General features: G+C 39.0%; 1 long non-coding RNA gene across 1 annotated transcript; it reads right to left on the bottom strand.

The window, feature by feature from the left end:
* Positions 1-7,486: 7,486 nt before the first annotated feature.
* Gm15555 (predicted gene 15555) lies at positions 7,487-41,305 on the bottom strand. Its single transcript, NR_155447.1, has 4 exons — positions 41,253-41,305; positions 40,741-40,774; positions 32,348-32,478; positions 7,487-7,981 (listed from the first exon to the last, which is right to left on the bottom strand). It is a non-coding gene; the product is annotated as a predicted gene 15555 (long non-coding RNA).
* Between the last annotated feature and the right edge of the window lie 83,766 nt (positions 41,306-125,071).

Raw genomic sequence — 125,071 nt, 5'->3', positions numbered from 1 at the left:
CCGTAGAGTGCTGGCTGCTCAAACATGATGATCTGACTTTTGATTCCCCACTTCCTGTGCAGAAAGCTGGGCACGATGGCACATGACTATCACTTCTGTGCTGGACGGTTGGTGCTTAGTATGCAGAGAAAGAAAAGCACACCTGGAGTTCGCTGGCTTAGCTGTTTCGTGAGAAAACTCTTATCCCAGAAAAGAAATGTCTAAATTGCCAGAAAGCAAGAAAAGAGGTTCAAGTATTGCAAACATATCACCAGAACAAGGAAATTAAACACCAGCAATACCACGTCCCACACAAGGAGTGTGTTACATAGTAATGTCAACATGAACTAAAGACAGTGAGAAGTAAAAGACAGAAATGGAAATAGTAGCTTCCACTAACCAAGAAGTACAACTGTCTCCAGCTGTATATCTAAAACAGAGGATGGCCTTGTCAGGCATCAATGGAAGGATAGGGTCCTTGGTCCAATGAAGGCTTGATAGATGCCCTAGTGTAGGGAAATTGAGGGAGGGGAGGTAGGAGTGGGTGTGTGTGTGGAGGAACACCCTCATAGAAGCAGGGGGAGAGGGGATGGGATAGGGGGCATCCAGGAGGGGGGAACTGGGAAAGGGGATAACATTTGAAATGTAATTAAAGAAAATATCAGTTATATATAGTGGCTCCCTCAGTTAGAAGGTGGAGAAGGTCCTAGCTGGAAGGGTGTATATGAGAACCTTTTGTGGTACTGAGTGTCTTGGGTATATAAGCAAGGTTTTTGCAGTATGGATGTGTCTATGTATAAAAAGATACTGAACAATATTGAATATTTATTAGAAATAGATTACATCTCACCTCAATTAAAGAAATTGGCAAGGATTTAATGAATCTACAAGTCTACAAGGAAAATCTGTCTTCTTTGGGGTGTGGGCTAGCCACTTTCAGCACTTGCTTTAGGGTCCAGTGCTTCTCTTCTACAGCACACACTGGTAGTGTCGGCCTTTTGTGGCATAGGCAGACTAGGCTAGTCTATGATATCGAACCATAGAGACCTTGCCAGTGCTGTAGAGGAATCAACAAACAACAGACTTGGTTCAGACAATTCTATAAAAATAGGACTGCATCAGCATTATCATACAAGAGCAATGGATGGTGCTCTCTGGGGAACTTAGATGTGAAAGCAAATACAAATTCAGGAAGAAGACTGTTGGCTACTTTGCAGCACATTGACATATAAACAGTGAATTGTGCATGTGTACGTATGTGTGTGTGTGTGTGTGTGTGTGTGTGTGTGTGTGTGTGTGTGTGTGTTTATATGCATGTGAGCACTTGTTTGCTTATTCATGTTGAGGCCAGAGGCTAAGACTGGGTGTCTTTGATAAAGACTCCAAGCCACTCTTTGCTTTATCTTTTAAAACAGGGTCTCTACCAAAACCAGGTCTTCCCTCATTGCTTCTAGGCGAGCAGTGAGACCCTGGGGTCCCCATTCTCTACCTTCTCAATACTACAAGGTGCACTTCCATACTGGGCCTTCGTGTGAATAGTGCGCACCCAAGCTCGTGTCCCTCTGCACACTTTGCTGATGGAGCCACATCATCACCACTGGCAGCTATATTTTTCAACCGAATTTCCACTATGCCAAAGCAAAGAACAATTGACAGGCTGCAGCATGCAGTCACCACTGTGACTTCTTATTAAGAAACAGTGTTTCAGTTTCAGTACAGGAAAGTGCAGATTTTTTTTTTCATCTTATTTAACCATTTACAGTTCTCACTTAAAGAATCATCTACTCAAACTCTTGGCTCATTTTTAATTAATCTCACCTTTTAAACTGATTTATTGATGATGTGTTGCGAGTTCCTTACAGCAGTAGGATTTAATCTTTTTTCACATACATGTTTTCCATTATTTCTCTTGTTCTGTACATTGCTTCTTCATGCTAGATTGTTTTCATTAAGGTTGGCAAAATCCTTTTTTTTTTCTTTTTTTTTTTCTACCTTTGCTTCTGTTGCCTGTGGAAACTGCTACTTAAAAAGTTAATTTTCTGTAGTGACCTTGGATGGATCCACCTGTGCTTGCTTTCCAGACTCTCACTTGCAGACATTTACTTTAGGCCCTTAGTGTATTTTTAATTGACATTTTTAGATGGTGAGAGGTAAGTGCCAGGCTTTAGTCTTTTGTGCATGGATGCTGTTTCCCTGGTATTATTAACTGAAGAGGGGTTCTTTGTTTCAATGTATGTTCTTTTACAACTCTTGTCCAGAACCATCTGGTCACAGATGTGAGGATACATTTCTGGACTCTATTCTGCTCCACTGGTCTGTGTGTCACTTTCTATGTCAGTGTCCTGTTATCTGGTCACTAGAGCCCTGTGTCAGGTTTTGAAGTCAGCTTGATTCCTTTTGTTCCAGACTGCTTTCTTTGTATCATCTTCATTTCTTTAACCAGTGCTTTGTGATTTCATGGTAGGGGACACTCCCTTCCTCGTCTGTGTTGATATCTTGAGTAATTGTTTTGTAGATGTAAACTGAAGCTACTCTTATTTCTTTAACTTTCAGAATGTGAGTATTGTTTACTTTAGGCAATAGTCCCAAGACTCAGCAGGACAAGTATCAAGGACAAGACTTTCTCTACAGTTAAGCACCAACCGTAGTTGTAAATGACTTCTTTTGTTGTTTTATGACTGGACATATCCTTGGTATGCTATTAATTTTTCTACATTGACTTTGTTTCCTGTAATTTTGTTGGATTCATTTATTTTTAATAACTTAGGTTTTTTTTTATATAGAATTATATTGTGGGCAAATACAGGGATTTTCACTTTCTCCCTTTCTATTTCATGTGTTTTTCTTTCTCTTGCTTATTTCTTATTGGTAATATTCCTAATATTTTATTGAACACACATGGAAACAATCAACACAATTGTACCTATCATTCCAGTTGTCATAGGCAATGCTATCTAGTTTCACCCATAAACAGAATACTGGATATGAGTTCATTATATACAGCATACTATGTTAAAGTACACTCTTTACATAACCAATTTTGTTTTCTTACAGCAAGAGGATACTGAGTTTTATCAAATGATTTTCTGCATCTCTTTAAATGAATATGATTTTATCCTATAATTAATTGATGCAGTATATTACAATTACTGCTTTGCATATTCTTCCATCTCTAAAAGAAATCCAGTTAATGATGATGAATGATTTGTTACTAGTCAGAGTTGGTTTTGTTTCTATGGTGATGGTTATGGTGATGGTGGTAGTGGTGGTGGTGGTGGTGGTGTGTGTGTGTCTATGTGTGTGTGTGTGTGTGTGTGTGTGTGTTTGGTGTGTTTGGGATCGCACATATATGCCCTGGTACCTGTTGGGTAGAAAGAGCAGTTCTTTATGGAGTCAATTCTTTTCTTTTGCCATTCTTGGGTTTTAGGAATCAAGATCATATTCCCAGGCTTGCCTGTCCAGCACCTTTGCCCACTGATCAATTCATTGATTTTTGTTTTGATGTGCTGTTAGATTCAATTTGACAGCATTTTGATGAGAATTTTTCCATCTATGCCCATCAGAAATACCACTCCATAATTCCACTTTTGTAGTCTTTCTCTACTTTTGGTGAGAAGTATTGATGCCAGCTGCTCGTTACCAGTTCAGGAGAACCAGCAGGAAATGTATCTGCCTTTTCCTTTGGAGACCTTCTATTACTGATTCAGTATATTGCTTGTTTCTGAGTTCAATTTTTTCTTTGTCTTCATGGGCCAAGTATGGTAGATTATAGATGCAAATCATCTCTTAATTATTTAATATCACATTATTTGCCCAATTCTGCTTTACTTGCAAGAATACTAAAAACATTTACTAGGATTAAGATTTGAAATGCCAGCATTTCAAAAACAACATATTTCTGTAAACCTCAATGAATTCACCTCTCCCAAGCTTTTCTACAGAACAAGTATGAAGGAGGTAAATTACTTCTTGCACCTCACAACAGGTATACAGCTTAAAATTTCTCTGAAACTCTATCTCCCTATGTATGGGATATGTAACACAGGCTATGTTTCTTGTATTATGTAGTCAACACATAAGTGATAGTCTGTTTTGTGACTCACAGCCAAAACACAGCTATTAGTGTGTTCATTATTTATTCTTCTATTTATATTAGTTATGCATCTTGAAATTCATCAACTCATATTTACCCTGTTTGACTGGACTTCAGAGAATGAATGGTTACTTATTTAGCCAAGGCTTTCCCTTTGCAATTATAGGACTGTATGTCCTAGCTTATTCTAATCTAACTACAAAGAGTGCTACCTTGGGACATGGTCTAAGGATTGTTTGTGCTATACTTGCATAAAAAATTCAACTTACCTAAATCTTCCCAATAGTGTACAATTACATGCCAGGAATGCCTAAATGTACATTGCATCCTTAGAAGTTTAGAATAATGGTGTCATGAGTTCCTGTGTATTTATGGAGGTGTATATTGCTGCCTTGTTATTATATAAAATGTTAATAATGACTTACTATGTCTCCTCTGTAGATGAGAACACTGAAGCTGGGTTTTAGAGGCTCCACCATGGAGTTTTGTGGGCCAGTAAGCAGCACAGGATGAACTTTGTGTTTTTGTCTGATTCACTCTGGCCTGACATCATTCTTTGCTTTTTATTGAGACAACAGGCCTTTGTGGCTTCTCTAAAATGTCCTTTAGTGGGAAGGAGTAAGGAAACTAACTCACAATAAGAACTGGTTGGACCTCTGGAAATTAATTTAATTGCAAAGTTATCAATTCATATAAAATACTTCAATATGGGTTTTATCATTACTTTAAAAAATACCAGTGGGAGCAGTGGGCTTTGAGTTTTCAAGAGTCCAGGCCCATTGTCTCTCCCTGCCTGTGGATCAGGATTTCTCAGCTATTTCTCCAGCACCAAGCTGTCATGTCTGCCACCATGCTCCCCACCATGATGATAATGGACCAAGCCTCTGAAACTGTAAGCAAGTCCACAATTGAAAGCTTTCCTCTGTAAGAGTTGCTGTGGTCATGGTGTCACTTCATAGCAATACAACAATGACTAAGACAGCACAAGGTTAATAGTGCAGATAATACCTCCTATGTAAAACCCATGGGTAGTGGAGTAGGCAGTCAGCCTTTTGGGGTATACAATGGATCTCTGAATTGACCTCATTTAGGGATTTGTTCAGCCTAGCTTTAGTGAAAAGAACCTAGGAGATGTTGGCTGCTAGGATTTTTTTTTAAAAATATATCTTATTTATTGACTTAGAGTCAAGGTTTCACTATGTAGCTCTGGCTGGCCTGGAGTTCTCTATGTAGTCCAGTCTGACTCGGAACTCCCTATGTAGACTAGGCTGGCCTGGAACTCACACAGAGCTACCTTCTTATGATTCCTAAATGCTGGGATTAAAGTTGTGGGCCACCACTCTTAGCTTAAAATTTATTTAATTTTTATTCATTTTCCTTTTATAAGCAGAGGCTAATGTTAGTTGATGGGCACAAAGTGGGAAGTCTTGACATCTTCTATAGCTTAAGAGAGCAGGGTCCTGTTGGAGTCAACCTGTAGGAAGAGGAGTCATTTTGAGGTGGAGGGGTGAAAGGTTTAAGATGAGACAAGTAGACCCAATGAGAGAGTCCTTCGAGTTTAGCAGCTGTAGGAGTCACAAGAATTACATTGAAAGGGCCCTGCCATTTAGGAGAGAGAGGTGAGGGCCGATTTATCTGGAGGGGAGAGAAGAACTTGGTCTCCAATGTTGACAGGCATGTGGCTTTGGTAGACGGTGGACAGCAAAGTTCCAAAGGAGAGAATTGTGGGGAGCTGCCCTCACATTCGCCATTACAAGATGGCGCTGACATCCTGTGTTCTAAGTAGTAAACAAATAATCTGCGCATGTGCCTGGGTAGTTCTCCACTCCATGTGCTCTGCCTTCCCTGTGACGACAACTCGGCCAATGGGCTGCAGCCAATCAGGGAGCGACATGTCCTAGGCGGAGGATAATTCTCCTTAAAAGGGACGGGGTTTTGCCATTGTCGCGCTTGCTCCTGAAGTAGTAAGCAATAAAGCTTTTGCCGCAGAAAAAAAAAAATAAAAAAATAAAAAATACCAGTGGAAGTGTTGTCAAAGACTTCACAGGAAGTCTACATATGAATCTGCCTGGATTCAAAGCTTGCTTTCTTACTACAATATCATGACACATTCTTGTTGACAATGTGAAGTCTCCTTACAAAACAGACTGATTCTGTGAAAGAAAGGCATATGTATTCTCAGCATATGAGCAGAGACGAGTGCCAGGATAGGCAATGGGACATTTGTCGTGGCTGTCAGGACCCATTCTCCTCTTCAACTTAATAAGCGATATGATGGCAAATGGGTACCCCGGAGTAATTTGAGCCAAATCACAGATGTTTTACAAAAACAGTGTTTAGATATTTTATTGCTTTTATTGCCTACAACAGACATAAAAGTTAGAAAATTTTCAAGCTAAAAGATAACTGCAGAGAAATAAAGTTTTGGAAAGGTTTAAAAACTTAGATTTGCAAAAGCAGTTTATTTGATGATCACAGCACCTTTTCTTATTTCACATTTCTTATTTCTTACATTGAAATAATGCACAAAGGAAAGCGTGAACAGTAATCTCTGATCCTACATTGGCAAAGTCCTTTACTTTTGTTAGGTATGTATTGCTTTCCTTTCTTTCTTTCTTTCTTTCTTTCTTTCTTTCTTTCTTTCTTTCTTTCTTTCTTTCTTTCTTTCCTTCCTTCCTTCCTTCCTTCCTTCCTTCCTTCCTTCCTTCTTTCTTTCTTTCTTTCTTTCTTTCTTTCTTTCTTTCTTTCTTTCTTTCTCTTTTTTAAAGGCTGGGGTTTTCTTCTCTTTCCATACACTGGTCTGTACTGGTAGGGGATACAAGAACTCTTAAAATAGGGACTGGAGCATCAGAGAGAAGCAAAGATCATAGCACAAGAATTTGGTTTCTCACAAACTGTCAAGATGAGCACATTCATTGAGTGACCAGTGGAATAAGGCTGAGAAGCTGGAAAGTCTTAAAAATACCAGTTGAAGCACATCATGCACAAAGGCTATCACCTCAATGGCATACAAGAGCAATGGAAGTGGCCCTGTTGCCTACTGTACAGACAAACAGGAATTAAACCTGTGAGTTGTTTTCTATTCAGAGGTCCAGCAACTCAAGAAATCAGTATTAACTTCTTTAGGGATGTTGTACATCTCATATTCAATCAGAAGATTGTGTAGGGATGGAAGATGGAGGCAATCAACCACTCCAAGGTATGGTATTGCCCCTTCGCTCAGGTGGTCAGTCCATGTCTGAGCTTTATAGTGTTGCTTCTTTGCTTCTTCTTATCATTGCCTGTCTATAGTAGGGAGAGGCTCAGGGAAGGTGAGGCCAGTGAATTCTGGATGCTTCCTGAACCACAATGAAGATTAACCCAGAGCAAATAAGCAATTATCAGTGGGCATGTATATGTTTTTTTTTTTTCTTACAGACTCAAGTAAAATCAGATCTTATAATATAAAATATTATATCCTTATTGTGCCTCTATCATGATTAAGAAGATGGAAGAGGAAAGGGAGAGGAGGAAACAGGGGACATGTCACTGGATACCATTAAAAAATATCTCACACAGGAACTCAGGTTTGGACACTGTCCTCTTGTCTCTCCTCATTGAACTCTATATCACCTATAGCCCTAGCCAATGAGATACATTTCTACTTTACTGTTATTTATTATCTTACAGTTTCATAATTTGTCAGGTCTCAGAGGATCAAAGTCTCTGCTCCAACACTTGCCATGTTTTGGTGTCAGGGAGGGTCATCTGCAGATTGAGAATGTTCTTTCCAGATGACATCTTATGTTGATCTGGTACAATGATGTCCATTGTCACCTTGTAAATAGTATGGACAAGGGAGCTTGGTGTCACAGGAGCCAGTAGTTGGAATTTTCCATGGGCTTTTTGAGCTGCCTTACAACAGGACACCTGGGAGCCAAGAAGGAGAAAGTGCAAGCTGTTGGTCTTCTAACCCGTGAAAAGCAATGCAGTCTGTGTAGGAAGTGCTGGAGATCTGTTGTGCCACACAGAGACTAGGGCACTAGTGTTTGTTTGCATACTTAAAAATCATTAAGAGAGTAGATCTCAAGTGTTCTTGTCATAAAAAATATAACTGCATGAAATAGTAGTATTTATTTCTCAGTGTATATACTTCTCAAATACCATGTGGTAGATGTCAAATGCACACAGTTTCCACTTGTCTATCATACTTTTTCATACAGCAGGAAAAACAAAACAAAACAAAACAAAACAAAACAAATACAAAGATAAAACAATTTCAGGTTTAGGTGTAACACAATGATATTTCTGTCATACTTAATTACTTCAAGCATCATAATCTCAACCCACATTCAAAGTATTGAAGAAAGAGGCTCTATCTCTTTTAGAGGAGTATAGCATGGGAAGGTTCTTAAAGTTCTCAAGAAATAAAATTTTTAGGTTTGATTGTGGCATTGTGGTTAAGAAAATGTCAAAAAAAAATTTAGAGATCCTAATAGACACGGGAGAATAAAATAACATATTGTGAGTTTGCTTAAAACATAAACGAAGGAAAGAGAAATGATGGAGATAAAATGTTATGCAAAATATGTGCTGCAATGACTTGCTAACTGTTGAATATATGAAAGAACTATATGCAAAGTATGTATTTGAGTGTGTGTAAAACTTCTGACCCTCAGCGTCTTAATATCTACATGTGACATAATATTATACCACTTCTTTCTTAGTCAGGGTTTTCCAGAAGAACAAAACCCAATAGCAAGAATATGTATGGAAATTAGATTGGCTCAGATGATGCTATTAGAATCTTCCTATAGTATTAGATTCACACTGGAGTTCTCCCCTCCCTCAGCTGCAAGAGATGCTAGAATATACAAGAAATGAAACATTACTGAATGGAAAATTCCACAGTGCAGCTTCCATGAAGTCATAATCTACGATGAGGTGGGACTTTGTGTGAAGCAGTGTTCGGAGCATCACCCTCTCTTCTGTAAGTTGTCTGTCACTCATACATTAGCAAGCAGCTAATTGTTGTGCCAAGTTAGACTTTGGTAGCATTACATGTTGGTTTGAGTTTGGTGCCTTGTTGTGGTAAATAGACATTTGTTCATGTTTCTCTAGGAAAGCTTTTGCCACAGAGACTGCTGGGCCAGAAGAGATGAGCAGGCAAAGACAAGGACAAATGCCACCATGTCAAGTATGGTATGTCTATGAGTTGATGACTTGAGTCTTTGCCTTCATCTTCACATCATACGAAAGAGAACACAAGAACATCCTACTATCCTCAATCCCACCTCACCACTCTCCTGCACCATTGATCAGTTTCCATTCACAGACCTAAGCACATACACGAAGAGTTTCCATCCTGAGTAATTGTTCTTTATTATACAGGATGTTCCTTATAATGCAAAACATTTTTCATTGGTAACACTCTAAATTAGAAGTTGCCAATGGAAGTTTCTAAGTATTGATAATAAAGAAAATGGGAAACTTAAGTGGAAAGTCTAGGATCAGTTGAAATGGAAACTTACTTGCAAGACCTAAACTAATATTCATAATCCATTCAGTCTTTAATGGACACTTATGCTGAATCATTTCTTGTGACTATTTTGACAATTTGGTAGTAGTCATGAACACAAATATCTTCATGGTATCCTGACTTCATTTAATTTTGGATATGTTAGCAATAGAATATGTATGCTGAAACAAGTGACATTTTAATGAATTCAAAGTAATTACTTAGACTTTTAAACAAAGAAATGCTGTCACTTGTCACAATGTGGCTGGACCTGGAAGATATAATAATAAATGAAATTAGCCAAGAAAGACAAATGGATATTATTTTACCATGTATATGTAATTTAAAATTTAAAATAACAGGATTAAGATAGTATAATGGTAATCATAGTGAACTGTGGAGAGAAGAGAGTGTATATTGATTAAAGGCTATCAAATTTAATCTAAAAAACTTAGAAAAACTAAGTTCAGGAGAGTAATCTGAAATACACTGCATATATTCTACAATGTATTATGGTAAAAATGTTACTGTTATTAGTCACAAATAAATAATATGTAGATGGAAGAGTATATTTATTAATTAGCTTGATATTTCCATTTTGTCCATGGAAGACAATTGTTCTTTTACCTGGAAATAACCAGGTATATATGTGTGTGTGTGTGTGTGTGTGTGTTACTTTTTCTCATTACTTTGGTCAAATATCTAGCAAGAAGCAAAGAAACTACTTAAGGAAAGAAATTAATTTGGGCTGGCAGTTTGAGAGGCTGTAGTGCACACTGGTGGCAGGGCATGGTGGAGGGACACAGATGTTCTACAGTCTTGAAGCAGATACTGATGAATATTGACGCTAAGCTTGCCTTCTCCTTTTTATTCAGTCCAGGGTCTCTCCATAGAACAGTGCTACCTGCATTTAGGGATGGGTCTTCTTACTGCAGAGAGCCAAGTCTGGAAATTCTCTCACAGACATGCCTAAAGGATTGTCTCCTACATGATTCTAGACTCTGACCATTGGACAATGGATATTGGCAACTCTATATTGCAGAATATATGTGTTTTGTCATTCTGTAAACAACCTAACAACAATTTGCAAAACACGTACATTGGGTTGGGCATTTTAAGTGATATACAGGTTATTTAAATGATATGGGAAGATATGTATAGGTTACATGCAAATACTGCTTCATTTTATATAGGATCAGTATCATCTATAGATATTGACATCTATATAGAATTATGGAACATATTCTACTTAGATATTAAAGATACTATATTTAAAAATACATTTCTCCATTTGTTGATTAGTTTGATTTAGCTTTTCTACATATGTTTTTGATGCATCATATTCTACACAAAAATATTAAAACATGTAATTTTATGTCCTGGGTCCCACAGAGACCAGTCTGTGCAGGTAAGCCTGCAGACTGCAGAGGCAACACATGTAATTTTGTCAATAAAAATATATAGTAAAATTTAAGTTAAATTAAAAAGTAAAGATCTTTTAGAAATACTATGTTATCGTTGGTTTTAAACCTGGCACAACTTAGAATTACTTGGGAAGAGAGTCTCAGGGAGAGATTCTGTATTTTTTTCTATGTGAGAATGTATCTGTTGGGATTTTCTTAATTAATTGATGTGGGAAGACACACCCCAGTATGGGTGGCTCCATTCCCTAGATTTAGGTTTCTGAAAACTATGTATGAGTGGAGAAACTGAGCTGAGCAAAAGCACGTAACTGAGCATGAACTTTTCTTCTACTCCTGTAGGTCAGATACAACTAGGTGCTTCAAAGTCCTGTTGCTCTGATTTCCCCACAATAATGGGCTATAATCTGGAACTATAAGCTAAGACAAACCCTTCCTCCTTTAAGTTACTTTTTGTCAAGATATTTTAGCATGGCAATAAAACAGAAATAAGTATATACTGTATGTTTAGCAAAGTATAAAAATAAAAGGAATAAAGCAAAAGAAAGAATCTCACCCATATGCTCAGGCCAATTGAAGGGTACAGAAACACACACACACATACATACACACACACACACACACACACACACTCAAATTGTTTCCAACATGGATGTGTAGCTTGTTCAAATGAGACAGGTGTGATGTTAACATTTAGTGTTTGAAACGGTCAAGACTTACATAGGCAAACCAATAATTTTAGACTCAGTCCAAATCACATCTGAAAATAACTGAAGACCCCACCAGAGGAGAGGTGGCCGCCTGGGAGGACACTGACCGCTGGAGCAGGTAAGGGAGCCATCTTGTGTCCCGGGTCCCTCAGAGACGAGTCTGCACAGGTGAGAGTGTGAACTACAGAAGCCACACAGTTTCTGGAACAGGCAGAAGCAACACAGCTTCTGGGACAGACATCCAGGCACCTTCCCTGCCAGAGGAGAGGGGTCTGCCTGGGAGGGCTCTGACCACCAGAGTAGGTGAAAGAGCCATTTTATGTCCTGGGTCCCTCAGAGACCAGTCTGTGCAGGTGAGCCTGCAGACTGCAGAGGCAACAAATGTGGGACAGGCCCTTTTTTGGGCCTTCATCTTCAGCCATGAGGTAGGTCTGAACGCCAGACCTCTGTGCATATTCCCTGCAAGAGGAGAGCTTGCCTGCAGAGAGTACTCTGACCACTGAGCCTCAGGAGAGAGCTGGACTCCCAGGACTGTTGACAGAGGCTAACAGAATCACAAGAGGAACAAGCTCCAACCAGAGACATCTATAACAACTAACTCCAGATATTACCAGATGGTGAAAGGCAAATGTAAGAATCTTACTAACAGAAACCAAGACCACTCATCATCATCAGAACCCAGCATTCCCACCTCAGCCAGTCCTGGATAACCCAACACACCTGAAAAGCAAGACTTGGACTTAAAATCATATCTCATGATGCTGGTAGAGGACATCAAGAAGGGCGTTAATAACTCACTTAAAGAAATACAGGAGAACACTACTAAAGAGATAGAAGTCCTTAAAGAATTACAGGAAAACACAACCAAACAGGTGATGGAATTGAACAAAACCATCCAAGACCTAAAAAAGGAAGTATAAACAATATATATAAAAAAAAAACAAACTGAGATAACTCTGGAGATAGAAAACCTAGGAAAGAAATCAGGAACCATAGATATGAGCATCAGCAACAGCATACAAGAGATGGAAGAGAGAATCTCAGGTGCAGAAGATTCCATAGAGAACATGGGTACAACAATCAAAGAAAATGCAAAATGCAAAAAGATCCTAACTCAAAACATCCAGAAAATCCAGGACACAACGAGAAGACCGAAACTACGGATAATAGAAGTAGATGAGAATGAAGATTTTCAACTTAAAGGGCCAGCAAATATCTTCAACCTAATTATAGAAGAAAACTTCCCAAACCTAAAGAAAGAGATGCCCATGAACATACAAGATGCTTACAGAACTCCAAATAGACTGGACCAGAAAAGAAATTCCTCCTGACACATAATAATCAAAACAACAAATTCACTAAATAAAGATAGAATATTAAAAGCAGTAAGGGAAAAGGGTCAAGTAACATATAAAGGCAGGCCTATCAGAATTACACCAGACTTCTCACCAGAGACTATGAATGCCAGTAGATCCTAGACAGATGTATTGCAGACCCTAAGAGAACACAAATGCCAGCCCAGGCTACTATACCCAGCCAAACTCTCAATTACCATAGATGGAGAAACCAAAGTATTCCATGATAAAACCAAATTTACACATTATCTTTCTAGGAATCCAGCCCTTCAAAGGATAATAAAGGGAAAACACCAATACAAGGACAGAAACTACACCCTAGAAAAAGCAAGAAAGTAAACCTTTAACAAACCAAAAGGAAGACAGCTGCAAGAACAGAATCCCAACTTTAATAACAAAAATAACAGGAAGCAACAATTACTTTTCTTTAATTTCTCTTAACATCATTGGACTCAACTCCCCAATAAAAAAGACATAGACTAATTGACTGGCTACACAAACAGGACCCAACATTTTGCTGCTTACAGGAAACCCACCTCAGGGAAAAAGACAGACACTACCTCAGAGTGAAAGGCTGGAAAACAATTTTCCAAGCAAATGGTCTGAAGAACCAAGCTGGAGTAGCCATTCTAATATCGAATAAAATCAACTTCCAACCCAAAGTTATCAAAAAAGATAAGGAGGGACACTTCACACTCATCAAAGGTAAAATCTACCAAGATGAACTGTCAATTCTGAATATCTATGCTCCAAATACAAGGGCAGCCACATTCATTAAAGAAACTTCAGTAAAGCTCAAAGCACACATTGCACCTCACACAATAATAGTGGGAGACTCCAACACCCCACTCTCACCAATGGACAGAACCTGGGATCAGAAACTAAACAGAGACACATGGACACTAACAGAAGTTGTAAAACAAATGGTTTTAATAGATCTCTACAAAACATTTTATCCTAAAACAAAAGGATATACCTTCTTCTCAGCACCACATGATACCTCCTTGAAAACTGACCATATGATTGGTCACAAAACAGGTCTACACAGATACAAAAATATTGAAATTATCCTATGCATCCTATCTGATCACTGCAGACTAAGGCTGATCTTCAATAGCAGCATAAATAATAGAAAGCCAACATTCACATGGAAACTGAACAACAAACACTCTGCTCAATGATTCCTTGGTCATGGATGAAATAAAGAAGAAAATTAAAGACTTTTTAGAGTTTAATAAAAATGAAGCTACAACATACCCAAACTTACAAAACACAATGAAGGCAGTCCTAGGAGGAAAACTCATAGCCCTGAGTGCCTCCAAAAAGAAACTAGAGAGAGCATACACTAGCAGCCTGACAGCACACCTAGAAGCTCTAGAACTAAAGGAAGAAATTCACCTAAGAGGAGTAGAAGGCAGGAAATAATCAAACTCAGGGCTGAAATCAATCAAGTGGAAACAAAAAGAACTATTCAAAGAATCAACCAAACCAGGAGCTGGTTCTTTGAGAAAATAAACAAGATAGATCAACCCTTAGCCAGACTAACTAGAGGGCACAGGGACAGTATCCTAACTAACAAAATCAGAAATGAAAAAGGATACATAACAACAGAACCTGAGGAAATCCAAAACATCATCGGATTCTACTACAAAAGGCTATACTCAACAAAACTAGAAAACTTGGATGAAATGGACATGTTCCTAGACAGATACCAGGTACCAAAGTTAAATCAGGATCAGATTAACGATCCAAACAGTCCCATTTCCCCTAAAGAAATAGAAGCACTCATCAATAGTCTCCCAACCAAAAAAAAAGCCCAGGACCAGATGGGTTTAATGCAGAGTTCTATCGGACCTTCTAAGAAGACATAATTCCAACTCTCCTCAAATTATTCCACAAAATAGAAACAGAAGGTCCTCTACCCAATTTATTCTATGAAGCCACAATTACTCTGATGCCTAAACCACACAAAGATCCAACAAAGAAAGAGAACTTCAGACCAATTTCCCTTATGAATATCAATGCAAAAATACTCAAATACCGAATCTGTTCTTACACATCAAAAACGATCATCCATCGTGACTACGTAGGCTTCATCCCAGTTATGCAGGGATGGTTTAATATGCGGAAATCCATCAACATAATCCACTATATAAACAAATTCATAGACAAAACCCACATGATCATCTCTTTAGATGCTGAGAAAGCATTTGACAAAATCCAACACCCTTTCATAATAAGTCTTAGAAAGATCAGGAATTCAAGGCCCATACCCAAACATAATAAAAGCAATCTACAGCAAACCAGTGGCCAACATCAAACTAAATGGAGAGAAACTGGAAGCAATCACACTAAAATCAGGGAGTAGACAAGGCTACCCTCTTTCTCCCTACCTTTTCAATATAGTACTTGAAGTCCTAGACGGAGCAATTTGACAACAAAAGGAGATCAAGGGGATACACATTGGAAAGGAAGAAGTCAAAATATCACTATTTGCAGATGATATGATAGTATATATAAGTTACCCTAAAAATTCCACCAGAGAACACCTAAATCTGATAAACAGCTTCATTGCAGTAGCTGGATATAAAATTAACTCAAACAAATCAATGGCCTTTCTCTACACAAAGGATAAACTGGCTGAGAAAGAAATTAGGGAAACAACACCCTTCACAATAATAGTCACAAGTAATATAAAATACCTTGGTGTGACTCTAACTAATGAAGTGAAAGATCTGTATGATAAGAACTTCAAGTCTCTGAAAAAAGAAATTAAAGAAGATCTCAGAAGTTGGAAAGATCTCCCATGCTCATGGATTGGCAGGATCAACATTGTAAAAATGACTATCTTGCCAAAAGCAATCTACAGATTCAATGCAATCCCCATCAAAATTCCAACTCAATTCTTTAACGAATTAGAAAGAGCAATCTGCAAATTCATCTGGAATAATAAAAAAAACTAGGATATCAAAAACTCTTCTCAAGGATAAAATAACCTCTGCTGAAATCACCATGCCTGACCTTAAGCTGTATTACCGAGGAATTGTGATAAAAACTGCATGGTACTGGTACAATGACAGACAGGTAGATCAGTGGAATAGAATTGAAGACCCAGAAATGAATCCACACACCTATGGTCACTTGATCTTTGACAAGGGAGCTAATACCATCCAGTGGAAAAATGACAGCATTTTCATCAAATGGTGTTGGCACAAATGGTGATTATCATGTAGAAGAATGGGAATTGATCCATTCTTATCTCATTATACAAAGCTGAAGTCTAAGTGCATCAAAGACCTCCACATAAAATCAGAGACACTGAAATTAATAGAGGAGAGAGTGGGGAAAAGCCTCGAAGATATGGGCACAGGGGAAAAATTCCTAAACAGAACAGCAATGGCTTGTGCTGTAAGATCAAGAACTGACAAATGGAACCTCATAAAATTGCAAAGCTTCTGTAAGGCAAAAGCCACTGTCAATAAGACAAAAAGGCCACCAACATATTAGGAAAGGATTTTTACAAATCATAAATCTGATAGGAGACTAATATCCAATATATACAAAGAGCTTAGTAAGCTGGACTCCAGAAATTCAAATAACCTCATTACAAAATGGGGTACAGAGCTAAACAAAACACTGTGAACTGAGGAATACTGAATGGCAGAGAAGCACCTGAAAAAATGTTCAACATCCTTAATCATCAGGGAAATGCAAATTAAAACAACCTTGAGATTCCACCTCACACCAGTAAGAATGGCTAAGATAAAAAATTCAGGTGACAGCAGATACTGGCGAGGATGTGGAGAAAGAGGAACACTCCTCCATTGTTGGTGGGATTGCAAGCTTGTACAACCACTCTGGAAGTCACTTTGGAGGTTCCTCAGAAAATTGGACATAGTATTACTGGAAGATCCAGTAATACCTCTCCTGGGCATATATCCAGAAGATGCCCCAACTGGTAAGAAGGACACATGCTCCACTATGTTCATAGCAGCCTTATTTATAATAGCCAGAAGCTGGAAAGAACCCAGATGTCCCTCAACAGAGGAATGGATACAGGAAATATGGTACATTTATGCAATGGAGTACTACTCAGCTATTAAAAACAATGAATGTATGAAATTCTTGGGCAAATGGATATATCTGGAGGCTATCATCCTCAGTGAGGTAACAAAGTCACAAAAGAAGTCACTAGACATGCACTCACTGATAACTGGATTTTAACCCAGAAACCTAGAATACTCAAAATACAATTTGCAAAACACTAGAAAATCAAGAAGAAGGAAGACCAACCTGTGGATTCTTCATTCCTCCTTAGAATAGGGAACAAAATACCCATGAAAGGGGCTACAGAGACAAAATTTGGAGCTAAGACGAAAGGATGGACTATCCAGAGACAACCGCACCCTGGGATACATCACATAATCAGCCACCAAACCCAGACACTATTGCATATACTAGCAAGATTTTGCTGAAGCGTCGTCCCTGATATAGCTCTCTTGTCAGGCTATTCCAGTGCTTGGCAAATACAGAAGTGGATGCTCACAGTCATCTATAGGATGGAAAACATGGCCCCCAATGGAGGAGCTTGAGAAAGTACCCAAGGAGCTGAAGGGGTCTGCAACCCTATACGTGGAACAACAATATGAACTAACCATTACCCACACATCTTGTGTCTCTATCTGCATAAGTAGTGTAAGATGGCCTAGTTGGCCATCATTGGGAAGAGAGGCCCCTAGGTCTTGCAAACTTTATATGCCCCAGTACAGGGGAACACCAGGGCCAAGAAGTGGGAGTGGGTGGGTAGGGGAGCAGGATGGGGGGAGGGTATAGGGAACTGTCCGGATAACATTTGAAATGTAAATAAAGAAAATATCTAATAAAATAAAAAAATTAAAAAAGAGAAAATAATGGAAGAAAGATTTAAATATAGGAGCTGGAACTTGAAAATTGATAGAAGGAAAAGTGGAAGGACAGCACCGTAATATTGGGCTTGGCAATGATTTCTTTGATATGACATATAAGGCATGGGTAATAAAGGCACTGTCATCCCAGCTCTGGGTAGTCAGAGATAGGAAGGTCTGTGTGATTACTGGTAGCTGGCCTAGCCTAGTTTATTACCTTCAGGCCAATGAAAGACTCTGCCTCAAAACCAAGGTAGATCGCACTTGAGGAATGACAAGGGAAGTTGATATACGCACATGAGTATGCGTGCTTACACATATATGCACACATATGTGCAAGCATACACACAAACCTAATAAACAAGTGTTTGTATATAAACCTTTCCACGTACATACAATCATGCATGCATAGTGGAATGTGCATCAAAGGATACTCTCACCCAGAATGTAAAACACACACACAAAAAAATGTGAGACAACACTAACAAATCACATGTCAGACATTAATATTCAGAAGATAGTTTCTCCATAACCCAATGACAAAACAATGATTGTATTGACTTGAACCAATATTTCTTCAAAGAAAATATACAAATGACATATAAACACTCCATTTCTTGTCATTTGGCAAATTCACCTCCAAGCCAGGAGGTGCCACTCACCTCTATTAGGATAGAAATCACTAGTATAAAAGTGCAGCCAGAACATAGCAAATGTTGGATAGGAGAGGCGACTAGGAGAAACTGTACCCTGTCTGAAGGTTAATGAGTATATAAAGTGAAATAACTGTGAGAAAAATTAATGCTGGTTCCTTTTTAACACAGAACAATTTTTGATCTAGTAATTTTCCTACTCGATATAGATCCCAAGGAATTGAAAGTAGGAACCTGAACAGGGACACTTACATTTATATTCACAGCAGCACTGTTAACAGATGCTAAAAAGGATGAATGGTTCCCATTCCTAAAAATATCCATGAGTGAATGAAACGTGGCATAAATATGAAATGAAATATCATTCATCCCGTGGGTGAATCAAATTCTGATACGCGAGACAGCAGAGACACATCGAAAACATGCTAAGCAAAACAAGCCAGGACACAAAGGACATTAGCAATATGGAGCGAAGACCCCAAGAGCACAGTGGTTGTCAGGAGCTGGTAGAGGAAGCAATGAGAAGTTGGTATTTAGTGGGTACAAGTTCTGTTAGGGAAGGCGAAATGCTCTGGAATTGCACGGGGTGATGACTGCGCAGAACTGTGAGTGAGCTATCTAATGGGAAAGTTTGAACACCCAACAAAGGCCCACTACTAATACCCGCCTTGTATGTATTTTGCCACCGTAAAATTGCTATTACTTTGTGTCTTATCATCTAGGGGAATAGTTTTTCCTTAACTTATTTTGTGTGGAGATCAGATTTTTTGTAGGGAGGGGTCTGGCCTCCAACAGTTTTTTTTAAAATAACACAAGAGAAAAGAGAAACAGAGGATGAGAGGAACAGTGCCTGGGAGGGGGCTATTATCCCCGACTTTGGGAGGGAAGCGTGTTATTTAACAATGAACAGTGACGTGTTCGTTAGTTGGGGGTTCATTCAGTGAGCTGAACACAAGGTGTTCACCAAGTGCTTTCCTTCCCCGCCTTTGAAATTTGTTTACAGATATCACCGGGGGCCCCAGTCTCTAATTTTATTACTCAGAGTTCTTCATTAACTTTGGAAATTGTTTGTCCAATAAAGACTTATCTCATTTGCTGATGGCTTCAGAATCCCCTGGATTATGGCAGGGATTTGATGTTATAATAATCTCCCATGAGAATTGTCCAAACAGCTGTGAAGGCAAGAAAGAGCTACAGGGACCTTGCAGTGCCTCGTGACAGCAGCAAGGACCAAGCCTGAACAAAATGAATCTTTTCTGTTTCTCGCTGGTGAGTACCTCCTCGGGCCCTGATTTTATTCTCTTATGATGACATTGTGTCAAATAAAGCCAATAAAATTAAGTGTAGTCTAAACTTGAGTGTCATGAGTTTGCATCACAATGAATAAAAATGGTGTGTACGTCCAAGCAGTTGGGCTGACTTGATTGAGATCAGCGTTGTTGTAAGACTACATAGATGAAAGGTAACGGAAACTATGTGTGCTATTACTGACCTGCTTTGGAATCAGTATTGCTTATGTCACGTTGCTGCCTTTCTAAAGTGTAATCTGTGAACATTCCTTTTGAAGAAGCATTTTTGTTTTCTATTTTTTTATAATTATGACAAAAAAAAAAACCCATGAAAATGTGTAGCATTTCATTTACTTGCTTTGCTTTGTGGCCCCAGGCATCCATGGTTTTTGTTGCTGCTGCTGCTGTTGTTTGTTTGTTTGTGTGCTTCCTCTGGTTCTCCTTTTTTTTTTTTCATTACTGAATTGCATTCAGTATCATCTTGGTTAAGCTTCTATTGTGGCAGTGGCCTGAGTTAGATCATGCTTTTATTGCAAGTTACAAGAGATTGAGCCAGGCTTGGAGAGGTGCTCAGGTGAGGTGTGAGCATGTCTGGTTCTCAAATTCTATTGTACATTATTAATTTCAAACAAGCAAACAAACAAACAAACAAACCTGGAGTGGGTCAGTGAAACTTCTCCAGTAGTTACATATCAGGAAGTATTTTATAATTCTATCTTGCAATTGGAATGACTTACCAGTGCTTTTAAATGTTTCAATAATTTTATTCATGTTTCTGTGCTTAAGGCAGGGCATCCTGCAGCCTCTGTGGTATTTCAAGATGTTGATGGGTGAGCCCTATCACTTGGGAAGATGAAATACTCTATCTTTGATGTTTGTTTCCCTTCCAAATTGCAAGGGAGATTAACACAATAGCTAGCAATGGTGCTGACATGAAGCGCAGAACCTGAACAGGAGGTATTTTGAGGCAAGCTAAGGGATTTCATTTCAGAACATCTTGAAAAATAAAATCTGATTGTGACTTGCAGGAGGCTGAATCATCAAGTTTAAGTTGCCTGCATTGTTAAAAATTAACTGCCAGCTCTCAAGTTTTGCCACATGTCATGTAAGTCTGACTGGAGAAAAAAAAAAATCTCATTTCAAGTGATTTAAATGGTATTGCTCATTCTTCTCTGGTTGTTCTGAAAGTATTATATATGTTTTATATGAATATAGTTCCCTGGGAATTAGGTGGTATAGAGCCATAAATGACTCCATTCTGAAATCATTTTGAACGGTAACGTAATCAACTATGCTAATGTCTCTATATCAGGGTTTGGTGCAGTATGGCATATGTTTATAATCTTGACTCTAAAGACACATATGCATCGAATGGAATGAATGTGATTGTCTTTCTTTGTTATATAAGGAGAAGCAGCCCGAACACAACAAACTGCATCAAAGCTCCGGTTTATGGACCCAGCATCATGTTGCTGGGGTTTAGTTTTTAAAGTGGTCCTTAAGGCGCTTCTTGCTTGAATAGCAGACTGAATGACCATGAACAACAAACTATTTTTTTTCCCAGCAGTCCAAGTTTGCATGCCATAAAAATTACTTGCTTTACTAAGAGAGTGTGCAAAGATATTTGAAAAAAAAAACCCTCAGAACCATTCAAGAAAACTATTTACTGTATGTATGCTTAGCTTGTGTGTGGTGACAGTTGACTGAGCTGTTGTGCACTGTAGCTTAACAGCTTTCACCGGGAATTTACGCATAATCCAAAGCATATTTGATCTGTCCTTGTGAACATATGGGAGACTGTATTTAGGAGAAGAGAATAAAATCCAGTGATGTGGTGAAAAAAAGCTCACACAATTAAAAAAAAAAAGGAGGAGGAGTTCTTTAGAAATACACCAATAATGTCTGGAAAGTGGATGGTTTTAAATATTAAACACAGGGACTACCATGGAGAAAAGAGCAGAATGGTTAACTATTCTCCTATTTGAATGTGACAAAAACTTACCCAAGTATCATCTCCATGAATTAACCACAAGGAATGGATATAATAAATAGTACATTCAAGGTGGTTATTCTTAATTAGGATCTATGAACTTGAAATGGAGTATATTTTTTGTATCAGGAGGCAGGAATACCCCTTTAAATATGCTCCTGTGACCCACATTTTTTTTTCATATTGTGATTAGGCTCTGGAAAAAGCTTGCTCATTGGAAGCAAGGTGATCTTGTTGGGCTCATCACACAGTTATTGAGCTTGGTATGACTTTGCAGTGTATGGGGTTCAAATCAATTATCCCCGAATGAACATCTACATGATTTGCAGGGCACCTCTGTCTGTATTTGAGCTCTTGTCTACATCATCACTTTATGCCTCTCCCCTGTTCTTGCACATACCAAGACAACTCTAACGCCAGGAAGACAAGATGCTCACAAAGAATACACTGGCCTTGTCCTTGTAACTTTAAAAAGCTGTTTTTCTCTTACATAACCATCTTGAACTGTTTTGTTTTGTTTTTGTTTGAGACAGCCTGCCTTCCTTCCTTCCTTCCTTCCTTCCTTCCTTCCTTCCTTCCTTCCTTCCTCCCTCCCTCCCTCCCTCCCTCCCCTCCCTCTTTCTCTCTTTCTCTCTTTCTCTCTTTCTCTCTTTTTCTCTCTTTCTCTCTTTCTCTCTCCCCTCCTTTCTTCCTTTTTAAAAAGGACTTGTTTATTATTATATCTAAGTACACTGTAGCTGTCTTCAGACTCACCAGAAGAGGGCATCAGATCTCATTACACATGGTTGTGAGCCACCACGTGGTTGTGGGATTTGAACTTAGGACCTCCTAAAGAGCAGTCAGTGCTCTTATCAGCTGAGCCATCTCTGCAGCCCAAGACAGGCTTTCCTTATGTTGTTCTGGCTGTTCAAACTCAGAGACCTGCCTGCCTCTGCAGTGCTGGGATTAAAGGTATGCACCACCACCACCTGGGGAGTGAACACTTTTCATTAAACAGAGCTTAAATTTACATCATTTTAAGGGACATTGAATGTATCAATGTCCTTTCGCAGATAAAAACACATTGTTTTCATTTACCCAGTTGTTTCCCAAGGCATTTAATGATGTTTGGAAAATATCTTTTTATCAAATGTGGCACATCTACTGTTAACAAGATCACATTTCTTCAAATAAACAAACTTTTTTCAAAGTCTCCAAAATAAAAACTCTGAGAAAACTGGGTGTGGATGCTAAATACTTTGACTGACACCATAAATATTTTTGTTTTGCTTAACTTATTCATAAATACTTAGAGTATTGGTTTTCATATGCTGATTATTGTAAATAACTAGTTTTACTAAATTAAAATGTTTTTCTGGTATCTGTGATTCACTCAGATATTTTCCCATGCAGTTTTTAAAATTTCCTCCATATCCATGCACAATTCTCAATTTTTTTCCTATGGTATTGAGAAAAAAAAAATCTTGTTATTTTCTACTCGCTACAAGTTTTGTAATGGATTTGTTAAAATTCTGAAATATTTTCAAAGAGGTATTGAGGTAAATGTTGGTTTTAATATTTTAATGTACATTTAAGCTGGGTGGTGGTGGCACACACCTTTTATCCCAGCACTGGGGAGGCAGGGGCAGGTGGATTTCTGAGTTCGAGGCCAGCCTGGTCTATAGAGTAAGTTCCAGGACAGCCAGGGCTACACAGAGAAACCCTGTCTTGAAAAAAAAAGATTGAATGTACATTTAAATGTTCAAGCATCATTAAATATATATGAAACATCGACTATTATGATATATATGCATATACACACACTTATACACACATATATGTATATATGTATATTTTAAATATATATATGTGTGTATATACATATACACATATATATATTTAAACACTTATACTAATCCTGGTGACATTTCATATAGGCATGTCTAACCTATGTGCTATGGAATGCAGGCACCTTAGTGAAAATATGAATGTGTCTAAACATCAAAATTGTAAACTTAGTATGAAAACGTTTGGAGGCTTTTATGTGTATGTGATTTAGTTTCCTATCCCAATTGCATAGGTCTCGAGCATGAACTTTGTAGATAACAATTTCTGTCACAATGTCAGAAGGTTGCACATGTCTGACAGAATCTTTAAAAGTACGCTAAAAAAAATTGATCTTGTTTTCCTGCATTGACAAATACATTGCATCACTTTCCTCCCCCGAAATCCCCCCATAGTCCGGTATTTCAGTCTCCATACACGTTCTGCCGATCAGCCTGCTTGTTCAGCCTCCTTTTGTATTACCCTACGTAAAGGGTTCGGCATCTTCTGATTCTCTCCCATAAGAGAGCTAGATCCCATCCAATTTTGGATTACTTGATATAGTTTTCTGTGATTATATTTGACTCCAAGACTATTTGATCTAAGTTTCTATTTGTTTTTTGTTTGTTTGTCTGTTTGTTTGTTTGTTTGTTTTTCTCTCTTACTGGTTAACTTTCTCTTAGCTTTTTCTGGAACAGGTCTTAAAGTTCCATTTCGATGGCTCTCTGTTCATTTTTTTTTTTTCCGGCCCCCTGCTATCTAGTACCAAGAGCTTCTCCAGCTATTGGCGGAAGTTTTTCCTCATGTCTGTTCATAGCAATGTGGGCTGCTATAGCCCTGGGATTGGTCCATGTGAGAACTTGTTTGTATGATTCTGTCCAAGCTTTAATGGCCATCTCATCGACACTCTCAAGCGCTGGATGGAAGCTCGATCAGCCCACAGCTTCAGCATCACATTGTCTTTCTACTAACAACTGCCTTCCCCCCGACACTCTCATAGTTTTTTGAACATCTATTCCTTGTTTAGGTCTTTATGAATTTTCCAACAATTGACTGTATGTTATTCAGAAGCACAATACGAAGCACACCCGCTATACGTTCTAAAAGTAGACTGACTATGCGCTCAACCATTCCTTCAGTAGTACATTAATAAAACACTTTTTGAGACAATGTCTCACTCTGTAGGGATGCCTGCCCTAGAATCCGATAGATACACCTGAGTCTGGGGGTTGGGATTAAAGGCTTGTTCCACCATGCCCAGCAAAATACATTTTAAAGAAGAAATTATTTTCAGTGCTACACTATAATTTCAACCTATATATATATATATATATATAGGTTGAAATTATACATATATATGTATAATTTCATATATATATGTATATATGATATACATATATATATAGCAGAAGTTTGACATATTGAAGAAATAGCTTATATACTTAGAATAAAGTTTACAACTCTCTCCTTTAAGATGGCTTATAAATGATAGGAGAAGTAAACTAGTTCTTTCTTAAAAAAAAAAAAAGCACAGTATGGGAAACTAGATGAAGTCTTCAGTTCCATTTGCTTCCTTGGCAGAGCTGCTAATGGCTTGAAATCCAAACTCATGAAGTTTAAAGTCTCCTAGTAGTTACAGCCTCAAAGCTCTGCCTGTTGCCCTTGGTTCATCTGCCACCCACATCAGGGCTTTGCCATATACTGTTGTCTATGGCTTTACTCCTAACAGTTCCTGAAACGAATGCTCTCAAGTTGAAACAAAGCTGGATCCATATCTTCAAGGCTTTTCCCCACTTTCTCCTCTATAAGTTTCAGTGTCTCTGGTTTTATGTGAAGTTCCTTGATCCACTTAGATTTGACCTTAGTACAAGGAGATAAGTATGGATCGATTCGCATTCTTCTACATGATAACAACCAGTTGTGCCAGCACCAATTGTTGAAAATGCTGTCTTTCTTCCACTGGATGGTTTTAGCTCCCTTGTCGAAGATCAAGTGACCATAGGTGTGTGGGTTCATTTCTGGGTCTTCAATTCTATTCCATTGGTCTACTTGTCTGTCTCTATACCAGTACCATGCAGTTTTTATCACAATTGCCCTGTAGTAAAGCTTTAGGTCAGGCATGGTGATTCCACCAGAGGTTCTTTTATCCTTGAGAAGAGTTTTTGCTATCTTAGGTTTTTTGTTATTCCAGATGAATTTGCAAATTGCTCCTTCTAATTCGTTGAAGAATTGAGTTGGAATTTTGATGGGGATTGCATTGAATCTGTAGATTGCTTTTGGCAAGATAGCCATTTTTACAATGTTGATCCTGCCAATCCATGAGCATGGGAGATCTTTCCATCTTCTGAGATCTTCTTTAATTTCTTTCTTCAGAGACTTGAAGTTTTTATCATACAGATCTTTTACTTCCTTAGTTAGAGTCACGCCGAGATATTTTATATTATTTGTGACTATTGAGAAGGGTGTTGTTTCCCTAATTTCTTTCTCAGCCTGTTTATTCTTTGTGTAGAGAAAGGCCATTGACTTGTTTGAGTTAATTTTATATCCAGCTACTTCACCAAAGCTGTTTATCAGGTTTAGGAGTTCTCTGGTGGAATTTTTAGGGTCACTTATATATACTATCATATCATCTGCAAAAAGTGATATTTTGACTTCCTCTTTTCCAATTTGTATCCCCTTGATCTCCTTTTGTTGTCGAATTGCTCTGGCTAATACTTCAAGTACTATGTTGAAAAGGTAGGGAGAAAGTGGGCAACCTTGTCTAGTCCCTGATTTTAGTGGGATTGCTTCCAGCTTCTCTCCATTTACTTTGATGTTGGCTACTGGTTTGCTGTAGATTGCTTTTATTATGTTTAGGTATGGGCCTTGAATTCCTGATCTTTCCAAAACTTTTATCATGAATGGGTGTTGGATCTTGTCAAATGCTTTTTCTGCATCTAACGAGATGATCATGTGGTTTTTGTCTTTGAGTTTGTTTATATAATGGATTACATTGATGGATTTTCGTATATTAAACCATCCCTGCATCCCTGGAATAAAACCTACTTGGTCAAGATGGATGATTTCTTTAATGTGTTCTTGGATTCGGTTAGTGAGAATTTTATTGAGGATTTTTGCATCGATATTCATAAGAGAAATTGGTCTGAAGTTCTCTATCTTTGTTGGATCTTTCTGTGGTTTAGGTATCAGAGTAATAGTGGCTTCATAAAATGAGTTGGGTAGAGTACCTTCTACTTCTATCTTGTGAAATAGTTTGTGCAGAACTGGAATTAGATCTTCTTTGAAGGTCTGATAGAACTCTGCACTAAACCCATCTGGTCCTGGGCTTTTTTTGGCTGGGAGACTATTAATAACTGCTTCTATTTCTTTAGGGGATATGGGACTGTTTAGAAGGTCAACTTGATCCTGATTCAACTTTGGTACCTGGTATCTGTCCAGAAATTTGTCCATTTCGTCCAGGTTTTCCAGTTTTGTTGAGTATAAGCTTTTGTAGAAGGATCTGATGGTGTTTTGGATTTCTTCAGGATCTGTTGTTATGTCTCCCTTTTCATTTCTGATTTTGTTGATTAGGATTTTGTCCCTTTGCCCTCTAGTGAGTCTAGCTAAGGGCTTATCTATCTTGTTGATTTTCTCAAAGAACCAACTCCTCGTTTGGTTAATTCTTTGTAAGATCGAGAATTGACAAATGGGACCTAATGAAACTCCAAAGTTTCTGCAAGGCAAAAGACACCGTCAATAAGACAAAAAGACCACCAACAGATTGGGAAAGGATCTTTACCTATCCTAAATCAGATAGGGGACTAATATCCAACATATATAAAGAACTCAAGAAGGTGGACTTCAGAAAATCAAATAACCCCATTAAAAAATGGGGCTCAGAACTGAACAAAGAATTCTCACCTGAGGAATACCGAATGGCAGAGAAGCACCTGAAAAAATGCTCAACATCCTTAATCATCAGGGAAATGCAAATCAAAACAACCCTGAGATTCCACCTCACACCAGTCAGAATGGCTAAGATCAAAAATTCAGGTGACAGCAGATGCTGGCGTGGATGTGGAGAAAGAGGAACACTCCTCCATTGTTGGTGGGATTGCAGGCTTGTACAACCACTATGGAAATCAGTCTGGCGGTTCCTCAGAAAACTGGATATAGTACTACCGGAGGATCCAGCAATACCTCTCCTGGGCATATATCCAGAAGATGCCCCAACTGGTAAGAAGGACACATGCTCCACTATGTTCATAGCAGCCTTATTTATAATAGCCAGAAGCTGGAAGGAACCCAGATGCCCCTCAACAGAGGAATGGATACAGAAAATGTGGTACATCTACACAATGGAGTACTACTCAGCTATTAAAAAGAATGAATTTATGAAATTCCTAGCCAAATGGATGGACCTGGAGGGCATCATCCTGAGTGAGGTAACACATTCACAAAGGAACTCACACAATATGTACTCACTGATAAGTGGATATTAGCCCAAAACCTAAGATACCCAAGATATAAGATACAATTTCCTAAACACATGAAACTCAAGAAAAATGAAGACTGAAGTGTGAACACTATGCCCCTCCTTAGAAGTGGGAACAAAACACCCTTGGAAGGAGTTACAGAGACAAAGTTTGGAGCTGAGATAAAAGGATGGACCATGTAGACACTAGCATATCCGGGGATCCATCCCATAATCAGCTTCCAAATGCTGACACCATTGCATACACTAGCAAGATTATGCTGAAAGGACCCTGATATAGCTGTCTCTTGTCAGAGTATGCCTGGGCCTAGCAAACATAGAAGTGGATGCTCACAGTCGGCTATTGGATGGATCACATGGCCCCCAATGAAGGAGCTAGAGAAAGTACCAAAGAAGCTAAAGGGATCTGCAACCCTATAGGTGGAACAACATTATGAACTAACCAGTACCCCGGAGCTCTTGACTCTAGCTGCATATGCATCAAAAGATGGCCTAGTCGGCCATCACTGGAAAGAGAGGCCCATTGGACACGCAAACTTTATATGCCCCAGTACAGGGGAACGCCAGGGCCATAAAAGGGGAGTGGGTGGGTAGGGGAGAGGGGATGGGTGGCTATGGGGGACTTTTGGTATAGCATTGCAAATGTAAATATGTAAATGAGCGAAATACCTAATAAAAAATGGAAAAAAAAAAAAAAGCTGGATCCAGAAGGCTGTTGACTCTATAATCGAATGACAGTAGCTGAAGAAGTAGAGTTATTAAAGTCAGGGAACAACACCGTTTATGGTTGGGTCCAAGAACTGTCACTTAGTACTTAGAACTTGAAGTCTTCATCATGCCCTTGGAAGCAGTCTTTTCTTTTGGGAATACCTCAAGATGCTCCATATGTACTCTAAATTTCAAGTTATGATAGGTTAGACTGTCTTCTCTGTTTTGTTGATTTTGGAAGTTACTGTAGACTCTTAATCCTCATGTATAGCATAATTTAGATGGACTTCTTTAATCTGCATAGAAAAATTAGGTATTTTTTTTCTCAAGAAAAAGAATTTCCTTCTGCTAATTTTAACTCTCTGCACCACAGGAAGGCTCTACAGAGAGTATATATGAGCCAATCCCACAGCAAGCTAAACAAGAAGGCACCTGTAGCAGAAGGGAGGAGACAGGACAAGCATTAAACATGCTTGGAGTGGTGAGTGACTTGGCTACGTGAATGAATGGGTTTCTTTCCTATTTTCGATTTAAACGCACTGGTTAATGGCAGCCTCAAGTCAGTAAACAACTACTGTCAGGGCATCCTTTACTCACTTTTCATTTCTGATTTTCCCTTGATTGTTGTAGCTTTTGTAGTTAGTAGCTTAATATGAGTAGACGAACTATGTACTAGGTAACGGCATACGTGAACTCCATCTGCCAAGCAACATTACTACATATGTTTTCTTGAGTTAATGGAAGCTGCAAAAGGCAAGATTGTTTTCCAAAATAGCAAGTCTTCGAGAGAGCATTTTAAAGCACATGTGTATGAATAAGTTGTTGGTAAACCAGGACTGAGCACGGCAAAGGGACACCAAGGGTTGTGCTTTGTCAATTTCCAAGGCTTAAATGGTTCATCCACAGTTAATTGCCACTGACTACGAGTTAATAACATGCCTGTAATATCTAATGTTTATCTAGAGGCTACCTCGAGTGCTGGTTCCAGCACACACCTGTCTGCATTCCAACCCTATAAGCCTACCACTTGATTAAAGTATTTCTGAATTTGTGTATGCTGTCTCCCTATACAATGTGTTACCAGAATGGAAATGCCAATCATTTTTGTGAATTATGTCTAAAATTATTAGAGATGTAGAGCTGTGTGGTTCTGAAAAAAGCAGCATCTACATAACAATGATGAATATTTTTATTCAATTGCACTATATTTTAAATAATATTGTGATAATAGACTTGTTTTAATTCGATTGTGGTATAAATTAAAAATTACTTCAATTAATAAATTAAAAAATATTTGAAAAATTCATTCTGCAAGTAAGTTTTCCCTAATAAAACAAACAAACAAACAAACAAACACCCACTACAATTAATGACGTTTTTTTTTTTTTTGTCAGTGACGTGCTGACCTTGGCAATATGTCTCTATACAATCTCTTTTTTTACATTCACTGTAAAAATTTATAGATGTCTAGAAATCTTGGGAAATGATAAATGACTTATACCATTAACCAAGGTTGAGCTTAGCCTCAAACCTGGACAATCGTTGGTCTAAATAAAGGGAGAGGAGAAACCAGTTTCGAGTTCTACTCCTACCTTTACACCTATTAGCCTTGGTGACATTAAAATCCGTTATTTTTGTAGCTTACATAAGTCTCTGTTTCCCAATATAGATAAACTAGGAACAAGTTTTAGTGAACAAATTCTGTGACTAGTTTCTGAGAAGTAGAATTCGTAGAGAAGTACCTAACGCAGTGAAAACTTTCTGCTCAATTTCACTCTATCGTCATTGTTGACAGATGTGAACAAGAGGAGGCAATGACATATGTTCCACTCTAATATGAGATAGACTATTTACATGGAGACCATGATTTGACACTGCAAAAGTGTTTGCAAACATTTTCCTTCTATAATTAAAGAAAAATAATTGAATAGACTGAAGAGCCTCAAGATATATCCTTAAATGTGTCAATTGGATAATTATGCATGACGGTAAGTTCATGACTTACCTGTCTGTTTAAAATCTTTCAAAGATCACCAGTCTTGCAACATCAAAAGGTAGTAAAAAACATACTTAAATTGGCACACTTCTCTTTACGTATAACTCAGTATTTAATTAAAAATATAGGTTTTGAACAGGTGAGAAGCTCAAAGAATCCCACTCCTGACAGAGGACCTATGTGTCAGTAAATATTTGCTGTGGGAGAGAATATCAGTTTTATTCAGGGGTGTGGCCCACCACAAGTTTCTTATAATCCGGTGGATGGCCTTACCTGTGCAAGGAGGCAATGCCGATAGAGTCGGGAAGGAGACATGGACTGGACCCAAAGGAGATGGGTAGAGCAGAAGGGATAGATACGATCAAAATATATTTATACTGTGTGTGTGTGTGTGTGTGTGTGTGTGTGTGTGTGTGAGAGAGAGAGAGAGAGAGAGAGAGAGAGAGAGAGAGAGAGGGAGGGAGAGAGAGAGAGGGAGAGAGAGTGTGAGTGTGTGTGTGTGTGTATAAACATTCTAATAGAAGTGTATTTATGGGGTTAAAGAAAGCTTAGTTGCTAAAGATGTGAGTTCATTGTTCAAAACCCATGTCAAAAGAGCTGATTGGTGGTTTGTACTTACAACCCAGTGCTATCAAGGTAGAGGCAGTGGATTGCTAGGGTTGTAACCCAAACAACTTAGCCTATTTGGTGTGTTCCAGGCCAGTGAGAGAACCCCGTGGTGACAGGAGGTAGACAGAAGCTTGGGAGGCGGCTCAGTCTATGGGATAAAGTGCTTGCACTAAAAGCATGAAGCGTGAGGGTCTGTTTTGGATCCTTAGGATTTATGTAAAAGCTGAGCATGGCTGCTCACACCTCTATTCCACGCTGGGTGAGCAGAAACAGGCAGATCCCAGGGACTAGCCGGTCCTTACAGTTTGAAACAGTGAGTAAGATAGGTAGGTAGTGATACAGGAAGCCAACTCAAACCCACCCCTTTCACACATAATTAAAAAAATAAAGTGGACAGGGATCGAGAAAGAACACCTGGGGTGAACTCTGACACTCACACACATGTATGCTTCTATACACAACATGAACACATGGCTCTTCATAAGTTCAAACATAGATGCACACACATGCACAAATATCCATGCACATGAAACTGAAAGGTCAAGCCATCTGTCCCACAGTTTAACTGTTGAGTGATAACCAGTCTTTATCATATTGGTACTGGCAATTATTACATTCCCAATGAAACTAACTTCATAGCTTGGATAAAATAAAGAGATTTTTTTTTAAATAATAGAATTTAAAATCTACAGATTTTATTTCTTGTTTGCCTAGTTAGCGGTTTAAAGATTTCTTAGTTTTCTCTCTGAATCTCTGAATAATGTTTTCTTTTCCTCCTAGAGTTTTACTTTTTATTTTGAAAGTAATTCAAGGGGGAAAAACATGGTCAGAAATGCTTTAGGTATACAGAATAAGAATCAACATACCTGTTGAGGTTTAATTTTCTACAAATGCACTGAGAAGCCCTCTGATGTAAACTGAGTTAGAGCCGAATCTTCTTAGCCTCAGCCTGGGCGTGTCTAAGAACTTTCCATGGAGAATAGGTGCTATCCAGTCCCTGGAACCAAGTGCATTTTAGGACATTATTTTATTCCCACATCTCTACTTAAACTTTTACTATTTTGGTGAAAGTATTTTGAGCACAATGTGGAATTCCTTAGGTAGACCCTAGATTGTCCTGGGCTGTACAGGAGATAGATGATCTGGTGGGAAAACATTGAATGATTCATGGTAGTAGAGGTGCCAAAATGAAAGATACTTATTTGAGGTTTTAAATGAGTACCAACTTGGGTCTTTTGGAGGGTAGCCATGGTAGATCCTCTTTTGTGAGTGCTCCACAGCCTCAGCAATAGTGCCAGGCCTTAGGATCTCCCCTTGAGATGGATCCCACTTTGGGCCTGTTGCTGGACCTTCTTTTCCTTGGGCTCCTCTCCATTTCCATCCTTGTAATTCTTACAGACAGGAACAATTATGGGTCAGAGGTGTAACTGTGGGATGGCAACCCCATCCCTCACTTGATGTCCTGTCTTCCTGCTACAACTGAAAGAGTCAGGTGCAGATATTTGCACACAACCAATGGACAGAAGCAGCTGACCCCTGTTGTTGAATTAGGGAAAGGCTGAAAGAAGCTGAGGAGAAGGGAGACCCTGTGGGAGGACCAGCAGTCTCAATTAATCTGGACCTCTAAGATCTTTCAAACACTGGGCCACCAAACAGACAGCATACATCAGCCAATATGAAGCCCAGCAACACACATACAGTAGAGAACTTTCGGGTCTGTGTTCATTCAGAGAAGATGCACCTAACCCTCAAGAGACTGGAGGCCCCAGGGAGTTTAGAGGTCAGGTGGGGTGGGGGCTGAGGGCATCCACGTGGAGACAGGGTGGGGTGGGGAGGAGATGTGAGACATGAAGCAGTCAGAGGGTGGATGTGTGGGCAGGGAATGGAATATGGGGTGTAAAACATAAAGTAAAAGTAAAAGAAAACTAAAAGAAAAAAAATGAGTGCCATCTTTAGTACCAGGCCTGTGCCCTAATTGTAGTTACAGAAGGGTTTAGTGATAGAGAGTGGGTCTACAGGAGACTCAGTTTAAGATGAGATTTTTATTAAAATTTTATTGTATTTAACAATATCTAGTGAGCTAATCTTAGGTTCACACACACGCATAGGTTTTGGAGAAATGCTGCTAAAAGCAGGTAAAATGTTTCATAGTATTCCAAACTATGCAATCCGATCAGTATAGTTGAAAGTACGTTAATATTGTGACTTTAGAACTGACTACTTTGTTGTCATATTAATTTAGGTGTAGACTATAAATGCTTGAACCTGCACCTATTTTAATACCTCCTTATGATGTCCAAAAGTAATAAATGTCTTGATTAAGGAAAAGAGTGAGAATATAAAATATTTGTCTTTCTGCCAAGTCAAGGTTAACTGGATCAAGCCTGAATTATCTGGTGTGCAATTGATATTCATTAAAGGAAGAAAATAATTTTCAATTTTCTAATCCATTTTGTATCTCATAAATTAAATTGATATGAAATTTGAGGTTTTTTTTTCCAAAAAATGAATTTAAATTCACGACAGAGAGTGTCCTTTTTATTTATATGTTATATATCACAATCATTCAATGAATAGTTGTAAGCAATATGAATGGATTAATAAAGGCTTATGACTCCAGCAAGATAAAATATTAATAAGCATGGAGAGCCCGTGATGCAGTGTTTGTAAGTGTGAGCTCTGAGTGGAGCAGGTATGAACTCTCTTTCCTGCGCTGCTCCTTGTAGGCTGTGTGGCTGTGGAAGGTGCCTGGGCTCCTCTAATCTCTGCATTAGCCTGGACGAGATGGATTGCAGAAGTCCAAGTCTACTTTTCCAGGTTGCAGGAAAGCTTTAACACATGGGATAGACTTCAGAGGGGCTGCTGCCTCAGACTCTAGAACAAAACCTCTGATGTCTAGATGGAGGTATCATGGTTGGTATTGCTCACAGTTAAGAACTGCAAATTAAGAAAAGTTTTTCAAAATGTAACTTACCCCCTTCTGCTTGTCCTTCTAAACCTTCTCATACCCACATCAGGTCCCCTTCAAATTCATGACATATGTGAATATGAGGCTCTCTCCCTCTCTCTCTCTCTCTCTCTATATATATATATATATATATATCTCCTTTGATACTGTCTATTTCTTACCCTTATACATTTTTTAGTGATGACCACTCAGTATTGGGTAACAAATTAAAGATCTCATCTCTGCTAAAGATAGTAGTTTCTCCTCTCTCAGAGGCAACCAATATTGTGTAGCCCTTCATCCGGGATATGGATTTTGCTTTTCAAAAATTTGTTGAAGAACAAAAATGGAAAGGGTAGAATGAAGCCGAACCTAGTTGTAGCTCCCCACTCCTGTCTTAAAGCTGAATTATATAGCCACAGGTACCAAATGAGTGTGAGAAAAATGGTTACTTTAAATGCAGAGGACTAGCATGTATAAAATATATGACATATTTCAAAGAATATATAAAAACAAGCATAATATATCTTGGTAGTGAGAATTATTTGCTGACAGTGTTTGAGATAGGATAAGTGAAATATGGCTCATTTCCATTTTTATTTTATTTTATTTTTTTAAGGTACAACGTTTGTATTTAGATGACTTTATATTTGACCACTTCGCTGCCCATCAAGGTCATCTTACCCCTTCCAAAGCAAAACTTCAACAGTTTTCTGTCAAGCCTTTCTGAAAACAAAGAAAGGAGCTTCTTCCATTCATATAATCCACCTATAATTCCTTTCTTTGAGTTGTTTTATCTCCACTTGAATTAAAAGGACATATTGATGACCCCCTCCAAGTGCTGAGACCTTTGGCATCAGATCCAAAACACCTTACTTTAGGATCCATTTTAGGATGGATAATCAATGTTCTTACCAACTCCTGACAACCCACTTCTCTCATAAATGAATTCAGAGTACATTCATTGCAAAGATGCCACTACCAAATGATACTTAGAATGTTTATCTCAGAGCTGCAACTCAAGTTTAATATCTGGCGCTCATAGCTATATCCTACCATTTCCTAAACATGGCTACAAGACGTGCCTCTGCTTTCAAATCTGATCTCCCAAATTTTACCTGAATGTTCACAGTCAAAGTCATGGCTGGTCTAGTCTCCATCCCTAAGTAAACCTCTGGAATATGGTTTGTAGCCTTTGGCCTCTGCATAGAGGAAGGCTTGGGAGAGACATGCCTCTGCAGAATGTGGGGATGGCTGCCTTGTAGTAGGTGGGACTCCTTTGCATCTTGAGAAAATTACTGGAAGTATTTCTACTTCAGGGGCAAACAATCATTTAGCACAGGGGCATAAGGGAAGTCCTCTGCAATATTGATGGCTTTGTAAAGTGTCAAGTCTTTGTAAAGGAGGCTTTCCATGAATTAATATAGAATAGAATGTCAAAGACAAAGGATTTAGCAACTACTGCAATAGAGAATAAATCGCAAAGCAGTTACCACACACAAAGTTTTCTAAACTCCTGGCAGGTAGAATTCAAAGGGAAACTAAGGCTTGTGACTTTGCTAAAATGCCAGAGTCAAGGCCAGAGTTCTGGCTTCCCAAATATCAACTTTTTCTTTGGCCTCTGCAACAAGCATGAATGTCAATGCTGTGTGCGCACACACTGCACAAGAGAAAGAGAGAGAGAGAGAGGAAAGAGAGAGAGAGATGGGGGTAGTATAGGGGTCATTGGAAGAGTGTGTTTAGGGGAGGTGAGAAGCAAGGAGGATGGGTTTATGATAAGAGAAAGGATTCAACAATATAATATATATGCTAAATGAGTCTGTTATCTGGAGAACCACAGCAGATAAAAAAAATCTTGAGCTGGCAATGAAGTTAATAGAGTTGAGTTTTATTCCCACTCGTGGCTGGGAACTGTGTGTCCTTGGGAATGTTATTGAATTACTCTGACCCTAAGTTTGTGAGCACTGTGGATAGAAAGATTTGCTTCTTAGTTTGTGGTGAGGATTAAATGTTATTGCGCACGTTAACCACCTGGCACCCTGCATGCTAATGGCCGTTTCCCTTTCTCTGCAAGCCCTCACACCAGGACAGAGCAATCTTTTTAATTTAATATCCTTGACTAAATGGCTTTAAGTCAAACTATCACCATTGCTTAGATATCGTTTTGTTAAAAAAAAAAAAGCTGCTCAAAATAATTTGTGATCAGCAATCTTTACCTAAAAGCATTGATTTTTTTCCTAGGCTGGACAAGATGTAGCAATAGGATTTATTGTTGATGTGCATTAGAAAACTCAAGGTCTGACTCTCCACAAACTGCCTTGAATACCAGGTATATAGTGCAATATTTGACAATTCAGTCTGAGATGCCTACCACAGGGGACAACCACAAACAAGAAAGCCCATCGTGGGTGCATTTGCTCTATTGCACATTTCATAAGTCAGGGGTGTCTCTTCCCTTATATTTTTAAAATGCAAGTTCAATTTTGTAACTACTCATTCATCGACATTCTGTGCTCATAAAAAACACAGGAGAAATCAATTAAATTGTTCCCAGCTACCAGATGTTAAGGAGAGAGTAATATAACAGAGTCAAGCACAGTTTTAAAGACAAACAATATGATGCGTGTCTAACAGTTGCTTAGAGCTCAGCAGTAATGAGGCCAAGGTCAGGAGTTCAATCTCCCATGGCCAGTTAGCTTTGCTTCAGTCTGGAGCCACCAGCAGTATATGTGCTATACATCTTGAATGTTCACCCCATTGATGGTTAAGGTGCATTGCAGAGAAGGTAACAGCAAGATTTTATAGGCCACAGGAAGGACAGCTTAAGGATAATTCTGCCTTCTGCTTGCTTTCTCCTATCTATAAAGGCGTTCTGTCACCATTATCAGTCTTAAGGCTACTAAGTGTAGCCCATTGCTTTCAGCTTTCAAGGATGCATTGGGTAGCAGCTGAAGTGCTAAGAAAGGAAAGTGCCAAGAAAGAAAGGAATGGCTTTTCCACAATGATTCCCCAGCCTTGTGAGGAGGGGATATTCCTGAACATTCTGGCTGTATCTTACTTACATCATGGTCTCTCGAGGTGTGAACAACTGCTACCTCATGCTTCCAGTGCCACAGATGAAGGCAATCCCCTCTGTCATCCCTTCCCTACCATGGTAAAGGGATCATTCTACAAATAAAGACAAATTCAACCTCTCCTCCTTCAAGCTCTTTCTGTGAGGTGTTTTATCCACTGCTATGCAGAAGTATTATTACATACTGCCTTCACTGAACTGTACTGGCACCTTCACCATCCTGCGAATTGATCAGTGAAGAAATCTACTTACTTAGATGTTAATCTCAGCTTAAAGAATGCCTTCATGGGGGTGTCTACACCGGTGTCTTACCAAATATCTGAAACCCATGCTGAAGTGTCTTGATACCTAAGATTTTGTTATCGCTGCCTTTTTGCCCTCATCGACATCTTCTGGAGTCTTTGGCCTCATGCCTCACTTGAACTTAGAAGAATCAGACAAAGCTGATAGGAAATGAGTTCCGTGGTTAGATTACAATGACCGTGGGAATAGGATGTATTTACTTACACATTTCTATGAAGCAGAATCCCAAGTGGAGGACCTGCAAACCATGCCATGAGAGCAGGCTTACAAAGTGAACTCAGAAACTGGAGACTTCACTACAAACGGGTTTCAGAGATCTGAGTGCAGCTACCGTTCTGGATGAGCTGTCAAGAACACCCCCTTCTCCCCGCCTGAACCTTTGAGTGAACCCTCAGAATTTGGGGCTAAACAAATATAGCTCAACACTGTGAGATAGTAACACAAAAGATTCATTTAAGGCCTACCTGTATTTCTTATCCATAGAGACTGGCAGAGACAAAAATGTGTATTTTTGTCAGCCATTAGCTTTTGGAGTGATTTGTTGTATAGTAAGAACTAATGAAGGAATTAAATTATTATATTTACCAGAATGATTGGCTGATAACCAAATCTTTACTAACCAACTGAAGTTATAAAAAACAAACAAACAAACAAACAAACAAACAAACAAAACCAGTTGAAGACCAGTGAACACTCAGGATTGTTCTTGATACTCAAGAGTTTTCAGTAGGGACGCCAAGAAGACACCACAAAGCTAGCCACCCAAGAGAAGTGCCACTCCTGCTGAAGTCAAGAAGGACCAAATAGAAATATTATTACCAAAACAGAAAGCTTGGAACCACGGTTATGCGCTGAAATTTAATAAGGAAGTTAATTCTCACACTATGTTCTGCTCTGTGTTATCAGCCAGGTTCACATGAGGATATCAGGGTAGGCCAGTGATGGAACACATCCAAACTGTACATCTTCACCAGGTGGCAGGGGGTTAGAGAGACCTCCCTCCCTCCTTCCCTCCTTCCCTCCTTCCCTCCCTCCCTCCTTCCCTCCTTCCCTCCTTCCCTCCTTCCCTCCTTCCCTCTCTCTCTCCCTCTTTCTTCCCTCCTTTCCTCCCTCTCTTCCTTCTCTCTTTCATACTATAGTCTTATCATCTTCACCTTCTTCTTTCTTAAAAAAATTGAGGACCAACAAAAAACAGATGCACATTCAGGCAAGAATTATATGCACCCTAAATATACAGATGGTAACATAAGGAACTGTGTGATTGGATTCTGTACTATAAACATCAAGCTTAACTTCTGTAAAAATCCCCATATGTATATATATGTGTGTGTGTGTGTGTGTGTGTCTGTGTGTGTGTGTCTGTGTGTCTGTGTGTGTATATATATGTGTATACACACACACACACATATATACATATATATATTTAAATTCTGTGATGTTGTAAGCACAAATACAATATTTGGAGAGTTAAACAAACAAAGAATTCTATTTTTGACATTTAGCAGCTGTGTGGTTTTATACAAGATCCCTTGTTTCTTACCTTACAAAAATTAAAACAATCAATCAAACAAACAAAAAGTCACTTCTACCTCGTAATCTTCTTATGAGAATAAAGGTGACAAGAATTACTGTTAGGACGCAGAGTGGCTTGAAGCTAGTTATCATTAATAAAAGCTCACACGGAGCCGGTAACTGTGGTTTGTGGTTTAACGGAACATGTTCATTGGAAGGGCTGGACTCTAAGCTGCACGGAAAAGAAGGAAGCAGACAGGGTGGAAGCTGAGACCTTCTCAGGGCTTGCAGCTCAGGCTCCTCTCAGAAGGGCCTTAGAGAGCTCGGAGGAGTTAGTGCCTTACAAACGAACAAATGGATGCACTGAAGCCAGGTAGTGGTGGCGCACGCCTTTAATCCCGGCATTCGGGAGGCAAAGGCAGGCAGATTTCTGAGTTCAAGGCTGGCCTGGTCTTCGATGTGAGTTCCAGGACAGCAAGACCATACAGAAAAACCCTCCTTAAAAAAAAAAAAAAAAAAAAAAAAGAGAAAAAGAAAAGAAAAAGAAAAAGAAAAAAAGGAAATGAAAAAAAAAGTGGGACATTCTATCCACTTAACAGCGTTTCATGCTTGGCCCAAATTATTCGAGTTGGGAGTTTTTGTTCTGTCTCCATATTAGCATCAGCACTGACATAGCTATTAATAACATAGACACTAAGGGAAGAAAATGAGATTAACAATGACATCCCATCAGCCAGGTCTTCATTAAACAATGAGCAAAAGGAATTGGTGTCAAAACAGTGCGTGCAAACCTCTCCTTGATGTCTAGATTGTATAATGACTCATAAGAAACCAACATATAAAACAGAGATTACGTCCTTTAAAAAGGCAACACTTTCTTTCATGTCTAATTTTCCCCATTATATCTGTGATCGCACTCACCTACTCTGCCTCCAATTCATATGTGAGCACTTTTTGTATGACTTAATTAGTTTCCTCCCGTAAATAGAGACTTACATTAAAATAAAATGAAACCAATGGATTAAGGTTAATTATGCCCTCTTCCCTTTCTTATTTCCTGGGCTTATGATACAATTAGTAATTGAAACTAATGAAAGCCACAGTTATCTCTTTAATCATGTTTGAAAGAAAAAGCTGTAAAGCAAGAAGAGCCCATTCCCAATTTAATGGTCTCATAAAAGCTTTTGTGATCCCCACTGACTCGGGGTGGAAGAGCAATTTGGACTGTTTTCACGGAGAGGGAATTCAGACCTCCGACTCTCCCACCCATATTCTGCATCTAAAGGCTTTGCAGAAGCTTAGAGAGCATCCGTAGATCCTGCCTGGGTCAGTAGCAGAACAGAGTTTGGCAATGCTCTGATGCTTTGCCATTGCTAAGAATGCATTTGATATTTTGCTCATCTTATTTCTAATAACATTCTTACCAGCTACTTTGACGTGCTCCAATTCCCTTTGTGCCTGTGAGGATTAGGGAAAATGATAATTTAAGTAGCAGGAAATATATAATAAATATTGGTTTCTTTTCCTTTTAAACACTGTAAATATAATCTCATAAATCACAATATGTTTAAGGCTATTTAATAGCTCCCTGTATCAAGAAGCCTGGAAGAGAGGTTTTTGCGTTTTTTTTTAATATCTTATAATGCAAATAAACATTCCCTAGGCAACCTGTTTTGTCACCCTGGATATTTATAGTGCCATGAGAAGAGTCTGTTACTTCAGAATTGACAGACAGCTCACTTAGCACACCAGCAGACAGATGGCAAAGTTCATATGCAATTTACAAACTCTGTCTCTGATGGATTAGATATGGTCCCTGTACATTTTCCAGGCACCACAAGCTATATGATCTGCCCAGAGATGAGGGGCTGTGTGGATGCTATAGATCAGCCTTGTAGAGAAATCAGAATTCATTAGATCTACAGAAAATTGTTACCTTGAGACAGGAGCTAGGAAGGCTGGCAAGAGCATCTCGTTTCTCCATCAGGATGAGCGAGCTAACTGTTGCTGTTGTTCCGTGTCATGCTTACAGGCATGACCAACGCAGGTTGGTCACCTGAGACCACAGAGAAGTTGTAGCTGAAGTGGGTGAGGCTCAAGTTCTCTGTCCTTACTTGCCTCACCATTTGGCAGATAAGATCTGTTTCCCTGAGAACCTCATCATTATGACAGTGATATAGCGGGATTAAGGAGTTTCCGTGAACAGACTATTATCTAAGTACTTTGGTTCCTTAATCCCTTATTTTAAATTAAATGTTCTGTTTTATTGGGCATTTGTGATGACAGCGGTGGCGGTATTCACAACATGATTAATCGTTTTATAACATCATTATAGCGATACAAGTAATGCTGAAGTAGCAGCATTAGCGATGCAAGAAACGTGTACTTTCCGAACTGTTTGTTTAGCAGTGCCATATGGTAGAGCATTCCTTTGCAGATTTTTGGAGCTGATCTTGCTCATGGCCAATAGTGCTTATTTGTGAAATCTTGATCTTCGATGACAAGTGCATGTAGTATGTTTCTGCAGAGAAGCTCAGAAGCTTGCTGGCAGAAAAAAAATCACACTTCTGACACTTCTTGAGCTGTGTGACTGTAGAGAGGAGTCCCCACGTCTCAGTTTATACATCTACAAATTGAGAATAATAGTAAGAGTATCAGCCCCACAGGATTGACAGAAAGATTCAACCAATTCCTCTAGTGGGAACACTTAGAACCATGCTTGCATAGTATAATTATACTTAATCACACGTGCAAATCATGAAATTAGAAAGCACAACATCAAAACCATGTCTATCCTTACAACTTGTTTTATCCAAATAGGTTCAGACTTACCAACCTTTGCCATTTGACCTAGTCCATAACTTGGGACACAGCTTCATGGCCTTTTTAGTTGGGTATATAAGTAAGGCAGAAGTGTTAAGACTCCTTTATATTTGCATCCAATTATAATTCAATGACATATGCCTTTCTCTTATAACAGAATTATGATAATAAGTAGATGTATTTACAGGTCCTTGATGGGTTTGGGTATACTGTGAAAGTGTCAGCTTTACAGGTTCTGAAGAATAGGCTAAGAGATGGGTAAGGTAAAGGGAGAGGTAAGATGTAACTGTTGGGAGAGAGCATGTCTGGCACTCAGACAGCCCCAGTTTCTTCTGTCTGTACAAGAAAACAAACCACCGAAGTTAAATAAAGGAAGAGGATGTTTATTAACTCTCATGTCCCCTTTGAGCCTGTATTTGAACTTTGCTGAAGCATATGATAATAAGAAATACCTAGAAAAAAAAAAAACCACTGCCTGTGCATGTAGCATTCTTAGAATGGCTGAATTAAATACTTTGGTTATACAAGTGAATAGTTCCCATTTTTAAAAAAGAATGAATTGAACAAAAGAGAATTTATATTATTATTTAAAAGAAAGTATTATATAGACCTGTAGATAAATTTGCATTCAGTTCTTACACAATATTAGAATAGAAATATTGATGAAAATACATACGACAAACCACTCTTCTCTTTGTATCTCTAAGGTGATTGGTAGCACATACTTGTGTTTGTATCAATAAGATGTTTGGTCCATTTTTGTGTAGGTTTGCTCCCGTAATCTTTGAAGAAGGAAGTGCCTCCTCAGGTGATCGTGGGATCACTAGCCAACGAGGCTGGATTATTAAGAGAGACCACTTGAAATCCTTCCTTGCCTCCAAAACCTTAATGAGTGTTGGAAGCACTGTGTTTGGGGACCTTGTTATATGAGTAGTTAAGCCTGAAATTAATGTGGAGATGCTGCATACAATAGATAGGTCCCTTTGTCTTTCTTCTACTTCTTTCCTGATATGGGCCATGGAAATTACAACACCTTTGTCCCTGGTAATGCAACCAACAAAACGTAGAGTTTTCCTTCCTCTTGTCACAAATATAGGCTGTGACCCTTCCAAAGATACTCTTCCTCATCTTCATCTTCCTCTTCCTCCTAAAACAGTTCCAGGGTGATGGGTGCTAAGCTCCTCTGGTGTACTATTACTGGATTGTACCCTCTTTTTTCCTCCAATTATACTTCTACATAGTCATGTAGGAGGGCTTCATTTATTACATGCTACATAACATTTTATTAAATCCATGTTGATGCTTTTCTCTGGATGATCACTCTTCCTTACAGAATTTCAGCCAAGTATTTTGCAATGACTGAAAAATAAGAGGTCCCTTCCTTATAACACAGTGTGGAGTCCATCGTAAGAAATTAACAAGTGTTAATGAAATGTCAGTGTAGGGATAAATAAATCTTATGATTTCTTAAAAACACATATATTACAGTAAGCAAAGCATTTAATCAAAATTAAATATAAAGCAAAAGTCTTGACAGGTCACCTCACTAGTTTGACCCTTAGTTTGTTTATTTGCAAGCCAAGGTCAGAGCACATCAGCTTTGCAGTCTTAAAAATCCACCAAGGGATTTGTGCTATCAGTCTGTCAATCATTTTTCTCTGGTGCAGAAATACTATTAGTAGTTCTACTAGCCAGGCAGCAGCAACTGCAGAAATATTCAGTTCATGTTAACTTCTGACTCCGTAATTGGAAAGTCACATTTATAAACCCAGAATGTAAGGCATATACTAAGCTGTACTCCATTAGACAGTAATCTGGGAACAGTCATGTGAGGACAGAAAGATGACAATTCATATTGAGAATATATGTTTTTAGTGGCATTTTCTCTGTTTTAATCATATGCATAATTTTATAAATCTTAGTGATAAATATCTAAAACCCCATTCTCCTGGAGTATACATCCATTCACCTATAAATTACTCAATTTGGGCATACGGTGTAGTCTCTACTGGCCAATTTTAAATCACTTGTCTATTTTTTTATTTTTTTATTTTTTATTTTTTTTGAAACTTCAGGAGTAAAAACTATATTATTTTCCCTACTGAATTAAAGGCAAATCCAATGATTGCTGCTTGATTTGGGAACTAAGGAAATGACAGGTAATGGGAGTGGATGCTATCTGACATTTATAACAAATGTCTAATTAAGGAACCTGACAGAATTATTTCACTGACTTTCTATAATGATACCTTCCTCTTGAAATTTGGAACATAACACATCCTTGTCTATGAACATATGGATAGTGCACATCTGGCTTGGGGAGAAGGCAAAGAGGAAGGCCATAGCTCCAAAATTGACCATGTGCATAGCAATTTCTCTTAGATTTACTCTTCTAGGAATAAAGAACTAAGGATCTGACCTCCAAGGTAGATGACAGTCTGTCTGTGTGAGCCAAAGTCGTAAAGAAAAGCAGTTTGTGGCACAAGTCCCTTCCGCTCGAATTGAGCCCTGGGCTACCTTGCCAGCAGAGTCTTGCCCAACACCCGCAAGGGCCCACACGGGACTCCCCACGGGATCCTAAGACCTCTGGTGAGTGGAACACAGCGCCTGCCCCAATCCAATCGCGCAGAACCTGAGACTGCGGTACATAGGGAAGCAGGCTACCCGGGCTTGATCTGGGGCACAAACCCCTTCCGCTCCACTCGAGCCCCGGGCTACCTTGCCAGCGGAGTCGCCTGACACCCGCAAGGGCCCACACAGGATTCCACACGAGATCCTAAGACCTCTAGTGAGTGGAACACAACTTCTGCCAGGAGACTGGTTCGAACACCAGATATCTGGGTACCTGCCCTGCAAGAAGAGAGCTTGCCTGCAGAGAATACTCTGCCCACTGAAACTAAGGAGAGTGCTACCCTCCAGGTCTGCTTATAGAGGCTAACAGAGTCACCTGAAGAACAAGCTCTTAACAGTGACAACTAAAACAGCTAGCTTCAGAGATTACCAGATGGTGAAAGGCAAACGTAAGAATCCTACTAACAGAAATCAAGACCACTCACCATCATCAGAACGCAGCACTCCCACCCTATCTAGTCCTGGGCACCCCAACACAACCGAAAATCTAGACCCAGATTTAAAAACATTTCTCATGATGATGATAGAGGACATCAAGAAGGACTTTCATAAGTCACTTAAAGAATTACAGGAGAGCACTGCTAAAGAGTTACAGGCCCTTAAAGAAAAGCAGGAAAACACAGCCAAACAGGTAGAAATCATTAAAGAAAAACAGGAAAACACATCCAAACAGGTAATGGAAATGAACAAAACCATACTAGAACTAAAAGGGGAAGTAGACACAATAAAGAAAACCCAAAGCGAGGCAACGCTGGAGATAGAAACCCTAGGAAAGAGATCTGGAACCATAGATGCGAGCATCAGCAACAGAATACAAGAAATGGAAGAGAGAATCTCAGGTGCAGAAGATTCCATAGAGAACATCGACACAACAGTCAAAGAAAATACAAAATGCAAAAGGATCCTAACTCAAAACATCCAGGTAATCCAGGACACAATGAGAAGACCAAACCTACGGATAATAGGAATTGATGAGAATGAAGATTTTCAACTTAAAGGGCCAGCTAATATCTTCAACAAAATAATAGAAGAAAACTTCCGAAACATAAAAAAAAAGATGCCCATGATCATACAAGAAGCCTACAGAACTCCAAATAGATTGGACCAGAAAAGAAATTGCTCCCGACACATAATAATCAGAACAACAAATGCACTAAATAAAGATAGAATATTAAAAGCAGTAAGGGAGAAAGGTCAAGTAACATATAAAGGAAGGCCTATCAGAATTACACCAGACTTTTCACCAGAGACTATGAAAGCCAGAAGAGCCTGGACAGATGTTGTACAGACACTAAGAGAACACAAATGCCAGCCCAGGCTACTATACCCGGCCAAACTCTCAATTACCATAGATGGAGAAACCAAAGTATTCCACGACAAAAACAAATTCACACAATATCTTTCCACGAATCCAGCCCTTCAAAGGATAATAACAGAAAAGAAGCAATACAAGGACGGAAATCACGCCCTAGAACAAGCAAGAAAGTAATCCCTCAACAAACCAAAAAGAAGACAGCCACAAGAACAGAATGCCAACTCTAACAACAAAAATAAAAGGAAGCAACAATTACTTTTCCTTAATATCTCTTAATATCAATGGACTCAATTCCCCAATAAAAAGACATAGACTAACAGACTGGCTACACAAACAGGACCCAACATTCTGCTGCTTTCAGGAAACCCATCTCAGGGAAAAAGACAGACACTACCTCAGAGTGAAAGGCTGGAAAACAATTTTCCAAGCAAATGGACTGAAGAAACAAGCTGGAGTAGCCATTTTAATATCGGATAAAATCGACTTCCAACCCAAAGTTATCAAAAAAGACAAGGAGTGACACTTCATACTCATCAAAGGTAAAATCCTCCAAGAGGAACTCTCAATTCTGAATATCTACGCACCAAATGCAAGGGCAGCCACATTCATTAGAGACACTTTAGTAAAGCTCAAAGCATACATTGCACCTCACACAATAATAGTGGGAGATTTCAACACACCACTTTCTTCAAAGGACAGATCGTGGAAACAGAAACTAAACAGGGACACAGTGAAACTAACAGAAGTTATGAAACAAATGGACCTGACAGATATCTACAGAACATTTTATCCTAAAACAAAAGGATATACCTTCTTCTCAGCACCTCATGGTACCTTCTCCAAAACTGACCACATAATAGGTCACAAAACAGGCCTCAATAGATACAAAAATATTGAAATTTTCCCATGTATCCTATCAGACCACCATGGCCTAAGACTGATCTTCAATAACAACATAAATAATGGAAAGCCAACATTCACGTGGAAACTGAATAACACTCTTCTCAATGATACCTTGGTCAAGGAAGGAATAAAGAAAGAAATTAAAGACTTTTTAGAGTTTAATGAAAATGAAGCCACAACGTACCCAAACCTATGGGACACAATGAAAGCATTTCTAAGAGGGAAACTCATAGCTCTGAGTGCCTCCAAGAAGAAACGGGAGACAGCACATACTAGCAGCTTGACAACACATCTAAAAGCCCTAGAAAAAAAGGAAGCAAATTCACCCAAGAGGAGTAGACAGCAAGAAATAATCAAACTCAGGGGTGAAATCAACCAAGTGGAAACAAGAAGAACTATTCAAAGAATTAACCAAACGAGGAGTTGGTTCTTTGAGAAAATCAACAAGATAGATAAACCCTTAGCTAGACTCACTAAAGGGCACAGGGACAAAATCCTAATTAACAAAATCAGAAATGAAAAGGGAGACATAACAACAGATCCTGTAGAAATCCAAAACACCATCAGATCCTTCTACAAAAGGCTATACTCAACAAAACTGGAAAACCTGGACGAAATGGACAAATTTCTGGACAGATACCAGGTACCAAAGTTGAATCAGGATCAAGTTGATCATCTAAACAGTCCCATATCACCTAAAGAAATAGAAGCAGTTATTAATAGTCTCCCAACCAAAAAAAGCCCAGGACCAGATGCGTTTAGTGCAGAGTTCTATCAGACCTTCAAAGAAGATCTAATTCCAGTTCTGCACAAACTATTTCACAAAATAGAAGTAGAAAGTACTCTACCCAACTCATTTTATGAAGCCACTATTACTCTGATACCTAAACCACAGAAAGACCCAACAAAGATAGAGAACTTCAGACCAATTTCTCTTATGAATATCGATGCAAAAATCCTCAATAAAATTCTCGCTAACCGAATCCAAGAACACATTAAAGCAATCATCCATCCTGACCAAGTAGGTTTTATTCCAGGGATGCAGGGATGGTTTAATATACGAAAATCCATCAATGTAATCCATTATATAAACAAACTCAAAGACAAAAACCACATGATCATCTCGTTAGATGCAGAAAAAGCATTTGACAAGATCCAACACCCATTCATGATAAAAGTTTTGGAAAGATCAGGAATTCAAGGCCCATACCTAAACATGATAAAAGCAATCTACAGCAAACCAGTAGCCAACATCAAAGTAAATGGAGAGAAGCTGGAAGCAATCCCTCTAAAATCAGGGACTAGACAAGGCTGCCCACTTTCTCCCTACCTTTTCAACATAGTACTTGAAGTATTAGCCAGAGCAATTCAACAACAAAAGGAGATCAAGGGGATACAAATTGGAAAAGAGGAAGTCAAAATATCACTTTTTGCAGATGATATGATAGTATATATAAGTGACCCTAAAAATTCTACCAGAGAACTCCTAAACCTGATAAACAGCTTCGGTGAAGTAGCTGGATATAAAATAAACTCAAACAAGTCAATGGCCTTTCTCTATACAAAGAATAAACAGGCTGAGAAAGAAATTAGGGAAACAACACCCTTCTCAATAGTCACAAATAATATAAAATATCTTGGCGTGACTCTAACTAAGGAAGTGAAAGATCTGTATGATAAAAACTTCAAATCTCTGAAGAAAGAAATTAAGGAAGATCTCAGAAGATGGAAAGATCTCCCATGCTCATGGATTGGCAGGATCAACATTGTAAAAATGGCTATCTTGCCAAAAGCAATCTACAGATTCAATGCAATCCCCATCAAAATTCCAACTCAATTCTTCACCGAATTGGAAGGAGCAATTTGCAAATTTGTCTGGAATAACAAAAAACCTAGGATAGCAAAAAGTCTTCTCAAGGATAAAATAACTTCTGGCGGAATCACCATGCCAGACCTAAAGCTTTACTACAGAGCAATTGTGATAAAAACTGCATGGTACTGGTATAGAGACAGACAAGTAGACCAATGGAATAGAATTGAAGACCCAGAAATGAACCCACACACCTATGGTCACTTGATCTTCGACAAGGGAGCTAAAACCATCCAGTGGAAGAAAGACAGCATTTTCAACAAATGGTGCTGGCACAACTGGTTGTTATCATGTAGAAGAATGCGAATCGATCCATACTTATCTCCTTGTACTAAGGTCAAATCTAAGTGGATCAAGGAACTTCACATAAAACCAGAGACACTGAAACTTATAGAGGAGAAAGTGGGGAAAAGCCTTGAAGATATGGGCACAGGGGAAAAATTCCTGAACAGAACAGCAATGGCTTGTGCTGTAAGATCGAGAATTGACAAATGGGACTTAATGAAACTCCAAAGTTTCTGCAAGGCAAAAGACACCATCAATAAGAAAAAAAGACCACCAACAAATTGGGAAAGGATCTTTACCTATCCTAAATCAGATAGGGGACTAATATCCAACATATATAAAGAACTCAAGAAGGTGGACTTCAGAAAATCAAATAACCCCATTAAAAATGGGGCTCAGAACTGAACAAAGAATTCTCACCTGAGGAATACCGAATGGCAGAGAAGCACCTGAAAAAATGTTCAACATCCTTAATCATCAGGGAAATGCAAATCAAAACAACCCTGAGATTCCACCTCACACCAGTCAGAATGGCTAAGATCAAAAATTTAGGTGACAGCAGATGCCTGCGTGGATGTGGAGAAAGAGGAACACTCCTCCATTGTTGGTGGGAGTGCAGGCTTGTACAACCACTCTGGAAATCAGTCTGGTGGTTCCTCAGAAAATTGGACATAGTACTACCGGAGGATCCAGCAATACCTCTCCTGGGCATATATCCAGAAGATGCCCCAACTGGTAAGAAGGACACATGCTCCACTATGTTCATAGCAGCCTTATTTATAATAGCCAGAAGCTGGAAAGAACCTAGATGTCCCTCAACAGAGGAATGGATACAGAAAATGTGGTACATCTACACAATGGAGTACTACTCAGCTATTAAAAAGAATTAATTTATGAAATTCCTATCCAAATGGATGGACCTGGAGGGCATCATCCTGAGTGAGGTAACACATTCACAAAGAAACTTACACAATATGTACTCACTGATAAGTGGATATTAGCCCCAAACCTAGGATACCCAAGATATAAGATATAATTTGCTAAACACATGAAACTCAAGAAGAATGAAGACTGAAGTGTGGACACTATGTCCCTCCTTAGATTTGGGAACAAAACACCCATGGAAGGAGTTACAGAGACAAAGTTTGGAGCTGAGATGAAAGGATGGACCATGTAGAGACTGTCATATCCAGGGATCCACCCCATAATCAGCATCCAAATGCTGACACCATTGCATACACTAGCAAGATTTTATTGAAAGGACCCAGATGTAGCTGTCTCTTGTGAGACTATGCCTGGGCCTAGCAAACACAGAAGTGGATGCTCACAGTCAGCTAATGGATGGATCATAGGGCTCCCAATGGAGGAGCTAGAGAAAGTAGCCAAGGAGCTAAAGGGATCTGCAACCCTATAGGTGGAACAACATTGTGAACTAACCAGTACCCCGTAGCTCTTGACTCTAGCTGCATATATATCAAAAGATGGCCTAGTCGGCCATCACTGGAAAGAGAGGCCCATTGGACTTGCAAACTTTATATGCCCCAGTACAGGGGAACACCAGGGCCAAAAAGGGGGAGTGGGTGGGCAGGGGAGTGGGGGTGGGTGGATATGGGGGACTTTTGTAATAGCATTGGAAATGTAAATTAGCTAAATACCTAATAAAAAATGGAAAAAAAATAAATAAACACCGATGAAAAAAAAAAAAAGAAAAGCAGTTTGTATTTTCTACATCTGCTTTGCATCTGGAACAGCAGTTCTAAATATCGCTTCACCAGCTTAGTAGAAATCTATACCATGCAAAAGCCAGTTGCATACTACTTCCAAACAAATAGATGTTTCCAGCTATAAGTGATCTCTTTCCCCCCAATAACTACACTTCAGACCTGTATTTAACCTGCCTAATTCATCCTACCCTAGTGGGTTGTGGGATACAGTTTGTCTAAAGAGAGCTACATTAAATTTCATCTTAGGAGGAATTAAATGGAAGGATGAACTACATGTTTTTTTTTTCCTTCCAATGGATTCATTATAAGAAAATTCTTTAACCAAAGACCCCCAAAAAACTTAAATTCACTCACCTTGAGAAAAACTGAAGGACCTCAATGCCCGGTGGAACAGAATGAAATGGATAATCTGGAGAGAATGTGACATTGTATGTTCTCAAAATCTCTCCAGTACTTTCAAATAATTTTAACCTTGGCGAAGATGTCTATGCTTCAAGCCAAAGGGTGATTGTGTCTCTTTCATCAAAACTAGCAGCCACAAGGACTTAAATCACCTTAAAGAGCATCCAGAACCTGACTGTGGGTATTAATGAAAAGTTTCTCCCAAGTGAAACAAGAGGTGGTTTGAATAATGTACCAGTCTCAGTTGCTTGGGAATTTTGTGAATCATCTGGAATTAATCTGCTTGACAGCAAAGGCAATAAAATATTGATATGAGTTGTTGGATAAAGTCTGTTGTTTGAAGGATAGAAAACAGAAATAGTATCTTTGGTTTCCTGTTTTCCTTATTGCACAATCTCTCTTTTGTGTTGTATTTCTCTTTCTCTCCTCATTAGACAGGGAAGGAAGCCTGTGTGCATGAATGCAAGATTTACAGTCTCAAGAGTTCTTGCTCTTGTTACTTGTCTAAACTGCACTGAGTGTGGGAATAAGGTTCAAGTTAACGATGCTGGCTGATAAAGTCTATTGGGCTCAGAGTGTATAGATGATGGGAAGACTCCATTGGCTCCTTTTCCTGCTAACCTCCAAATCCATGTGACAGGAAAACATTGCTACAAAGATCAATGGCTGGGCTCTCTCCTCACACCCATTACAAAGGTGGTTACAATTCCACCCCTACTCACTGCTGTTAAAAACACATAACTTGCTTTTGGATCAAGACCTATTGAATTTTATAAAAGTCTAGATACCAATTGTTTTGAGGACACCCATGAGAAGGCAGAGGTAACTCAAGGAATGGTTGGTTTGGCCATCAACTCAAAAGACCTGTTAATGTATCAAAGCCTACACAGTGTCCAATCTGTAATTACCAAATCTATTAAAAATGTTATTGAATTTATTTATCTATTCATGTAGTGAATGTTTGTATGTGTGCAGGAGGGGTGTGTCTATGTGTGTGTGTGTCTGTGTACAATTCATAGGACATCTTAAGAAGTCAGTTCTGTCCTTCCATCACGTGGACCGCAGGAATAGAACTCAGGTCATTATACCTTGTGGCAAACTCCTTTACCTGGTAAACTGATGAGCCATCTCACTGGCCCTATCACACACCTGTATGAGCACCACACTTCCTTTTACTTATTGTCGGTCTGATCCACAATCCAGCTTGTTAAAGAAGCTCTTCTTCATATTCTTTTTTTGTTTTTGTTTTTTTGTTTTTTTTTTATTTTTTTTTATTAGGTATTTTCCTCATTTACATTTTCAATGTTATCCCAAAGGTCCCCCATACCCACCCCCCCAATCCCCTACCCACCCACTCCCCCTTTTTGGCCCTGGCGTTCTCCTGTACTGGGGCATATAAAGTTTGCAAGTCCAATGGGCCTCTCTTTGCAGTGATGGCCGACTAGGCCATCTTTTGATACATATGCAGCTAAAGACAAGAGCTCCCGGGTACTGGTTAGTTCATATTGTTGTTCCACCTATAGGGTTGCAGTTCCCTATAGCTCCTTGGGTAATTTCTCTAGCTCCTCCATTAGGGGCCGTGTGACCCATCCAATAGCTGACTGTGATCATCCACTTCTGTGTTTGATAGGCCCCGGCATAGTCTCACAAGAGAGAGCTATAACTGGGTCCTTTCAGCGAAATCTTGCTAGTGTATGCAATGGTGTCAGCATTTGGAAGCTGATTATGGGATAGATCCCTGCATATGGCAGTTACTAGATGGTCCATCCTTTCGTCACAGCTCCAAATTTTGTCTCTGTAACTCCTTCTATGGATGTTTTGTTCCCATTTCTAAGAAAGGGTAAAGTGTCCACACTTTGGTCTTCATTCTTCTTGAATTTCATGCGTTTGGCAAATTATATCTTATATCTTGGGTATCCTAAGTTTTTGGGCTATTATCCACTTATCAGTGAGTACATATTAGGGCTCTGTTCAATGCGTCCTTCACAGTAACATCTGGATCCACACACTGGAAGGGTTAGAGAATGTTCACTAGTCCCTGTGTAGGGCATGGGTTTATCGTATTGGACTGTACACTGACTAATAGGCTTCACTGTTTGAGTAACAGAACCAACATCCCCTCTGCCATCTTCTCAGCTTTTGCATCCATCCCATACCCACATAGAAGACTGTTCCCAATTTTCCTTGCTATGCAAATTCCTATCGGGCCAAACATAAAGACAAACCTTTCTAGGACAAGATCTGTTTTCTATCACATGTGGTTTTGAAAAGAAGGGGCTGAAAAGGTGGAGAGTCAGAAGTGCTCTTAGAGGTACCTGAGGGGACATTAAGGTATTGGAAGGCCGGAAACAAATGTGTTCTTGTCCTACAATGTGAGGGATTTACACATATTCAGCTGCTGCAAGGAAGAAGTCAGAGGAGGAGTCACAGACCTATTTCAAGCCCCTTAGGGAACTGTGACAGGCTGCTTTCAGAATCTTTCTCAACAGAAGATATGTTATAATGTAATGAACATACTCAGCCAGACTTATTTCCCCCTGGGCCTTTGTGGGATGAGTTACTGAGGATTAAATTACATATTTTCATTTTAAGATCTATTATCATTTAAACGGGTGGAAGTTTATAAAATGAAGTATACTTCTTAGTAATAGAGTGTCTTGAGTCCCTCGAAGTTACAGGGACATGGGCTGGGAAGATGAGTCAGTGAGCAACACTGCTAGTTGTACAAGCATGAGGACTTGAATTTGCATCCTGAGACCCCAAATCCATATATAGGTGTGGATGCACATGCTTGCAACTCAACACTCGAGGAGTACCGGAGGGATGGGGGGGGGGGGGACGAACTGGGGGCTGGAAGATCACCCAGCTGTTTTCCTGACCACTAGTGTAACAGAAAACAGTGACTGTCAAGTTCTGTGAGAGATCCTGTCTTATAGAGGAGTTTTAATCCAGCAACATGGCTACGCAAAGACCTTCTAGGTCTGTGTGATCCAGCTGGAATGAGGCGTCACCCTTAGCACATGCCTTTAATCCTTCTGTCTGGAACCTGTTAGTACACACCTTTAATCCCAAACAATGAACTAGCCAGCTAGAGTTCAGAAAGAACTAGAGAGGGTGAGCTTATTCAGCAGTAAGCCTTGGACAGTTACATCAGGCCAATAAAAGTTTCTTTAACACCGCCTCAAGGAAATGAAGCAGAGAGCAAAAGAGGCAGACAACGACAGAGGCAGACATCCAATATTGTCTTCTACCCTCTTGTACATATATATGCACACAAGTATGCACCATACATGATACATGTATACACTACACTGCAAACACACACACACAAACACACACACCGCCAAAGTTAAAAAGACAAAACAAAAGGAGGGAAAACCCTAACATCAAGATTCTATAAGACATTACCAAAATAACAGAGAGAAAAAAATCCTTTATGAGGAAAATGTCAAAATGAATTATAGATAGCTTACATACAAGGATAAAATATACCTCCCCAAATAATCTCCTTATTTCCTTTGACTAATTATTATATTTTATTCAATAGGAAGTTCCTAACTTTGAAGCTGAAAACCCAAAAAGAAAAACGTAAGTCAAATTTACTTCATAAGCAGTAAATTCTTATATCTTTCAATGTACAATGTTAGTGAACTTCCTGAAGCATTTCCTTCTGTCATGCACAAATATAGGTGTGTGTTACCCACTGCTGTTTCTCTGTTTATGCTGATGTTCAAGAATTTTGGGTTGGGACATTCCCATAGGCATGGGTGTGAAAATTAAATTTTAAGAAGAAGAAATGTGTTTAAACTAGGCTTGGGTTAAAGTAGGAATCTACTCCAAACATGTGTCTATCAGTGACCTATTTAATCTTCTAAGGAATTCTTCTAATCTAAACAGAAATGTGTTTGGAAAGAGGTTTGGTTATTTAGGTCAGGGCTAGCTTTACATTCCGCAGTGCATGCTGCTAAAAGCTGTGACACAAACATGTTGCATAAGGTAATGGGATTTCAGCTAATAAGCAAGAAATGCCCGGGCACAGGAAGCTGCTTTATGAGGGACTTCCAGACGGATTGCTGATGCCACAGCAACCGGCTTCCTCGCATCCTGGATTGCTCTGAGACCAAATACTTTTTGTGCAAAGTTCTCTCTTCTGAGACTTGGCCTCTCCTGCTCTACTCAACCTAGTGGCATATTTTTTTTTGTCCCACCCCTAACTTTCTTCCAGTTGAGAACATAAATGCACCCCTAGTATATGACTGGCTCATTAACAGTTCAGAGCTTCTGTCTGGGAAGTGTGGCTAGATATTATCCAGTCCTAAAGACGGAAATCACAACAGAGATATTTTAAATAGAGCAGGAGAGCCCTGTTCAACCCTTTCTACAACCCAATCTCCTGACCCACCTCTACCCCTTCCAGCTGTTCACTCCTTCTTGTATGGATAGGAGATTAATTCTTTTAGGGCAAGTTCTCAAAGGGAAGTATAGATATTGGCCTCTGATTGGTCCTTTCACAAATTATAGATTCCAAAATGTCCAGGGTTGACCACATCATGACATTTTGATGTCAACTAAATTGACCAGGATGCCCAGACTCTTAACTAAATAAACAAATATGGAAGACATTTTTCAATTCTGAACACATGCTAGATACCTGTCCATAGCATTTTGTATTAAATTTTTTTAAATGAATTTTTATTTTATTAACTTGGTCTGGGAGATGTCCTAGTGAAAACAGTGATTACCCTGTAAACATGGTGACCTGAGGTCATGGGTCATGGGTCCCAGAACGCATGTAAAGTCAGATACTACATCACTATACTCGGAGTCTCTGGGCTCCTATGGCGAGATGGGTGGTGGACACAAGAGAATGTGCTAGGATTCCAGCAATAGGACACCATGATCAAGGTAATCTATAGAATGAAGGGTTTATTTGGCTTACGACTCTGGGGGAATGAGTCCATCATGGAGGAGAAGCATTTAACATGGGAACAACATGCATGTTGGCTGGGCTAGAGGCTGAGACCTCACATCTTGAACCATAAGCAGGAAACAAAGAGAGACAACTCAGAAAGGCATGAATCTTGAAACTTCAAAGTCTGCCCCTAGTAACTTACTCCCCCTTGTAAGGCCACCCCTCCTAAACCTCCAAAACTCAAGTATTCAGATACTTAAGGTTTCTGGGGTGTGACTCATTCAAACCAGCACATTTCACTCCCTGCCTCCCATAGTCTTGTGGCCCTATATTAATGCCAAATGCATTAAGAACCTCAACAGTTACCATATTCTTTCAATATCAACACTACTTAGGAGCGAATTCCAAAGTATCTTCTGAGACTTAAGGCAACATCTTACTTTTAACCCTGTCTTAAAAAAAAACAAACAACGACAATTAAAAAAAAAAAAACCCCTCAAAACCAAAAAGACAAAGTACATACTCCAACAAATATTAGAATGGAACATACATTGCAGTCCCAGAAGGGAAGAATGGGGACTAGCTCATAGTGAGAATAGAGTAGATCAATGAAAGACTAAAAGCCATCAGGAAACTCAAGCCCTGTGTCTAATGTGTAAGGGCTTAGATGGCTCTGTTCTTTCTTTTATGCTGCCTGCAACTTCGTTCTTTCTCTTGGGATGGTTCTACTCCCTGTGTGCAGTACTCTTTGGCATATTTCGCATGGCCTTGGCAAGTCCAACATCTCGTGGTCTTTAATGTAACCCAGGATTCCTTTATACAGCTTTACCCAAAGGCCTCATCCCAAGACCCCTCTGATACAAACCTAGCTTTAGCAGCTCTCCATAACAGTAGAGGAAGATGCCATGACCCATTTTCTTCTGTGTTCTTTATGATTCTAAAGCCAGAGCTATGTGGACAACATTGCCTTGTTTGACTGCCAACTTGGGGTGAGCCCACCTCCCCTTGAATCACATGGGCAGCAGCTTGTGTTTCTTGTTGCTTTGTAGGAGCAGAAACTTCTTTAAAGTCTTTTCCTGTCACAAGCTGGAAGAACAGCTGGGTGGGGTCTTAGCTGGATGGAGTTGGGCCATTGCCTTTGTTCCAAATGCATTTCGACCCCTCCATAATGGTACACATTTCCTTAACAGCTACAGCCTCTCTTCCAGCACAAGCCTTGGCTTGAACATTAAACTTTCCAGTGTCCTTCTTTTCTCAAGACTCTTATCTTGTATTTATTTCTGCCCCATTTGCCTGTTTCTCACTGTAGATCTGCCCAAAGGTGTCGTCAAATAACCATGTGACAGAATCAGTACTAGGCTGCCTTGAAATCTCCTCCACCAAAGAAATTATTCCACAACTTTAAAATTTAAGCTCAGGCAAGTTCTTAGGGGAAGGACAAAAAGTAGCCACATGTTTGCCCAAACATCACAAGAATGGTCTCCAGTCCAGTTGCTAATATTGGTCCCCCTAAGACATCATGTGCTTGGTCTTTATAGTATGCAAAGCCCTCAGCACTCCTGACTTTCTAGGTCCTATTAGAATGTCCCACTGAGTTCTCTTTAGAGTGTTCAACTACTTTTCTAGTTCAAAGTATCCAAATCTTCCATAATTGTGGAAAAATCCACATGGTCAGGTCTGTCTCTGTAATACCTGACTCCCATGTTCCAATTTCTGCCTCAGGTTTTTCTTTTCATGACCAAGGCCACTTATAAAAGGAGGAGATTATTTGGTGCATGGTTCCAGAGAGATAAGAATCATGGCATTGTGACAGGAAAGCATGTGAACATACATCAGGTATGTCGGCTGGAGCAGTAGTTTAGCTCACATGAAAAACCACAACCAGGAAGCAAAGAAAGAAGACATAAAATGACATGAGTCACTTAAAACCACAAGCTTGTCTTTAGTGACATACTTCCTTCAGCAAATACACATTTCTGAGTCCTTCCTAATGGCCACCAACTGGAGGCCAAGAATCCAAATGCCTAAGAGTTATGGGGTACATCTCATTCAAATGATGGCAGTCAGCTACCCTGGCATACACAGAGGTATGTAACAGATACCCTTTCCTAAACAAGTTACTAGGAAGGACTTGAAGTTGTCCTTTGGACTTTGCATATGCATAAAAAGGTACACACACACACACACACACACACACACACACACACAAACACACACGGACAAACACATACACAGACATACAGATACATACACAAACACACAGGCACACACAGAGTAACACACATACACACACACATAGGCATACACACAAACACACAGGCACACACAGAAGCACACATACAATCACAGAAACATACTCACAGAGAAACACATACAGACATATGGTCACAAATACACATATAGACATACATACATATACACAAACTCACAGACACACACATATACATTCACACACATATTCACACACATATACACAAACACATAGACATACAAATATACAGATACAGAGATACACATATATTCATATACACAAACACACACACAGACATACACACACACACACACACACACACACACACATATAAGATAAAAAAAGATAAAATAAGTTCATTTGCTATTGGCCATCTGCTGCTGTGATTGTGGCCTACCCTTGAGAATAGTCTGTTTCCCAGAGAGACAGTTTAGAGAAGATTAAATTTTTATTTGCAAGTGGTTACGAATTGGGGGTAGCTTTTGTGTTATGAAGGCCTTATGTGCCCATTTCTCCTTTTGGCTATAGGATCCCATCTTGTCCAGACTATGCCGGCTTGGTGGATGCTGATGCTGCATCAGTCTGCGAGTTCATGTGTGCTGGGATCCTCAGAGCTTCTTCTTTCCTCAGTGTCCTCCATCCCCTCTGGTTCTTATACTCTCTGCTTCCTCTTCCCCAGGGTTGCTTCGATTGATCTTTGAGTCAGCAGAATTCGTTAGGAGCCATCTTATTGCAATGGAACAGTGGCATTTGGTTTCCCTCTAGACCCCTGGCCTGTCTACTCTCAAGCTCTTTGTCACCTGAGCAGTGTAGCATAAGGATTCCCTATTGTGGAGTGGGCTTTAACTCAAGTCAGATATTGGCTGTTTGAACATAAGCCTTGTGCCATGGTTGCATTGACACATTAAAAGAAACTTTTGTAATTAGTTTTGCTTTAACCCCGAGGTTTATAGAAAAGGCTAAACTTGGCTTTAAGGGCTATCAACAGTGAGAAAAAGCTGCAACCAAGTTGGTTGTGTGCACAGGATGTGTGTATTTATCCACACATACAAGTCAAACTCCTTGCTTCAATCATCATATTGCTATCCTTTATCACAGCAGAAACAGTAAAGATGAGTTCATGCTGTCAAGCCTGAACAAGCATCAATATTGTTTTCTCTTTACTCAGTTTAGCCTCTGATTCCTATCCCCACTGGGTGTTTTTATAAAGCAGAACTCATGCATATGATTTTATGCTTCAATATGTAGTTATAAAATAAGAACTATTATTTAAATATGTAATCACAATACCTCTACTTCACTAAACACAAACAAGAAAAAGTTCTAGAACATCCCTACATGTAGAGCAAAGGTTAAAGAGCCATTGTTGGCTCACGTTGTGTTTTAGAGTTGGCTTATGTCAATCAGGGTCCAAATAAGTACAGTTTTTGGTTCATGCCTTTTTATGTATTTACTTCCACTTTTCTGTTGCAGATCCTGATTTGCCAATTCTTTGAACTTTGCCACTTCAGTCCTTGTAATATTTTTAAATATATGGTTTTCTGTACACATTCCCCCCCCCCAAATTGTTAAATGTCAAGATGCAGTAGATTCAACTTATACACACACACACACACACACACACACACACACACATATACACACAGACACACAGACACACAGACACACATACACACACACACACACACATGCACACACCTCTGTCTGTATCTTTGTATGTTTTCAGAGGCTGGCTACTTTCTATTATATTACACTACAACTCCTGTTCATCTCTATTTTTTGCCATGATAAGACTGCTCAGGGAGATCTGGTGGTTCTATGGAACACTCACTGTTAACCATCAACTTTCTAACTAAACCTCAGCTGCAACTGTTAATTATTGTCCATATATGTTTTCTTTCCTACAGAGTATAATGGCTATATACATATATTACATATAATATGTATATATAATATCATGTAGTACTATATGATATTATGTAATTTATATCAATATTGTAATACTTAGAATTACAGCCATCACTCTATACAGATTCTTTGATATGTAGATATAGACTTAATGTGTATATTTTTGAATAATTGTATTTGTATTAAACAATGCTAGCATCATTCCTGTCATAATTCTCTAAACAAAACACTGAAATAGCTAATGTCATATTATTTATAGTGCAAATGTTATAAATAGTCTAGAACTTATTAAAAATGGGTTAGGGCATGTATAGATTATATGCAAATATGATCTGGGTGGATCTGAGTCTGTATTGGTCTGTCTTTCTCTGTCTCTGCCTCTGTCTCTGTCTCTTTCTCTGTGTGTGTATGCTTGGGCACATGCGCTCTCACACGCATGCACAACAGCGGAGGAAGAATCATCAGAAGAAATGTCTGAAACTAACTTCCTACAGATATCTGGGGATGGAAGTCTGGGAAATTGATTTTCTTCTATTTGCTCTTTAGTATAGGTAGAAATAGCTCAACTCTTTCCCTTTTCAGGTTTCATGGATATTAATTCATCCATATTCATATAAATTTCCAGATCAAGATTGTATTTGCATTAACTATGATTTGTCATCTAAAGTCAGGGGAGTTCCAGACCATAGTTGAACACAAAGAGAGGTAAAATTCATTTCAGTTCTCAAAACACAGCATATGTTATAGTTTCTGTTTGATTAAAATCCTACTTACAAAATCTAAACCTAGGTTTCTGCTTCTTTTGTTCTAGATCATTCCAGAAACTTGCATCTGAAGATACAATATTAGGTTAGTGATTCTTTTTTATTAGATATTTTCTTTATTTACATTTCAAATGTTATGCCCTTTCCTAGTTTCCCCTCTGAAAATCCCCTATCTCCTCCAGGCTCTCCCTGCTTCCCAACCCACCCACTCCAGCTTCCAGGCCCAGGCATTTCCCTGTACTGGGGTATAGAACCTTCATAGGACTAAGGGCCTCTCCTCCCATTGATGATCAACTAGGCCATCTTCTGCTACATATACAGCTAGAGGCACAAATCCCTCCTTGTGTTTTCTTGGATTGGGGGTTTAGTCCCAGAGAGCTCTAGGGTTACTGGTTAGTTCATATTGTTGTTCCTCCTAGGGGGCTGCAAACCCCTTCAGTTCCTTGGGTACTTTCTCTGGCTCCCTCATTGGGGACCCTGTGTTCTGTCTAATGGATGACTGTGAGCATCCACTTCTGTATTAGTTAGGCCCTGGCAGAGCCTCTCATGAGACAGCTATAGGAGGCTCCTGTCAGCCAGCTCTTGTTGGCATCTGCAATAGTGTCTGGGTTTGGTGGTTGTTTATGGGATGGATCCCCAAGAGGGGCGGTCTCTGGATGGTCATTCTTTCAGTCTCTGCTCTGAACTTTGTCTCTGTAGATCGCTCCTTCATGGGTATTTTGTTCCCCCTTCTAAGAAAAATTGAAGTATCCACGTTGTTCTTCCTTCTTCCTGAGTTTCATGTGTTTTGCAAATTGTATCTTGGTTTTTCTGAGCTTCTGGGCTAATATCCACTTATCAGTGAGTGCATACCATGTGTGTTCTTTTCTGATTGGGTTACCTCATTCAGGATGATATCCTCCAGATCCATCCATTTACCTAAGAATTTCATAAATTCATTGTTTTTAATAGCTGAGTAGTACTCCATTGTGTAAATGTACCACATTTTCTGTATCCATTCTGGTTAGTGATTCTTAAGGTGATTTGTGAAAATGATGGGTTCAGTTTCTTATCTGCTCCCATGTCCACCAAGCAATAAATGATCAATGAAAGACAATTCAGGTAGTCTTTGAAGTATGTAGAAAAGAATTAAAAAACTATATGGTTCTACTTAATATTAAGCAGGTAAAATAAAATAAATCATCAATTTATTTGGTATAATTCTTTTATATTTGAAGAGAATATTTTTGTTGGCAGTTTATTGGCTAATTGTCTTCTAGCTCTCTGCATTTGGCTTTGTTGATCTATGGTCAAGGTGACCCCTTAGAGAGAGATTCAGATCTCTGAATGTACAAGTAAATTAAAGAGAGTCAGGATAGTTTTACACACAAAAAAGGTGCTCATGGTCTTTTATGAAGCAAATTTGCTCAGTTTCTACCACAGTAACATCCATTGTAATAACAATGGGTGACTGGTGTGATTTGACTTTTCACTAAGTAAAAATTAAAGTCTACCAATGTCATTTAGGAAGATCATTGGCCAGCACTCTCTCCTCCCCTCCCCTGCCCTTCACTGCCCTCCCCTGCCCTTCACTGCCCTCCCCTGCCCTCCCCTGCCCTCCCCTCCCTTCTCTTTTCCTCAATACTGTCTCCTTTCCCTTTTCTCCTCTCTCCTCAAAGCAGAACTCTGGGAGTGGTAATTTTAATATATTCTCAATATCAAACCATCTGCATTATGCTGTCATAAGGTCATTTTTGTGGAGAAGGGGATTTCTCAGTGGGTAAGAGCCTCAGTTATGCAAGCATGAGGACCTGACTTCAAATCTCTAGAATCCCTGAAAAAACTGGGCATAACCACACGACACAAAAGTTGTAGGCTGTAGAGACCAAAGGATCACTGGGGCTTGTTCAGTGCCAGCCTAACTCCTGGTTTAGTGAGGGACACTAATGTGATAGGTCATGAAAAAGATTTTCTTTGGCTCAGCATGTGTGTCTAAGCATATGATCTATAGATAGATAACACACACATACACACACACACACACCACATACACACACATACACACACACACACACACACACACACACACACACACACACACACACATCCTTTTCCAACCCCACTCCAGCAAGGATAGCAATAAGGACAAGGATTTCTTTTACTGCTTTGGGTAAACTTGTGGATACTCCTTTCTTCCTCCCCCCTCCCAGCAGATCACAGGAGTCTGGAGTCTACTCCCTATTCCATCTCTCTTCAAAACTGATCTCCTGTCATGACCTAGAAGGTTCTCCTGACTTAGGTGATGACCCTAATCTACCCAGGACATCTGGACTTTTCATGTCCTTCCTGCCTTGATCGATACAGACCATGTCTTATTTGTCAGAGCCCACAGAGTACTAGTGACTTTAGATAGAACCCAGTACGTTGATTTGTGTCTGGGCTCCATCATAGTTGCACGGTTTCCAATTTGTTTATGTCAGCCTATGAGAGAGACTGTAGAATGGGAAGTCTTTGCTGAGTGGCCTGGAGGGGGTGCTTGTCTACCCATGGGAGCTGCTCCTCACCAGTCAAGGCTTACTCCAGTGTACAGAGTCCACAGAGCGAGTCTTTCTAGCCAAGGATATTTGATGGCTCATGAAACTTCATAACTATACATTCTACTTACATGCTTTAACAAGGTGACTCCTTTGTTAAAATGTTGGTGCATATTGAAGGTAGGGTCACTATTACTGATACATGATGACGATAGGAAATTCAAGAAAGCACTAAAGGAACAATAGCATCATAAGCTCCTAGGAAGCATCCGAGGACCACTGTTTTATCACATCTACGTGAAAGACTTAGGAGTTTTTCTACATAAATGGGGAGCCTGCGGCAACTATTCACTGACTAGAATTGCATACAAGGGGCTGATGACTACCAAGCTACAACTGTGTGCTGAGATTGCTTGATTTCAGAATCTTTATGTACTCGGCAGTTATTACTGTGACTGCCGCTAACCAGTCTTCCACTTATTGCAGAAGGAACAACTGTGAGTGACACCACCTGGCAGGAACCCAGCAAGGCGGTGCCTGATTCCCACCTCAGGAGGCCCTGTCAACTGACAGGTAATTGCTAACTTTAGCTCAGTTGACTTTGTCTTTTCTCACAGCAGTTTAAAAGGCAGTTAGGAAGATTTGTGTTTCACTATTAAAACAAGCAGGATGTTGTGGTCTGGTGGAAAAGAAAAGAAGAATGTGATTAGAATAAATATGAATGAAATATTGACATATATTCTTATCTATACATGTATATGTACATCAAAACATAGCTACCCATATAGAAAGGAAGTAAACACCAACTAAATTACCAGGTGAAGGAAAAGGCAAAGATTCCATTTTAAATAATACATAAAAACCTTTAATATGCCAATAATTTTAAAATATTTTAAAATCAGCATATAGGAAAAACTCTAGAAAGATAATAATATTTTTATGTAATTGTAGTGAGGTTTTCTATAGTAATTCAGGAGCAACAACTAAATACCAATAAAAATTACCTTATCTTTTAATTTTAAGTTTCTCAGTAATAGTGAATTAGCACTCAGATATAAATTAATTTATTAGTAACAACTGAGCTCACAATTATAATTGCTTAATTTGGAAAGACTATGGTTAAAAGTAAGAAGTTTTAATATTTCATAATTATAAACAATGATATGTGTGAAATTTGGTTTGCTGTGTACAAACTATTGAATCAGGAAGTACACAGTTGTATTGCTATGGATGAATCAAACATTTTTGATGATGGTTGACTAAAACTTTTTTAATGTTTTAGAACAAAGAGAATTTAATATACTTTCCCAGTAATTGCTTAATAATTAGATTATACATTGTGGTAGATTTTTAAAAATTATAATGTCATTGTTTACAAAATAATAATTGTTTTAAAAGGTACTACTTTATTCAAGATTGGTAATGTTTTAGTGGATAATTATATTCAATTTTTAATATTTATATTTTTATGTAAAAAAGAACAAATGAAATATTTCTGTATTATCTGAAATATTTTCCTTTAATCATAATAAAAGATTATGCTTAATGTTATTATCTTAGATTGGACTTTGTCTAACAATGTAGACACCAGTAATACCAATCTGTGACAGAGCAAATGATCTCTCCTCTATCCCCTGACATTTTGTTGGTTTGTTTTTGTTTTTTGTTTGTTTTGTTTTTTGTTTGTTTTGTTTTGTTTTGCTTTGTTTTGTTTGTGTCCACCTTATCGTTTCTTTCAGTAAGCAGGTTATATTTCAGATCGCTTAGACTGATCCGTGGAAAAGGAGCTATTGTGGATATTGCTACTAATTTTTCATAGACATATAAATATACACATACTTCAGTACAAATCGCTTCATCGCGATTCATCTAATTCCTAAAACTGCTTGCCTTTGAAATGTGCTTTCTTTTGTCTACATTTTGTAATTTAATGCTAAGAGGCAAGTAGTTGAGTTAGAGATACAGTGAGGGAGCAGAAAAGATTCCTCGTCATAGGTGCTATAGGCTCCATAGGTGCCATAGGCGCCATCGGTGCCATCAGTGCCATAGGTGCCATAGGTGCCATAGGAGTGGCGCTTCTGATCGGCCACCTTCACCTTTTTAAAAAGAAACTTGTATGTAATCTGGCCCAGCTTGATAGGACCCAGGTTCTGGAATGACTCTCTCTCTCTCTCTCTTTCTCTCCCTCATGATGTGTGTGCATGTGGTGTGTGTGTGTGTGTGTGTGTGTGTGTGTGTGTGTGTGTGTGTGGTGTCTAAGAAGTTCTAGGCAGAAGCAGCTGAGTCACAGGACATTACCTAGGGATTAATGCTCAGAGGAGTTGATGGCCTGAAACCACTGCTGTCGAGCCATTATAAATTGAAGGCCGAGACAGAGCGAGGGAGGAGGCCACAAGCTGCAGGCTCAAATTTTATGGGTGTACTAACTTCATTTGCAAGACTCAGAGTATTTCTAAGCAATTAGTGCCCTCCATATCAACCCATAATATTTCTTTCTCGTTTTAAACACTACTTTTAAGCTGTTAATTGCATAATTACTTAAGATCGGTTTACTGTGCCTGAGGACACGCAGGCTGTGCTAGTGGAGTGAGGGGCAGATGGGAACGGGCTTGGTGGCTGTCATCAACAGTGCCTCACTTTGTAGTACACTAAGAAGGGATTGTAAAGACAGCTACCGCAAAGCGGGAGGAAATCTACAGAGATGCCTGGGGAGCGATATTAACTCTTCCAGATTCGGTTATAAGTGCTAAGATCAAAACAACAACAACAACAACAACAAGTCATTTCTGTCCATTTTAATTCCAAAGCAGTATCTCTATGTGATACATATATAATATTAGTAGCACACTACTCTTAATGATTTTGGTTGCCTAATGCTAAACATTTTAAATTTAATTTTATTTTACGTGTATGGGTGTTTTGCCGTATGTGCATCTACATAAGATGTGCACACATGGTATTTTGTGGAAGCAAGAAGAGGGCATTGGATCTCCTAATACTGGACTTAGAGATGGCTGAGGCCACCATGTATGTGCTGGGAATCAAACCCCAGTCAAGAAAAGAAGCCAGTGCCATTAACTGTGATGCTATCTCTGCAGACCCTAGTGTTAAAGTTTCATAAACTCTGCTTAGCTGAGGATTTGTGTCTCATATTTTACTTGCTGATGACATGAGTGTTGTGCAATGTCAATATGCATCATTTTTTAAAACAAAATCATGAAAATAAGTTCAGTACTAGAAGCAAAGATCTTTAGTGTATTTAATTCATTTCCCTTTTTTCTAAGAGGTGTTTGATCTAAACCTGCTTTTGTCCTAAGAAAAGACAACATCTGCAAAGTAAACACAGGGAAATTGATTGCTTAGGGCTTCCAACTGAAAAAGGATGATATCTAAAAGAATACACATGGTGGGACTCATGGCTCCAGCAGAGGATGAGCAGAGGATGGCCTTGTGGGACATCAATGGAAGGAGAGGCCCTTGGTTCTATGGCCCAGTATAGGGGAATGTCAGGGCCAGGAAGCAGGAGTGGATGGGTTGGGGAGCAGGGGGAGGGAGGAGGGGATAGGGGATTTTCAGAGGGGAAACCAGGAAAGGGGACAACATTTGAAATGTAAATAAAGGAAACATCTAATAATAAAAAAAAGTTGTGTATCTAAAGTAATTGGTGATTCAGTTTAATTGTATTTTTAGCTTCATAAACATGGAAATTATTAAGAGTATTCATTTGTAAGTTGACATCAACTTGAAAATCTTTACATTTATTGTGGCTTTTGTTTCCTAGATAAAATCCTGAGAACAAACTTTGCAATCTAGGAACTGGAGTTTACCTAAAATCAAATTATGCTGTGCGTCAAATAGCTTCAGGATCTGGATTTTCTCATTTTATAGTACATAGAATGAATCCTAGCCAACAAATAATCAAATAATCAAAATGAAATAAAAGAGCTTTGGAGATTTAGAGGTTTTTAGACTTGTCAATCAATATGACTGTGATAGCCTAGTTCATAAGTTGCAGATCAAAAGAATTGACATGTCAATAACGGTAGTAAGATAATAAGAAATAAAGTCCAGCAGGCTGACTATTAGGACAAGGAATTTTCATTCCACTTACATCACTGTAGAGTTAGTTTGGAAGTAAATTTGATCTGCATACAGTTTTGTAATATTTATTATCAAAGAAAACTGCTGGAGAGGAAGCTGAAATTCTTAGCATCTTCTGAGGTCCGTTTCAGCACTTGAATCCTGTCAGTTTGAAACCTTCATCTCTCCTAAAATTTCGTTACTATGATCATTTAAGCTTTTAACGTTGATCAGTTTTCATCAAACTCTTCTTTTGAATGTTTATAATACAATCAGATTTCTCTCTTCTTTTTCCTACCTCCAACCATCCAATATGACAGTTCCCCATTCTCTTTCAAACTTACGGTGTTGTTTTCCCTCCACTAATTCTTATTGCACGGACATAGACTTAGATAGACACACACATACACACATTCTTAAATATAATTTGTTCATTCTGTTGTTTGTACATATGCTTTCAGGCCTGGCCTTTTGGCTTTGGATAACCAATTGATGTACTCTTCCTCAGAGAGGATGACGACTCTCAACTTTCCTCATAGGATACATCTAAATTTTTACACAGGAGGGTACATTCTTACACACATAGACATTTGCATGTAATATATGCATGTCCTCATAATCCAGTTCTCTGAACCTATGACCCTGGTATTGAATATAGAGCAATGATTTACAAAGCTCCTCAAATTCAGTCAGTGTCAAGAGTTAGGTCACAGGGTTCTTCACGTCTGATGTCCGAAGCTTTATTCTGTGGAGGTTGGTGCTTGGAAAGAACCTTAAAGACTGGTGGCTAGAATCTTCTAGAAGCTTTCTAATTTCTTTGTTTGGCTCATGGGCCAGGATAGACTGGTCTATGCCTGTACTCTACACTTGGGATCATGCACATACCATTCCCTATTAGCAACATCTCTTGCTAATGGTAGTTTCTCAAGTGTGGGCAACACACAACCGTCACATGAAAACATGCCTTGCTCTCTGGAGATGCCAACTATTTCTAGTCCTGACCTCAACTCCCAGCCACTTTGCTGCAATGAGTCACTGGGCTTCATCTAGATTCTCTGCTCTTTGAGTTACACGCCATTTCACTGTTCAGGAGAGACTGCCTCATGCTTCAGAAGAAAATACATTATGGGAGGGAAGGTTGTTGTCATATTTTGGGATTTTCCCCTGCATGAGTCCTGATTCACTTGTTTTCTTTCATGCTGCTTAAACCCAGGTTCCTACTGTCTTCATAAGTGTTTTCTTGTCAAAATGTGTGTGTGCGTGTATACATATGTAGTATAAATGTCATATAATATATGTATAATATATATACATTATATATATACACACATATATCTTATATTATATATATATATAATAGACATACAAAATGGTTAATTTTTTAAAAAGCAGTTATATTAATGTTAAATCCTTACTCTTGAAACTCTCACAGGCCTCTCATTAACTTACTCTCAAGAAAATCTTGTTTTAGACTCAGTATTGTTTTTTAAAGCAAAACAAAGATATATTAAAACCCATACTTTCTCATGAAAACATGAGGGGAACAATCTTGAACTCAGGTCTTAGGTTTCAGAAAAGTGAGATGAGAGCCATGGCTTCCCTTTGGTTGACAACCTGGTCAATTGGCTCATTATAGAAAGCCAGCATCTCCTTGGTTGAGTTGATTTACTAAAATACTTGTGATTGGAGACGTGTAACTATTTATCTTTGCAGCACTCATCTAGTATGTCATGTTCAAGTTCTTGCACTGGATTCTGAAGGCTCAGTAATAGTTGGCCACAGTCACTCATCAGCCCTAGACCCTCTTACACTATCGCTGGAATAGTTAGTTCTCAGGGACAACCAATCTCAGTCTTGTTTCATTCATTCTGCACTATAAATCACTGTCCATGCCATTTCTTTCTTTCTTTCTTTCTTTCTTTCTTTCTTTCTTTCTTTCTTTCTTTCTTTCTTTCTTTCTTTCTTTCTTTCTTTTTGCTGTATGTTGTCTCTATGTTTCATTCTTTACCTTGAAGAAAATCCATTTTCAAGCCCTTATGACCCTATGTCTCCATCAGGACCCAAGAGTCTTAATATGTCTTAATAACAAGTCTCCATCCATATTATTAAGCCTGATTTATTCATTGGAAACCTTGTGTTCTCATGCAAGCATATCGTAGGTAGTCATATCTTATTTCTCTAGCTAGATTCCAGATCTGAGAGAGTAGGAGGCTACCTCACTCCTTTCTACACCCAGTAGAATGTCCCTAAAAGGATCCATTCAAAGTTCGTGTTAACAATATGAAAATGCAGAAGACTTACAAAAGATAACTCAAAAAATAATTTTTTGAGAAACTGAAAAAAAAAACATTAATTGGAAAACTTTAACATTTAGCATCCTGATGCTGTGACAGAAGACTCTGCTTCAAAGAACAAGATCCCCAAACCAGAACCTTGTAATGTTCAAGATCCTGTGACAGCTCTGTATCATGGTTGCTTTTATTTAAATCCTGCTGTTGGTACAAATAAGCCTGGCACTTAGCTGTGAGTTTTCTGCATCTTTTTGACCATAGCTAAGAAGGAGAGCTGGAGACAGTCTATGCTCCCTTCCATGTGCCAGGATGATGGGCCTTGAATGTGAGAAAGAAAGTACAAAATGAAAAAAGTCTCTCGCCTGGTGGCTGGTTTCGGTACTCTCATTCATAAAATAAAAGGCTTAGATCAAGTGACCCATGACGTCTTTACCTCTTTTAACACACGGTATGTTTCAGACTTAAAATAAATGAAGCCCCCTTTTCGGAGTTGCTGGAAGGGAGTTTCTCTTACTTCTGAAAAGGTTTCATTTAGCTGCAAGCAAGTGGATGCCAAAAGCCATAGCTTTTACTAAAGCGTGTACGGAACCATTTTGACATACATAATTCATGTTGAGAGGACCTGAGCTAATGAAGCTCAAAATGCCAGTGGTAGAAAACCCAGCTTCACAGGAATGGGTGAGGCGGGTGAGGCGGCTACCGCCTGGATCACCGTGTCTTGGAGCTGGAAGCAGCTTTTGGAGAAATCAAGGTGTTGAATCTCAGTGACAGTTCCTCAGCTGACCTAAGGACCCAGCTGACCAGTGACAGGTTTGAGGTTTGATTTGTTAAACTGATACTGTTTTGATCTGTTTCTTATCAAAGCAGGCTATTCATCTTTATTTAACAACAAAAAGGGAAAACATGACCAAGCCAATGGAATACCTCAATAGATTAAATAAAACTGCATCTATTAAATTACACTTAAGCTTCCTACATTTGATTTTTTTTTCCCTTTTGCTTTTCCTCTTTACCGTGCTGGGTGCAGGTCCAGGGGCTCTTCCGTGTCAAGCCAGCCATCTATCATGGAACTACAGTCACTCTCAAACTGGGTTTTTTTTTGTTTTTTTTTTGTTTTTTTTTTTTTTTTTTGATACTTGTTATGTTATCTTTATCTCTTTTCACAGCTCTAGTAAAGGAAGATGGTTTTCATTTGGGGAGAAACAAACATATTGTTCAAGAAAAAGAGTCACAGGGGACTCCATATCAGGTGAGCAGTGTGAAGCCTTGGCACTTAGGTGGCGTTGTGCCAACTGTTCTATTACTGAGCTCCATGATACAGCCAGTAGTGTCTTGTACTGAGATTGCCGGGGACCTGATTTCTATTTTGATGCTCTCTAGTTTTGTTTTTGTTTTTGTTGTTGTTTTAATTGCTGAGCTCAGGTTCTTGTGAATTGGGATACAAATGAAAAAGAAAAAAAAATCAAATGTTGCATCGAGATAATAAACCATTATGATTATGCAAAGCACCATGCCCAGCAACCTTTTTGCCAAGCAACTCCGGGTCTGTTAAATTACTACTTGGGGAGTATTTCTGACGAGACCTCTGTTAACCGCTTCAAGATCTTTGGCACCCTTTAGGGTGAAGCACAAGCCTCCTTGTGTTCACATCTGACATAAACATGTCTGCTGGGCCTCCTGATTTAGCCCTTTGAAAATGGACTTGATTAACACAAGAATTCAAGTAATTAAGAGTGTCTAAATGTTGAGTCTCCCTAGTAACAATCAGAATTAGTTCACTGTCAAGTAGTTGCTATTCATCCTATAACAAGAAAAAGTATGCAAGTCTGTGAGTCTGTGATCTCAGGCACCAGGCTGGTTGTGTTTTGTTTTGTTTTTTTATGTTTTCAGAACACTTTGGCCCCCTTATTAATCATTGTGATCATTTTGTTAGAAGATTTAGAACTGTCCTCTATTGGTGCAGTTGACTAATCAATAGACAGTGGATAGTCAGAACAGGAATTGTGAAGGGGCTGATTTGTCGAGGAAAGAAAGCTCACTTATATAAAGCCAATCTTATTTCCTAGGCAATGTGAAACCCTCCAATGAACTAGACAGTGGATCACAACTTTCAGTCAGCTATAGCTTCACACGGTTGTCCTGATGCTCCTGGTGTGTGTGTGTGTGTGTGTGTGTGTGTGTGTGTGTGTGTGTGTGTGTGTGTGTATGTATTTCTTGGTGGATGTGAGAAGACTATACTCTGAGCCTTGGCAACACATGCCTGGAGCACCCATCTTCTGGTGGGGTCTCCCTGGAGTGCCTGGCTAAGAATGTTAAAATCAAAGCACTCTCTGAATCTTAGTTTGGCTCTTAAACCCTAGTGTGGCATTGGGCAATTTATGGATGCTTTCTGCCTTGGTTTTCATCACTGTAAAATGGTCCATAAAGGGCCCTGCATCCCAGGGCTGTCACAAAGATGAAGTGAGATACTCTACTCAGAGAGCACTTAGCTTCAAGGCTGGCATTTCGTTGATGCTTGAAAAATATAGTTGTCATTTCTTCTCTTTTCTCCTCTCTGATTCTCCTGTCTTCCTGCTGCTTGTGCTCCACAATGACACTTTCAGGGGGACAGCTCGTAGAGTGTCTCTGGGATATGTAGTCCTATTTTTCTAATTTCAGATAAGACTCAAATTTAGTATTAAGTGAAACATTGTCCAACAGTGAGGAAGGAATAATGGCTTCCTTACAAAACGTGCTCCCCATCCTTATAGGACGTGCTCCCCATTCTTACAGGATGTGCTCCCCCACCCCAGATGTGTTGTGTGCTAAGAGAACTCTTTCTTTTGGATTTCAGCATCGGCATCACTTAGTATCTAACCATCTCTTAGAAAAGACAAAATAATATAACAAGTTCTTGGAAGAACTGCTGAAATATAAATCTTCATTCTCCTTCCAGTGATTCCAAGGCCTTAATTAGCTAAGATGAGGAACTTCTAGAATGATGACCTTCCAATTGTGCCATGTAGTTTATTGCTAAAGGTTACTTGAAGGATTCATATCCAGCAACAGCTATGCAGGGCCCCATCTTATCCTGAAATCCTCACTTGGAAATTTATCTATCTTTAATAATTCTGTTCTTATTTATGATAGGCATTCAGTTGACCTTAAGTGTGGAATATTTATGTGTGTGAGTGAATGCTCGGGCTTGAGGAAGAATGTTACACAAACTACTGAGTTATTAATTCCCCATGACTGAAGACAAAGATGGGGCAGGAAGGTCCATTTTCAGGGGGTAAACAGATCTGGTGTGAATGGAGATGCTTCTGTCCCTGGTGAAAGGTGGGAGTTGACTGTGGGTCCCATCAGTTTTCTGCATATGGAGACTTTCCAGATACCCTCTGTGTCAGGTGCCCATGGAGAAAGACAACAGAACATTAGAATTAGCCTCCCAGTCATCAATGGGAGGAGAGGCCCTTGGCCCTGTGAGGGTTCTATGCCCCAGCATAGGGGAATGCCAGGGCCAGGAAGTGGGAGTGGGTAGGTTGGTGAGCAGGGGGAAGGGAGAGGGGACAGGGGTTTTCAGAGGGAAAACTAGGAAAGGGGATAACATTTGAAATGCAAATAAAGAAAATATCTAAAAAATAAAAAATGAAAAACATTAAGACAAACCCTGGTCAGCTCCATTGTCATGAGCTCAGTCCAGGAAGGGAGTTCTCTGTGAATCGCTGGGTGATGCTCAGGACTTAAACTATGAAACTCTTCGGGATTGGGACGGTTAGTAGAACTTGTCCACAGACATGGTGCTCTTACGTTTTACTGATCAAACCTGAAGTTGGCTCAGGTCTGAGTTTAGAGGATGAGAGCCTCCTAGAAAAAAATGAAGTTGATTACTTACATCATCATGGAAATTATATACATCTTGCACTTGAGAGATAGAGGCAGGAGAGTGTGGAATTCAAAGATATATCCCATATACATGGAACCTAGTATAAAAACAAAAAAAAAATCACAAAGGAAGAGAATAAGGGAGGGAGGGAGGGAGGAAGAAAAAAAGAAGGAAAAATCCCCACAAGCTTCCTAAAAGCAGATTAACAGATAAACATTATTAGCAGTGCATATATGTATTCATGTGAAAATTTTACTATTAGTACCATGAGGCAAAGTTCACAGAATGTTAAAATTTCAGTAGTTATATGACCATACCTATAAAAAGACAGATAGGTAGAAGACACATAGACATACACATACAGACACAGATACACTCAGACATACATGCACACAAACACACACAGACACACACACAGAGAAAGAGAGAGAGAGAGAGAGATTGAGACAGGATCTTACTACGTAGCCCTGGTAATCTGGAACTTGCTATGTAGCCTAGGATGGTCTTACAATCATAATCACCCTCCCGCGCAGCTTCTGGAATGCTAAGATTACACGCATGGCGTATACACCACAAGACATTTAAACATAAACCAATTTCTCAGACAGAATTCTCAAGATGTTTAACCTCATGTTCCCCAAATGAAAGGGAGGTCTCAGGATGGAAGTTAAGAAGGGCAGGGCACCGAGCGAGAAGATGCATATGAATGCTTTTCCAGAAAGAGCTGCCCCATGAAGATGTTTGCATTCTTGGCTTGGGTTATGTCTGCTGGAGAGCCAGATCTGCAGAAGTGCGAGAGTTTGAAGTGAAGCAGTGGCTCAGCTCTGTGATCATTACACTGACCATAAAGAACGTGTTGGAGGGACTTGGCGCTCAGCATTTATTTTGTATCCCAGATCCTGTTTGTTCTCTGGCAGCAGTCGGTTGATGGCTCAAATCTTTTGTAGCATATTGAAAAGGGCATAAAATATGCAGTAATACAGACTTTGGGCTAATATATTTTCAAAAATGTTGCATGCCTCATTTCTCACGTAAATTTTTAGGTTACATTCAGCCTTCAGAGCGTCATTCATATTCATGATAGAAAAGCAGGACACCATTTAGTACCTTCATTGCTGGTGATATAAAACATTGTCAGGCACCCTCTACTCAGGCTGGTGCAACTATTTTTCCCCTGAGCTTCTTTGCGGGGGAAGAAATATCTCCACATTAATCAATTAATTATAAGTACATGTGCATACATGTGTATGGATACATTCATGTACACAATCCTTTGTATTGTACCTGTCAAATTATTAATGATTGTAATATGTGTTTGCTCAAACATGCAATCCGAGTACTTTGAAAATTATGAAGTTCACAAATGCCACAAATCCAAAGACAGCCTGTACTACATAGTGAAACAAATGTCACAAAAATATTAAGGATTAGATCACACGCTACACAACTTGAGCTGTTTTCCTTGAAGATAGAGACTAGAGATGCAAGGTTCAAGATTTGAGTTTTTCACCTCTCCTATGCTTAGAGGGAGTCATGGGCACTAGTTCTAACCAATGGCATTCACACACATTACTTGGGAGTCCTGTCGAGGGAGAAAAAAAAAAAACACGAATCTCATGAGGATCAAACTGCTTGCTCTCCTTCCTGTCTGGAGTTTGACATGTTATCTGGATATCAAGCAGCCATCTTCCAACTATTACACTAATATTGCAGGAGAGGGATGGAGGGAATAGGTGAGGATCCAGAGCCTGGTTGGAGGACTGCATGCTGTTCAAATTCTGGAGATGTTGTAGTAGCTTCTGACAGCCATGTCTGCACTAAGGTTCCTAGAACCCTGGCTCCGTACTTGCTTTCAGCCACTGTTGTGAGTTTTCTGCTCCACAAAGCTGAATACATTTTTAACTTCCCGACTCTATCCTATCTTTAAAATAGACACCTTTTGTCAATTCTGAAGTTCAACTGTTCCACCCAGGAAGTCAGTGAGGTCTGTTTGTAGAGAGTGGATGGCTGAGACTTCAGATTGTATAAACCAGACTCGCTTCCTATAGGCACCATCTAGAGTATATCATTTGTTTTTGGAGATTAAGATTACAATAATAACAGATAGAAGATGGGAAAATGGCGCATTAACTGTCTTCAGTCTTACCTCGATTTCTTCTGAAGCATATAATTGCTAAGAAGAGTAGCATTGGTCAAAGTGGGTCTGATTCTGTAGAACTCAACTGATGTCATTGCACTGTGTTACTCTGAAAACTAAGGGTGTGTTACAATGTGTTAACAAACTGTGGAGAGAGTGCTGTCAGTGGATCTCATCAGACAAATGTGAAAGGTGAAAAAGATACATGTCAGAAAAGAAAACAAAAGAGCCCAGGAACCTGATTGGATCATAGTTGTGAACACCCAGGGTGGGCAGGATAACATCGGAATAGAAAAAGGACACTGTGTACTGATTGTGTGTCTTAGATCATGTAGTTTTTATCCACTCTACCTACTGTGTTAGGTATCTATAGAGCAGGGCAAACTAACCTAAAATGTGGTGGATCCCCTGATTCTAAGGGCTGGGGGATTTTTAATAGTGGAATAGGCTTTTGGAATCTTTCCTCTGGTTCCCAACAAGATGTAATCTGAAAACTCAACTGGGGCTGGGATGTTTGCTTGTAATTAGCTTCCTGCCCTTGTGTAGTAAAGAAATCCAGCTGCTTATTAGGAGTTGGTTTGCTCCCTGCTAGCCTCCTTTTAAGACTGTTCTAGTGTCCTCTGTCAGGTAGAGGAGAATAGTCAGGAAAGATATTTGTAGATACATTTTAAAACTATAAGATATATTTTGAAGTTATGGACAGTAATGTGTGGAGGAATTTTACCACCCAGAAGCCAGGCAACACTAGCAAATTGAAAGAATGGTGGAGAAGATTTGTTCACTAGAAAAAGATTTGAATCTCTGTTGCCAGAAGATATTTAAGTGAGGATGTTCATTTGGTAATTGTATTAGTTACTTCTCTCATTATTATGATTAAACACCAGACCGAAGCAGTGCACAGAGGAAAGCATTTATTTTGGCTCACACCTGATGATATCTCTACAGTCCATCTTAGTGGAAAAGGCACGGTACTGGCTAGTTTTGTGTCAACTTGACACAGGCTGGAGTTATCACAGAGAAAGGAGCTTCAGTTGGGGAAATACCTCCACAAGATCCAGCTGTAAGGCATTTTCTCAATTAGTGATCAAGCGGGGAGGTTCGCATTGTGGGTGGGACCATCTCTGGGCTGGTAGTCTTGGGTTCCATAAGAGAGCAGGTTGAGCAAGCCAGGGGAAGCAAGCCAGTAAGACAGGCACTATGGTGTGTAAGCCGGTGCTTATATTGCACTGGGAAGCAGAGAGGCGTTAACACCAGGCTTCATGTGTTCTCCTTCTTTATTCAGTACAGCATCTCAGCCCAGGGGAGAGCGCCAACCATATCATAATGATTGCCTTCCTAGGTAAATCCCTATGAGGACAAGCATGGCTCTTAGCTGATTCCAAACCCTAACGAATCTTGTCAGAGACATCTGAGCAGTGCTAAGGAGACAGAGAATGTACATACGGAGAACTTCTTGTCTTTCCATTTATCAAAAAAAAAAAAAAAAGGGCACACTGGATTTCCTCTTCTGCATGTGCAGTGTTAAGCTTCATTTACATGAGAAGTGCGTGTTCCCGTGTAAGCCGAGTTTAACCCGTCTTTTGGCATAACTTTCATCCAAAGAGGAAATATTCTTGGTTCTCAGAAATGACTCTTATGAATGAGCTACATCATCTAGTCAAATTCCACCTCTAAATACATGGGAATATTTTTCCCTTTGGGTCATTTTATTAACAGCTTGGGAGTGATCGCTTGAAATTCGGTCACTTTTTTTTTTTCATTCATACTTAAAAGGAATTACCAAAATGAGACAATGACTTGTAAATATCTTCCCATAACTTCCCCTGCCCCAGACACTGGCGCATCCTCAAAATGTAACATGACAATGGTAACATGGCATCTGCTAGCTGACGGTGTCACAGGTTGATCTAGTAGTAAAATAAAACTTGATGTCTTAGGACTTTGCTTCACTGACTTGAGCTAGTGCAGTAGTTTTCTGTGTCCCGTCTTCTCTTCTCTGATATTAACGTATGAGCTAGAGATGGAGACTTTTCTCCAGGTTTGTACTTCATAGTGATCAACTTGCCTTATGAGCCATAATTGCTGGCTGGAATTTATTGTTCAAATTCTACCTTTAAATTGTATTACATTTAAGTTGCCCATAATAGAAATTCTTCTGGTTACCATAAATATTAAACAAAATGGTATGTTCACTGCTCCAGAAAGTTCTTCAAGAGACATTTCATATTCTCCTCCCTAAAACCTTTATATTTCAATTGTAGGCACCCTTCCAGAATAAAAAGAAGGTATGGTTTTTAAGCCACAAATATTTATTACATAAACTTGTGGAGGCTGGAAAGTCTAAGACTGTGGATCTAACAGATTCAGTGTCTGCTGGGGCTCCCTTTCTGCCTTTTCCCCTTTGAATAAAAGATTTATTGAAAATCCTTTAGCATCAAAATAAAAGCTTAGCTTAAGCCATAAATTCAATCCACAATGTGACTGGGAACATTACTTTCCGGATTCTTCATACATAGTATAACTTCACAGTATTTTGGTTTCCTTCCTTCCTTCCTTCCTTCCTTCCTTCCTTCCTTCCTTCCTTCCTCCCTCCCTCCCTCCCTCCCTCCCTCCCTTTCTCTCTTTCTTTCTTTCTTTCTTTCTTTCTTTCTTTCTTTCTTTCTTTCTTTCTTTCTTTCTTTCTCTCTCTCTCTCTCTCTCTCTCTCTCTCTTTCTTTCTTTCTTTCTTTCTTTCTTCCCCTTCCTTCCTTCCTTCCTTCCTTCCTTCCTTCCTTCCTTCCTTCCTCCCTCCCTCCCTCCCTCCTCCCTCCCCCTCTCTTTCTTTCAGTGCTGTATGTATGTATGTGTATGTATATGTATGTATGTATACATGTATGTGTGATTATGTATGTATATATGCATGTGTGTATGTATGTGTATATGTATGCATATGTGTGTGTATGTATGTATGTATGTATGTATGTATGTATGTATGTATGTATGTGTTTTTACATCCCAATTGGTCTCCCACTCCTATTCCCCCCTTTATATAGTATCCCCCTATCTACCTTCTCCTCTGAGAGGGTGGGGCCACCCTGAGTACTCTCCCAGCCTGGCACATCAAGTCTCTGCAAGGTTAGGCAAATCCTCTTCCACTGAGTCCAGACAAGGCAGCCCTGTTGGGAAGAGATTCTACACACAGACAATAGCTTTAGGGACAGCCACGTTCTTCGTCTTGTGGAGCCATTGCTGGACAGTATTTCATGGGAAGGACATGTTTCAGAAGGTCTGGTAAATATCCAGGATAATCAAGCACACTGTCCAGGGTTACAGATTATAAAGTTGAGTATACCGTATTTATAGTTTGTGTTCCAGACAGGCTTGAGAGAGCACTACAAACTAAATTATACAACTTTCAAAATAACTGCTTCTCTTTTCTGGAACTTTAATATAGCTTGCATATTTTCTACCAACAAATACTTTCAATCAAGTATTTTATTATTATTATTTTTTATGTAGGAATGAGCGTAGTAGTTTCAAAATGTCTCCATGCATACTCTTCTTAGCAGATGAATAACATACTCCTAATATTTAAAGTGCTATAGGATTTCTTCACAGTTGGTTCTTGAGGTGTTGATGTTGTTGTTGTTATTTGGTCCAGGGTTTGAGACCTCTGCTGAATAGAAAGTCAAGATGGTATAATTTAAATACCACTTTTCTTCCCTGAAGCGCTGCCTCTGCTCGTCTTGTGGCTTTTGAGTATTTAAAAAGTAGTTAAATATTAAAAGGCAAAGGAAGAGAAAAGAATAAGTGCCTCTCAATGACTTAGGGTAACAAAACTAAACAAACTTCCCCATGCAAGCGAAGTTCTGCGTGTGGGGTGGGAGTGGGGACAGCACAGATCAGAGCAGAAGCTCGGAAAGGGAATGAGACTGCTCCCGGACTGAACTCTGTCCAGCACAGTCAATGGCTGGCTCTTGTTTTCTCATTTTTAAAAGTGAAGTATTCCACGAGGAATCATTTATTTAAAGTGTGGTGATCTATGGTTCACATTAGCTAATTCCCCGTTTGTCCTTGGGGCCTTTCTTTCCCCTCCTTTATTCTGTCTTTGCCTCCCTCCCTCCTTCCATCCCTTTTTTCCTCCCTCCCTCCCTCCCTCCCTCCCTCCTTCCTTCCTTCCTTCCCTCCCTCCCTCCCTCCCTCCCTCCCTCCCTCCCTCCTTTTTTTCCTCCCTCCCTCCTTTCCTCCTTCCTTCATTAATGTTGGTTTTGGGGATAAGGTTCTGACTTTGTAGCCCCGCCTACTTGGCCTCGTTTTATAGCCATCTTCATCCTAGGTCAGTGAGTGTTGAGAATAGAAGCCTTGCATACCCCTGCTCCTTTGTTAAGGTCAAGAGTTCACGGAAAAATAACAGAAGACTTCACGGCCCTGCACTTATGGACTTCTTAGAGTAACAGTGAAATTCCCTAAAACATTTTTTTTTTCACTTTAAAGAGGAAGGGCCTGTAGTGTAAACAGTGGAGTGAGTCACTTAAATTCACAAAGCCAGTAACACAAAACGCAATAGTGTCAAAGCACATCTCTGATTATCATACTGGATCTACCTCATAGGGTTTTTTTTTTTAACTTTTTGAATATTTTTCCTATTATTAGAAACCCATCGGTATCTAATTTAAATTAATTTAAATGCTAGTTCTTACACTTTCTGTTCAAACATATTTGTTCCGGTAGGAAGTCCAACTGAAAGTTAAATTTATGAACACTTCTAGAAATTTCTTCAAAATTTCACAACAGGGAGTATCATACAGGAAGTTAGAACGATGTTCCCCACAAATCAGCACAGCGTCTATTTGCATCTGTCTCTTGTGCAATCCTGGCAATTTTCCGCTAGCTTGGATGTCCCTTCAAGGCCCTCCCGTGTAAGGACCAGCTCGCAAAGGACAGCGGCAGCTCCTTTTACAGAAGTGTAGAAGTGGCATGAAGTTGCAAATTTTGCATGGCTTGGAGGACAGAGCTGTTCATCTGCTAATAACTCTCTTCTCCACTGTATTCCCAGAAGGTACCTTATTCTAAGATGAGGTCTACCCCAAACACACTTGGGAGGCAGGGAAAGGAAATCCTGTACTAGGACTTCTTTGGGCAACTTCTGTTTACACTGTAGGCTAAGACTTTCATGTGAAGGACCTGTTAGAGATTATAAATACTGTTTAGTTCTTAGATGCCTGTAGATCCTCTAGCTAGGCACCTCAGCCCTCACCCACCCCACATAATCTTTCTCCTATGTTAAACAAAACCAACCCAACCCAAACCAACCCAACCCAACCCAACCCAACCCAACCCAACCCAAACCAAACCAAACAAAACCAAACAAAACCAAACAAGGCAAAACAAAACAAGTGAATGTTAGTTGTAGTTCTATGACACACATTAACCGGTCCCACCATGTGTAGTTTGGGTTGATTAAATATATTCCTTGTACACACAAAGACACTGAGATGTGTAAAGCATCCCTAGAGATGAAGTGCTCACCTTCTAGGAGGGGGATTCCACTGTATCCCAAGCCCAGTCATTCACAGCACTGAACTTCACAAGCTGAGAAAATGTGTCTTTCTCCTTGGGTCCTCCACAGATTGGGAGCTGAACAAATAAATAAAAGTTGTGATAAATGGCTGAATATGCATATGAGAGCTATGTTTTAACTAATCAATCTATTCTATTACGTATTCCTGCAATGGCATTCTCTTGCTGTGCTTGGCCGTATTTTCAGTGATGATCTAGACTTAGTTTAATTCCATTTTCTATCATTAAATGATAATTATATAATTATAATCATGTTTGAATGTCTATCAATGTGATAATTTTCCATCCAACTAAAATTATTTTTTTAATCAATATTATTTTGCATATATAAATAACTTTCAAAATGTCTTTGGGGTCGGATATAATTCTATGAAACGGTGAAACAAACCTCTGGAAGATGCCTGTTTTCATGCATTTGCATTAAATGATTCTGGTTGTAAACTTTCATTTCATTACTGTCTACTGGGTTATTAAATGTTAGCAGATTATTCTAAGATTACAAATTAATTTTTAGAGTATGTTTTAGGTTACAAATAAAGACGTTGTCTGGAAAAAATGGAGATTTTAATTTGGGGGTCAATAATTTAACAATTAAATATTCTTTCATTTGGTTTTTACCGTGAAAACAACATCTGTGTTTGCAGTCCCTTGGTAGGAATAAGTCAGCAGTAAGCTGAGGTCTTCCGGCCTGTTTAACACAGACTGATTTAATTATTGAAATCTGCACTCAAAAGGCACTAAGCATTATAGAATTTTCCCTGTCACAAAGAATAATTCATCATCATTGTAGCAAATTCAAAACATGAAGAAAAAACAAACTTTCTGAAATGGTGTTTAGGAAAAAAAAACTCATACTAACTTTTTTTAGTTTTTATATAAATTACATTATTATTTTCACTTAATATTTACTGAGCATAAAATACTTTATAAAGCTCTGTGAATTGCTAGAGTTTTAATAATTATGCAAAGAGTCATAAGAATAGGCAATGCAGAGAAACCTGTCAATGCCTATTGACAATGTCAAGTCCATTAGAATTGTCATACAAGTCCACATACATGCCTGAGGTTTTAGTTCATAGTTTGCATCACAGGTGCATTCAACAAAGAGCCAAACCATAGGTTTAATAAAATACAACCAGTATTTTGTTCTGATGAAGAAATTATATAAGGTAACTTTCAGGTAATTGAGATTTTCTATACTATAGATTCTCTATGGCATAGAGATTTTCTATAGTATACAGGTTATCTATAGATTATCGATAGTATGTAGATAAACCAAAGCATACAGATTCTCTGTACTATATAGATTCACTATAGTGTATACACTATATAAATTCTCTAAAATGTATCTATGATATATATATTTGCTATAATATATAGATTCTCTAAAGTATATGGGTTCTTTATAGATTTTGTATAGACTATGGTATATAGGTTCTCTATAGATTCTGTATAATTTATAGATTATATATTCTGATTTTCCTTGGTAACACTGTTTAAACATGATGTTTTAGAGAGGAGCATGTTTATAAATCAGGAATTAAAATAAGACAAAGAATAAAGAGATCACTTTTAGCTTGTTCAAAGATTGCCACATTAATTTCTGAACTTGGTTCATTAAGCAGTGAAGACAGCGTGGTACAGACAGTTCAGTGGTATGTATCAGTGAGTCTCACAAGCCTACGTTTACCACTGACACAGGAATGCATAAAATCAAAAGAGATTTGAAAGCCCATCCAGCACATGGAAATAGTTATGATGCATATATCTTCTTATGTAAAACTATGCAAATTTAAATATCTGCTTGTATATTCATCACGATGAGCCTATGAACCTATGACTATTCCTCTCTCTGACTTACTCTCGCTACTGAAGAACTGTTTTTAATTAACAAATAAAGTACTAATTTGGTTAGTCTTAATTTGAAAATCAATACTTGATCTCTAGTTATTGTGCTCATTTTGAAAAAAAAAAGTCTTTTTTTTTTCTTTCCATTTTTTATTAGGTATTTAGCTCATTTACATTTCCAATGCTATACCAAAAGTCCCCCATACCCACCCACTCCCACTCCCCTACCCACCCACTCCCCCTTTTTGGCCCTGGCGTTCCCCTGTTCTGGGGCATATAAAGTTTGTGTGTCCAATGGGCCTCTCTTTCCAGTGATGGCCGACTAGGCCATCTTTTGATACATATGCAGCTAGAGTCAAAAGCTCCGGGGTACTGGTTAGTTCATAATGTTGATCCACCTATAGGGTTGCAGTTCCCTTTAGCTCCTTGGGTACTTTCTCTAGCTCCTCCATTGGGAGCCCTGTGATCCATCCATTAGCTGACTGTGGGCATCCACTTCTGTGTTTGCTAGGCCCCGGCATAGTCTCACAAGAGACAGCTACATCTGGGTCCTTTCGATAAAATCTTGCTAGTGTATGCAATGGTGTCAGCGTTTGGATGCTGATTATGGGGTGGATCCCTGGATAAGGCAGTCTCTACATGGTCCATCCTTTTATCTCAGCTCCAAACTTTGTCTCTGTAACTCCTTTCAAGGGTGTTTTGTTCCCACTTCTAAGGAGGGGCATAGTGTCCACACTTCAGTCTTCATTTTTCTTGAGTTTCATGTGTTTAGGAAATTGTATCTTATATCTTGGGTATCCTAGGTTTTGGGCTAATATCCACTTATCAGTGAGTACATATTGTGTGAGTTCCTTTGTGAATGTGTTACCTCACTCAGGATGATGCCCTCCAGGTCCATCCATTTGGCTAGGAATTTCATAAATTCATTCTTTTTAATAGCTGAGTAGTACTCCATTGTGTAGATGTACCACATTTTCTGTATCCATTCTTCTGTTGAGGGGCATCTGGGTTCTTTCCAGCTTCTGGCTATTATAAATAAGGCTGCTATGAACATAGTGGAGCATGTGTCCTTCTTACCAGTTGGGGCATCTTCTGGATATACGCCCAGGAGAGGTATTGCTGGATCCTCCGGTAGTTCTATGTCCAATTTTCTGAGGAACCGCCAGACGGATTTCCAGAGTGGTTGTACAAGCCTGCAATCCCACCAACAATGGAGGAGTGTTCCTCTTTCTCCACATCCTTGCCAGCATCTGCTGTCACCTGAATTTTTGATCTTAGACATTCTGACTGGTGTGAGGTGGAATCTCAGGGTTGTTTTGATTTGCATTTCCCTGATGATTAAGGATGTTGAACATTTTTTCAGGTGCTTCTCTGCCATTCGGTATTCCTCAGGTGAGAATTCTTTGTTCAGTTCTGAGCCCCATTTTTTAATGGGGTTGTTTGATTTTCTGAAGTCCACCTTCTTGAGTTCTTTATATATGTTGGATATTAGTCCCCTATCTGATTTAGGATAGGTAAAGATCCTTTCCCAATCTGTTGGTGGTCTCTTTGTCTTATTGACAGTGTCTTTTGCCTTGCAGAAACTTTGGAGTTTCATTAGGTCCCATTTGTCAATTCTCAATCTTACAGCACAAGCCATTGCTGTTCGGTTCAGGAATTTTTCCCCTGTGCCCATATCTTCAAGGCTTTTCCCCACTTTCTCCTCTATAAGTTTCAGTGTCTCTGGTTTTATGTGAAGTTCTTTGATCCATTTAGATTTGACCTTAGTACAAGGAGATAAGTATGGATCGATTCGCATTCTTCTACATTATAACAACCAGTTGTGCCAGCACCATTTGTTGAAAATGCTGTCTTTCTTCCACTGGATGGTTTTAGCTCCCTTGTCGAAGATCAAGTGACCATAGGTGTGTGGGTTCATTTCTGGGTCTTCAATTCTATTCCATTGGTCTACTTGTCTGTCTCTATACCAGTACCATGCAGTTTTTACCACAATTGCTCTGTAGTAAAGCTTTAGGTCAGGCATGGTGATTCCACCAGAGGTTCTTTTATCCTTGAGAAGAGTTTTTGCTATCCTAGGTTTTTTGTTATTCCAGATGAATTTGCAAATTGCTCCTTCTAATTCGTTGAAGAATTGAGTTGGAATTTTGATAGGGATTGCATTGAATCTGTAGATTGCTTTTGGCAAGATAGCCATTTTTACAATATTGATCCTGCAATCCATGAGCATGGGAGATCTTTCCATCTTCTGAGATCTTCTTTAATTTCTTTCTTCAGAGACTTGAAGTTTTTATCATACAGATCTTTCACTTCCTTAGTTAGAGTCACGCCGAGATATTTTATATTATTTGTGACTATTGAGAAGGGTGTTGTTTCCCTAATTTCTTTCTCAGCCTGTTTATTCTTTGTGTAGAGAAAGGCCATTGACTTGTTTGAGTTAATTTTATATCCAGCTACTTCACCGAAGCTGTTTATCAGGTTTAGGAGTTCTCTGGTGGAATTTTTAGGGTCACTTATATATACTATCATATCATCTGCAAAAAGTGATATTTTGACTTCCTCCTTTCCAATTTGTATCCCCTTGATCTCCTTTTGTTGTCGAATTGCTCTGGCTAATACTTCAAGTACTATGTTGAAAAGGTAGGGAGAAAGTGGGCAGCCTTGTCTAGTCCCTGATTTTAGTGGGATTGCTTCCAGCTTCTCTCCATTTACTTTGATGTTGGCTACTGGTTTGCTGTAGATTGCTTTTATCATGTTTAGGTATGGGCCTTGAATTCCTGATCTTTCCAGAACTTTTATCATGAATGGGTGTTGGATCTTGTCAAATGCTTTTTCTGCATCCAACGAGATGATCATGTGGTTTTTGTCTTTGAGTTTGTTTATATAGTGGATTACATTGATGGATTTTCGTATATTAAACCATCCCTGCATCCCTGGAATAAAACCTACTTGGTCAGGATGGATGATTGCTTTAATGTGTTCTTGGATTCGGTTAGCGAGAATTTTATTGAGGATTTTTGCATCGATATTCATAAGAGAAATTGGTCTGAAGTTCTCTATCTTTGTTGGATCTTTCTGTGGTTTAGGTATCAGAGTAATAGTGGCTTCATAAAATGAGTTGGGTAGAGTACTTTCTACTTCTATCTTGTGAAAAAGTTTGTGCAGAACTGGAATTAGATCTTCTTTGAAGGTCTGATAGAACTCTGCACTAAACCTGTCTGGTCCTGGGCTTTTTTTGGCAGGGAGACTATTTATAACTGCTTCTATTTCTTTAGGGGATATGGGACTGTTTAGAAGGTCAACTTGATCCTGATTCAACTTTGGTACCTGGTATCTGTCCAGAAATTTGTCCATTTCGTCCAGGTTTTCCAGTTTTGTTGAGTATAGCCTTTTGTAGAAGGATCTGATGGTGTTTTGGATTTCTTCAGGATCTGTTGTTATGTCTCCCTTTTCAGTTCTGATTTTGTTAATTAGGGTTTTGTCTCTGTGCCCTCTAGTGAGTCTAGCTAAGGGTTTATCTATCTTGTTGATTTTCTCAAAGAACCAACTCCTCGTTTGGTTAATTCTTTGAATAGTTCTTCTTGTTTCCACTTGGTTGATTTCACCCCTGAGTTTGATTATTTCCTGCCGTCTACTCCTCTTGGGTGAATTTGCTTCCTTTTTTTCTAGAGCTTTTAGATGTGTTGTCAAGCTGCTAGTATGTGCTCTCTCCCGTTTCTTCATGGATGCACTCAGAGCTATGAGTTCCCTCTTAGAAATGCTTTCATTGTGTCCCAAAGGTTTGGGTACGTTGTGGCTTCATTTTCATTAAACTCTAAAAAGTCTTTAATTTCTTTCTTTATTCCTTCCTTGACCAAGGTATCATTGAGAAGAGTGTTGTTCAGTTTCCACGTAAGTGTTGGCTTTCTGTTATTTTTTTTGTTATTAAAGATCAGCCTTAGTGCATGGTGATCTGATGGGATACATGGGACAATTTCAATATTTTTGAATCTGTTGAGGCCTGTTTTGTGACCTATTATGTGGTCAATTTTGGAGAAGGTACCATGAGGTGCTGAGAAGAAGGTATATCCTTTTGTTTTAGGATAAAATGTTCTGTAGATATCTGTCAGGTCCATTTGTTTCATAACTTCTGTTAGTTTCACTGTGTCCCTGTTTAGTTTCTGTTTCCATGATCTGTCCATTGGTGAAAGTGGTGTGTTGAAGTCTCCCACTATTATTGTGTGAGGTGCAATGTGTGCTTTGAGCTTTACTAAAGTTTCTTTAATGAATGTGGCTGCCCTTGTATTTGGCGCATAGATATTCAGAATTGAGAGTTCCTCTTGGAGGATTTTACCTTTGATGAGAACAAAGTGCCCCTCCTTGTCTTTTTTGATGACTTTGGGTTGGAAGTCAATCTTATCAGATATTAGGATGGCTACTCCAGCTTGTTTCTTCATACCATTTGCTTGGAAAATTGTTTTCCAGCCTTTTATTCTGAGGTAGTGTCTATCTTTTTCTCTGAGATGTGTCTCCTGCAAACTGCAAAATGTTGGGTCTTGTTTGTGTAGCCAGTTTGTTAGTCTATGTCTTTTCATTGGGGAATTGAGACCATTGATATTAAGGAAAAGTAATTGTTGCTTCCTGTTATTTTTGTTGTTAAAGTTGGCATTCTGTTCTTGTGGCTGTCTTCTTTTAGGTTTGTTGAGGGATTACCTCCTTGTTTTTTCTAGGGCATTGTTCCCGTTCTTGTATTGGTTTTTTTCTGTTATTAACCTTTGAAGGGCTGGATTCGTGGAGAGATAATGTGTGAATTTGGTTTTGTCGTGGAATACTTTGGTTTCTCCATCTATGGTAATTGAGAGTTTGGCTGGGTATAGTAGCCTGGGCTGGAATTTGTGTTCTCTTAGTGTCTGTATAACATCTGTCCAGGCTCTTCTGGCTTTCATAGTCTCTGGTGAAAAATCTGGTGTAATTCTGATAGGCTTGCCTTTGTATGTTACTTGACCTTTTTCCCTTACCGCTTTTAGTATTCTATCTTTATTTAGTGCATTTGTTGTTCTGATTATTATGTGTCGGGAGGAATTTCTTTTCTGGTCCAGTCTATTTGGAGTTCTGTAGACTTCTTGTATGTTCATAGGTATCTCTTTCTTTATATTTGGGAAGTTTTCTTCAATAATTTTGTTGAAGATGTTTGCTGGTCCTTTGAGTTGAAAATCTTCATTCTCATTTACTCCTATTATCCGTAGGTTTGGTCTTCTCATTGTGTCCTGGATTTCCTGGATATTTTGAGTTAGGATCTTTTTGCATTTTCCATTTTCTTTGATTGTTGTGCCGATGTTCTCTATGGAATCTTCTGCACCTGAGATTCTCTCTTCCATCTCTTGTATTCTGTTGCTGATGCTCAAATCTATGGTTCCAGATTTCTTTCCTAGGGTTTCTATCTCCAGTGTTGCCTCACTTTGAGTTTTCTTTATTGTGTCTACTTCCCTTTTTAGGTCTAGTATGGTTTTGTTCATTTCCATCACCTGTTTGTATGTTTTTTCCTCTTTTTCTGTAAGGACTTCTACCTGTTTGATTGTGTTTTCCTGTTTTTCTTTAAGGACTTGTAACTCTTTAGCAGTGTTCTCCTGTATTTCTTTAAGTGATTTATTAAAGTCCTTCTTGATGTCCTCTACCATCATCATGAGATATGCTTTTAAATCTAGGTCTAGGTTTTCGGGTGTGTTGGGGTGCCCTGGACTGGGCGAAGTGGGAGTGCTGGGTTCTGATGATGGTGAGTGGTCTTGGTTCCTGTTAGTAGGATTCCTACGTTTACCTTTCGCCATCTGGTAATCTCTGGAGTTAGTAGTTATAGTTGACTCTGTTTAGAGATTGTTCTTCTGGTGATTCTGTTACCGTCTCTCAGCAGACCTGGGAGACAGATTCTCTCCTCTGAGTTTCAGTGCTCAGAGCACTCTCTGCTGGCAAGCTCTCTTACAGGGAAGGTGCACAGATATCTTGTTTTTGGACCTCCTCCTGGTCGAAGAAGAAGGCCCAAAACAGGGCCTCTCTCAGAAGCTGTGTTGCTTTGGCAGTTCCCAGAAGCTGTTAGCTTCTGTGGTGCAGACTCTCACCTGTGCAGACTAAAATCCTAAGTTCCAGGGAGTCCTGGAACCAAGATGGTGACCGCTGCTCCCGAGGCTGAGGCCGTCTCCCGAGCCAGGCGGACACCTGTCCTCTGGTCCGGATGGTGGCCGGTTGTCTGCGGCCCGCCCAGGCTGCTGCCTCAGCGGCTCTGTGCTTCCGCCCGTCCCAGAAGCTGTCCGGTTCTCTGGCGCACCCTCTAACCTCGAAAAAGAAAAGTCTTATAAGAACATTAAACTAAAACTCAAAATTCTCGATTATCACCTTGGTTCTATTGTTAACAAAGCAGCTTTCTTTGGTTAAGTCACTTAGGGTTTTCCCTTTGTTTAAAAATAAGATGGCTGACTATATGTCTAATAATATCTAACAAAGTTCATAAAATGTGATCATATGACTAACTCACTTCAATAATTCACTGATACCAATTTCTAATATTTATCCTAAAATCTTGTTATACAAAGTATAAGGAAATGAAATATACTTAAATTAGCATTCCCAATAATCTTTTTGCAATACATAAAAATGTATGAGCAAAATGAGCTAAAAGATTTTAACATCTATACTTTTAAATACATATATATATATGAAGAAAGCCATATTACATACTAAATATGTACATATGAAGAACATATTTAAAATCACATATAATTAACATGTGGATGGAGATTTGAAGCTATCAAAGAGGACTCTACCTTACAAAGAAAGACGGCAGTGAAAGAAATCCAATTCGAGACATGACTGGTAGATATTTTTCATGAGAGAAAGCCAAGCTAGTCTGCAGTGGTGAAGATGGTGACAAGGGAATAGTTTCAAGAAGAACTCAAGTTGGAGGTGAGATAGACTGTGCTCTGGTTCATGAACTGTTCAGTTAGGTTGATGAAGATAGTATTCAGTGAGGTAAGGAAGACTGGATGAGCATCCTCTTGGGAAAAGGCTACCAGCAGATCTTAACCATCTTCATAAATCATTTTAAAAAGCCTGTCTGCTATTGGAATCTTGGAGAAAGATACAAGTTGTAGGTTTTTGTCATTTAGGTGATGGTAGCAAGCATGGGTCTGGGTGTATACATGCGAGTGCACATTAAAAAAAAAAAAAAAAAAAGGATGATGTTAGCAGAGGCTCTAGAGATGGTCCCAAAGGGATTTAAGCATTTAATCCCAGGAAAAGCAAGTTGCCAACCTATAAAAGTTAGAAATGGAAGATCTATAAAAAGAAGAGAACTAGTGGAGTGTAGAAAAAAGTATTTTCTGAAGGCCTATGCCAAACATTTTGAAACATCAAGGAGCTGAGGAGCTTAGAAAAAAATATGTATATTAGTGTGTATACACACACACATATGCACACGCATATACATAATTTTTATGTATATACATGATTTACATTTTTATTTGTATTTATATATTATAAATATATTGCTACAAATAAATCCCATCTAATATAGTCATTCCTATAAATGTTACTTGGAAAAAGTGGTCAAAACCAATGGGATAACAATTGAGATCCCAGTATATTTCAGTGTTACTGGGGAAGTTCATAAAAAGAAGAGAGCCAAAATTCAAGGAAGAGTAAAACTATATAAATCACGTTGTGACTCTCCCCTTTGAGTCCTAATACTCTTCAATGTGCTTTACAAAGATCTCCCTGAAAGACCCCATCCATCTCTGGGGTCTTCCTTCTTTCTCTTCTGGGGAGCACACAAGAGTTTTCTCGGGATCCTAGCTTTAGAACGGTGTAATTTTCTTCCTTCTGCTCTTTGCCTTGCTGGCCCATTTCAGTTATTCAAATCTTCATCCACGGGTCCTTCATGATCATATGCTGCCTCCAAAACTGTATGTATCGTCACATGCTGGCCATTTTCCCTCTTCCTATTCTGTGCCATCATTAATTTTGACTGTAAACAAACTAAAATCACCTGGGTAGTGTGTCTTAATGATCAGGTTTGTCTGTGAGCATTTTGGAAAGACTGCCTTGATTGTTGTAGGAGGAACCAGCTCACTGTGGATAGCAACATTCCTTAGGCAGAGGGTCAGAAACAGTATGTGAAGACGAAGCTAGCTGTGCAAAAGCAAGCTGACAATGATGCAGTTTGCTCTTGGTGGATATACTGTAACTAGCTGCTTCAACCCCCTGCCATTGTGATTTTCTTGCTATCATGATCTGCAGCCAGGACTTGTAAACTAAATAAGTTCTTTCTCCCCAGAGGGGTTTTTTTTTTTTTTTTTTAAATCAGCGCACTTGTCACAGTAACAGAAATGAGATTAAGACAAGGCCTTCATTTTAGTATTTACAGAGAAGACTATGCTAAATACGTAGTTTAAATTAATGAACCCCTTTCTCTGGTCTCACATATGCAGCCTCTTAACTCCTAACAGAGGACTTAAACCACATTTTCTTATTTATATATTTTTCTACAGGATTATGTAGAATACAAATTGTCTGAAAGCAGTGACCTTGTTTTCTTATTCAATGTCATACTTCCAAAATGTGAAGAGAGTGCCTACCTTACGTAGGTGTTGGATAAAGATTTATTGCTTGACTAAATATAATTAAGTTGATTCTAAGGGGTGGTCTTAAGGGGCATATGATTTTAAATTTTGATTACAATTATTATATACCTAAAGGGAACAGATTAAGAGATAAAGATGAATAAGATTATTTTAAATATTTTTTTATAAAATTTATTTTTAATAGATACTTTAGTATTTAAAAAAAACTTCTTATGGTAATATTAACTTATGCTACTTAATAACAGTAGTCCAGAAATTATCTGGTTCCAATTAAAAATTCACTAAGAATAATCTATTTATTAGGAAAATATATACAACAAATATTTACTAAGTGTCTACTACCATGCTAAATATAGAGAGCTAAAATTAAATGTGGTAGACTGGAAAGTGGTAATTCAAAGATGAGTTAGTGAACAAAAAAATATAAAAAAAAATCATACCAGTGTGCTTTAAAAGGGCTATTACAGTGTGGGAAGGAAAGAATAAAAGGTCAGATTGTTGTCTAACCTCTGGGCCATAAAATCTTTCTTCTCAGAATTTAGACACTTTCCAATGCTTCTCTTCAGCCTAGGGACAAATCATTAACATGAAATTCACCCTCCCTGCTATATAACACCCCCCCCCCAATTAAATAAAAGCCCTTCTTACAAAGTAGGGAAAAGGAGAGTACTGAGCCAAAGGTGGGAGCCAATCACTGCTCTGTGCCACAGGTAAGCTCTGGCTGCAGGAGAATGTTGCCATATGAAAAGAACTACAGAAAAGAAAGAGACTGTGCAGTGTGGACTTTCTGTTCCTGGAAGGGGCTAAAGATGAGAAAATAGCTCTTTCAGAATTGGAAGAGCTCTATAAAGCAAAGCTACCCAGAAAGCACAGGGTAGGGATTCAGGAGAAAATAATACCCAAAATAAATAGCAATGGAAATTGGGTTGAACCAAACATGACCTTTGGAAAGAGAGGGAGGATTTTTGCATATCTAAGAATATTGCATCACGGTGCTCTTTGAAAGATTCAAGCTATTTCAATATTTTTCCATTTAGTTAATGCAGGCAGTATGGCGCACACTGACAAAATGTCACATTTATTCCTTAGGTGCTATTATACACAGAGGGAGCATGGGGCTCCTATCGGTTGTTCAAAGTCATTCTTAAAGAGCAAAATAAAGTCTTATTATAAATATTGAAAATGTCTGTATGCCTGACAGCTTTTACTGTCGAATACTTCTTGGAGCACACAGTGTCTTGGGAAGGAACAGCAAGCATCTGAGGTGCCACGGGCACACAGTGATGAGGAAGCCAACACGTCACAGTTTACAAACTGCAATATCTATTTAGCTGCCGTGGGTCAGCTAATTAATCAAAAGAATGAGATGGAAATGGGAAAGTATTTTTCAGTCCAGAGATTTCTGTAAATAAAATAAACTGTCAGCCATCCACTCATCTATCTATCTATCTATCTATCTATCTATCTATCTATCTATCTACCTATCTTATCTATCTAAATATATCCTCACATATGTTAATGTAACAAAATACTTACAAATACAAATTAATATAAAACTTACCACATGAATTATTAAATCCCCCCCCAAAGCATAGCATAAATAAAAATTCACTGACATTATGCTAGTGGTGATTACTATTTTTTCTTTCAAAAAAACCCCCAGAAGTCCTTGGTGCAAAGCAGGTAAGATGGCTCAGGAGGTAAATAACTTGCCAGCAAGTCGGACCATCCAAGTTTAATCTCATATTGGGAGAAGAGGACTCACTCCTGTAGGATGTCCTGTGACCAGGACAGCCACTCTGTGGCATTCACAGGACATTGTCTCCTACATACATAAAACAAATAAATATAACAATATCTTAAAATGTTGCTCATACCATGTTAATTCTTTTTATCCATACTTTGACATAATAAGTGATTCTGATATATTAGAACATGATATGGTGTGTTGTAACTATATTTTGTCTTATTCAATGTATATGTTTTTGAAAACAAAGGCCATTTAATGAAATGTGTATTTGAAAACATTTCATAATTGAATTGTAGTTCCTCCAGAAATTCATCCCTTCCTTCATTCACTTACTAATCCATCCATCCATCCATCCATCCATCCATCCATCCATCCATCCATCCATGTTTGAGAGACTCACTATTTCACCCTGGCTAGCCTTGAACTCTGTTAGAGCAGACTGCCAGAAATTCACAGAGATCAGTATCCTTTGTTTTAGTATTAAAGACCTTACCTAACAGAGCTAGCTCTATAGTCATCTCTAAAAGGAAAGTAGAGACATCTTTTCTTTCATTCCCAGAGTGTACTCTTTCTCTTTCCTTGTGTTCTATTTTCTTCTAATACTTGCTGGTAGCAGTGTCAAGCCTGATAACCCAACAATCTTTTTCTGTGAAAGACTTAGTTATTCCTTCCCAACATCTCATACTAGGGAAGACTGAGCCATTTTATAGATTGCTCTGGGTTCATCCCATTTTGTTGTATTTCCAGGTAAAAAGATACATTGCTAAACCTGCTCTGCTTTGGTATAAATAACTAGATGTAGCTTATTTTATAATTTTGAATTCCCCAACATATGGTGGACTTTCAAGTTATTGCTTAAATTGTCCCAGGCTTCCGCTTTTAAGACCACATTATTAATTTCCTCACATTTATGATCTTGACATATTTTATATTTAATCTTTTATGAAGAATAATTTGACTCTGTCTTGCTCTGTGTTTGTGCTAGGCCATAAAATCAGGTGGTGACCCAGTGGGATCAATGAGAACATTAAATCGACTGCAGAAATGGCTGTGGATCAGAAAAGCCAGGGTGCCGAGCCTGCAAGAGGTGAAGCCTGTGTTAATAGACCCCCGTGAGTAATCCCCTTACTTCCAAAGTCTCTGAGGAAGGACTAGCCACTCTTGTATAGTGACGTCTGTTCTGATATGGTCTTAACGGAATCATTGACCTTTGAGCCTTTTCTGTATTGTTATTTGAGAACAGAGATTCTAGCTGCAATTCCTGAATTTCCCCCCATCCCCCCCTTTCCTCATCTGGAAGTCCAGGAAGCAGGTGAGAGTGCTATGGCTGAAGCTTGGAACAGTATGGTTGGCTGGGTCTGTGCTCCCATTTCCAGGCCATAGAAAACAGTATTTGTAGTTTTTCTATGTGAGTAAAGAAAGGTGCACTGTCTATGCCACACAACTCTCATTTGCAATTGTTTATTTACACAACTCTGTGAACAACTTTTCTTTGTTTGCTTGTCCAACTTTGACTTGTACCAGGTGAGATTCGACACATAGAGCTACTCCCCTGGGGTGATTCACATTGTTGTACCTGTAATTAGTTATGTGTGGCAGGAGCTTCTTCTTCCGTTACTGTTCTGTTTCCCACAGCTTCAGCTGGACACAATCAACTCAGGGCAGAAAATATGAAGGGAAAATTCCCAGAAATAAACAATTTATAGATGTTGAAGTCTGATGATGTCCTGGTCCTTCTAGCCAGGGATTTAGACGTCCAAATAGCAAACCATTCCTTTATCCAGTATATATGCTTTATAGGTTATATGTACCATCAGAGAGGGAGGGAGAGAGAGAGAGAGAGAGAGAGAGAGAGAGAGAGAGAGAGAGAGAGAGAGAGAGAGAGAGGTGTAACTTTTCATGCAGTATATTAACAGTGTATTGCATTAATATTGTTACTCTCCATGTTTATTTCAGAAGTTAAACTTTAAAAATCTTAATCTATACAGGATTCATAGTATTCGGTTTCATGCACAGGTTCTAGGAGCAGTCCTCCACGGACACTAGTCATTTCATTAAACGGGCTGCCATGCCGTACACATTGATAACTTACTAGTGTACTTTATGATTATGCTGAAGATGTTATACCTTCTTCCACTTTCTTGCATTTTTTTTCTTGGAAAATATATGAGATCTATACTATGCAAAAATATCTCTGGAGAATAATATTAAAATAGAAAAATCTGAATGCAAATATTATTTCAGTCCCATCCTCTGAGATTTCAGCTTTTTAAGAGAGGCAAATGATTTAATTTTCTTCCATATGATGATTTCTTATACATATGGTCTCAAAAATTAAAATATTTATGAATAGAAACACTCCAAGTTATGCTTATAAGATGTGAGGATGTTTTTCAATTTGCAGTTTTCCCTCAAGTGTCTTTCAACATACCGTCTGCCTGGAAGTCTATTCATTTCAATCTAATTAATGGTAATCAACAGATATCATTTTGAAAAGTTTAAGTAAAAATTGACTTTCATCAAACAATTTCGTATACCAAATGTACTTGCTTTTTTTTAAAGATATATGATTTTAAGTTGCTTTGTGAAACTGACTGACTTCCTGGCTTATCCTGTGCTGTTCCTTCATTTCTATTAAACAAGAGAAAGCATAGCATATACACTTTCTCTGTGTGAGGAAGCATTAGTCTTGATTATTTTAGCTCATGGTTTTTGTTGTTGTTGTTGTTGTTTGTTTTTTGTTTTTTATCATTCAGAAGGTGGTGAGGACACATTGCTTTCTTGTGTGAAATTAACCAAATCCCAAGGAAAGAAAGATATTGACATGGCCACCAAGAAAAGCAAAATCCCGAATGCTGGACCACAATCCCTTTCTGCATCCCTCAGTGGAACTAGCGTTTCAAATGCACACAACCCGGAAGACCCAGTATCTCCTTATGAGATTGAAGTTCCAGTGTGGGGGAACTTGAAACCGTTCCCAGAAAACCCATTCTGGGCAAGCACTGATTTTCCAATTGGCCAAGGAGGATACTGGGGCAGCTGTTCCTCTTGTCAGCATCTTCGTCTCAAAGCTTCTTACACAGACATGGATCTCTTAAGTACATGGGTAAGTTTTTAAGCCATATAAGTACATCATCTTAACTTGAAGCTTTGTACCAACACGAAAAAACCAGTAACAAGTGTGTTAATAAGAGTGAGGAAAATCACCAGTGTTACATTGACCTTCCAAAGATCAGAGATGCTCCCAGTACTTGTTAATGCTGTATATGTTCTCTCTCTCTCCCTGGAATTTATATGTGTGTGTGTGTGTGTGTGTGTGTGTGTGTGTGTGTGTGTGTGTATGTGTGTATGTATGTATGTATATATATGTGTGTGTGTGTGTATGTGTATATGTATATATATGTGTGTGTATATATATGTGTATACACATATATATACACACACAACACTACACAGAAGTATATTTGAGAAGCTTCTTTTCATATGAATGAGGTTTTAGCTACTGCTTAGGGTCAAGAAAATGGTCTTTGTTTTGTGTAAATTACTGCTGTTTTAGTAAGATTTCACTGTCCGACAACCGCAAAAACGAAGAGTGGGCCTGCCGTTGTCAAGAGCCTTTCACATGAGGTAAATAATCTCAATCACATAGTAACTATAGACTAAGGGTTTATTGTAGTATCACGCTACTAATATCTCCCAATGCCTTCACAAGTATAGAAACTACAGCACAGACGTTTTAGGGAAAGCCAGAAGCCAAACAGGGAAAGAATATGAGTCCATATCTGGAATTCACATGATCATATGTTGGAGATTCTCTTTTTATCTAATATTTTATTGTATTTTCCCACACACTAGGATTGTGGACTACATGAGAAAGAATATAACTTTATAAACAGACAAATTTGATTTGGTTTCTAGCTTTGCTACTTTTTTAAGCTTAGCCAAATTACTCAAACCATTTAATCTTAAATTTTTTTACTGTGAAATGAAAATAGTAATATTAAATGCACAAGGTACCCTGAGAAGCCAAAATTAAATATCATAAATCATCCAGGACTTAACGACATTTTATCTTGGTTCTAAGTTCCTTCCTTAGGTGTACACTGTACCTTAATTTTCTTTGAGTTAACAATTCAGTTTATTTGTGCAGGATTAATGGGGTGCTGTGTGTACCCAGGAAGCCTGTTCTATGCCATTTTCTCTAAAGATTAATCTCTCATTAGATAGCAGCTGTACTTTATAATACATTAAAGGTTTCTGAAAAGTCTCATTTTTTTTGAAACTCTTGCCATGTTGTAAGATTTGCTCATTAGATCTCGGAAGGTTGAGGCTGGAGAGAGGACCCAGAAGTAAAGAACTTGCAGAATTCTGGGATCGGTAACAAGTCTTACCTCCAGCAAACACATTAGATAGCTTACAATTGCTTGTAAGTCCAGCTCCAGAGAAATGTATGTCTTCAGGCCTCCCCTGAATTCTGCACTCCAGTGCACGTACTCACACACAGACAGCCATGCATAAACCTAACTAAGCACAAGCATAAGTATTAACTGTGTCTCTGAGGACGGATGCTAAGATCATGTGTGAGTAGAGAACCATGATCTCTCTCTCTCTCTCCTTTTCTTTCTCTCTCATTTATTTATCATTTCTATCTATCCATCTCTATCTATATATCTATATCTATCATTTCTATACCTATCTATCTATCTATCTATCTATCTATCTATCTATCATCTATCCTGTCTATATATCTATAATCTCTATATCTATCATATCTCTATCTATCTATCCTATCTATCTATCTATCTATCTATCTATCTATCTATCTATCTATCTATCTATCATCTATCTATCCTAGCTATATCTCTATATATCTCTCTCTATCTCTCTCTCTCTCTCTCTATCCATCCTTCCTTCCATCTATCCATCCATCCATCTATCTACGTGACTGGTGTCTATAAACAGTTATTTTTTTCTGACTGCTGTCTGTAACAGTTGTAAGGAGTGACAGCAGTGAGATGAGCTGCATCAGGACCACTCTTAGGGATAGATCTCATCTTTCTTCTGTCATCCTTTTCCGGGGCAGCTGGAGTTGTCAGGCATCTTTTCAGCAGCTTCTTTGAGAGGAGCTCCCAATATAACGACCTGGGACCAGTTTTTGAAGACAGTGATAGTTTCAGAAGCAAGATGAAGAATGTTGATTCTTTAGCAAATGTCAAAGCTGATACATGACAGGATAGGCAGGAATGCTTTCCTCAAGAATAAAATCTGCACTGCCAGCCCTGGCATTTCTAGATTCAGCAGACAGGCTTCAGTCTAATTTTTCACTCTCATCTCATTGCTGTACTTAATAGTTTTCCTGGGCTGGACTGCCAAAGTGACCACTGGAGATGTCTAAAAGCTTCCTTGAGCTCTCTATTTCTGTGTCTTTGTGTGATAGTGCCTTCCATACGTGTCACTTTTCTTTTAGCGCCATTTCTCCATCTCATAAGCTCACATCAGATGCTTTGTCTCTTAGAAATCCTTGCTGTAAAGGCAAGTCACCTTTATTAAAACAGAAATTAGTGCAGTGTGGCTTTTAGTTTTAAGACAACAGTACCATGCCCTAAAGTAAAGGATCAAGTATGTCAGAAAAAAATTGTGTCTAGTTCTAAGATTAGAACTACTAACAAGTAGAAGGGGGGAATGAAAGTATAACAACGTAAAAACAGAATTCTAGGCCTTTAGGCCCAGGCTTGGGAATGTGGCCTTTGTAAAGGTATGCTAATCATAAAAGAGATAGCGACATTCCTCTACCCACCCGCTTCCTGGGTTCAAAGAGTGCTCATTCAAAGAAAGTCACCCTGGCCATTACCAGAACCTGCAATGCAAATGTGCTATTGTTAGGGGCTCTTAGAAGCTGTCTTCAGAGTTAACAATTACCAGGTATTCCTTGTGACTCTTGTAACTTTACACTTCCTTGTGACTCTTAACTGGTATCTTTGGTATCTTCCAACAAAGCCCTCCCCACTTCCTTGAGTTTCGGTTTCTTCCTTTAAATACCCCCTTACCCAGCTACTCGGGGCGCCACAGTCCTCTACCCCTGCGTGGTGTATGACCGTGGGCCCGAGAGCGCTCTTGAATAAAAATCCTCTTGCAATTTGCAACAAAAAAAAAAAAAAAAAAAAAGAAATCCTTGCTGTAACCATGACAGATGGAAATCATTTCTCTTCACGTTAGCCTCCTTGGTTATGTAAACACCTTATTGTTTCATTATACATCCACCAGACACTTAACGTGTACTCTGAGGCATCAGAAAATTGGGCATTATGTTAGAGAGCTCACCATGTACATTGTCTTCATGGAGCCTGCCATGTTCTAGCAGGTACTGGAACCAGACATTGTTTTACTTCCTGTAAGGAATTTGTAAGTCCATTGTCCCTTGAATGGAATGAAATAAACTTAAGAGTAGAATTTGCTGCTTAAATGAATATAGTTTATAAACCAATGGACTTTGTTTCTAAATACCTTTGAAAGTTCTTTTTTTTTTTTTTTAAGTTTATTTACTTTCACCTGTGTGAGTGCTTTAGAAAATGGTGTCAGATTCCCTAGGACTGACACTAGAGAGGATTGTGAGTAGCCACGTATGTGGATGAACAAAACCTGAGTCCTCTGTTCAGTGCTCTGAGCCATGTATCGTTTCTTCCAGTGTTTCATTTCTAAGCATCTTGAGACCAACAATTCATCTTTGCTTTTCTGTTCACATCACCAAAGTTTTTCTAATGAATCCAGTCATTTGTAAATCCCAGTTTTGGGTACATGTGAGTGCTTGTGGTAGGTAAACACAGAAGTGCCATTGTCGTCTTCTTTATTTCAATGATCTTGTGTGTCTTAATGCATAACTGAAGGACTGAGTTTACTTGCTAGAAGGTCAAACATATCTGCTGAATGCTTGGAATTTCAAATGGTAACATTCAGCATTTGTGACAGGACGGCCTCAGTGGATTTGAAGAGTTAGTCAAGATTGTGTTGGAGTTAAATTGGTTTGGTAAACTTAATGAGAACACTTACACTAAGGGATTTGAGACACCAGAGCCAAAGAAGTGGGATGAGAGCAAATTATTATTTTTATATTCTACACCTATACTCCATAATGATAACAAGTGAAAACTATCCCGCTTCATTTTAGCATTGCTGGTCTTTTTTCTATAGTAATTGCAGAGTTATGATTTGGGTTATTTAACTTTCATTCTACAGAGGTACAGAAGACAGACAGTGTTAAGGGAAAAGGTGTACTTTTGACATGAGAGTTACTGTTAATGACAGGTAGTCAGAGGTGACACTTGTATGATTTTAAAGGGTAAAAGTATGAATATATACATATATATGCCAGCATGCTTAGCTATGGTGGAGCTGTGTCTGAGTACCATATTGCAGTCTTAACCCTTACTCCCTCCTATATGACTCTCCAAAGTCCCCTTTCAGGCTTGTATTCTTCGGGCTGGTTCTGAAGATCCAACCCAGCACAGACATGAACACAGTGTGAACCCGAATGAACCTCCCCTTTAACTCACTAACTCCAACTGTGTGCAGAAGCTTCAGTCTCCACTCAGTCCAGTTCTCCTTAATGACACCCAAAGTAACTGTTTGCAGAGAATAGGGCCAATGAGATGATAAGCTGAAACATGTTAGATGTCTGTCAACAGCATCAAAAATTAATCCTCAGTTAAACAACCCAGAGGTTTGTGTTAAGATTAGAAAGAAGCAGAATCTTATTTGGTTGAGAACATGAGCAAACCAAATCATATGTGCAAGTGCATCTTCTGTGAAGGATGCTTCACAGAAGTCAACAGGTGAGTGACGTACAGTAACAGTCGAGCTGCTTGCAAGATCTGAAGGGTCTAAAGAGTGGAAAAAGACAAGAGACTGTGGAATTGATACAAGCTGAGATGTATAAGGAACCAATCAGGTTTATAAATGTGTGTATGCTGCAAGAGAAACATCAAAAGGAAAAACACTGATGTCTGTCTTTTCTAACGTATGAGACTAGTGCTTTTGAGAAAGGGTTTTAGATGCACCTAAAGAGAGATAATGGTGGGGGCACCCCAAAGTGATGTTGAATCCAAGTGTTTAGAGCCAATTCACAAGAGAGGCTGAAGGGTACTTAGGATGCTTGTATACTAAAAGCCTGGAACATCTAAAAGAGGAGCAAAGGAGTATGAGCTATAGGCTCAAAGGAAATATGAGTGTTTGTGTGTTACAAAAAAGCAGACTCAACTGGAGTAGAATATTATGATATTTGTTTCAGGTTGATAAAAAGGATAAGCAAAATATTTTCTATCTCATTGAGAAATAGAAGTGGGGGGAGCACATAAAGGCACTGACCACTGAGCCTGACTACTTAATTTAATACTTGGAAACCACAAGAAAGAAGATGGACACTTACTTTCACAAGCTGACCTCTGCCTTCCATAAAAACACAGTGGCAGTGTCTTAGTCAGGGCTTCCATTCCTTCACAAACCACCATGACCAGGAAGCAAGTTGGGGAGGAAAGGGTTTATTCAGCTTAGACTTTCCACATTGCTGTTCATCACCAAAAGAAGTCAGGACTGGAACTCAAGCAGGTCAGGAAGCAGGAGCTGATGCAGAGGCCATGGAGGGATGTTACTTACTGGCTTGTTTTCCCTGGCTTGCTCAGCTTGCTTGCTTATAGAACCCAGGACTACCAGCCTAGGGATGATACCACCCACAATGGACTGGGCCCTCCTACGCTTGATCACTCATTGGGAAAATGCCTTACAGCTGGATCTCATGGAGGCATTTCTTCAAGCAAGACTCCTTTCTGTGTGATAACTCCAGTTTGTGTCAAGTTGATACACAAAACCAGCCAGTACAGGCATGTTTATGCATACATGCGCACACACACACACACACACACACACACACACACACGTAATTTTATAAAGAAATCAAAGTAATTTAGATATAAAAAAGTAAACTATATAAAGTTACACAGTTCTGTCCTTGCAGACTGACACAACTTCGCATCCTCTAGGATGAGGAACCCAAATTAAAGAACTGCCTCACAGGCTGCTTTATGATCATGTAAATAAGAGATTCTCTTCGTTGATGATTGATGTAGGAGGTGACAACCCATGGTGGGTGGCACTGTCAGGGAAGCAAGCTATATCTGAGCCTCAGAGCAAAGGAATAAGCAGTGAAGATTCCTCCAAGGTCTCAGCCTCAGAGCCAGTGTACCCTGATTTCACTCAGTGATGGATGATTAAGAATATAAGCCAAATAAACATTTTTCTCCCACAGCAGCACAGTACTTTTCTTCATGGTGTTTATTATCACAAGAGCAGAAAGCAAACTGGAACACGTCTAAAAGAGTTTGAAATTTACTTTTACAGCAATGTGAATTGAAAGTGATAGCAACGAAGAATCTGTGAGGAAGAAGGCCATCAGAATCCAGAATGAACCAAAAGCAAAGTGAGGAACCACAAAGAGTCCACATCACTTAGGACAGACAACTGAACGTAAGAGAGACCAGATAGGTCAACAAAGGTATAATAGGTAAAATTTGGACACAGTCTCTGAGACTGGGAAAAGCAACCATGTGCTATGTAAAGCAATCTGAGGATGGGAAAGGCTTGAGGGAACAGAATATCTTGTGACCATTCACCAAAATGCTATAACAAACGGAAAGTAGGGATAACGGAAATATTTTTAGTGAGGTTATTTCATTGAGAACGGGATCTCTGATTATGCCATACCATTAAAAAGGAACCAAATTCTTTACCATTATTCTGCTAGTTGCAATGGGAACAATAGAAGGCAACTATCAACATGTGAAAGTATTCTTGGAATACATAGCCTTTCGCTTAAGTGGTATATAAATGTACAGGCTGCCATAGAAAATGGGTAAATGAGATAAATCAGTTCACTTCAAACTCTGTAGCTGTTTAGAGGACCTGTAAACATGTCCAAGGTTTCCCACGCTATCAACGTAAGTTAATTGTGTCTGTCTTCCTCTTTGTTTCTCTGTTCTGACATTTGTGGGAATCCTCTCCAGAATCAGTGATCTTTACCTGACCTTCCAACCAGAAGGTCACATGGTACCTGACATATAATCTTATCCTTCTGATGATCTTGGGAAAAGCTTATGCGATAGCATAGAGCACACTTATATGTGTGTCTATGAGAGCAGTGTGAAACATAATGATATCATGGGAACTCTTCATCAATGATTCATCCATCAGAGGATTTGAACTTTTTAAATTAAAACTATTTATTTATTCCCTTTAAAACACAATATCAGCCCTTCCTTTCTTCCTAGTACCCCCTCAGACAAATATCCCCATTCCTCCTTTCCCTTCTCTTTTGAGAATGGGAGACCCCAATCTGGGTGTCAACATGTTCTTCCCCAACATCAAGTTACTGTAGAACTAGGCACAACCTCTCCCATTAAGGCCAGACAAAGCTGTCCATTTAGGGGCCCAGGATCCAAAGGCAGGCAGGCAGGCAGGCAGGCAGGCAGGCAGGCAGGCAGGCAGGCAGGCAGGCAGGCAGGCAACAGGCTCAGGGACAATTGTTTGGAGGACCGACATGAAGGCCAAGCTACTCATCTATTATATATATGAAGAGGGCCTAGGTTTTGTCCCTGTTCACTCTCTGATTGTAGTTCTGTCCCTGGGAGCCCCAAAGGTCCAGGTTAGTTGACTCTTTTGGTCTTCCTTGGAGACCCTGTCCTCTTTGGGTTCCTCACTCTTTCTGCCAACTCTTCCATAAGACTTCCTGAGTTCCATCTAATGTTTGGGTGTGAGCCTTACATCTCTTTCCAGTGGCTTCTGGGTGGAACCTCTCAGAGGACAGATATGCTAAGTTCCTGTCTGCAAACACAACAGAGTATCTTTAATAGTGTCAGAGATTTGTTTGGGGTGGTTGGCCGTTCCCACACTCTCTGCTCTATCTTTGTCCCTGCACATCTTATAGGCAGGACACATTTTTGGTCGAAAGCTTTCTGAGTGGGTTGTTGTCCACATCCTTCCTGTGAGTCCTGCCTGGCTACAGGAAGTGGCCACTTCAGTAACCATATCCCGCAGCTGTTAGGAATCTCAGCTAGGGTCACCCCTTTAGGCCCTCTGGGGCCTCTTCCCATTCTATCATGTCCTAGAGATGTCCTCACCAGTACGTTTCCCTTCTTTCTCCTCTGCTCTCCCTACATATGATCTTCCCCACCATGCCCTGCTCCCCTCTCCATCCCCTCTTCCACAAATTCCCTCCTTCCATCGACCTCCAATATCTATTTTGTTTCCCCTTTTGAGACAGATTCAAACATCCTCACTTGTGCCCTCCTTGTTGTTTGGCTTCTTTGGTTCTGTTGATTGTAGTATGGTTATCCTGTCCTTTATGGCTAATATCCACCAATAAGTGAGTACACACCATGCAAGTCCTTTGGGGTCTGAGTTTCCTCATGCAGGATATTTTTCTAGTTCTACTCATTTGACTGAAATTCAAGATGTCTTATTTTTGTTGTCTGAGTACTATTCTATTGTATAGATATATCACATTTTCTTTATCCATGCTTCAGTTGAGAGACATCTAGGTTGTTTCCAATTTCTAGCTACTATGAATAAAGCTGCTATAGACATAGTCGAGTAAGTGTCCTTGTGAGATTATGAAGCATCTTTTGGGTATATGCCCAGGAGTGGTATAGCTGAGTCTTGATGTAGAACTATTCTCAATCTTTCAAGAAACTTCCAAATTGATTTCCAGAGTGGTTGTACAAGTTTGTACTCTCAACAACAGTTGAGGGGTGTTCCTCTTGCTCCACAACTTCACCAGCCTGTGCTGATCTTTGAGTTTTTGATCTTAGCCATTCTGAGGGGTATAAGGTAGAATCTTAGAGTTGTTTTGATTTGAATTACCCTAATGACTACGGATATTGAACATTTCTTTAGCTGTTTCTTGGCCATTGCAGAGTCCTCAGTTGAGAATTCTCTGTTTAACTCTGTACACCATTTTTAAATTGGGTTATTTGGATTGTCAGTGTCTAACTCCTTAAGTTCTTTATTTATTTTGTAACCACACACACTTAATGTAATAGAACAGAAAGTAGGGAATAGTCTTGAACTTGTCAGTACATGAGACAACTTACTGAACAGAATACCAATGGCTTAGGCACTAAGATCAAGAATTAATAAATGGCGCCTTATGAAATTGGAAAGCTTCTGTAAGTCAAAGGACAGCATCTTCAGGACAAAAATTACAACTTACAGTCTAGGAAAAGATCTACACTAGCCCTACATCCAACAGAGGATTTAAATTTTTATTGGATTACTTGGACATGACAAAGTTGTAGAAGGTGATGCCTGTATGAAGTAGGCCACTCGGTCATGCTGTGGCTTGCCTCTTTTCTGCTTGCTATGATGTAAAATACACAGCTCCCTCTTGCCATTCCAGTCATAGTGGACTACCTCTGAAGCCTTGCATACAACAAACCCTTCCTCCTTGTGTTATTTCTGTCACCTGGGTTTAGCAGGGATAGAAAATCTAAGACAACCATTGTCTCTATCTGCTTCACACAATCTTTGACGTGAGTAAAATGTGGTTTCTTTCTCCCAATGTTTTAATATATGATGATTTCCTCATTTTTGCCTTTCATTTCTATTTATTTGATGACTTCTAAAGCATTGGAACTACTGAATGATCTAGTAAGAATTCAAGGAGTGACCTACAAATTAAAAATCATTGTGAAAGGGAATCATACATAAGAGGACCTCATAAAAAAAGCAACATGGAAATAAGGATGATAAAAGGATGAATCTAACTTCACAGATTTTGTCTTCTTAAATGATGATGTTAGGTTCTTATAAAAAATGTCTGTGGTCTCATTGAAAAGAGTTTTTTTTTTTTTTTTGATCCAATGTGTACTAACACATGTTTAATATGTCATGTTCCAACTCTAAGTCATTAAGAATCACTTGTTGCTTGAGTTGTAAACTTTGTCTATGCTGGTATTATGATGTGATAGGATGAGCAGATTTACTGAGAGATTTGAAGAAAGTGAAAAACTAAAGTCATTGCAAATAACTATATGAACTGAAACATTTGAAAGGAAAAACAGAATGCATGATTCAAAAAGACAGTTACACTTCCTGCACTCAGCACTGAAAGGAATGAACCTCAAAAATAAATCTAAATATACTTTTAAATGAACATGAACAAAGCATTAATTATGAATAATCTTCATGACACACTTTTAATTATTGTCAATATAGTGCTTCATGGAGGGAGAATCAGCATCTACCCAAGAGAAGAATTTAAAGACAACATATTCATCCATTCATTATTTCCTTATATAACAAATTCTTACCAAGTGCCTGAGCCACTCAGTGTATGACCCTGAGAGGCTAGGGGGATACGAGTAGGTTTGGGAGGAGTGGTAGGCAAATGAGCTACTATTTCATATTTATAGTGGATAGTCTGTGCTATCTTATTTAATGGAAGTGTTTAAAACAGAAAATATGTAAGTACATTCCTTTGTGTAAACACCCACTAGACTACAAAGATCCTGCATTATCTGTATACATATCAAGTATCCTGGGGAACATCTAACCAGACATGTAAACATATTTTATATTCTTAAAAAATAAGCCTTTGAAAGAAATATTTAAAATGCCAAGAAATGTAACATTATATATTGTCAGGTTTATGGGAAATTCTTTAGGTTGAATTTGAGGAAAGTAATTTCTAAATGCATATAAAATGTTTAAATGTCATTCCAAATAAAATATTTTACAGTATGAAATCCAGATAAAGTGAGAAAGGGTAATTGCTCTGTTTGAAGTAATAGTCTCAAAGTCCAAGGTAAATAGAGATATTCTAACATAAACTTTTGAGACATAACAATAGAGCCATCAAGCCAGTCTAATTTGGGGGGTTGAAGTTTGGCACTTCTCAACCACAAAACCCTCATAATGTAAGTTAGAAAAACAGAACTCAGATGGAATTCCAAAATAGGCACAGAAACCAAGACATTCTTGCCTAAATGTGCCACTTTTTCCTCCCCCCCCCTTTTTTTGTTGCTGTGACAACATGCCTGATAAAGGTGACTTAAGAAAGCAAAGGTTTACCGTGGCTCCCAGCTTGAGGGTCCCCTTCATCAAGAGAGAGGAAGCATGGATACAAGAGCCTGGGGTAGCTGGTCCTGTTGTTTTCCTAGTTGGGAAATGGAAAGAGGTGAATGCTGCCTGAAGTTAGTTTTTTCTTTTTAATCCACTTTATGCAATGATATAACTCACTTAAGGGTAGGTCACCTCAAGTAACCAAGCCTAGACACTCTCCCACAGAATGGCTTCTTATTGTTAATTTTGAATTTGACAATATGGATCAGCACAAGATCCCCCCCCCCCTTTTTTTTGCTTGCTTATATAACTTCACCAAATTACGGAGAACCTGGGTTGACCTTCCTTCTAGAGTCAACATAAAATGACATGAATCATACTCATGGTAATTAACTAGAACCTATGTTTTGGCTGCCACAAGAAGGTTGAAATCAACTTCATTGTTGGCTCAAAGGGAAGAAGGACAATGAACACCAATCTGAAGGGATCCACATGTACTCCTGGACCACAGGGAAATTTCAGATCTGTAGTTGGAGTTCAACATTCTCCTGTGGTCAACACCATAAAGCACTTGATCAAAGATGGACTTCAAGATCTGGGAAATGAGAGGATGACTGTTTGAGTGTTTTGTATAGAAGCATTCAGAATAGTATGTATTGCCCAATTGCCTTTTGTGGCACAAACATTTCCTCATTCAGTATTACTAAATGAGGTAAGGACAAAGACATATTTTATGTTGCCATCATGGCTGTTATGATCCAAAGGAAAGCAATTTTCAACTGGGACTTGACTGAGCTGTGAGTTTAGTGTTTTCCCTTACTAAGATCTTGTTGTGTCTGTTTGCTTAATCTCTGTTAACTTCTAGCTCATGCTTTGGACAGGCAAGAGATTTCAAGTTCTTTCCATCGCCCACATTTTGTGATATGATGGTATATGGAAAAAAGCAGTCTACATGCTAAAGCAGATTTATACATCAGTGTATCAGCAGTTCCTCCAATGCTCTCAAAGCTGCTCTTTCCTCTCCACTCTTTCAATGACTGTTGTTGACCCTACTCACATGGATTTGTGCTTGTTTCTTTTCCACAAGCTATTTTAGGTTAACATTTTTATTTTCATGTTTACCGGACAGACTATAACTTTCTCTGTCCTATGTTTCCCTCTCCCTTATGTTCTCAGGACACAACACCAGTTATAACTCAAGCAAGGTCAGACAGAACAAGCAACCATGCATGTGAATTCACTTTAGTTGTGTTCCTGCTAGGACTTCCTGACCAGGAACACTGAACTGTAAGCATTTTCATTCTTTAGAGCTACAATAGAAGAATCATTAAATAATAACTATTAAAATAATTGTGCTTGAGAGAGAGGTGGGGAGAAATCAACTCTTTAAAAAACAAATGAGAGAACTAAAGTAAGTTCTAGAAGGGGAAAAAACAATTTCAGAGTATAAATCACTGCATTGCAGCTAGATCCCTCCTGTTTATCATTATCAACCACACACAAATACAACACACACACACAAAGATGCACACATCCATATGCTTACACACCATTAAAACCTTGACTGGCTTGTATTTTTACGTTTAGTTATGATCACACATGTGAATCTGTATGATGATATTCATGGCCTCAAGAGTCGTAGGAGGTTTCATAAATACTTTATTTGTGTTAGGAATCAGTGGGGTGGCATTATTATCCTTACTTCAATGGATGAAACTTGAAAGTAGAAGGAAGACATTTGATAATTGAGCATAGGAACTGGCAGCAGATCTGGATTTTAAGACAGACCCCTTAAGGATATAGATGTTTATGAAAACAACATGACGTTTCAATTTCTGAGACGTTGGGAATCCTTGCTTTATTGATGTGTAATCAGTGAGGACACTCAGTTCTAACTTACAGTATATAATGACGCAACACAAGTAAATCCACGAACTCTAACTGGGAGTTTCTGATATTGTTAAGTAGAATCCCCCCCTTCAAGGAGTAATACGCCTTTTATCAATCTTACATTAGCTCTCTGAGTTTGACAAAATTGAACCATATCAAATTGAGTGAATTGGCTGAGGGACTGTAGCTGGTAATGAAAGCGCTAATACCAATATCTACCCAAATCTTAGTCCAAACATTTAACAAAGTCTCCTTAAATTATGAATTAGATGGAGATAAATGTGGCACTAAGGGACTCTTGGTACAAATTCCATATACGGAGAACAGTGAGTCGCCTTGCAGTGTACATTTAGATTATTTTTATAGAATTCATTAATGACTTGATGTATCCCAGCTTCTGGGTTTTGTTTTGTTGAGTGGAAAAAACTGAACAAGAACATGGTACCTATTAAAACTCATGTGTTTTCTTAGACTGTGGGGGTCACAGAGATGACTAAGACAGCTAATATTACAGGTGCACCATTTGCAACTTTTAACCACTTGGGATCCCAATTGAGACTGAATGCACATTGCTGGGTTTTCCTAGTTTTCAAGATTCGTTCCTTCACTTTACCTAATTTTCTCAGGAGAGATACAGATAGAATGACCTCCCTATAAATATTCAGAGTAAATATCTAATAAGGTTTGCTTTTGCCTTCCCAGAGTGCTCCAGTGGCTTTATGCCTACGAGTCTCTGGGGAACTCAGACAAGACTCAGGACTGGGGTGCCTGCTGGTCTCAAGATTCTGCATCTCCGACATGGCAAATTATCACCACATTAGCAACGTCTCACACAAGTAAAATGACTTTGGCTTTTAAAAACTCATCTACTTTATCATAGCCTGATGTTGTACACTTTTCATGATACTTTATTTCAGGGCAAGGATATAACTCCAGGTCATAATAGTATTTTTCATAGGAGAATGAAAAATGAAGGAACAAAATTCATGTTCCCTTTCCTTCCTGGGTAGTTGTAAAACAAGTAGTTGAATTCACTCTAAAATTCCTTATGAATATTCAGTGTACAATCTTTATGCATCTCATGGTTTCCTGCTATTAAATACAACCATACTGATGAATAATTGGGTTAGAAATATGCCCTTATTACAGCTAACCTCAGCCCAACCCAAAGCCAAGCCTGTATGTCACCCAGATAAAGGACTCTCAGACAATGTATAAAAATCCTCAAAAGCAAGAACTTACTTATTCTTTTGATCAAAAGAAAAAAAACTGGAATATTCACATTGTTTTCGATAAGAACAAAATATTGAGTATTTTAAATTAGTGACAAAATGAAAATATTCATAGAAAAACATAAATTGGTAACTTTGATAATAGCTATTATTTCTATGTCATTCCATGAAGTTTTTAATGGGTAGATCTGTCCAAGTCAAGGGATCAGGGAACACTTTTGTGATATGGCTAGTTGAGTTCAAGTCTAATGAGTTGAACTTAATTAACCCAAAATAAAAGTGATAGAAAAATCGTAAGAATGGATGGGGACTGAATCTCTCAGGAAAAAAGGCACCAGGTAAGACTGAGGAAGGGGACCCACAGGACCTTGTAAGTTACCCTGAGTTGTACTGTTCATCTTCTAAGAACAATGGAGACCTAGAAAACTGGGGAGACTGTTTTCTGCTTGCTGGCTTCTTTCTCATTTGCTTGGTAAAGGAATGGAGAAAGGTAGTCAATTTGCATTTTGAAAAGATGGCTGGCTACATATGGTGAGACCTGTGTGGAGGGGATGACAGACTGGGGGCGGGGGGGGGGGGGTGGGGGTGGCGACTTTAACAATGGTGAAATGTAGACAGAGATTCATAAAAATTCTCAGGCTCACAGATTATGTCCTCAGTAGCAGCAGCATTTCTCTAAATGAAAGAAATGTCAGCTTTAAAAGTCATCTTTTGTGATGTCAACCAAAAAGCCCCATTCTCTTTAGGACGTATGGTCACAGATGAGAGGGGAGAAGTGATACCATGACTCTAGCATATATTTCGATTCTGCCCTTTGATTTTTAAACTCTGGAGCTCATAGACACCATCATAGCTTAATGGAATCATTACCAGTGGATCAGGAAATGTCATTCATTTGCGTCCCCCATTCCACTTGGACATAGGCCATTGTTTCCACAGAGTGGCTGGGAGCCATGCAGAGTTTCAAGGGAAATTGGCCTTTCAGAGGGGCATCTGAGTAGATAATGCATATTGCCACCGTAAAAATCGCTAATGAATATTAAGGGTGGCTCTCATTTGTGGTGATTGAAATGAACTCATAAATTCTCTCTAGGATGCGGGAATTTTTTGCCCTCCCCGCTGAGAGATTTAATGGATTTGCGGCATTCTGAATGATTTGGCAAGAAATCAGAGGTATCGGTGCAGTCACCCACAAAGGGCACTTTAGTTTCTCGCATGTGATAGTCAACCACCACAAAATATTTTCTGTAAGAACTTAGAATGATTGATGCAACCCACCGTAAGTCATGACAGGGTGTCAACTGAAAAACTGAAAAAAAAAAAAAAAAAAAAAAAAGAAGTGGTTAAAGACACCACAGCTTTCAAAACAAATTTGACTTTTAGAGAAGGGTTATTTCCTCTTGGAAAAAAAAAAAAGTTAGACCTGCCACCTGCAGGAAATTTAAATCAGTTGTTTGCAGCAGAGGACATCATATTTCGAGGCCACTGAGAGTTCCTCCTGCTCTCTCTCTGTATGGAACAGATTAAACTGTTCCCATTCGGTGATAAATACATCAGAAAAAAAAAAAAGCTGTAACAGGAACACAGTAGTTGTAGCAGTTAATGGCACAGCTTCCCGTTAAAACAATATTCTTTGGGTTTCTTCGGCCAGTTCCCACTTTATGTGTGCTATTTTTTGATGAGTTAATTTTTTTTGAATTTGCATAATCAATAACTTTCAGAGCTGTATAGAACTGAAGAAAACCGAAGGCAAGAACTCTAAGGGGCATGGCTGGCTGGCTGAGATTGGGATAGCAGGACGAATTCTGAGAATGCAGGAGTAATCTATCAAAGCAGCAGGCTGGGATGAAAACTAAATCCTAATGTGTATATGTGGGAAGAAAATGAAAAAATAACCCAGAGAAGAAATTGCCTTTGAATTTCTTCATGACAAGCAACCATTGCCTGAAACATATAATGCAAAGATGAAAACTGTTTAAAAAAAGTAGTCATCATATTATGTAAGAGAATATTTTCAGAGAAAACGAAGTCAATTTGTATGATATTTCTTAGTACATCCAATACCCGAGAACAAGAATAATCCCGGGAGAACTTATTCTGTTAAAGTGGTGAGTTGTTTCATAAATCAACTCTATGAACCTCCTTTCTTATGAGTAAGAAAATCTGCAAGACATTAGCTCACATGTTCAGTCTTTATTTACAAGAAGGAAAACCATGACTTAAGACATTGAGGTCCTTGGATAGTGGATAACAAAGCTTGGCTCACTGGAAGAGGTCTTACTGAGTGTTGATGTGGCTTCCAATAGACTTCCTGTGTATGGGAAACCCTTCCTGTGAAAAGATTCTGTGAAAAGATTCTGCGCTGGAAAATATGTCAGATAGTGTTAGATATTCTTTCTTTAGTTGTAAAATAATGCATATAAAGGTTGAATGCTAAGATGCCTTCCTGGTTCTATACTCTCAAGGCAACTTTGTTACAGAAGGCATAATGACTACATATTATTTTAAAACTACCACTTGAAGAAAAGTGCCTTGCTTACTTTAAAAATCAACCTTTGATGCCACACATTGCAAATAACTTTCAGTATGTGACTTTACAATGGAAAAGAAGAAATGTGTCTTTCTAAAAGCAGCTGCAGGCAGATTAGAACTCAGTGCTGCTCAGAAGTGAGAGGTGGATATATTTATGAGTCAGTAGCTTAGAGAACTTCTTCTGTGGGAACATCAGAGGCCTCTGTAAAACACTGAAGGCTTGAAGTAGGAAATCTGAAGGAAAGAGTCATTGCACATCTATTGATTCCAAATAAAATCGTTTCTGCCTCACCATTGGTTAGAACATTGTATAAATGACATTTCTGGTTTGGGTTCCATGAACCTACAATAACAGAATTACCTAAGATATTTTTTTAATGCTTGCCAGCTCCAGGCTTGCTAAAGCAGACGTTTTGGCATTGGGCATTTTTCACAAGTTTCATATGAGACATATTTTGTTTGTGTGTTATCAAAGTTTGGTAATACGTAATGCTCGAGGACATTTGAATGAGCAGAAAATGCTATCGCACTTCTCCTGGTTCCCACAGAGAAAGCACCAGAGACTTTGGTGCTTTCCAACTGACTTTCTTGAAAATTCCATCAGTTTCTGGGATCTTTTCTTAATGACAGAGCAGAAAATGTTCCAGGCAAAGGGCAAAATAAACCATAAGGCTTCTCACCACGTATCGTCTAGATTCTGCAGAACAATTTTGCGTGCAAGTAGCTTTCCTAATAGTAATATTTATTTTCTTTCCTAGTGTGTAAAAGCAATCTGGCTTTCTTTTTTTGTTTCCTTTCAATATTAGCATCTGAACTTAAGAACACCCTTTTAACTCCTTTCTGTAAGACTTCCTGTAATTTATCAATGCCTCTTTTGTATTCTTTGCTACCATTTTCAATCTTCACCATGAGTGCACTCCGTGGTTCTAAGAATCCATAAGATGTCTGTCAGCACCATGGCTATATAATGACAGGACTCTAACCCAGCATCCTTCACATTCCCTGAAGAGCGAATGTTACTCCATTTCAAAGAGCTAAAGAAACATCTGCCTTACTAATTATGAAGCTCACTTGCTAAAGTAAGAATTTTTAATATTGTCTGGTCACGATCTTTAAATCTTCAGATATTTGAACCATTCTAGTTAGGTCTGAGTAGGATTTTTGAAGTTGTGTACTTAATTGTTTGTAGTTCTTTGCACTTGATAATGCTAATATACCCCTAAAAGAGATATCGGAAAGGTTTCAGTTGATTCAAATGGTTCTCACTCTCTGTCTTAAAATTTGTTATTTTACAATTTGTTTTTAATTTTTTCACTGAGAATTTCATATGGTATATTTGCAATTCCTGTCCACCAATTTCTATACTTTAGTCTCCTCTTGCAAATTCATGTTCTTCCTCTGTCTTGCAACAAACAGACAAAAAAGACCTACTATAGAGAAAGACTAAAACCCCTGGAATCTGATTTGTGTTGGCCAACTACCCTAAGCGTAGGTAGCTGGCCCTGTGTTGTGATATTCACTGATACTTGATTAGACAAAAGGAGCCTTCCAATCTCAGCAGTTATTTCTGAATACACTCTTGGCTAGAAATAAGCTTTCATGCCCACCTCCCCTCATGAATGCTGGGGTTTTGACTGGCTTTAGCTTCTTACCCAGCTTTCATGCATGCTGTCAACAGTAGCTGTGAGGCCACATGTTCCTCACCCTTGTTAGGTCTGGAAACCACTGCTTCCTTCATAACATCAGCCCTCTCTGGCTCTCAGAATTTTACCATCTCCATTTTCTGCATATATCCCTGAACCATGAGGAAACAGGTATGATAAAGACATCCCATTTATGACTGAGTCCAAAGTCTCTATTTTCTTTATGTTATACAATTGTTAATTACCCTCTGCTCTGTTGGCAGCTAAACAATGCACTAATCTATGTGTATAGCAGTATGTTAATAGGAGACACGCTTTTTCTAGGCTCACTTACCAGAATCACAGTAGTGGATCTCATGACCTATCTATTCTCAGGTCTTTGTGCTTCATGGCAGTCGTGGGTACAGGTTCTAGCATGTGGAGGAGGCCTGTACTGGTTTAAATAAGAGTGGCCCCAATATGCTCATACATCTGAACGCCTAGTTACCAAGGACTGGTTCTACTAGAGGAGGAATAGAAGTATGACCTGTTAGCATATGTGTGGATTTGTCAGAAAAAGTGTGTCACTATGGGTGGGCTTTTGAGGTTTCAAATCCTCAAGCCAGATTCGGTGTCTCTCTCTTCCTGCTGTCTGTGGATCTGGATATAGAATTCTCAGCTGCTTCTCCAGAATCATGTCTGCCTGCTAGCTGCTATGCTCCTCACTGTAATAACTGACTAAACTGTCTCCTCATTGGGGAAAGAGATGACATCTCTTATAAGAGTTGCTTTGTTCATACTATCTCTTCATAGTAGTAGACCAGAGACTAATACAACCCAAAAAGTGATTGGTTAAGCATCAGTGTAACTATTGCACCAGAGGATATATCTTTTTGGGTTTTTTTTTTCCGAGACAGGGTTTCTCTGTATAGTCCTGGCTGTCCTGGAACTCACTTTGTAGACCAGGCTGGCCTCGAACTCAGAAATCTGCCTGCCTCTGCCTCCCGAGTGCTGGGATTAAAGGATATATCTTAAAAAGGAGTTGTGAGCATAGCTTTTAGGGCTTGTAACTAGGTTGAAATTGATAATTATATTAAGGGCAGATTCTAAAACTATGAATACTAGCCAAATGGAGATGAAACTTCCATTTGAGTTAGGTTTCTCCACTTTCTAAGCCATATGGAGTGTATGAAGTCTTACTGTCAAGTTATGGAAGGTAACCAATAGTATTGGCAGTAGCCTATAGTGTTTGGGGGGTATTCAATGAGAACACTATTGCCAATAATTAAGAAGATACAACCAAATCGTATTGCATGGGGTTAAGCAGGAGTAACTATTTGTTTTTGAAAGTGAGTGATTCATTTCTGTGATGTGCTCTCCTTGGCAGCCTTGCAACTCTTGGATAGACTTAATGCAGTTATCAAACTTAATTGCTGTGCTCAGTGTAAATAAAATAATTTCCTACAAAAATGGAATAGATCTCCCTTGGCTATCACATGACTTCAATTGAGCCAGAGGAACTCCCAGGCAAACATAGTCCTAGGCAATGAGCAAGCCAATGGCTCAACGTTTGGGAAAACTGTTTAGCCCCTAAAGCTTCTCTCTTCTGTTGTTTATGTTCAGAGTGCAGCCAATTAGTCTGTGTCTCCAGCAATCAAGGTGGGTCCTCCCCTCCCACTAGAGGCCAAAATCAGTGTTCCCCAGGAACAATCCTCCTAGCTTCTGTACTTCCTTTCTGACCCAGAATGGTTCCAGATACATTTTATGATTCTTGTATTGTCTCTAAGATAGACCAGGTACTACATACAGCTCACATGCCATATTTTCTTTTCGTGTTTAAAAGAGCCTCTGTTGAACAATTGCATTGATTTTTAAACTTCTCTTACCACACGTTTCATGGTTAAAATGAATTGAAGTCTTGTTAAACTTTTATTTGAATGTTATTCAATTAGAGATTTCTATTATATTTCTGAATATGTCAATTTTTTATCACTACTACCGATATATAATTCCAGCGAGTGAAATGAATGATACTTTGAAAACATAGTGTATATTAATTAAATTTTTTACTTGTATACATAGATGCAACATGCTATTTGTTAGGAAGTTAGAGTGACATTTCAGAAAGTGAATAAAATGCTTGCAGTGACTGCTCTTGAGTGAATTCGGTCACTCTCATAAGACTTTGTCACTTATAAACAGTACATAGATGTGTTTTATATCACGGATATGGTGAAAACAATCAAGGCTTCTCTGCACTTCAAACAGGCCTATTTAACTATTCAGATTAGAGATCATTAAAGAGTATATAATCTTAGGCATGTTGTATTGGAATGTCGCTATCCAAATTAAAAAGAACACATGCACCTGAAATAAAACTCCTAACTATTATAATTTATGATATGTATAGAAAATAAAACTAACAAAAATAATAACTATAATCCAGAATTCTTAGTATTGATCCCAGTTATATTATGCTTCCTGGGTTTTCTGCTTGTTTAGGAATGGAAATTTGAAAAAATATATATATATATATATATGAATCATTTTGTTCAATTAGGATAAATATCAAGAAAAACAATTCTGGGAACTCAAATGGCTTGCTACTGGAAGGTTAATTTTATTTCATGCTCAAGTGAATTATTTTTATCAACATCAAAATATCAATATCAAAATAATTTTAATGTATACATCATAGTATTAGTACTCTCATTTTTCATCATGACATTGCCATCACTAAATGGGGCACTCTGGGAAGACTCAATTTCAGTGCATTCTCTCTCTCTCTCTCTCTCTCTCTCTCTCTCTCTCTCTCTCTCTCTCTTTCTCTCTCTCTCTCTCTCTCTCTCTCTCTCTCTCTCTCTCTCTCTCTCTCTCTCTCTTTTATTTATCCATGCAATGCTATACAGACAGGGGAGCCTGGAGATAGCATTTTGGAGCACATATAAAAGAGAAAGGGTGAACTTTTCTCCTTGCTTTTTATTTTACAGATGAAAAGATGCTGAGCAAGCATAGTAATCAATAAGCCTTGAAAACCATTGCAAGCTTGAGGAGCAGTACAGGTTCCGTCCCTAGTGTCCGTTGCTCATCCATCCAAAGCTTTAGTCCCACCTCTTATTGTTGACTGTGGCCCTCTTCTTCCCTGGCTGAAGCTCTTCAATCGTTTCCCACCCTACACAGATGTATATTCCAAATGCATCCATGCCTATATTATTTAGTCCATCTTATCATTTTCTTAGGGCTACCACAGCAAAACAGTACACACTAATTGGCTTAAAATAATGGATAAGACTGTCTCACAACTTCTGCAGGCTAGAATTTCAGAATTGATGCTCTTCTGCCCAGATCCTCTCCTATTCCATGGAATCCCCATCCCTCCTGGTAATCGGCAGCTGCTGGAAGCTCAGCACACCTTTGTGAGTGGTGCCCTAGCTCTGGCTCTCTCACGTGTCCTCACATCATGTGTCTTCACATGGACATCTCTATCCAGGAGCTCCTTTTCAGCTCTTCCCTTGTGCAGGGCCAAGTACTCCCACAAATTACAGGATGCCAGCTCTTTTGGATGATAGGCCGAACTTATTTCACTATAACATTGTCTTTGGTACATTTGCAACAACTTCATTTCTTTTGTATTATGTACACCAGTGCCCAAGAAGTTGAAAGAGGGTATCTTAATCACTGAGCTGGCATTATGGAAGGTTCTAAGACACTATGTTGAATGGGAATGGAACCTAAGTCCTCTGTAAGATGAACAAGTGCTATTAACTACCGAGACATCTCTCCAGCCCCCAAGCCTAATTATTTTGGTGGGTGCATACTATTCTCCAAACATATTCTCATTCATAACCTGACCATTGGTTAACACCTCCTACAGCTTTCATTCTCCCTCTTCTCCTCCCCCTCCTCCCCCTCCCCCTCCTCCTCCTCTCCTCCCTCTCCTCCCCCTCCTCCTCCTCCTCCTCTCCTCCTCCCCCTCCTCCTCCTCCTCCTCCTCCTCTCTTTTTCCTCCTCCTTCTTCTTGCTTTCATTCTTTTTTAACACATTTGTTTTAAGAAATTGCTTCCTTTTGCCAGAGCATACCTACAACTCTCATGTCCACTTCTATCATACTCTGTGTTCACTATTGAAAGGCCTGTACCTTTTCCTGCATCTCTAGGTATGTGGCACATTCCTATTTTCTCATAAGTGAAACATCCCCTTACCTTTTTAACAGATAGTTGTTCTACTCAGTCCTTTCACTAAGTGTACAACGCACATTGCCTTGTCTTTGTGTCAGTCACCTGGCTTCCCACTAATAACTTGTGGAAAGCCATGCACACGTCAACCTAGCATTGGACTACCCTGGTAAAGTGTTCAAGCCAGTGTAGACAGTCAGTAAATTTTAAATAAAGGATATAAGGTCTTCCCTTGAGACGAGAAGCCTGGCAGGTGGATCCCAGAAGCAATGACTTAGTGTAACTAGGAGTTCTGCTGAGGGATATCACAACGCAAGACGTAGGACAAGCATAGGAATCAGCTGTAGACGTCTCCCTTGCTGTGATGTCTATTCCATTACTGAAGGGATTTCTTCAATACTAACCTCCAGCTGAGACGACCTTGATTGGCTGAAACAGAGAAGATGATTCTGTGGAAATGATATGACATAATTACTGGCTAGATCTCGACTTCTAAAAGTCACAAGTCCATGCTTCCACCTGGGGTCTTATCACATTGTACACTTCTTTTCTGTTGAAAAAAAAATTATCAGTTGTCCAAGGCACCATCTCCACAAAAGAGAGTTTAGAGATTCAAAATCCAATATTCAGAGATTAGAGGGTCATATGCTACTGGAGGTGGGATCTGTAACTTCCATCACTGGGGAAGAAGTGATTTCATTTCCATGAATGTTTGCCAGAGAGCTAGTGTCTCAGAATCAGTCTGCAATCAGGAGCTGACCTGAAAGAAAGGGAAATGCAAATAGTCAGGTTCCCATATGCATAAAATCAGAATAAGTACTTCACACAAAGGCTGTTAGGGTAAAATAATATATGTAAAAAGGTGTGGAAGCCTTGGGACAAAATGTTCTATAGATCAATAATAGATCATTATCATCATTAAGAAGGTATGTGAATTTATATTATGGATTTCACCATAAAACAAAGTATTTTTTTCCAAATGATTCCCGGTCTGGGTTTCAACAAATTTCCAGTCCTTTTAAGTCACCACATTCAGCACTCACTGACTACACCGCATCCTTTTCACTGAGGAGGGGTATGGATTCTGGGGTTCTAATCATGGCACTTGTCAGTCTAGGAAGATGTCTTGAAGTATGCATACTTCTGGAGAAGAGATTCATTCAATAACACTTCCTGAACCGGCATCTTCACTGAGCTGAATGACAGTGCAAACAATAGGCCTACATTCTGCCTTCAAGGTACATAAAAGAAAAGTCAAGCATCTAGGGGGATGTGCCTGAAGAAGGTCCTGTGAAGAGTCAACAAACAGAACAGTGTCTTACTGATAACAAGGAGCCAGACATGTCCAAAGAAAAGAAACAAAACAAAGCAAGCACTTCATCCCTAAGTAAAGGCCAAGACAAGAGAGAAAAGAATGGTTGGCTGAGCACAGTAAGACAAGTCCACATGATCTGATGAGGGAAAGGGCAGTACAGAGCCAGGGGGAGAGGCTCAGATGTTAAGGCTTTCCAAGTTACAGGAATGACTGTGAAGTTCAGCGGCAAACCCACAATGAAGTACTAGCCTGAAATATAAGTGAAAGCAGAACTTACTGTTCTTATAGAAATTTCCCCTGGTTAGGCATAAACATCACAGTCAAATACCATGACAGCACGTGACAATACAAGAATATCAAGGTAGCAGTAAAGATAGGCACTCTGGCTTTAGAAGTTGGGAGGGACACACTACCAGAAAGTTGTGTGTCACAACGTGACAACTTTCTGAATTGACTTCACATGCCACATCCTTTTCACTCAAGAGGGATGAAAGACCACATCCTGGAAGGTGGGTGGGGCCCGAGGACTAGCCATGTCATGATTTGCACTGTTGCAGTAGATGGAATTCAGATTTACTAAGGCATTTTCCACATCAGAAAGTTTGTGCATACTGTGAGATTTAATCCCAACGCCAATCCCAAGAGGAAATAGTTCACCACTGTAACCAATATCAGGACTTAGATCTATAGAGCATACACTGGTCCCAAGTTCACATGACATGTCTGAACTCAATGCTATATTAGTTTTACAGGGTCCCATTACTTTTGTCACCTCAGAAGTCCTCGTGCCTAGGAGAAGCAGAATTTTCAGCCAAGCTTTTCCACAGACGACTAATTATCTAAGTATGTAGCTCACTGTGAGGACACTTTAGGTGCTCAGAATTCTTGGCCCTGAAATAGAACAGAGTCTGATTCCTACCCAACCTGATTTTGTTTTGTACTACATTGTTTGTCTTGGGCTGCTGGGCACAAATGTTAATGAGGCTAATTGAGTCATCAGTCTACTCAGTTGACAATGAAAATCTAGCATTCCTTTCTCACAAATAGAGCTTTTAAGAACAAGTTTGCTTATGAGAGAGAAACATAAATGGGTTGCACATATGTCATAACAAGGTCCTGTAAAGGACCATTCTAATTTGCTTCCTAGTAAGGAGAAACACAAAGGCTTTAGAGAAAGAGCTTTGGCAGCTGGGAGGGGCTGAGCTTCACTGTGGTTTACAATTTGGGTAGGATCCTCGTGTTGTGTGTGGGGTGGAGAGGCACTGTGTGCTATGTATTATACTGATTTTCTTAGAGATCTCCTGTGCGTCCCTTCTTGATCAATGGTAAAAGTGGAATTCTAAAGAAGTGAAGTTACTTCATATATATATAAGACATGATAAAGATTTAATTTTGTTGTGCTGTAGTTTTACACTAAAAGCATCCACACTATTTTGTTCCTTTGTTACTGGACTAACACACAAACATTTCGCCTTGTAATTGTATGGTAGAAAGAGAGGAGGACATGAAGATGATGGGAATCCTTTTCATAAGCGGTTTATATATTACCATTTATAGTTTCACAACTATAGCGTTCTCTCAATTGATAAGGTCTGAACGACTATTCTGAGCATTCATGATATTTCCATAAATCTCTGATGAATGAAGATATAAAGGAGATAAAAATGGTCTTTCTCTTCCCGTTTAAGGATTGCTTTTCTAAGGAAAGGAAGTACAGATATATCTCTTCAGCAATATTTTATTAATTTCATTTCTTCTTCAGAAGGTTGACAGGAAATCATACTCTATCGATCCGTGTAACCTACCTTCCTCTGGTGATTCTGAGGAACAAAGTATGATCTTAGCAGGGGATTTAAATAGCATATGTCAGAAATAGTACTTTCAGACTAAGGTTGACTTTTTTTTTTTTTTTTTTTCAAAATATCTCTACTGTCACAGCTGTGATAGGAGCAGAAGTCGCTTTCAGCCAAATGAGATATAATTCAGATGGTACTAAGGTGATTTTCATTTTTGTGTGTAACAAGAACGTGAGTTTTTAGGTGTTTGGGGCTGTGATAACAAAGAGGCAGAGCATTGCAGAAGATGTAGTTTTAAGTGTAATGAGAAGCCTATAAACACATGCAGTGGTGACAGTTCAAATGGGAGGCTGGCCTTCCAGGGAAAAAAGCTTTACTCTTGAGTCCCATCCTGTCTATAGAGTCATACTTTTAGCCATATCATTATGTCAGTTTTGAAAATTACAGGGTAGAAGTGGTAATGATAGGAATCATGTTCTGTAATTAGCTACATATTTTCTACAACGAGGAGCTTAGCAAATAAGATAATGTTTCAAAGGGAGAGTAAAGATCTTAGTGACAAATTACACACATGGGACAGCACAGACTTGTCAACGTCAGATTCCATTTACGGATGGTTCATCGCAACTGCCCTTTAGAAGCTCACAGGCTGACACCTTGGTTCCAGTCTTGGGTGGTGGTGGTAGGTGCTGGACCCTTTGAGGATGAGGCATGTTAGAAGGAGATGAGCATACTGGAAGAGTGTTCTTGAAAGGAATATTGGGATGGGGTAGTTTGCTTTCTCTCTCTTTGGTTCTTGACTGTCATGAAGCGAGTAAGATGCCTATGGAGTGTACTCCTACCATAGGCCCAGAGCAACAAAAGCCAAAAGACTGAAAACTTTAAAACCATGAACGAATGGAACTTTGGCTACAAATATGATGAATGCAATAATATATCAGCTCCACTGTTTATAAAAAAAATTTCAGGCCCAAAGAGACAAAGCAATTTGCAGAAGGGAGAGCAGGAATGAATTCCATTGATATTTCATGATGATGAGATGAATAAGGGGTGAGAGAAAGTGTCAGCTTCAGACTGATACTAGAAGCCTGTACTCCTTAGTTTTAGCTGCCAACTTGATACTACCTAGAATCACGTCAAAAGAGAATCTCAATGAGTTGCCTATATCATGTTGGCCTGTTGGCTTGTCTGTGCAGGACTATCTTGGTAATTGAATATAAGAAGTGCCATCCCAATATGGGAGGCACCATTTCATGCACAGGACTCTAGACTATGAATGTTAGCTGAGCAGCAAACAGCAAGAAGAAAGTATGGGTACATTTGATTCTTTCTGCACTTGACTATGGATATGATGTGAATGTCTGCTTAAGTCCCTGCCTTAGTGACCCTTCAATGATGGACTATAGCCTGAAATTATAATAAAGGTAAGCTCTTTTCTCCCAACAGTTATTTTTTAATATTTATTTTACATATTTGCATGCATGTATGTCTCTGTGACTGTATGCCACGTGAGTATTTATTGTTCAGAAGGTTCTGGATCCTCTGGGGCTCGAGTTACTGGTAGTTAGTTATGAGCCACCAGCCATGGGTACTGGCGACCTAATTCAGATCTTCTGACAAAGTAGTAAGGACTCTTATCTACTGAGCCTCTTCCCCATAAGCACTCTTATCTACTGAGCCTCTTCCCCATACAGAAGCACGCTTAACCTCTGAGCCGTCTCCCCATCTACAGACTGTGTTGCTTTTGTGGGGCATTTTATCACAGTGACTGAAATGTCACTAGAACAAGGAAGTAGCAAGGCAACAAATGAGTCAGGGAGGACCTGAGAATCCCTGAGAGCCTCAGCATTTGTCACACTCGAAGGGAGATTCTTGGTCTTTCAAGAGCACAAGCATGGGTGATTACTTTTTGCAGAGCCTATAAAGTGCCCGTAAGAACATTGAGGAAGATGGGGGTGGAAAGACTGTAAGAGCCAGAGGATTTAGGACTATGCTGTGAGACTATGTCTGAAGCTATAGACACAACTCACTGTCGTGACCAACCACACATGAGCTAAACTAGAATGACATCAGTGGGCATGACAAGTATACAGGGAAAACCCTAAAAGACTGCAACCCTACAGAAGGACCTCTAGGCAATGGAGGAAAGCTGGGATTTCTCAAGGGAGGAGCACACTAATTGTCCAGGTCCAAAATGTCTGCCCTGGAAACATACATTCTACAGACTTAGCAGCCTATATTTAGGAGCATAACTGTATTCAATAACCACTATTCGCAAAAGAGGCCATGAATTTAAAGAAGAGTGGGAATGGGTACATGGAAGGCTTTAGAAGAAGAAATACTGTACTTATATCATAATCTAGAAAGTAATAGGAAAGAACTTTTAAGAAAACAGATCCATGCAAGGAAAGAAGAAGAATCATAATAAAATACACAGCCATGGATAATGGAGAAGCAAAGGGGAGCAGACAGGCCAGAGAGAAGCATTGAGGGGATAACCCAGGAAACACACTGGCAAATCTTCACAGCTCCAGAAGCTAGAAGGCAGGTAAACATGTCTACATTCTGAGAGAAAAATCTCAGGTGCAAATTCCACATAACGTAAAAACGGGGCGTAAGAATAAATGATCTGAGGGAACGGCATTCTTTC

The sequence above is a fragment of the Mus musculus genome, chromosome 16, assembly GCF_000001635.26.
Source record: "Mus musculus strain C57BL/6J chromosome 16, GRCm38.p6 C57BL/6J".
Classification (NCBI taxonomy): Eukaryota; Metazoa; Chordata; class Mammalia; order Rodentia; family Muridae; genus Mus; species Mus musculus.
Note: the sequence above shows the minus strand (reverse complement) of the source record. Positions and strands in the feature narration are given on the sequence as shown.